A 144,179-nucleotide genomic window follows, 5' to 3' on the forward strand; every position below is an offset into this window, starting at 1 on the left:
ATGTGAGATATAGATTGATCTCTCTATCTCTTCCTCTAAAATATGTATGCACCTATTTATCTCTCTCTAATATACTATTTCTCTCTTTTATACATACTCTCTCTCTCTTCCCTTTCTCACTCTTCTCTATTTCAAAATATATGCTATGTTTAGATAATGATATAACATGATAAGTTAGGAGATAACTCTATCTTTTTCCTCTAAAATTTTTGAGTATTCTCTCTTCCCTTTCTTCCCCTAAAGTTAAGTTCTCTCTCTCTTCCCTTTATCACTCTTCCTATTTTAAAAAGTAAGCTCTTTTTTTCTCTCTCTTCCCTTAGAGTTAAGAATGTATCCTACAACCTCTATACAATAAGGGACCATCACTCTTTCTTATTTTAGAAGATTGAGCATGAGAGATATTTTAGAGGAATAAATAGTAAGTATACATTTTAAAATATCTGTGAGATATAAATTGCTCTCTATCTAAAATATGCATGCACCTATCTATCTCTCTCTAATATCCTCTTTTTCTCTCTCTTATACATACTCTCTTCCCTCTCTCACTCTCCCCTTTATGTTTAGATAATAATATAATATGGTAAGTTAGGAGACTACACTCTATCTTTTTCCCTTAAAATTTATATATACTCTCTCTCTTCCCTTGCTTCCCTTAAACCATATGTATTCTCTCTCTCTTTCTTCTCTCACTCTTTTCTATTTTAGAAGATTGAGCATGAGAGGGGATATTTTAAGTGAGGAATCATAAACATAGTTTTTAAAATATATGTGAGATATAGATTACTCTCTTTCTTTCTCTAAAATATGCACATATCTATCTCTCTCTTATACATACTCTCTCTCTCTCTTCCCTCTCTCACTTTTCCCTATTTTAGAAGATATGCTATATTTAAATAAGGATATAATAGGATAAGTTAGGTAATTTTTCTCTCTCTTTTCCTTCTAAAATTTTTGTGCGCTCTCTCTTCCCTTTCTTCCTCTAAAGTGTACATACTCTCTCTCTTCCCTATCTCACTCTTTCTGATTTTAAAAAATTAAGCTCTTTCCCTATCTCTCTTCTCTTAGAGCTAGGAATGTGTCCTACAACCTCTATTCAATAAGGGACCCTTATTCATTCTTGTTTTAGAAGATTGAGCATGAAAGAGATATTTTAAATGAGGAAATAGTAAGTATAGATTTTAAGTTATATGTGAGATATAGATTGATCTCTATCTTTTTCTAAAATATGCACACTCCTATTTATCTCTTTCTAATATACTCTTTCTCTCTTTTATACATACTCTCTCTCTCTCTTCTCTATTTCATAATATATGCTATGTTTAGATAAAGATATAATATGGTAAGTTGGGAGATGACTCTCGCTTTTTCCTCTAAAATTTTTGAGTACTCTTTCTCTTCCCTTTCTTTCCCTCATTACTTTCTCTTTCTTCCCTCTCTCACTCTTTCCTATTTTAGAAAATTACGCTCTTTTTCTCTCTCTCTTCCCTTAAGACGTGTTTGATAACAAGAAGTTAGAAGATGAAGAAGGAACTTTACCTATTACTATTCCTTATTATGTATTTGATAAAAAGTGAAAGATAATTTGAAAACTCCCCTTTACTATTGAAGTTCCCACCTTTAGTAAAATTCCAAAGTAAACCATAGAACTTGAAAAGGGAACTTTTTATTTTGTCCATGATATATATATATATTATATTATATTTATATAATATATATTTATAATAAAAATATATACAATGTATAATATATTATTATATAATAATATATATAATATATATAATATTGGTATATATATATTATATTATAATATATCTTATATATAATATATTATATATAATAAAAATGTATTATATTATTTTATGTAATATAAGATAATTTCATATATATTAAAAAGAAATATAAAACATAATATATAATATATTATAGTATGTTATAAATATTATATATTTCTATTTAAATTATTATCTATGTAAATATAAATATAAGATATTTACTATATATCCCAGGAGTTATCAAAGAGAACTTAATTTCCCAGAGAGGCTATCAAACCTAGAAACTATTAACTTCTTAAATAATTTCTAATTTACGGTTCTCCGGTAACTTCCAATTTCCTGTTCGGGCTTCTTTGACATCAAACATATCCTTAGCATTAGTAATGTGTCCCTACAACCTCTATGGAACAAGGACCATTCTTATTTTGTACGAAATACAAAGGCAAAGCAGTACACAAACCACACGATCATAAAAAAATCCACACCTACAATTGTCATCACCGTCCACTCCATAGATAAATGCAGAAAGAAAAAAATGTGGGACCCACAACTGAAATCACAACGACCTTTCTAGTGGGAATTCATCCACTGCAATCCACTAAAATACGGTAATATACACTCGTGACTACTATTAATGTGGTCATGTGGGCTATAGCGTAAAATTTCCCCTATAAAGAAGCCCTTGAAAGCGACCTTCCCTCTCAAAGTCGAGCTATAGCTTCCGACACCTCTCGCTCAACATGCAAAGCCCCCTGTTAGCAAGAAAAGGTCGAGTCAAGCTTCAATGGCTGCCTTAGAGCAGCAGCCTCCGAAGAAGAGGAAGCTATATGAGCAACTCCCTATTGAACCAGTTTCTCAGAGCTCAGCTCCGCTTACACAGGAAGAGATCCTTCGAAAGAGGCGTAACAAACAAGAGATCATAAGCATTTATGAATCTTATAGCAGGATCAGATATTGTCTATCACAGAAGGATTTTCATCTTTTGCCTGAATTTGAGCAGGCTTTTCTGTCTCTCATCAAAGCTTCCAGAGGTGATTCTTCTGCCTTCTGGTTTTCACATGCACTGTGAATTTCTGGGTTTGTGTGACCAGAAAAGAATTTAGGTTTTTATGTTGTGTTGATTAAATCTGGTATTTTGAATTATGGTTTATGGATTGGGCACATGAGTTTGATTGTTTTCAGTTAATTAAGTGGTAGGTTTGCTTAATTGTGTTTGGTATTTGTTCATTACTCTGCTCACAATTTTATTGTTTGCAAAATTCAAAGAGAGATATGCTTTGCTTAAACCTAAAATATGGCAGTTTTTTTAGCTATTTTGTTTATTTTTTCTGTTGAATATGTTGGTTTGTCAAATTCTGTTTGATAATTATTCTAGGTTTGGTGGCAATATTACTTCTTGTCACGTAAAATATGTGTAGTTTGCCAAATTTCTTGATATTCCATCATGGTTTTTGTCGTCTTCTTGGTGTTTATTTTCACAAGGAATATCATACTTACGGTTTCGAGTTGCTGAATCAAATTGGTCATCTCTATTGTGTAGCTTTTCTCTTAGGATTCAAGAAAAATCTTCCTGTGAACTGACAAAAAATTTATCATTTCATGTTTTCTATAAGTAACTGAATTGTATTAATGCTGCAAAGTTGTAGAATTTGTGTGTTGTGACAAAATACACCACCCAGAATTAATAGCTGCAAAATGGGTACAAAAATGGTTACCAAGTGATAACAGGGGCTAGATTAAGGCTATATAAAATTGTAGGGGAGTTATGTAACCAGATGAAGGATTTGCCCAGTTGCAATGGTAGAGGAGAAAACGCCCTACATGAGCCAGGGAGTCCGCCTCGGTGTTCACTTCACACCAAGTGTGTCAAAATGACACCTCTAGTCCTTCACAAAGCTAAAGATGTTGTCAAATCCAAGGGCATGTGACAACTTTAGAGGCGCATTGGATGACATTGAGGGAGTCTCCTTCAATGAGAATTGTGAAGCCCTAGTTTCTGTTATATAGGGATAGACCACAAGGAAGTGCCAAAGATTCAGCAAGTTAGGTATCTATACTGCCAATGGGACCTTGAGTCGAGTCTCATTCAGGATCTGGATTGCGGCGGCACTGCGATTGAAGTTTAATCTAATGACTCCAACAGCAGGGATTACCCATGCTAAGGACGTAGAGATTATAGAAGGGGTCAAGAGGATGAGATCACGCCAATTGGAGATGAAGTTCTTGCTAGAATAATAGATGGAGAGTTTGTTTAAGCAAGCCCAAAATAAAACAATGGAGATGGTCCTTTGGATGATGGTGGATAGGGATGTTGGTTAGTTCTCAAAGATCTTTTGGTTCCTTTTGAGCCAGATGGACCAAATGATTGCTTGGATGATGAGGCTCCAAAGGTGTCTACCAGATGGCCCAATGATTGCTTGGATGGTTCCTTCTGAGCCAGATGGACCAAATGATTGCTTGGATGAAGCTTCAAAGGACCAAATGATATTGGTTAACGATTTGGGAAAATATATATTTTATAATTTTTATATCACCTAAATTGGACTGCTGAAGTGGATGGACCTTGCAATAACTACCTCAAGGTCATGGTTTTGAATCCTCTCTTTTACTTTTGAGGCTTAAAAGAAAAAGAACAAAAAAAAAAAAAAAAAAAAAAAAAAAAAAAAAAAAATATATATATATATATATATATATATATATATATATATATATATAGAGTAATGATCCTATGAGACCCTCCCACACCCATGTGTGTAGGACCCCAAAGAATCACCATTAAATTTGGCACAAATCTCTAGAAAAGTTATCACATGGGTGTTGGATTTGACTTTTCTAGAGATTTGTGGCAAATTTAATGGTGATCCTTTGGGGTCCTACTCACATGGGTGTGAGAGGGTCTCATTGGATCATTACTCATATATATATATATATATATATATATATATATATATATAGTATGCAATGTGATATTTTTATATTAAAAAAAAGCACTCTTGTGGGATTCAAACTTGGAACCTCACGCGAAAGGCTGATAGGAGCCAACTAGATTTTTGACGTACCTATATTGTGACAATTATCAATAATATAAGATATGTCCGCTTAAGACACTGATTCAGCCAAAGAATCGGATCATTCTTTGGTCCCTTTCTAGATCGGCAATTTTTTATCCAGCTCGGCATTGTTCAAACACTAGGTTTAGGACATGTGCCCAAATCATGGCTGACTGGAGGCACAACATATAGAGGTAGGGGTTGGATTCCTATACATTACCATGTGCAAGGCACATCTATTGGCTAGATGGAAGCCTCATTCTTTGAAACATTAGTGCAAAATGGCAAGCCAATAGAAAGTTTGCACCTTGTGTGGGGCCAAGGGGAGCCGAGCTCTCTGTGCAGTCACTGGATTGGGGGTGAAGGTTTTGAGGTTTTTGAAGAAAAAAGAGACTGAGAGAGAGCGATTAGGAAAGGGGTAAAGAGAAATCCTTGAGCTGAGGAAGAAGGAAGACAAGCTGGGAGGCTTCCACATCAGTGATGTCTTGGAGTAGAACTGTATTCCCAGCCACTCGAGAAGTATGATCAGCGACGAAAGCCTCACTGTGTACAGCAGTGTCATGAGGGCGGGGAAAGCTATATCAAGTGTTTGATCTCCAATCCAGAGGTCAATCCAGAATCTAGTACGGTTCCCAGATTTGAGGAGGAAGCACACACAATCAGAAAGTTGAGATTAAGTTGTCCAATAGCTCCCATGCACTTGAAGCCCTTGGTGAAGATGGACCTTTCGAGAGCCACCTAGAATAGGAGGTACCACATATTTATTGGACATCACTAAGCTCGACAGAGATCTTGGTTAGTAGTGAAGCACACCTCCATTTTCCCATGTTGGGTGGGGCTGGCAATTTGGAGATTTCGGAAGCCTAGGCCCCCTTATGACTTGACTTTGCATACCAAGTCCTACCATACTAGGTGAAACCTGTTAGAGTTTGAGCTTCCATTACTTAAGAAATCTCCCATGAGATATTTGAGTTTCTGTGGCACTGTAATCAGCATGTGAGACATGGACATTTGAGACATGGACATTTGGGATACCAGGATGCTCGCCAAAGAGGATTTCCTAAGGGTAATGTGACATCCGAAACAGTGGAAGTGACAATTCCCAAGCAGCTAGCGCCCTCCCAAATTTCTTAATTATGGAGTTCCAATTCGACATCTTTGGTTCAACCAACAAAAGGGTAAAGTTTGCGAGGTTATGATTATACAATCCATCTTTGTGCTTACACTTTGAGGGAAACTTGGACTAATATAATGCCCGTGAATTTGGATTTAAATGTGTTGACTTGAGGAGCCTAGCTATTCTAAAGTAGCAAATAAACAGCTGCAGATTGTCAACTTCTTGGGAGGAGGCATCAAGGAACACCAAAGTGTCATCTGCATAGATAAGCTGAGAGGTAGTTGGGCGATGATGGGATGGGGAGAAACCCATGAGCATATCACACTGGTAAAGCCTGTCGATGGACCTAGTAAAGTCGTCGACTACAATCGTGGATAGGAAAGGGGACAAGGGGATGTCCCCTTGTCTCAGACTACAGGGGGAGGGATGAAGCCATGTGGTGATCCATTAATTAGGATGGAGAAGTGGGCTGAGGACGAACAACAACAGATCCATTGCCTCCATTTGGATCCAAAACTCGTCAGGTGCAGGATAGAATTAAGGACCCACCAATCAGCTAATCGTAAGCTTTTTCAAGGTCTAGCTTACATATCAACCCTGGTTTTCTTGAAAGGTACCTTCTTTCAACACACTAGTTAGTTATCAGTGCGTCATCCAAAATTTGTGTACCAACGACAAAGGCTCTCTGTAGATTTGAACATTGTCCATAGTTTGGAGGATAGAATTGGATAAAATTGGCCCGGCTTTGGCAATTTGTAATTTGTGAAAGGGGGTGTTTCTGTCCCCCTATGGAGCCATCTAACCCTATGTTGGTGCCAAAAGGTCTCCTCTTGTTTCAGAATACTTTGGAAGTTTGCCTTCACCGAAATTATAGCCTTGACTTTAGAAGGGAGAAGGTTCCTAGCTTCCTCTAGCAGGTCTTAACTCCTCAATTTCAGCTAAAGAATTCTTTCTATGTGTGGAGTGAGCTGAACATGTCCCTATTCCAAGCTCTCAATATTTGCTTGAGGAGTTGTAGCTTCTTAGATAGCTTGAAACCAGCCCAACCATGGATTTCAAAAGAGGACTACCTTTTGGAGGATAAGGGAGTAGCGATTTTTGCCCTCCAGCCATTTGCATTCAGATTTGATGGCCTATGGTGTAAAAGGGGGAGCTTGGTATCTAGGAAACCAGGAATGTGATCCAAAGTGGTCCTTGGGAGGAATCTGGAAGTCACCTCTTGGTGTTGCTTCCATTTTGGATTGATAAAAAATTTGCCCAATTTGGACAGAGTAGAGGAGGACTAGTGATTCAACCAGGTGAAGTGGGAGCCATCAAGGGGGAAGTCGACGAGGAGAGTTCCTACATACAAACTTTGAGAACTAGTGAAGGTGTCCATGATCGAACCCTCTCGATTTTTTTGGAGATCTGATGAGTGACATTGAAGTTCCCGCCAGGACACCGCAAAAGGGACACCATAGGATTTCCCACCAGGACACCACAAAAAGGACACCATACGAGGGACACCAATGAGTGACATTGAAGTTCCCGTTGGGACACCACAGATGTTCCCGCTAGGGCATTGAACCTAGAAGAAGTTTAGTGTAACTCATCCCAAAAGGGACTTCTAAGGGCTGCCCGATTGGGGCCATAGACAAGTGAGAGGAGCCATCAAAAGCTGTCTGAGCTCTGATCCTGTAGGACCTAGATGCCACTAGAAGCGCCATAGGGTGGCAAGGAGGACCATGTCATAGTGACTCAAACCAAATGAGTTTGTTCAAGTTGGTGGTGTCCAGTGTTTCGGAAAACGCTAGGCGGAGCCTAGGCGACCGAGGGTGAGGGTCCAGGCCATCCAGTGCCTACCCGGGCGCCCAAAACCTGGGCGTCTGAGTAGAAAGAAAAATATCTCTATAGTCTAACAATATAAGCATAACTATATAACACATGAAAGTTAGGGACTTAGGGCACATCAAATGTATAGTTCACAAGTTTGATTGCTCGATCTCCAAACTTCCACCTCTAAGATGTTTTTAAGGACACAAAATCTTCTGAAAAACCCTATAATAGATTTATATAATGTCCAAAAACGAAATCTAATCTCAATGGGTGATGCTTAGATCAATTTCTCGTAACTTTGAGAAACTCTTCGATCCTATGTAAATCACCAAAAGTTAGTTTTTTTGGGTTTTTCTCTCTCTGAAATAGGCTCTAATGGGATTTAGGTTTCAAATGAATCTAAAACCCACGATTTTGCCCCTTTTATATTAAAAAAAAAACCAAAAAATGCGCTCAATGAGGGGCATTTTCGCTCCTGGGCGGGGTGCAGGCCCTGGGTGCTGGGCGCCTGCCTAGGCGGGTTCCTTGGCGCCTAGGCGGGCACCCAAGGACAACCCGCCTAATTTGGCCACCTAACCCTGGGAGATGCGCCCAGGCCTTTTGGACCTCCTAGGCGTTAAGCGGTCCACTTTTTAAAACAATGGTGGTGTCCTTCTCGATCTCAGTGAGAATGATTATATCGGGCTGGTACTTGTGGTTGTGGGAGTTCACGGAGCTCCTTTCGACAGTCACCAAACAATATATTCAAAGCTAAGACCTTCATCTGGGATCCACTCTGATCCCTTTGCCAAGGTGTCGAGCAAACCACCTCAGAGCATTGGTTGCATTAGCTTTGAGGGCTTCAACAATGCTCTCAATTGCTCCATCATTGACGAGGTGCATGGCCATGATCATCTCTTTGATATTTCCAAGATCCTCTCGAAAAATATTGTATTTCTATGTCCCATGTCTAGCAGCATCTTCTTGCAAAAATATTGTATTTCTACTTTCTACTTTTTACAAATTTCTTTATTTATAGGAGGCTATGAATGATTTTATGTCTAAAAAAAGGTTGCTTATGGCCTTTCTTGATTGCTTTACAATCAGCTACTAATCAATTTCTGGTTTGTTTCTCAAATTTTTTTTGGAAACTTATTTTGAGGACATTTGACTAATATGTGGAAAGATACGTACTTTTGGAAGTAGATGAGATAAAAATGTAAGTATTGTATGCCATTTTAGTGCGGCCGAAGCGGTTGACTCAGTGAAATTGAAATTGTGGACTAAATCGGTTGGATTGGAATAAGTTTTGGCCCAAGATCATGTTTGTCTCATTCTTTATAGATTTTCTATGTTTTGCAAATAGACCCCAACAAAACAATTTTGATTTCTCTTACTATTTGTTGCGATATATATCCTTTATGCCTATATGTCTAGTATTTTCTTCTTGCAAGTCTTGTCAATAATCAGTTTTAGTAATATGTTCATGTTTTAACGTTGAGAAGATCCTAGGATTTGTTGCATCTATGTAGCAAACGTATCTTGGAACCTTCTTGTGATGGTACCATGTGGTATACATTTCTTTGTAATAGTGTCTAATAATTGGTCCGCCCATGAGTCTAGGTGGGTAGGGCCCTAGCCGCATCGCCCAGGGCAAGGCGGGTGCCTAGGGCCATGGTTTGCACTAGGTGCACGCCTAGATGGCCAAGGCACCACTTAGGCAGGTGCCTAGCATCTTTGCCAACATGGGTGCCTTGGACCACTCTATCGTATTCTTCTCTTCTTGTCTTCTTCCCTTTGGACCTAAGTGGACAGGGCCTATAGGAAAACATCAATACCATTTTACATGAACATGCTACGATATTACAACGACAATTCTTTTTTTTGGCTTTTTTTGTCTGTTTGAGAGAGAGAGAGAGAGAGAGAGAGAGAGACTGCATTTTGGGCTTTAGTGGATAGGACTTTTTGCCCGAAGAATAACATCAGACTGTGTTTTGGGCCTTAGTGGATAGGACTTTTTGCCCAAAGAATAACATCATGCCAAAACCACATGCCACAAGTCTAACTCCATTTCCTTTTTGTTGGTGTGTGTATGAGAGAGAGAGAGAGAGAGAGAGAGAGAGAGAGAGAGAGTTTTGGTCCCAAGTGGATACATCTGTGCCCATAGGATAACATCAATGCCAGCATGGTATTTATATGCCTACAAGCCTGCAACTCTATTTCCTTTTTGTTTGTTTTTTGGTGAGAGAGATTTATAATGAAGTAGCTGAAGTCATATGCAACTTATAGAATATTCCCTTCTTGTGCTTCATACTTTGCTAACCTAAACTGCATAGGTAGGACTCTGTCCATGAAACTTACAGGTATTTTTGTAAGATCATAGCTATTAGAGGCAGGAGCGGATTCGGGAGTGGGATCCATATTGGGAATGCTGAACCGCTGTAGGGTGGAAGCTTAATGGGGCTAAGATCGATGTTTGTATATTCATCAAGTTAAGGAGCTAGATCCTAAGATATTGGGAAGCGAGATTTCATGTCACTGGGAGTGAGGTTTTGCTTGTGGGGATTTATAATCCGCTGTACATAAAACGAGATCAATTATTACTATATGATAATATTAGGATCATGCGAATACCTGCCCGACCATTATCATACATCTTATCTTATTGCCAATGCCATAGTTATAGTATTCAAATTTACTACAATAATGCAGTTCAATAATATCATAGATTGGCTTGCTATGATATTAAATTGTAATTTTTAATACTATAATTCAAGTATACCACAATATGATATGCACCACAGATTAACATATTCTAAATAAATAAATCTATAATACTAAGGAGTGTAGTAGTTCAATTAATAGTATAGATTCTCTTCTTGGAGGGATCCTCCGAGCATGTAGACTGAGATTAGGGCTGCCAAAAGGCTAGGCTCGGACTGGCCCTGCCCGGACTTTGTTTCGGGCCAGCCCGGAAATAGGCTCGGTTATTCATAGAGAAAACGGGCCAGCCTGGTTTGGCCCGAAAAATGTATACAAAGGCCCAAGCCCAGACTGGGTAGGCCCATTAGGCTTTCTGGGCCTAGCGCGACCCAATTTGTTTTTTGTGTAACTCTCTCTCTTGGGACTTTCCTTCAAGGACAAAAAAGGTTGAAAGGCCCTGTTAGGCCTATTGGGCCTATCTTGGCCCAGCCTTTTTTTTATATTTACTTTCTCTTGGGAATTTTATTATTTGAAGTAATAAAAAAAAAAGTTGAAATGAAAAAAAAAACATAAGAAGGCCTATTTGGCCTGGCCCTGTCCAATCTTATTTGCCCTCTCTCTAAGCTCGATTTTTCTTTTGGGTTTGAAGTCCTAAGAGGGTATGAGTGAGAATGCAAGAGAAAAATCACAAAAAATTCATCTCTGCAACTCAGAGACTCTTATCCAATCTACTCCCCCACCTCTCTCTCTTTCTCTTTCTCTTTCTCTTTCTCTAAGTCTCATAACTCTTCTATTTTGAAGCGATCACCTAACCCATCTCCTTCTTTCCCACACAAACCCCCTAAATTCATCTTCATCTCTGCAACTCAGAGCTACCTAACCTATCTCCCTCTTTCCCTCATCTAAAACCCCCAAATTCATCTTCATCTCTGCAACTCAGAGCTACCCAACCCATTTCTTTTCTCTCTCCAACTCAAACCCACCCAAGCCATCTTCTTCTCTACTACTCAAAATTCAATCCCAAAACCAGTCACTTGCCTTCTTTTTGTGACACAAAACCATTGATTCAATCCCAAAACCACCCAAAACAAAATCCCAATAAACCACAAACCCACTAACCAAACAACGAAATCCTCTCTTGGACACTAGAAACACAAAACCACCCAACTCACTCTTCTCCAACCCAAACAACCCAAAACCACTAATTCATCCTAAAAAACCACCAAACACCCACACCTGTAATGGCTTTGGATCCCAATTCAACAACCCCTCCAAACTTTTTGGGGCTACACACCAGAAGATGAGAATACTACACATCACAAGAAGTAACCCACTCTTCCTCTTCCATCACAAAGAGTGTGCGCGTGAGATGCAAGAGAAAAATCACAAAAAAGATAAAAACCAATGGATATGCCATGGCGTTTCACAGGTGTCGTAGATGATGTAATCTGGTTCTGGTGGGGTTTTCTTGCAGGCCATGCACATGCCATCTCCATCACATGGAAGCTTTTCTGCCATTGCAACCAGGATATCTCTCTCTCTAAGTGGGCGGTAAAGATAGGGTTTACTGAGAGAGATGGCTTTCAGCTTTGTGAACAGAGGAGAGCGAGAGAGAGGAGAGAGGAGAGAAAGGGTTTATCGAGAGAGAGAGAGAGAGAGAGGGGGGGGCTTTGTTACAGCCTCATAGAGTAGAGGCGAGAGAGAGGTTTAGATAAAGAGGGGATTAGGTTTTTTTTTGCGGGCAAAACATAAATTGAGAGAGAAAGGGGGAGAAGGTAAAGTTATTGTTATCTTTTTTTTCTTACTATTATTAAAAAATAATTTTTATTAAGAGTGAAATTTTTTTAAAAAATTGAAGAGTGAAATAAACAATTAAAAAAAAAAACTGCTAAATGGGCCGGGCCGGGCTGGTTTATAGGCCAATTTCACCTTCTGGGCAAAATGGGCCTTTTTCGGGCCGGTCCGTCAACAGCTTGGCCTGCCCAAAATGGTGTTTAAATCCATGATGGCTGCCAGGAGCCTGATAGTGGCCCGAAACCAGGCCCGATCTTATCCATTGCCAGCCCTAACTGAGATTCTATTTCATAAGGAGCAAGATCCTTATTTCCCTAAATCCAGCTCCCTCTAAGATCCCTTAGAGAACCATGGGATCGAGTTGCTAAGGTGGGACCATGGCCTTACCCCGTTCCCACAACTATGGTCAAGATTGCACTATATATTCAAATATTTAAAGTTTAAGGAAGAATATCAATTAAAAGAACAAAAAAAAATTCTATAAAAGGAAGAAAATTGAAATAAAAGGAAATAAAATGTTCCCCATCTTGCTCCTTTGGGCTGGTGTCTTCCTTTTTGAACTGAGCGCTACTTTATACCTTTGCTTTTTGAGGCGGAATGTTGGGCGGTCAAAAAATAACATATCCATAAAATGAGTGTAGCTGAGATGAAGATGTTGAGATGGATGAGTGAAAAATAAGAATGGATAAAATTTGAAATTAATACATTCGAGAGAATTTAAATGTGGCACCAATATACGATAAGATGAGAGAAAGTAGACTGAAGTGGGTTGGTCATGTGCAACGTAGACCCAGTGCAACACCTATTAGGAGGTGTGAGTTAGTTCAAATGGAAGACTAAAAAAAGACGAGGGATAAGACCAAAAGAATATGGTTGGAAGTAGTGAGAAAAGATATGGGGACTTATGGCATCATTGAGGGTATGGCCTTTGATAGAGTAGAATGACAGACCATAATTCGTGTAGCCAACCCCAAGTAGTTAGGAACAGGCTCCGATGATGATGATGATGATGACCTTTGAGCACCACAATTGGGTGGTGTTTTGTAAGTATTTAATTTCCAAACAAAAATAATAAAAGAACTTGTGCATGTTTGTGATTTAGTTGTTCTTTTGCTTCTGTGAAAGTGGTTTAGAAGTTGATATAATTATTTATATGAAATTATAAAGGTGTCCATGTTCAATTTACGCAATTGTGCCTCAAATTGAACTGAAAAGTAAAATATGTGCGTGTGAACAAATTTTGACACTGAATTCAAAACCTGATTGATACAGAGTTCCATTGGATCTTTTCGTTAAGTAAAATCAAACTAGTCATTATCAAACTCTCAGAGGTATAATGTTTAGTAAAGTTTTTTTTTTTTTGGGTTTATTCCATAAATTACTTTTTCATTTCAAAAATTGAATTTGTTCATTTCTTTTCATCTGAAAGATTCTGCAAGATTTGGTTACAATGTACGCAAACAGAAGCGACCGACATTAAATCTTTTAAGTACTAATGTAAATAGAAATTAAAAGGTTATCCCCCTTTTGAGCCTTGTTAGTGATTTAGAGTTGAAATTCTCAGAATGACTATTTTGATTTTAGCATTCACTTTAAATGACATCACTAATACTTATTGATGAGGAGGTTTTTTGTGTTTTCTCTTACATATTTTTTGTATGGCATCTTTGACTTAGTTTGCATCCTTGACATCTGAAGTGTTGAACCTTTGAGCTTAGCTCAATATTGGAACTTTTCATTTGCATTATGAACGTTTGATGAAAGATTGAATTTTGAATTACCGTCTCAAATATGTAACAGCTTCTTAACATTGTTTAAGCCTTTTTTTTTTCTTGTAATTTTTTTACAAGTAAAAGTTTAAACTACTGTAAAGAAAATGTCTTAGACTTGGTAATAAGAAGCGCCCCATATTCCTGTGATATCCCTAGTTACTAGTCTATTGGCCAATCTATCAACCGCTGTACCTTGTGTAATTCAGTGCTGCATATGCTATCTCTACTATAACCATCTGCTTCTGCTCCCGGCGAATCTCTTGGTAATCTTCATCAGAATCCTGTCCCAGTTCCATAGCTCGTGCCTAAACGATTTATTAGAAAATATTATCACTGGGATTTGAATAATTTGCAGCTGATTTCATGTTGCACTGTCCATATTTGTAGGTTGTACGAGTGCACAACGAATTGTAGCTCAACTTATTCCTCGTTATGCTTTATACTTCCCTACTGCTCTTGAAGCTGCAGCTACAGTTGCAATCAATATGTACAATTGGAGCCTATGCATAATAAGAGGGGGAGAGGACTCCGATGGTGTTGCATTCCAAACTGCTGATGTTTGCATTTTTGGTTTGGTTGATATCTGTTTAGCTGCTTCAACTGTGGCTCCTACATCATCTGTTATTAAAGGCATTTGTTCGGCTGTATTTCTTAATGTACTTGGTTACTTTGTTGCCACCTTTGAAGGTCAGGATATTTATCATGTTACCGATCTTGAAATTGAGAACCTGCAAAAATCTAAAGAATGTTTCTTTGAGTTAAAGCAGGAATTGGCAGATGATAGTAATCCAGTGTTGGAAAGATTGTTTACATATCAAAAGTTGGGCCTATTAAGAATTTTCTTTTGTTGCCCTAAAGAGCTACTTGGGGCTTGCTTTGAGCTCTTAGAATCGACCGACGCCAAAGCTCAGACAGGAGGCTGTTACTTCTTAAAGCAGGTGACAAATCTGCTTAATGCGGAGGAGGTTACTGCTCAATCAGACAAATTGAGTGATGGGAATGCAGGTATGGAATGCAGTGTGACTGGTGAGGAGAGGCTGATCTTAGATGCTCCTGGGATGCGAAATAATCATACTCTCAAGGAAGGTTATCTTGTTTCAATGAACTGCTTGCTTGGAAAGGTAATGAATGGTATGCTACTTTTGCTTTGATATTCTGAACACATTGGTTTGGCTTCTTTATCGGGGTAGAGAGGTACTATTTGCATACTTATTGGAAATAAAGATTTCTGTATATCATTTAACGGTTCATTTCTAGACTGAAACATGTTTGTTCTGCTCTGTTACCCAGTGCCTAAAATAGGTGCATTGCCTAAAATAGGTGCATTGTCTTATGTTATATGAATGTACAATGATAAACTGAAGCATCGCCATGTCCATACTCTGGCAACCGCCAAGATAACTGAGGAACTAATTATTGTTAGTTATCATGTTTTGTGTTTAATTTAACTGGTTCACATTGTTCACTTAGACTTTTTGCCTCTAGAGTTGTATGAGTAATGATGCAAAATTTCTCCTGCCCTAGCCACGTTACTTATTTGGTTAACAGCTTTAAAACAAATTGTTTAACAGTGACCAAATATTTTTTTGAGTGATTTTTTAATGTTTTATGCATAAACATCTGGTAAATGCGGGTTTATATTTTTGCTCTCCAGCTAAATAAGTACTAAAGAACTGATGATGTGGACATGAAATCCTTCAGCACTTGGGCTATGTCCCTTTTTCATCTTTGGGGCTAAAGACAGACTGCTTTCTGTCTCAAAGTCCTATTCTCCTTTCGAGAAGCATTTATTCCTAAGAAGGTGGTTTTTTCTTCTTTTCAAGATGTTGTATGCATAAACATCTTGTAAATGCAGGTTCATTATTTGTACTCTCCAGCTAAATAATTGCTAAGGAGCTGATGATGTGGACATTAACTCCTTCAGCCCTTGGGCTATGTCCCTTTTTCGTCTTTTTGGCTAAAGACATACTGCCTTCTGTCTCAAATTCCTATTCTCCTTTCGAGGAGCCTTTTTTCCTAAGAAGGTGGTTTTTTCTTCTTTTTGAGCAGTTAGTCATGGACCACTTCTTCAATAATCATCAGTCAAGGATGAATTCATGCTACCTCTTACAAAGGTACATGGGCATAGCTCAAGAGATAGCTGTAATGGTTTTGGGAAATGAATTGATCTATGCTGCTTTCTTGGGTAACTGGAGCTGATGATGCGTATCAAGATGACCATATTGATCTCATAGATCCTAGACTGTCAAAAAGGGCTTTGAAAATGGTGTGATTCTCTTCTTTCTATGTATATTACTATGCTGGATCTTGTTGGCTGATGCAAGGGGATCTTAGATTTATAACTCATCTGCCATTTGTTATGTCCACAAAGAGTTTTCTAACTGCGTCATTAGGATTGGAATTCCTACAGTTTCTATATTTTGAAGAAACAGGATTGAGGCCTCTACATAATGACATTAGGGCTTGTTCCGCTCGCAGGCATGCCATACCATTCACTAGGGGCATGGGGCACCATTATTTCACTAGCAACATTGAGAGACCATTATTAGTATGTAGCCTATTAGCCAACCGCCTGTAAATTGCTGTAGCTGTGCTACTATTCTTAGACTGTGCAATGCTTAGAAAAGTATTGTTCCTTTACATGCTATGAATGTTCCCCTCGTTCCTCCCTCTATTGTCATGTTTTACCTGTCTTTTGGGAAAAAGGAGGTTTACCTGTTTAGACCATGCTGCTGGTGTTTTGCATAGGTAATGGGAAATCATGGGTATGAAATCCATGGACAAATCTGGAGCAAGGTTCAAGAGTGTTTGCTGAATGTCATCCATCACTCCTTTTTCCCCTTGCTTGGCAGGCTGTTCCAAAACCTTGAAGCCTGATAGCAGCTTGAGGGGAATCTCACTGCATACTGCTAGCAGTGTTGTACCTTTATTTCTTATGTGGGTTGTACCTTCGTTTCTTATGTGGAGTAGGTTAGAGTGTAAGCCAAGTATGTGTCTATTTCTTTTGACCATCCTTCTCATTATATGGAGCTTATTTTTGTTTATTAGCTTAATAAATGAACATTGCGACCATCTTAATGCTTCTGAAATTTGTGATTGGAACTCACTACAACTAGAAGGTGTGACAAACATGGTCAAATGAGGTTGGTGGCGCTTTGTGGATAAAGAGATTGCTGGTAGAAAAAGAATTGAGTACTGAATGTGTTATGAAATGTTAACATAAAAGATAAATAGCAAGTGATGCCTTTGTCAGCAGAAGTCTACCCCACCCCACTCTGGCAATGAGGGAAGAAGGAAAAATGGTAGTTATCCCTCATTGATGGGGGGACAGATGACTCTGGCCCTACACAAGTACAACTAAGCTTTGGTGGGCAGGGTAGAAGGTGTTTGGACTAGGGTGGGGTAGACTTCTGTGGACAGCGAAGTTAGCTTGTGGTTGGCCTGAGTTGGGATATGCTGGCTAGATATAAGAAAAGGTTATGTGCTGAATTCAGCAGGTCATGGGAGAAAGGGGAAGTTGGTCGGTCGGTAACTTTGGAATATTTAGAGTTAGCATTGGGTAGGAAAGGCTGATTGGTTCTTGATGGAGTGATATGCGACTGGGATTAGGGTTTCAACAGCAATTTAGCTACTGGTTTTCTCAGGTCAGCAATGAAATTATGATGTGGGATAGAGGCGGATGACTATGGATGAGGGTTGGGTGGGTTTTTGTTCGACAGGGAAAAGAAATAGAATCGGGTTGTCGGCAGTGTTATATGAACACCGGCATGGGTGTCGGTATTTATGTACATGTTTGGGTTTCTAGTATGTGGGGCCAAACACCTAGTACTTCCCCAATACATCTGTTCAAGTACCACTGGGTAAGATAATATAGTACATTATTAATTTCTTACATGACGTTTAAATAATATTCCATTATGTTCAGACAAAGCTACTCACTTGGAGTGGTAGTTGTGGCTATTTACATTCAAGTGGTCCCAGGTTTAGAGCCAAAGATAAGCTAAGGTACTTTTTAAATTTTAAAACTACTTAGTACTTCTGTAGGGCTTTAAAAAATTAAATTCTCTCACCTCATATGGCTTGCTTTAACATTGCAAAAAATGCACCCCAAGTGGCTTGCTTGAATGGGCCAAAAAGATGCAACCAGTAGAAATCTAACAATTGACGAAGAATTTAAATGCTAGGGTGTTCTACAGGGTAAACTTTAAAGCTCTTATGATTCGAAGTTGCAAGTTATTATATAAGACACTTCTGAAAGAGGTGTCGACACGGTTCTAAACACTAGGGATGTCACTCGACACATATGGACAAGTGTTGGGCGAGCGTTATGGAGTGTCGACATGCAACATCAAAGAAAATATGAAGTGTCGGGGTAACACTAGTTATAGGTTGGATAAAGGTGAAGGTGATAGGCTACTGGTTTTCGGCAGAACAGAAATGAAGAAGAGGCTGGGTGGTGGATGGCATGCGGACTAAAGATGAAGTTTGATTGCAGGCATGCCAAGGGTTTTAAGAAGGGGTGAAAGATCATGTTAGCCACAGGTGGGCCCCTCATGAACGAACTCTATGTAGGCATGAACCTTAAGGCAACCTTCTGGAAGGTTGTGGCCTAACAAGGACCATCTTAAAATGGAATGTTTAGATATCAAAATTAAACTCATTAATTTAATTAAAACTGGAAGTTTATAGATGAAAATAAAAAGTTTAGAAAGGAACTGGAAGAGTCTTCTTGCATCTTGGGAAGGTACTGTCGACATTCTTTGGTTGGGTGGGAATTTGTGAAGCCAATGAATCAGTGGTATGATGCTTTGGGCGAGCCTTACTAACATGCCTAAGATGTGTTAGCCCAAGCTGGTCACTGGTTCTAATAGAAGAAGAGTCCTTAACGATTAAAAAAAAAGGTGATGGGAGGGAGGGATAGCTTGGGCTTCAAGCTAGGTCATAGAAAAGGAACCTAACTGCTATAAATAGAGGTCTATGGCCATGGGCCATCAATCCAAGAATCGAGTAATAAAGTAATAAATTCAGCTTCAAATTGATAGCGAGATTCCCATTTGGGGAGAGTGTCCTCGAGGAGGGAGGAAGGGATAGCTTGGGCTTCAAGCTAGACCATAGTAAGGGAACCTAACTACTATAAAGTATAAGGCCGTAGGTTGTCAATCCAAGAATTGAGAAATAAATTCAGTTTCAAGTTGGGTGGTGAGCTTCACATTTGAGGAGAGTGTAGTATGCCTCAAACCCTAAACTAGGTTGGTGAGTCGAGGCACCTTCCAAGTGGTAGGCCTGGAGCCTTCTTCAAACCCACTCCCCCATGCATAAACCTCTCTCTCTAGCATCTACGTGGTACCCACTCTCCACCTCATCTCATCCTCTTTTCATAATATCAATAAATCCCACATGGCTTCTTTCATCCGTCATATCTAACGCCATCTTCCTCCCATACCCACTCAAGACCTTATCTCAGTCCTAACCCCACCTTTGACCAACCGAAGTGGTCCTTACCTCTTCTTCTAGACTTACACACCACCCCCATCTACCACATAAATCGAGCTGAATTATCCTAACATTTTCATCTTCTGTTCACCACCAAACAACCAAAATCCCACTACTCTCTTAAATATCCATAAAAACCACCTTCTTAACAGCAACACTAGGCTCTACAACTTACCCATCAATACCTCTCCAACCTCTTCCTATTGATGGTCTAGAAAAGACTAGCGAGTTCCCAAAGGCTTAATACTCATATATCTATTATTTCTCTAGCTCAAGTCATACCTTTTGATATCCAACCAGCCCTTTCTTTTTCCACTCATTGTCCATCCATTATTCTCCATTTCAACTAAGACATGCTAGAATTCCAATAAATACCCTTCTATAGACCATCAACAAAATTTAAGTATTAAATCTCTTACCTCTTCCTCTACGTCTAAAGTGCATCCAATGACAAAACCCTAGATTCATATAACTCCTTCCCTAACCTAGCCAACTCGTAACACTGCCATCCGTAGAATATGACCAGAACACTAAGTCCAACCTGTTAACCAACTCATATATGGCTATAGATACTTGTTTAGGAACCAAGAGAGTTGGTCTTAAATCAATGATGAGCTTGTGTCATGGTAAGGTTTAGAGGGTGTGGTCTGGAGACAAAGATGAGGATAGGGTCAGCTAGGATTTGGCAGGCTAGATGGGGATTTGAGAGGAGAGATGAGGGTAATGAAATTTAGAGAAGGTTGGTGGAGGATGTGAGGTCTAGAGAAGGGGTGGGGATGAACTATGGGTAGAAGAGGGGGAAGAAGGTAATAGAGAGAGATGTCAAGTTGAAGGAGGCCTACTTTCTGGAAGGTGACTCACCAACATAGGTTCAGATTTGAGGCATCTCACCTCAAAGATGGGTTCAGGACTCCTTTCATTGGGGTCTCTCGCCATTGAATTGGAAATCGAATTTATTTCTCAGTTCTTGGCTGGATGGCCTTTTAGCCTTATACCTTTATTTATAGTGGTTAGGATCTGTTTTTATGGCTTCAGTTGAAGCCCAAGGTATCCCTAAACATTCCCAAAACTCTTATTATTCCATAATTAGGCAACTAGATCCCCCAAACTCTTATTATTCCATAATTAGGCAACTAGATCCCCCAAACTCTTATTATTCCATAATTAGGCAACTAGATTCTTTACAGATTAGGAAAGTAGTTCCTCTACGCAGTACGAAAGGCAGAATTCTCTCAGAAATCTTGCAACACAATATGAAATTAATTCTTAATCATAATTTGGAAAGCAGGCAACTTGTAAACTCAGTGGTTCTTACTGGTCCATAACCTTCTAGTAAGTTGCCTTAGGGTTTTCTACCCACCTAGGGTTCATCTGGGGATCACCTAGGTTATATGTGGGTCATTAATGACTGAATTTGGCCGCCACCACTTCTTAGGGGCATTGGCTGAACTTGATTTGTGAAAACCTATTGCACATTAGACTAATGACAAATTACAATTTCCCCTCCACATGAGTGGTTCATACTGGCTGTACATAGTAAGAGATCCTGGCACAAAGTATGTGATTGAAACACAAGCTACAATGTGAAAGTGGCATTGCAATCTTGACACTCCTTACATCTATTGTGTCCCATCAATTACAGCACTGATTAAGGCCTTCAATTCATTCTTTTCTAATTTGATAGATGGGCCTTCAAATCATTCATGCACCAAATCACATACTGGGATAAAGTGGTTTGCAAGGCCATTTAATCAAATTTAATCATCCTGACTCTGATGATGTGATTTCTTTTCCTTTAGTAATGCCTAGGGCTTGGTTTTTCTCCCTTCTACCAGAGAGCAAGAACTCTAGATCATTTCATTCTGTTTCGTATTTACAACTCGATGATAATCATGGGTATGCACAGTTTTCGTTGAATATGTGCAACTTATGATTTTGTGCTACTATTTTACCATTTCTCCATGACATGTGTTGCAATATGCTTTTTGATATCTTGAACTGATCTTTAAATTATTATTTGCCAAGCGAGCCAATGATTATAATCACTTTATCTGGCATCTTAGAACAGGGAAAAAATCTGTACTTTTTGATGTATAAATTGTTGACCTTAAAACAATGTTAACCTAGTTGGCTGTTTCTGCTTGTTACATGTAGGTGATTCATAAAAAGCCTTCTGTAAGAACTTGGATCCTATCAAGATACAAGACATTTCATAACTCCGCTTCTCCAGAAGCCTTGCTAGAGGTTACTGCAGCACTGGAAACAATTTTTGAATCATTTTCACAAGCAGTTTCTGACACCAATAGTGAAGAAGACAATGATTCAGATGTGGACACACAATATATTACTCACAACTATGTGAAGCTCCAAATTGCTAGCGGGCATAGTGATTCTGCTGACTTGCCTCGAAGGGACTACATTCTGAAAAGAGATGGTGCCCGTGTTGTCGATGCTCCTAATGATGATATGGATACATCTGATAAGAATTTTGATCAAAACTCAAAAATCAGCAGTGTAATTACTTCAGCCATAGGGAACTTAAATTTAGTCAAAGAAAGTTTTAGTCATGAGAGTGGTCGCATATCTTCCGCAAAGCACTGTGAAGGCTCCAAACAACCAGATTTAGGCAGAGATAGACCTTTACTGCAGGAAAATATGGTTGGTAAGAAGTTACTGACCCCAAAGGTTGCTTCATGTGATGGAGAAGTCCACACAGTTCAGGATGAGAAGAACCATAATTTGTATGTCGAACATTTGAACTCCCCTGCCATGAGATCTATTCGTGCTTCTAGTATTGGATCTTCTCCTATGCAGCCTTTGAACCTTCCATCTCATTCATCTCCAGTAACTGGTCATATTGCTTGGTATTCAGATGGGGATCCTGCTGCCATGGATGTCTTTTCTGCTTCCAGGCAACTTTGGTTGGGTTCTCCAGGGCGTGATGCCACAGAAGCTTTAGTGAGATCGCATTTTGAGAGGTTTGGTCCTATTGATCAATTTTTGTTCTTTGCTGTTCAGGGCTTTGGCCTGATTGGATATATAAACATAATGGATGCTGTAAAGGCTCGTGAATGCATGCTAGGAACTTCCCCTTGGGGTTCTGTTCTTCGAGTAAAGTTTTTGGATGTGGGATTGGGTAGCCGAGGTGCTATTGGTGGTGCTGCTGTTGGAGCAAGCTGCCATGTCTATATTGGCAGGGTTCTAAGCCAAAGAGACAAAGAAACAATTTTACATGAAATAGTTGCATCAGGCCTGAGGAGCCCTTGCATGGTCACTGACCTTCCCAGTGAAAGTGCTTTGTTGATGGAATTTGGTACTGCTGAGGAAGCGGCTGCTGTGATGGCTCTTATCAGGCAACAAAGGAAAGAGAGGGGATGTCATGGACATTTGAGCAAAGGATTTCCTGCAAGTGCTGAAATGAGGTCTGGTTACACAAATGTAGTTTATATGTTTTTCTTTGCTTCTATGATATGTATGTTTTGCCAGTACTTGATAAGGGCACTTACCTATTTCATGAGATATCCACTTGCTTTCCATATGGGGGCACTAGACAAGAGAAGAGGAGATTGAAGCTAGAATGTGTATGCTAGCTAGAATGAGTTTGTAATCCTTTAGATATGCTAACTGGAAGGAGTTTGTTCTCCTTTGGGTGCAATGTAGGTAAAGTCTAATCCATGTCTCTAAATTGGGATGAAGTAGCTGGTTTGACTTGGCAGCTGCTTCACATCTGGTCTAGCTACTCCCTCTGTAGCTGGGTTGGACTCTGGATGACACCACATTGGCTGGTGTGCCGCTATACCTCTATGTCAGCTGAACTTGCATCGAGATGACTGCTGTCAGATAGGCCTTCTTTCAATTTACAAAGGACTTTTTAAACTACTGCTAGGGAAATTTTAAAGGTAGCTTCATGTCCCGAAGAAGTCAAGCTGAAGCAGTTATCAATATAACTGGTTTGACCCCTATGAGCTTCTTCGCTCTTCGCTCTAATAAATTGCTTCATCCCAACAAATGCACGAGTGGCATTTTGCTGCATGTTTTGTGGACAGAACCTCCCCATCGCCAACCATGTTTGTCCACCTTTAAAATATGTTTCGTAGCTAGTATCTTATGAATGGACTTTCTTTCTTTCAGCAAGCAGGCGGATTGGGCTGGAATACCTTTAAATTGCTCTTGGACAAAGTTGGTTCTCCTTGGATGATTTTTGGGTGCTTAACAACATATTCTCTTCCAGACCTACCCTTTAAACCAGTCCTCCCCAATCTTACTTAGGAAAGAAATGTAAGGTTTAAACTGATGTCTTCGTATCATACTTTCAAATCCTTATGAACCACTATCCGGTTTTTGCTGAATCTTCTCCCTCCATTCCTCGTGGCTTACCTTGATACAGCTACCGGCAGATTGCAAATCCAGGGAACTCCTTGAAATCCCTGGCCCCTACTCCTTTATGTCTTTTGTTGGCACTGGCACCCAAGACTACGCGTAATCCCTTGCAATGTCCAATCCAGCATATACATCTCTCTCTCTCTCTCTCTCTCTCTCTCTCTCGATATATATATATATATATATGTATATATATATATATATATATATGTGTGTGTGTGTGTGTGTGTGTGTGTGTGTGTGTGTGTGTACACACACATATATATAGGGAAATGTTGGTGTAGCTCACTAGTATATAGCTACATATAGAATCTGGGCCGATCTGGCGGACACGATCTCATTTCATATTTTAATTTTAATTTTTTTTTTCCACAAATCCAAATCATGTGAAATTTAAGGCGTCTATTCTTCTCATCAACGCGCACCTAATGAAAATATTAAAAAAATAATTCGCAAAATATAAAATGACCAAAATATCTGTTAAATGTTTCGCAAGTATTTTGGTCAATTTATTTATCACAAAATAGTTTTTTGATATTTTTATTGGATTCTAATATTTTTAAAAAACACATGCCCAAAATTTCCAAGTGATTTGGATTTACATAAAAAAAAAATTTAAAATTAAAATACGAAATGCAATCGTGATCATTGGATCACCCAGATACAATCTGGGCCGTTGTGAGTATATGTTGCTGTAGGCGGGCTAGTGGGCCTACGCTAGCATTTCCCATATACACACACGCACACATGCACACACACACACACACACACACACACACACACACACACACACATATATATATATATATATATATATATATATATATACACACATCATCATTGTCCGAGCCTTATTACAACTTTTTGGGGTTGGCTACACAAACCTGTTCCGCCAGTCTCTAGGGTCTAGATCCATGAAAACATGTGGCACAGTTTTGTGCTGGCTGCCTACCTAACAGGACCCTCCTCTGGATGGGCATGATCGGCTTGGGGCTGGGCATCGTGGCGGAGTTTATATATATTCCAAATTCCAAGCCTTCCTTCCACAAACCGAACTCACCCCATCTTGGGCATCCCAATTTCATAATAGAGATAAAATGTTCTTAATTATTGCTAATCAACTGGTGATCTTGGAAATTCCTCGCAATGGTTTGTTGCATTCCATTGGAGTTGTTTACTTGGTTGAAATTATTGAGTCCTACTTAGGGGCTACTAACTCAAAGGAAAGGAAAGAATCCTAGTAGCTAGGCAACTGTTGTGCTATTTGATTGGATATTAAATGGATGCGGTTGAGCAAATGCTATGTTTTTTGAACATGTTAACCTTTAATTTAAGAAGCGATAGTACAAAACCTTGGCTTACCACCAAAAAAGGTGATGAAGGTGGGAAGGAAAAAAGGAACACGACATCTAAAGCCTCTTTCGAGAAGTTACTATTTTGGAACAGCAACTTGAGAAAAGAAGCCAGATCCTTGGAACAGAAGAACCCAAAAAACAAAGAAAGGAAAGCCAAAAAAGAGAGATTTGTTAAGAGTCCCTCCATCTCCACTGCTGCTTTTGCTAGGGAGTCAGCGTCGTGATTTCCTTCCCTTCAAGAATGCATCCACACGATGAATGTATTCTTGCAAAGGTGATGAATGTATTCTTGCAACCGTAATGAATCCGATCGACTAATTGTGCCAAATACCAAGGGGGGTAGGAGGTAGGATTTTGGGCCCAAGTGATGGTGTTCCTGAAGTCACCCTCTATAATGATAGAGGGCAGGTTGAGGTTTTGGATGAGAAGTAAGCCTTCTAGGAGAGCTTCAACTTCACCCTCAGTCGAGTCTTTACGACCAATATGTTTGGAAACAAAAGCCACGATAGAACCGAGGTAGTCTCTGAGGATAACTCCAATTCCTGACAGTCCCGGGTTGCCATGGGAGCAGCCATCAAAATTGAGCTTAAGCATCCCCTGTGGTGGAGGTTTCCATCTAGAGGACCTAGTGGGGCAGGAACAATGATGTTTAAGAATAACGCTCCAACTTTGGTGGAGCGCCGAAGGCTGAATACCTTTGAACCAAGGGTGATGAGTTGCTCAGAAGATGATGGAGGCTTTGAGCTTGCAGAAGATTTTGAACCAAGGAGAGTAAACACCCTTAAAAATCCTGTGGTTTCGCTCGATCCATAAGGACCAAAAGGCTGCAGACACCACTGATTTCTAGAGCAAGGTACCTGCTTTGGGCCATGGGAATGGCTTGATTGAAGAAAGAATCGCGGTCGCCTCAGCTGGGAGTACCCATTCCACCTTGAAGAGCTTGAGGATAGCGCCCCACAGGTTGTATGCGTATGAGCAATGCAAGAAGAGGTGGTTATTAGTTTCCTCTTCTGCAAAGCACAGTACGCAGCGATTTGGGATCTGAACACCTCTTCTTTGTAGCTGGTCAACGGTGAGGACTCTCTCAAAGAGGGCCAACCACATGAAAACCTGGACTTTTGGTGGGGCTATGGAGTCCCAGGCCTGAGCCACGATCGAGATCGGGGCGAGGGGGAAGGTGGGAGGTAGAGACAGAGAGTGGTAGAAAGAGGAGACTGAAAGAGAGCCACCCGAGGAGGGGCTTCAAATGATTCGATCAGGGCCCGAGTGGGCGAGGAAACATGCTTGCAAGTCTCCCGAGAGAGAGGCAAAACTGAACATTTCTTGGTCGTTGAGAGATCTCCTAAAAACAGGGTTCCAGGATTGAGAGGTTCCGGCTAGTAGCATTTCTTGGGCAACTGTTGTCCCTTGATCTCTAGCGAGACGAAAGAAGTCAGGGTATTTTTCTTTAAAAGGAGTATGGTCCAGCCAGAGATCGTGCCAAAAGAGGATGCAGACTCTTGATCTAGGATGGAATCTGATGCGAGGTTTGAAGAGTGGAAAAATAGAACAAATAGCCCTCTAGACGCCTGAGGATCTGTAATTGGCTCTGAGTTCGGGTACCCAAGGGGAATCGTGGAGATGATATTTGGTTTTGAGGATGTCGATCCAAAGTTGACTCGACAGAGTCGCCAACACCATTTCCCAAGTAAGGCTGAATTTTGAGTGCCGATATTTTTTGTACCCAAACCCCCCCATTTCTTAGGCAAACAAAGTTTATCCCAAGCAAACAGGTGGAATTTGTGGTCAGAGTCAACACCTGACCAGAAGAACCTTCTTATGAGTTGTTCGATCCTCTTTTTGATGGCCACAGGTTTTCATCCATGTCGCCCTACTGCCCCAATGGTGAGACGTTCACTTAGGAACTCCCCCCTCTCCATTACCCATTCATGCTGATCTTATCCCGGAACATCCGTGGCCTTGGCCATTCTCTCAAGAAGGGAGCAGTCAAAGAGCTGTGTCTTAGACTTCGGCCTTGTCCAAGACTAAGTTGCCTTCTCCTACGCTGCTTCAGGTTCGACAGGTCTGGGGGAGACACCCTTGCCATTGGGCAACGTTGCCAACTGAAGGAGCCTCAGGGCCTCAGGGGGTATCTAGGTCACTTGGGACCCAACGATTCATTCCTTTGTTTCCCAACACGTAGCCAGATTCTCTGTCATCATTCTCCTGTTCAGAATCCCTAACAGGTGTCTTTGGAAATTCACTGCTGTCTGTGAGCCTAACCAAGACTCTCTCCGACCTCTCTTTTGGGCAGACCTCAACCAGGTTGGTCAACTACCCCACCCTATTTGGTGTTTAGGGGGGGATTTTAATGTCACTAGATGGTCCCATGAGCTCTTCCTCAAGGTTCTCCCAGGCTATGTCAGCTTTCTCTGACTTCATTGCTTCGAACAACCTCTTAGACCTGCCCACCCAAGGCGCTCAACACACTTGGTTCAACCACAACCACAATCCCAATCCCAATCCTTCTCTTTCTCGACTAGATTGCTTCCTCACCTCTATTGATTGGGATGCCTCATTTCCTGGGACTCATTCTTCGGCTTTGCCTAAGCCTACTTCAGACCATTGCCCCATCCTCCTCAATACTAACCCTTTACTTAGTGGCCCCAAACCTTTTAGGTTTGAATTAGCATGATTGGAAGAGCCTTCCCTAACTAACATGCTTCCGGGTTGGTGGTCGAAACTTTCTAGTTTGGTGGTTGGATGGGCAAGATTCAAATTTCAACGTAAACCCCATCTTCTCAAGAACCTCCCTGGGTTCCTTGGACCTTAGAAAACCGCTACTTTGCAGTCCATCCACACCCTTGACAACTTGGAAGAAACTAGGTCTCTCTCGGGCCTTGAACTTCAAGAATGGGATGACCTTAAGCTACTTTTCCAATCCCTTCTCAAAAAAGAGGAAATTTTCTAGTACCAGAGATCGAGAATTAAGCGGTTGAATTTAGGGGATCTCAATACTGGTTTCTTTCACAGAACGGCAAATTGTAGGCACAGGGAGAACACTATATCCCAGCTAGTAGTGGAAGGTAACCTTTTAGAGCGTCCCCCAGACATAGAGCAAGCCATCCTTGGCTAGTTTCAAACTCTCTGCTCGGCTCCCTCCAACCCTTGTCCCCAGATGGGGGACATTGTATTCCTAACTCTAGCACCTGAGAAGGCCTCTTGGCTGGAGAGGCCTTTCTCTGAATCGGAAATTTTAGCAGCTATCTCAGACCTCGACTCTGATAGAGCCCCTGGACCAGATGGCTACCCGCGTGCTCCCTTCAAGTGTTTCTGGGAATCATTTCGTGTTGATTTCCTTTCCCTCTTCGAAGAATTTCACGAAAGGGGGATCATTCACTGAGCTATGAACGTGAGTTTCATAACTCTGGTGCCCAAAATTCCCGGTGCAAATTGGCTCAAAGACTTTAGACCTATCAGCCTCGAAAACTCCACTTACAAGGTCTTGGCCAAGGTGCTAGCCTCTCGCCTCAAAGAGGTCCTACACTTAGTCATTTCTCCCAATCAAAGTGCTTTTATCAAAGACCGGTAGATTCTGGACGGTGCCGTGGTGGCTCATGAATGTATACATTCCAGACACCTGAACAAAGACCCCGGCATCATAGTTAAGCTCAGTTGGGAGAAAGCTTATGACCATGTCGATTGGGATTGACTTGAAGAAACCCAATCTAGGATGGGGTTCGGAGTCAAATGGAGAAATTGGATGAGAGCTTGTTACTCCCACCCTTTCTTTTCTATTCTTATCAATGGTACCCCCAAAGGGTACTTCCCTTCTACAAGAGGACTTCGCCAAATGCTGTGTTCAATTTGTTTTCTTTTCTGAAGAAACATTTCAGTGGATACCCATCATTTTCAAAGGATATCTACTCAAAAAAAATTTGTTTTATTTTCTGAGGAAACATTTCAGTGGATACCCATCATTTTCAAAGGATATTGGATAAGCCTATTAGCCTTTTACCACTTGACTGATATAGGCCAGTTAATTTGCATAAGTGTGGATTCATTTCTACGGTGTGTACGCATGTTATATGTTGTTTACTGCTCATTATGGTTAGTTATATATGTGAGAACTCTTGCTCATATCTTGCCGTTTCTTTGGAATTGTCTGCTTATAGCATATGATGAAGTTCTCATAGGACTAATCTAGATTGGCAGAGTACAGCTGTTGGATAGTTCACTAGATTCTTTATGTGCTGAGTTGGTTTCTCTACCATCAGAGAAACAAAAGGATTTCAATTTTTCATCATTGGAATTTATCACTTGTGGTCCCATGCTGCTGGTTTGTTTAGGTTGCTGTTCTTTTCTTCTGCAGAATTTTTTTTCTTTTCTTTTTATTTCGTTTTCAACTTTTCTTTTTTTTTCATTTTTTTCAATTAAGGTTGACACTGGGAGAGCCACCTGTTAAATTGGTAATATAAAGGGTGCAGCACCTAGTTGTACTCTGTACAGTAGGGGAAAAAAGGGGCTTAGCCCCCCTGGATCTTTCCAAATCCATTGCAAAAAGAGGCTTAAAGTCTGTGCTTTCGGATGTCCATCCTATTGCATAAGGCACTACAAAACCCTCTACCCCTTTAGAGCTACCGCACTGTAATGCATTAAAAAGCCCTTTCCAACTTAGTATCGTATTCTTACAACCAGTGTTTTAAGAAATGCTGGGTTGGATTGGAATTGCTCGATCCGACCCAGGAAGTCGGTGGGCCCATGCCCAGTTCCCTGAATATATTGTGAACCAGGCGTTCCCGCTACGAACCATCCAGTTCTTTGACAGAACCGGTGGTTCCGTCAGGGAACAAGGCTGACCACCAGGTTCGCAGACCACCAGGTTCGCACATCTGCATTACTTTTTTTTTCGTATTTTTATTGATTATTTCTTTTTAAATTAAAAAATAAATTAATATAACTATTTCATGCAAAATTTAAATAACCTGGCCTCACCCCCTCTATTTTGAATGGTGCCTAGCCGACGATGCTGGACAAAAAAGTAGGAGTTCCTTTTAATAGAGTTTACCCCATAAGCCTCTTATGTATGTACCTGATGTGGGGCTAAACGCCCTTCCCATTGGATGGTTAATGTCCTTTAAATCTGAATATTTGTCTCTCCTAATCCAAAGCAACTTGTAAGCTCTTTCTCTCTCTCTCTCTCTCTCTCTCTCTCTCTCTCTCTCTTATCAAAACATAATTCCCAAGATATACAATCATGTGATAAAGAAAAACCAATGGAAGATGTAAATACATAACATAATTCCTGAGAAATATATTCTTATGATATCAAGAATTGGACAGCATAAATAGATAAACAACAAAGAAGGAAACACAATGAACAGGGCGAAAGAGACACAATGGGGTTTCAAGAATAAGGAAAAGAATTATAATGAATACAAGAATAAGGAAAAGAAATATGTAATGACTAAAAGAGAAACACAGTGGGGTTTCAAGAAGCATAGCATTGGACACGCTCTCTCCAGTCCATGCTCTTCACTAAAAATCACAAAGTAAGTAAGTATCTTTTTGTAAAAGTATTGTATCAAAATTAGAATAAAAAATTAGTATCAAAATTAATATTAACCAACACTCAAGCAGGAAACGACTTCTCAATGTTCACTTTTTTCTGCAAAATAGTGAAAACCCATAATGCACTAGCCCAATGTTTTTCTAGAAACCCAAAACACAATAGTTACAATAATGTTTTTAACAAAAAATTGAATTTTTTTGGCCAGATTGGCTCGATCTGGCTGATCCACCAATTCGGCCCGGTTTTCCAGATGACCAATCCACCCCACTGGTCTGGGTTTTCAAACATTGCTTGCAACTTTCAGCATGGTGTTCCCTTATATTCAGATGGATTGTCCAGTAGTGGCAAGTTCATGATTTTTATAGTAGAACTTATTTTCAGAATTTAGCCGGTTTTCTATTGTAATGTTTAAACCTTGTTCCAACTTCTGAATGAACTCAGTTGTATTCAACTGCTTTCATTTACACAAGTAAAGGATTGGTTAGTATGCAATTTGCCATGAATGTTCAAGTTACTGTTATTTGTTTGAGCTCTTAGAATTTTGGTTACTGCAACAAATAACACTGTGGCATATATGTTTTGATTTACAGTAAACCTAGTGTATCACATGAAGAGCATTTGCTCATTTCACGAAAATCAATTGGCTTTCATCCAAGTCATGATGGTTCATATTCTTCTGGTTGGGGAAATCAACCAGGGAAGCCGCACTCAGCTTCTTTTGGAACTGGTGCAGAGAGCATTCAAGGGCTCAGTTCTAATATAACATCAGAGAGCTTCGGGACACCAACTTCACAAAGTGCTCATCCCTTCAGTTCAACTTGGGCTGTTGCCAGTAGCACAGCTCTTGGGGAAGATGGACTGAGGAAACTTGACAGAGTTGGAAGTTTTGAAAGGAACATGGAGCCAAATTTTGCACCAACGGCAAATCTTCATATTGGAAGAATTCCCCCTATATCTGACTATAAGCATAACTTCACGATGGGAGATTCTACTGGAAGTTTACGAGAGGCTTCTGCCATTCCTCATGCTAATGAGCATGCTTGGCTTTATAAAAAAACTGGACCTGAGCTTCAAGAATCTCCAGTTGGGAGCTTAGCCTGCACTCCATCTATTACACCACTATCTATCAAGGCTCACACTTTTACACAACCTGGGTTTGTTGCCTCAAGCAATGCTTGGGATGTGCATTGTCTTAATCCTTCTTCACCTCTTACTCGGATTTCATCAGGAACTAATCTAAACAATGTTCATACTAGTTTTTGTGCGCCATCTTTTTTACCTTCTGTGACCCCTCTTTCCCAACTAATGGGAGGTTCTGCTCAGCATTTGGCCCGTATATCTCCACCACCTCCACCACCCAGTGATTTTCCCACTCCACCGCCGCCTCCACCCCCATCTCAGCCTCCATTGGTTCCTCCACCACCAACCTCTCCACCTCCTGCATCATTGCCACCTAGTTTTGAATCTTCAAAACTAGAAACTCATAGACATAGTTCACAATATCGCTGGCAAGGAGCCCTGTGTAAAAGTGGTGCTCATTACTGTACAGTTTTTGCAAATAGGGAGGATTCAGATGCCTGCAAATATGTTAACTCTGTACCTGAACCAGCAGAGTAAGGATTGAACATGTCATATGCATATCCTCGTATTAATCTAGTCGGCTTTTGGTTCTGTTCATTGCATTATTTATGGGGATTACGTTTACTGACTATAATGTTTTATGATAATATCTTGTGCAGTTGGCCTACTAGATTGGATGTGACGAAGCGTACTGATTTTCGGCATGTGAATTCTACATTTAATAATACTCCATCACATAAAGTGAGTTTGTAATTCTATGAGAGATTTCTAATGGAGATATGATCTTTTGAAACCATTTACATGGTTTTCTTATTTATCTGAGGCAAAGTTGACGTATTTACATGGTTTTTCTTTGAATATCATAGTTGTAGGTCGTTATAATTTTCTCCACATTAGGTATATGACTGCTTTTGTGTATTTACGTGGGGATATCTATGTTGTCGCTTGTGAGGAGTACCAATTATTTCCTAATTCTTCCCTTGGAAACATACAAACTAGTGGATCTGCTCAAATGTACATTGACATACATTACATGTTTATTGTTCTTGTGTGTGACACATATGTACATGTAGTATATGTATGTACACATATGTAACTTTCTGTCTCAACTCTGAACATGTATACATTACATGTTTATTGTTCTTGTGTATGACACATATGTGCATGTGGTATATATATGTACGTATATGTAACTTTCTGTCTCAACTCTAAACATGTATAGTTGTATACTAGTACTTAACCTGTACGATGCACAGAAGACTTTTTTTTTGTTGGGGAGGGGGGGGACCTGAGAATATTATTTGCATTATTCAAAAAATAGATGATGTTGTATATGCAAAAAGACAATATATTTACAAAAATATATTGATAAAGTAGTCCATTCTGAGAGGCAAAAGTTCATGGAATGAATGGGAAACACAGTGCGTTTTGAATGACGGAAAATATGTTCCGAATAGCGAGATAAAAAGGTAATGGAGATTTGTTTTTCCAACATCATCAGCATACTTAACGATTAAAGAAAAAAAATTGTCAGGGTACTTAAAAAAGGAGAACAATAAAACTTAACAATAATGTTATTACAGGCACCAATATGTGACATCAACCTACCAAAGGGTTATTGTAACCATGTCTTTTAGAGGTTATGTGACAAAGTGGTTGCCCATAAAAGTATTGTTAGGTTTCAATAGTATCCCCATGAAAAATAGAGATCATTTTAAGTAATGAATAATATTTATCTAGTTTAATAAAAAATTATGGTGTAAAATATAAAAGGACATTAAATAAAATGGTCACATGGGTCTTTATTTTTCCTTCCTGTAGTCAATTGCTTTTTTACTTGAAGGTTTGGAGAAATCAATTTAGAGCAAAAAGAGAAAGTTCCCATTTAGCAGAAATATGGAGTTAAGAGATGAGGAGATGAAGAAAGGAAGGAGGAAAACATTGAATCTACGACTAAGAGAGCACTGGGGATTTGGACATTATGATGCTTCTCTTCTCTCTCTCTCTGCACACTTCACAATGACATAATAAAAGTTCAGAGAAAGTAGTAAAAATAGAAGCCTGTTCGAAACAATGAGGGAGGGAGGGAGGGAGTTTGCAAGACTTAAGATTTTCAATTATAGAAGGGGGAGGGAGGGAGGGAGTTTGTTTGACCTAAGATTTCCAATTCTAGAAGGGAGGGAGGGATGGAGTTTGCACGACTGAAGATTTTCAATTATAGAAGGGGGAGGTACTAGCAATTTATTGTAGTGGAGGTGAGGGAGGGAGGGAGGTAGTGAATTTGCATGACTTGAGATTTTGAATTATAGAAGGAGGGACTAGCAATTTATTGTGAATTATTATAGGGGACGTCTGTTGTTAGGAGGAAGAGACTTGCTATTTTTCAGTGGGGTAGGAGCATAAATCACTCTTTTTTTTGGTTTGTGGTAAAAATCCCATGTTGATGTAGTCATTTATTTAGAAGAACGACAAAGATTAGAAAGAAGATATGGGAAGCTTAAATGGGGAGACAGAGCAATAAACCTTATTACATTAAAGAGTCCTTTAGTGATTCTTAAAAGTTTATTAATGGCCTATTACTTAATGGATAACCAATGAATGTTGAACTCTGACACTTCAAAAGAACCTTTTAAATCCTGAGAATTTGTTGAACATGTATTATATATAGTTAACATGTAAATATGAATACAGGTATTTTAGGCAAAAAATGTGACATAAATAACAAGGTAAACATAGTATAAATGATTAATGTTTGCATGTATTATCTTGGTATGTGACTGATTTCATCTTTTTGGTCAATATTTTTGTAACTGATCAGTTGATATTTAGTTTGTTAAACTAGAAACTAGTTCTAGTTTTCCCTTTTGACTTGAAGGGTAGAGATGTTTAGAAACAATGATAGGTGATTAGAAAATCATGTCTAAATATTTAAATATTGAATTTTTTTCTGAAAACACAATAGAAGGGATTAAAGGAAACAATAGCAGGAGTTAAGGGCAAGTTGATCGCTTCTTTGTAATTTTATAGTGTGATTTACTTACTGACCTGCTTCAAAAAGAAATAAGTGCAGGAGTAGAAGGGAACTTCTTTTATCATAGAAGGGAAACTTTATGGGCATTCATACGAGTGGGGTCAATGCTACTATCCAATACTGTCAGATTCACTTTAGGGCTTATTTCGGTTGGTGAAGGAAGAGCAGTGCTTCAGCGCTTCTGCTGATTCTATAGAATATATCAGGTTTTCTTTTTTAAAATAAAAACCAAAAACAAAACAATAAAGGAAAAACAAAAAATGAGAAATGAAGGAAATTAGGAACAAATTATATTTTGGGACAAAGCTGTTAACTTTGCAATATATGTTTTTGCACAGAGTTGGGTGCATATTAAAACTTTGCTGGCCCAATCATCCTGATTTTATAATTTATAAGGTCCAACTATGTTAAAAATCCATTTTTTAATTGGATTGAGAGAAATGATAAAGACGATGTATTTGCGTTTTCATTAAATCTTTTTAGTGGTTAATATAAACCTGCATATGAAGAAAAGAAGACTCACACAAAAACCTTAGTTAGAATTTCCAACACACACAGCTCATGCCGCTCCTGCCCCCAGTCCCCCCCCTCCCCCCACCACCACCAACAACCCCCCCAAAAAAAAAAAAAAAATCTCTGCACTATTAAGCCCTAGAATCTACGTAAGTTAAAACCCTGAGATTCATGGGGCATTTCCAATAAGATTAATACCTTAGAAGTTACAATAGGTGATGTAAATGGGGATTCGTTCAGCACAGCGTTGGCTCAAACCATTCCTTAGCAGTTGGACAAGGCAGATCATACAAATTCTCAGAATTATTAATTTCGTGTTTCAGGATACGCATTAAGTATATTTTGGCTAAACTAAAGAATTCAAACAGAGAAAATCATATAATCACATGTTAAACCATGATCCAGGAATCCTAAATTCAAATTCTTCTATGAAGAATGGACACATATGAATTGTTGACTAAAAGCCTGGACACAAGCTCGGACTTGCCAGGTTCCGAGCCTGAGTCAGTGATCAACTCGAGCTGCATCTTTGTGAAAAAATACACAAGGGCTGGGACTCAAAGAGATGCCTGGGTCTCAGCGCTTGTTGTCTGGGCCTGGATTCATGCTAGGTCCAAGTGACTCAGGCAGGTCCTATCCCGATTCACTTATTTTTTAATCACTGATATGAACCAAAAACGAAGTAGGAAAAAGATGGAGCATATAGAACAAAAAGAATGTAATTCATGTGTGGAATTCATATCCTTCAATAAGAATGGGGGCTAGCCAAGGTAAATGTTTGTTGATATGATGAGATCAGTGGATGATGAGATCAGTGATTGAAAACTCGGCCGAGTGCACTCAGACTCAGCTGAGTTACTCTGACTCAGCCCTTTGCCGAGCCGAGTACTTTGGTAAAACTCGGGGTAATTCAAAAAAAAATCATAAATAATGTATTGAATTGTAAAATCAACGTGTAAATATTTCATATGTAGTTCGTATTTTTCTATGATGATTTGTGGGTTCTTCTTGTTGTATGCCCTGTTTTTATGTTTTCTCTTTTTTTGGAATTTTTTTTAAATGTCTCCAGCTACGTCAATTGTTTCTAAATGCATGTATAGTAATCTTTTTTCCATCTTAGTTGGAATTTTTATGCTGCTTTTAGTGTAGTTTAATTTTTACTATTATTTTATTTTTACTAATTCTTTATTTTTTAAAAACAAATTAGAGGTTTTTTTCGGCCCGTATACCATTCTAGCATCTACTGGGACTTGCCTGAGTTACTCGGCGTGGGTAGGGCCCAAATCCTAAGCCCGAGTTGAGTTTGAACCTTGGATGTGATAGACGTATTAATTTACAATTTTTCTTAGGCTTTCTTTTAACTTTGACAGTGGAGAAAAGGTTTCCATTTTAGTTTTTATCCATTTCATTTTAATGCAAAATGGCTTAGTTTGATTATAGAAATTTCTAAAAGCTAGCTTGGGTATTTAATTATAGAAATTCTTTACAATACTATATAAAGAAATTGGAAATACCAATCTTTTGAAATTTGGCAGTCTAAAAGTGCTAGAAAATAAGATAAACCCAGCCTGGTGAAACTGGATGAGGTTGTCAATCTGGTCAGGTTGACTTGGGTGAGTTGTGGGTCGACCCATCGGGCTTTTGTTCTATGCTGTGTCACTGCGTGAATCTGTCATGGGTTGCAAAAAATTGGTAAAGAGGCTGGAATCCAAAATGTAAATCTTGGGGAAATCTTGTCAAAACCGGAAGGCTTCATTTATAGCGTATTTCGCTTGGCCTGGCCTCTCCAGCTGCTGCTAGGCTAATTTAATTAAATTGCTTCCATTAATTGGAAAATAGATAATAAAAAAGTTGTTCTATCATGTTCATTTGCTTCTTTGGCATAGGGGAAGACTGTAGAGAGTAACATTTCTATTTTTAAGATAGAAATATATGCTGAAGGACCGAACTGTCCGATAAAACGGTCACAAGCATTTTGTGTTTGCTCAGGAGAGTAAACCATGTCCATGACTGGACGCTTTTGCAGGCTAAATGTTGCATACCCACTTTCAGTGTAATATAATAATCATTGTATTTCATGTTGTATAATATGGTTCTTTGTTTTTATTTCTGTGCATGGGCAATTTTATATAGGTTAAATTCGGAATGGGATACACTTACTTGGAATACACAGTCAACATGCTCTGCAGTATAATGTGCATCTCTCTTGACGTTTTGTATATACTATGTTGGTTTTATGTTATTGATATTACTGATTCATCGTTCTGCTTGTTCATATGCATCTGGGTGGCTTGAAGCCATCTTGGATTTCCTTTTTGCTACCTTCCAACATTGTATTTGCTAATTTTCATGCATGTTAACTGCAATATTAATTTTATTTTTGGCTAGTTCTCCTAGTTGATTTATATTTCCATGTTTGTTTGGCTCATTTCACTATGGTATATGATGTAGAGAGAAATCTGTCGACTGCTTCCATGTACCCCAGGTGACCACAAAGGCGTAAGTTGCTTCTCTTTAGACTTGGAAAAGAATGTCCAAGATTTTGTATCAATATTGTTTATCATTGCTACATTTGTTATACATTTATTTGTTGCGACCTTTATCTAATGATGGCGATGCTTTCCCTTTAATTGTTGAATACTTGGATGCTTATGTCTCAGCCTGCTGCTTGTGCACACGAACACAATCACTTGATAATCAATGTAAAAAGTACAACAGTCACATATAAATGAAGTGCATCCTAGAACCTGGCAACTAGGATACCTTTTAAATGACCAACCAATATACAGAGGCCAGCAAGTCCATTGTCCAATTCTCTTTGGAGCTAGATTTGGCTTATCTATCTGATGGATTCACTTGGATCCAAGTGTAGGTTTCATAGGAGCGAGCTTTTATTGGATTTCACTTTATTGGGAATCTGACGTATTTATTTGTATTTGTTTAATTCAGAATAGTTGCATTTGTGCTTTGCAGCTGAAATCATTACTCTGTAAAAAAGAAAAAGAAACACCAGTCTCACTGTGTGACGAGTGGGATCTCATAATGCATGTCCGTTTCTCGTATGGTAGTAAGTAAATGAATTTGACCCGCAACATATATGTCTTTCTATATCATGTGTAAGTACTGAAAATGTTATGGGATGGCTCTCATTTAGACATAGGACATGAAATCTTTCCCCAGTGGGTCTAAACCAAAACAATCTTGTTTACAATTGATTCATTACTTGCTCAAGCAGGTATCATATACCTGATTATTGTTTGTTGTAGTTGATCCAGGTTGGTTACTATATATCTTTGTGCTCTTAAATAGATGCATGCATTTCTGGGTTCAATAGTTTTTTTCTTCATTTTTTTCTGCTTTGAAACATCATTTTTTTGGGTAAAGAAAAAGCTAGGACCATGCGGTTTGCACTATGCATTGAAACTTTAAGTAACTTTGTGACAGCTGATTTATAGTTTTCTATAACCTTTCAAAACTGCAGAGAATAAGAAAAGTGATGAAATTTGTTCTCAGTAGGCCTGACAAGTTTATTGATAAGTTTAGGTGACTGGTTTGTTGGCTCCAGTTTCAGGACTTTATTGCATATCTGAAACAGAAAGAATGCGCTGGCGTTATAAAGATTCCAGCTGGGAAATCCATGTGGGCGAGGCTTCTGTTTATTCTCCCCCACTCTGTGGATACTTGCTCTATGATTGGCATTGCTCCCTATCCCACTGATTGCCTTATTGCTTTGATACTTCCTAAGGAGACGAGCTTCGACTGGGTCTGAAATTTGAGGCAAGTTTATTTCTTTGGTATCTATACCCATTTCTCCTCAGTGGTTTTTTGTAAGATTAGGTAAATATGGGGGCCCAATAATTCAGAATTTTGATGTAAACTTAGGTCAATGTAGTTTTTCAGTTCAGTCAATGTGATTACCAAACATGCCGATGTATAAGTTCTTGAAATACAAGTCTATCTTTTTTTTTAAATTACTTTGGTAGCTCATGAATCTCCTGTTTGGTAGTGTCATAGAGGTGTCCCTAGAATATATTATTATGTGCTATATATATTATACAGAGCATATATACTATACTCCCGTGGGAGCCTCCTGTACACTTACTCCCTCGGGCAAAAGGCTTGAGAAATTTTTTTGATTTGAAATTTTGGGACCACCTAAAAATCACTAGAGATTATGTTCAGAAGAAATCTGAAAAAAATTGAGTTTTTAGGTTTCCAACATATAGATCTCAACTGTCTCAAATTGGGCAGTTTCTGTTCAATCTTGAGGCATTATTTTTGTCAAGCCTCTAGATAGTGCAATTTGGAAATTTTTGTATTGAGTATAGCATATGGGTTGAAGAGGTTACATCCTCAGGTACTGAAAATACTCCTAGATTGAGTTTTACCTGAGGGAGTAAAGGGATGGTATGCTCGCTTGGGAGCATGAAATTGTTTGGCTATTATATATGCACCTAATGCATGTCAATATATATATATATATATATATATATATATATAGAGAGAGAGAGAGAGAGAGAGAGAGAGAGTAATGACCCTATGAGACCCTCCCATACCCATGTGTGTAGGACCCCAAAGGATCACCATTAAATTTGGCACAGATCTCTAGAAAAGTTGTCACATAGGTGTGGGACTTGACTTTTCTAGAGATCTGTGCCAAATTTAATGGTGATCCTTTAGGGTCCTGCACACATAGGTGTGGGAGGGTCTCACAAGGTCATTTCCCATATATATATACACACACACACACACACACATATGACTTGATGAAATTTTTTTGACTAGGTGAAATTGTAAGCAATAATAAAAATTATAGGAAATAATTTATTTTTAAAATTATATACACATGCACTATGGAATTTCATTACGAGAGAGTCACATAATAAATACAAAAGAAAACTAATTGAGGTTGTAGGGCCATGACAAGAAAGCGAAGTGAACTTTGTCCTTAAATCACTGTAGTCTTCCGATGGTATTCATGAAACCTTGAATTGTATTTCCGATTTCATATCAATATAGGGCATATAATGAACATGTATTGATACAGGAAAATACAAGTAGCTCACTGTTGTGAGTTAGTGACCATAGTCCATTGAAGATTTATCTGATCATTATCAATTACAAAAAAGAAAAAAAAAATCATCTAATCATATATCTAATAACTATGATCGTGATCCCATGTAATCAAGAGAGAAGTCCTAAGGAGGATCCCTCCTAGGGGAACTTGGAACTGTTTTCCTAGAGTGGAACATCCCCTAGGGAAGCTGCTCCATGTAACTCAGTCAACCCCTTAGCATTTACTGATTTTCTTCACTTAATGCCACCAACCAGTGTAGGGATATTTGTTTACTCATTTGGAGCAGGAAGTGTATAGGCATTCGTCATTGAACACAAAATGAGTGTGTTTTCAATTGAAATTTGAAAGTGATTCGAACGCGGCAGTATTGAGTAGTCAAGATTAAAGCGCATGGTATGAGAACCTGATCAGCGGAAAGCCAAGTTTTTACGGGTGCAAGACCTTGGACATTGTCAGTGGTCAATCCCATTCTTGGGAATTTCAAAGGTGTTTAGGCCTCATTAGTATTAACTTGGCCATAGTTTGATAACTGAAGAATTCAGTAATGGCTACCCAGAGGCCTCTCAAGTAGATGAATCAGTGAATAGTTGAAGTTTCCCATGGGCCTATTTCCTACCAGTTTTTAGCTCTAACTATAGTTGTTGGGATCAGGAAGGGGATCAGAAATGGGGGATTGCGAAAGGCTATAAGATCCCTATAGTTGGCAGCACCGTCCATGCAATGCATATGTTAGGGATCGAGATCCCTAAATGTTTTTTTTGAAATTGTTAACTGTTGTATTACTGAAAAAGGGGTTATTACAGTAGACTTCAGAAATAGCCCACAGGTCGGGCTTCTCGGCAAAAAATGGGCTAATCCAAAAAGGGCCCTATACTAAAAATGAGTGGGGCTTGTAGAATGTGGCCATTACAAGAGATATACAGTGAGAGACAGTGGATCCAAAATGTCAAGGCCACACAAAACGAGAGGGGTTGAGACACCAAAATGAGCAGACCAGTGGTCGAGCTCTTAAGGATCCCTCATCGCTGGCAGCCCTCTCTTTCCATAGCCATTTGGTCTGCTAGAGCATTTGATTCCCACCAAATATGCCTCCATAAGACGGCCATATCTCTACAAATGGGCATAATCTCATCATAAATCGAAGCAAGGTACCAAGGGGGAGCTGACTTTCCGGAAGCCCAAGTGATAATATTTAGGGCGTCTCCTTCCACAATCAAGGTTGTCCCCATCCAGGATCAAATAATTTGAGACCCGAAAGAAGGGCCAATGACTCTGCTAGCTGGGAATCGGCGTGGCCAATCGACTTGGAGAAAGAGGCCAGTATATTGCCACAGTGGTCTCTGAAGACCCTGCCTACACCAGCTGACCCTGGGTTTCCCAACTATCACCCGTCAAAATTCAGTTTTGTGAGGCCTACCGGGGGGGGAGACCAGTTGTTGGCTCGAACAACCCGAGGTGGTTGGAGGTGGAGAACGTTTTCCCAGTTTTGTAGAAAGGTTGCAGCCGAAATGCCTTTGAAAGCCTTGCGATTAGAAACCCAGAAGATGACCTGAGCTGTAATCTTGTGGAAGAGGGCCAAGACCTCATGCCTGGATCCTCAGAAGATCCTTTAGTTTCTTTCGATCCAAGTTACCCAGATGGTAGCTGCTACGGAGATCCCTAAATGTTAGGGATCTCAATCAATCCGTACTTTTTGGGGATCTTGCTCCCAAATTTTAGAGAATATATATAGACTGACTATTTAAAGTGGGGATCTTTTTATTTAAACAATGCAATGGTAGCATACTATAAATACCAAAAACCATTCATTTGATCATTATATTGGTCTTCAAGGTACGATCGAGATACCCAACTGTGGGGCCGAGTTTCTGAATTTAAAAACAAGAGCCCTTGACGATCCTTTTCCTGTGGCTGAGAGTGCTAGAGCAAGATCCCAGCGCGGGATCGCCACTGAGATTGGGATGGCCTCAACCATGACTCAACGGTTTGGTCTCAGGTTTGACTTTAAGGCCTGTCAAATGAATGGTCTGAGGAAGGTGGCCTTGAGAGGTGGGGGCCCACTGGGCCCACATACCCACAATTTTCTCGGGAAAGTGCTAGGCATGTAATTAATACTGTCACCGTCCAAAGAAGAATTAATACCCTTTATGATTGTGAAGTTTTGATTCCAAAATAAGTGAGCTCTGTTCAACTTCCCAACTTTTTTTTTTTTGAATGGTAGGTTAATTTCATTCATTTATTGAAATTGAATTTCGATAATATCGGACCCATGTCATATACAAAATGGAGTCCCTGTACGAAATTGTTTAAAGTCCTCTTAACTTTTTCCACCCATAATTCGGCCCTAGGGTACCCTCTCTAGCCAATATGTCTGGTATTTCATTGGATTCCCAACCAGAATGGGAACACACAATGGGCAAGCGAGAAGTATGGTGCCATATTTATTCAGCAATATTCCAGTGTCTCCAAGGAGTTAATCTTTATGGCTGGCCCTAAGGATTGTGTTATTCAAATCTCCCCTATCATGGGCCTAAAGTCCCTGTAGTGCCCTAAACTCTGATCTTTTGAGTCATATGCAGGTAAGGTCCCGAATAAGAGAGTGGTTCGACCCAGTGATCTCTAAACAGACCACCTACCCACATCGTCCTTGATTGCCCCTCAAGCTTCCAGCAAAATTGAGTTTGATGGTGTTGTCTCAGGGAGGAATCCGACCGAGGACTACTGCAGCCGGACTTAGTAGTTTCCAACTGCATATTGTGTTGACCTCCCAAAAACGGTCCTGAAAGTTGCCATAGTGTAATTTCAAAATTCCATCCTCACCTTTTCCCAGGATATAATGGTGGCTAGCAGTCACCCTTTTGACTATTCTATCGAGCTCTTCTATTATTGAACATTCGATTATTTCTTTCTGGCCACAGTACCCAGATGATATCTCTCGTAGTGAGCCTACAGAGCATCAAGCCCAGTTTGGGTAGGGTGGTGAAAACCAACACTGAAGCAAGTGTTGGACTGAATACGCAAGCACCTATTGAAAACCTAAAAGATCCCAGGCAAAATACCAAAATGAAAGCTCTAGTTGACAATGTAAAAGCAGATGACTTATATTCCTTTTGCTGTTTACCATAAGGCACTTATCGTACCCAAGAGCTAAAAAATATGGCTCAAAAATTCACTGCAGAAGTGATGTGCGTCTTATCTTTCCGTACCCCAGAGTCCGTAGCGTTGTCATGCTGTGATTTGATTAGCCTGCCAAATATGCTCCATTCTTATGGAGCAACTTCGTTCCGTATATAATGTTCTTCAGCTGCACTTTACTACCATTTGATGAGCAGAATGTTTTCAACCTTCCCAACTTTTGATTTTCTGTACTTCACAAACAACTTAGTAAACTTCAACAGCTAAAAAACCCAAATAAACTTGAATAATTTGCCCTTATATTATTGGAGGTTACAATTCCACCCCCCCCCCCACCTTTTTTTTTTGAATAAAAGAATTTCCTCCATAGTGGGCTATTTTTTGTGTAGTGCAATGTTCAAAATCTCTCTCTCTCTCTCTCTCTCTCTCTCTCTCTCTCTCTCCACTCGTTATTCATTCCTAATCTAAATGGGCATCTCACTCATTATTTATGCCTAATCTGGATAAGCAAAAAGGTTGCATTTTTTGTTCCATTTCATAGTGAAGCTTTTATAGAAATAGGCAATTTTGAGAAACTTAATGGGCAACAAATTTTATACTCCTTTTGTTCGCACTAAAATCATGTGCTATGCCATGCTGTCACTTTTGTTTGCAACAAATTTGGGTTTCAAACAATTTCCTAGCACCTCATGGCCATTGGGGACAAGTGGAGGATCATCACACCCCAAACTTCTTGTTGACATTGGGCGACGCTATTTGAAACCCAAATGCTTGCAAAGAAGATTCTCCTTTCAACAATAACCAGTGGTTCAAAAAATGCCAATCTAGGTTGAGAATCGCCGATTCAGGTTGGAATCAGCAGGTGACGGCCGATATCCTCCCGATATTGGGAATTGGCTCGAGTTGGGCTTTTGTTGGGTTCTCTGATCAAACTAGGCGATTGTTGGGGGTAATCGGGAATCTGTCCAACCTCACCGATTCCCCCAAAATTTTAATGTAGCATCAAATAATTGATGCTACAATATTTTCAAGAGAGAATAAAGAGCACTCAATTTGCTATTTTTTTTATGTTCTCACCTTTCTTCAGCTTAAATCCTAAAATTCATCTCTAATTGCTCATATTTTAGCCTTCCACTCTTTTTAAATCAAAACATTATTATATGAGATCGATGGATAAAACAATGGTGGTTGTTTAAGACCCGAGCTCGGATCTGAAGAGTTTTGGAGTTTGAGCTGCAGTTTCTTAGAGGAATTTGTGTTTATAGTGTCTCTGCAGTGATCTATAACAGGTATTCATCCTTTTCTATAACTTTTGTGTAGATTTGAGATTTTAATTGCACGTTTTTAATCTTTCGTAAAGGTATCTCCAATTTCTTTGAATCAGTGTATAAATTTAGATTTTTATGCTCTAGTTTCTTTAGGGTTTTAGTTCTGGTGCAAGATTAGCATGATTTAGAGCATTTTTTGGTTAATCATGCATCTGTTTTGTGTAGGCTTTGAATTTCCATTGTCTTTTTTTTATTTTTCAACAATTTCAAATCTGGAGTTTCTTGAAAATATACCTAATTTTGGCATATTTGGAGCATTGTGACTCTAGATCTTGCCGTTATTTGATTAACAATAATAGGATTGGGCATTATTTTTCATTAATTTATGGGGTTTTTTTTTTTGACAAATTATGTGTTAGTAAGAGAACATGATGAAAATTTTGATTTTTTTTTTATATTGCATGGATGTCATGAAAAATATTATTTTTAGGGTTTTCATACTTGTGTAACTTATCATTGAATCTGTTGAATTTTCATAGTTCATTAGCAATTAACTAATTTTCTCATGATTTATTTACTCTGCTCAGTCATTTCTCAATTTCTTCTCTGCCTAATATTTTTTTGTACTTTTATTAGTTTTGTTAATTTTTATTCAATAATTTTCATACTTTTTTGTTAATTTTAAGGAATATTTTGTTGAAATTAATAATTTGTATTTGTGATTTTGTAAATTTCTGGGTGACTAGGTCATTCTCACCATCAACAAATAGCCATATGCCTTCTTGTTTTTTGTATCTCCGTTTGTGTTGGTTATTGCCTTCTTCGTACTACCAATAAATTGTTATATGCTGAAATGTGTCTGCTTGTAGTTCATTTGGTATTTGGTTGTATGTTTTAGTCTATGCACGTGCATTCTTGATATTTGTATATTCTTATTGTAATTTGTTGCATTTTAGATTGTTAAACGAAACACTTCGAGAGGAATCCGAATCTCGATATTACCTGTTTTCAATATTATCATCAAAATTACAATGCAATGTGTTTTTTTTTTTTCCCTTTAAACAAAACAACCTAACAATATTTTGGGAAAATTTTCATTATTATTTATATTTTTAATCAGCCCCATATGGCCTTAACCAGTTGGATAGCAATCTACTTCACCAGTTGGATAGCAATCTACTTCACTGATTCACGGATCCAGGTCGGACCCATAATTTCTAAGTTCCCTAGGTCTATCCAAGTTTAGAACACTAACAATAACAATTAGGGAAATTATTGCTAATATACCCATATTTAAAGGAAATTGAAAAAACCCAATTTTTCGAACCTCGTCTACACTTTTTTTCACGAATTTTGGTTTTTTTTGGATGAAACTACTTTTTACGGTAGTTTTTGTACCGTAAAAAACATTACGGTATTAAGAGTATCGTAATGAGCATTACGGTATTGTTAGTATCGTAATGCTCTTTAAATGCTTTATGGTCATAAAAAGACTGTAATGGAGTTGAATATTATTACGGTACTAAGAGTACCGCAATGCTCTTTTTGGTGTGGAGATGTTCCATGATATTGCTACTTGAAAGAAGTGCCCATGCGAGAGGTGTCTTCATAGAGACATCGTAGAGAGAGAGTATGGATGGGTTCTTTTGCACCAACAATTCTACCGTTTCTCTATTAAACAACTACCACTTCGTAGCCCCAAGGTGTTGATTTCATCACTGGTCTACAGCTAAATGTGATGGGGAGAGCAGGGAATCTCGAGAGATCGATGCTTGCAGAGCTCGTATTGACAACAATGGATGAGTTGGTGAAAATGGCCCAAGCTTCTCAACCTTTGTGGATTCCAAGCTTTGAAGGAGGGAGCGAGACCCTCAATTATGAGGAGTATATGCAGGTCTTCCCCAGGTGCATGGGTCGAGAGCTCTTGGTTATGTGTCTGAGGTGACAAGGGAGATGGGCAATGTCATCATCAATAGCCTCGCACTCGTTGAAACTCTCATGGATGCAGTGAGCCGGTTGAATTTGATTTTTACCCTCTTGAACTGTCCTATAATGCTTCATCTAAAATCGTATTTTGTTGGTTGATGTTTCTACATTGGTTTTCAACTGATTCTCCATATCAGTGCCTGAGTGGGCAATGATTCCGAGAATCTGAAGAGAAAAGGTAGAATTGTGCAGTGTTTGGTAGAGAAAAGGTATAATTGTTGATTTAAAAGGACTCATCCCTACTCTCTCTTTACGATACTTCCATGACGACACCCTTCGCATGAGCACTTCTTTCAAGCAGATATGTCATGGAAGATCTTCACACCAAAATAAGCATTACGGTACTCAGTATCGTAATGATATTCAACTCCATTACGGTCTTTTTATGACCGTAAAGCATTTAAAGAGCATTATGGTACTAGCAATACCGTAATGCTCATTACGGTACTCTTAATACTGTAATGCTTTTTACGGTACAAAGACTACCGTAAAGGGTAGTTTCGTTCAAAAAAAAACAAAATTCGTAAAAAAAAGGTGTGGGCGAAGTTTTGAAAAGTTGGGGATTTTTTTCCAATTTTCTTAAAATATAAGTATATTAGCAATAATTTCCCTGACAATTGCTTAGAATTGAAAAACAATAGTATTGAGAAAACAAAAAAATAGCAAAGCATTTGAAATAATTTTGATTGCATTTTTCCCGCATCAAGGAATGGGCAAATGACCCAAAAACCAAATTTGTTGTATTACTTTCGAGGATTTGTTGTATTATCTTATAATATAATTTAAATTATCTAGTTTAAGTGACTGCTCCGTGTCCCGTGAAAACGATATCCATGTGGTTTAGAGACAGGGTTTAAAAAATCGTCGAGTCAAATCGGATTCGTCCGGTTCGACTCGAGAATCGCCACAGAACAAGGCAGTTCCATAAATGAAGCGGGAATCGCCTGTGTCTAGAGAGAACCGGGCAATTCCGAACAGTGACTCGCGCATCAGACCGGGTCACCCGGAGGAACACGGGTTGCACAGTGTTCTTCATGGGATTTCGATTTTTTTTTTCATTTTGTTATCGATTTTCAACTTTTTCTACAGGCTTTAATTCAAATTTCGCATCAATTTCAGTCAATAAAACGAATTAAAAAGCACCGTTTTTATCAACAAATTTGGATCGAAGAGTCAGAGTTTTAGGGTTTCTGCAATTTCACTGATTTCGGGCGATAGAACGCATCATTTTTTGCAAAATTTCAGGCTGAGTGATCGTAAGAGTGTTGATCAGAATTTTGTGTTCATAATTTGTGATTATCTTGGAGGAATACATATCAATTTTGAGTTTGAAGGCACGGCTGCACGAAGAAGAGGTAAGAACTGTGTTTTTTTTTTTTTTCCGCCATGTGATCAAATTCAGTCAATATTTTGTAAATCATGTATTAAATTTATAGGGTTTTGATTCGTTGTAGTGTTGTTTATCATCACATGTATTCAATTTGATTGTATTTATTCAATTTGAGTTGGATTTTATAGAAAGAAATATTGATGTCTGTTAAAAAAAAATGGACTGTTTTTTTTTTTTCCGCCATTTTCTCAATTTCAGTAAATATTTTGCAAAGAATGTGTTGAATTTATAGGGTTTTGGTTCGTTATAGTATTGTTTATCATCACATGTATTCAATTTTATCTAATTTATTCAATTTGAGCTTCATTTTTTAGATTGAATGACTGATGCCCGTGAAGAACTGCTTTTTTTTTTTTTTTCCTCAATTCAATCAATTTTATTTAATACTTTGATAATAATGTGTTAATATTATAGGGCTTTGATTCCTTATAGTGTTGTTTATCTAAACATGTATTCAATTTGATGTAATTTATTCGATTTGAGGCGGATTTTTGAGTTGGAATGACTGATGTTAGGTTGGTCTGTGAAGAATTGGTTTTTTTTTTTTTTTTTTATTCATGATCAATTTTTTTGAGAAATCGTGATTTTTCGAAAAATTGTTTTTGATTATCATTAGGAATTAAACAATATTTTTAATTTTTATTGTTAAATTTCTAGTTCAAAAAATTGCATGTTCGTAGATTATTTATGCAAAAAAATACATTTTATTATATTTTTAATGCAAAACTATATTTTTTAATTTGTTGTTAATGCAAAAAAATACATTAACAAATACATGTTGTTAAACTGTATTATATTTTTAATGCAGTTTTCCATTAAAAATTTATTCTTAATTTTTTAAATTTTTAATGCAAAAAATACATGTTATTAAACTGTATTAACATGAGGAATTAAAGTGAATATCATTGTAAAAAATCGTGGCATGTTATTATATTTTTAATGCAAAACTGCATTTTTTCATTTGTTGTTAATGCAAAAAAATACATGCTCTTAAACTGTATTATATTTTTAACACAGTTTTGCATTAAAGAAGTATCTTTCATTTTTACAATTTTGAATGCAAAAAATACATGTGAAACTGCATTATCATGAGGAATTAAAGTGAATATCATTGTAAAAAAATCGTGGCATGTTATGATATTTTTAATGCATAACTGTATTTTTTAATTTGTTGTTAATGCAAAAAAATACATTAACAAATACATGTTGTTAAACTGTATTATATTTTTAATGCAGTTTTGCATTAAAATTTTATTTTAAATTTTTAAAACTTTTAATGCAAAAAATACATATTGTTAAACTGTATTATCATGAGGAATTAAAGTGAATATCATTATAAAAAAATCGTGGCATGTTATTATATTTTTGATGCAAAACTGTATTTTCTAATTTGTTGTTAATGCAAAAAAATACATTAGCAAATGCATCTTGTTAAACTGTATTATATTTTTAATGCAGTTTTGCATTAAAAATTTATTTTTAAATTTTTAATGCAAAAAATACATGTTGTTAAACTGTATTATCATGAAGAATTAAAGTGAATATCATTGTAAAAAAATTGTGGCATGTATGATAATTATATTATTTTGCAGTTTTCAATTTTATTATTAAATTTTTAATGCAAAAAATGTATGTTCTTGATAATTGAGTTGTAGTCATGTTTGGAGCTTGTTTTTTTAATTATATTATCTTGTATATTTGTAATTGAGATGTATGAATATTTGTGATCATTTCAATCGAGTTGAGATTGTGCCGACTATATCATTGTAAATTTTATTTGTGGCATTGTGAATGACTATATCATTGTAAATGTTTTTTGTGTCAAATATACGTGTAGTGGCATTATGGATGACTATATTAATTTAATATTTTTCTTGATTCTAAGTGTGACTTATACAGATTTTTTTTTATATATAATGTTGCATAAATATTTTTTTTTCTCAGTAGGAACTAATTCATGTTTGTTGAAATGAAGATTTATGACAAGTCCATATGAATTGCCAATGTGAATTACTATACCATTGTAAATATATTTTTTATTGATAATATATCAATGTAAATTTATTGTTCTATATGTAGTAGCTGATATAGGCTATTTTTATCTATAATGTTGCATAAATAAATTGTTTTCCTCATTAGGAATTAAAATATTTTTGTCAATTGAAGTATTTTGCATTAACAACAAATATAACTTCATGAACTCCCCCTACATATTATCACTACACATGGTGATTATTTTTCATGTTCAACTGTCAGGTTAATTTTTAACATTTTACATTTTAAAGTTGAACCATGGCAAGATCTGCGGAAGACCCTGCATGGGAACATGGGTCAGACTTGATCCCAACAGAAACGACAAAATTATTTGTAATTATTGTCAAAAAGTGATAAGTAGTGGGGTTCATAAGTTCAAGCAACACTTGGCAGGGGTTAAGGGAGATGTTTCTGCGTACAGTAGTATCCCTAATAATGTAAGAAAGTAGATGGTCGCATTTCTCAAGGCTACCAAAGGTAAAAAAATTGCAAAGCAGATGATGGATGAGGAGATAGCTAGTTTATATACGCCCTCAAGCGGGAATGATCCAGAAGAGCAATATAATAATGACTTGGAGATAGCCACAAGAATGAGTTTACATGAAATATACCAGAGGGAATGCGGGTTTAGAATGCCTGGTGGTTATGACATGGGCACGCATGGTGGGTCTAGCTCAGACATGCATGGCGGGCCCAGGTCGAGCATTTATGGCTGGCCCAGCTCAAATATGTATGGAGGGGTTGGTGGCAATATGTATCAAGAGGAATCAGACATTGAAGAAATTGTTTCTAGCTTACTTAAGAGTGCCAGTATTGCAGATCATGGTCGTATAGACCCATTTCTCTCAAAGCCTATGTTAGAACAAATGACCCTCAAAGGCATGATGAAAGGTACGAGAAACATGTTGGGTAGATATATAAGAAAATGGTTCTACGATGAAGAGATCCCCTTTGATATAACCAATAGCCCATATTTTCCACCTATGGTCAATGCAATCCAGAGAGCCGGGCCCGAGGTAAAACCCTCGACGGCATATGAGCTCAGTGGGCCAATATTGGATGAAGATGTGGAGGAAGTTAGAAAGTGAATTGAAGAATATAAACAGAGTTGGCCAAGAACATGCATTACTTTCATGAGTGATGGTTGGTTGAATAAAGTTAGCAAAAAAGAGTTTGTAAACTTCTTGGCCTATTCCCCAAAAGGTACAGTTTTTTTGTCTAGCAAAGGCGTATCAGGGATGAAAAAGGATGCAAACTTCTACGTACGGCTATATGATCAGATAGTTGAGGAGGTGGGAGATAAGCATGTAGTCCAGTTTATTACGGACAATGCGCGTGCATATGTTTCTGCGGGCAGCATGTTGATGGATAAGAGGAAGCATCTAGTATGGCCCCGTGTGCTGCACACAACATCGATCTGATGTTAGAGGAGATCGGTGAGATCAAAATTGTGAAGGAGATTCTACAGGAAGCGAGGTTAGTGTCAAGATTTATATATAACCATTCTAAGAAAAAAGGGATAATCAAGCCTGCCATAACCCGCTTTGCGACAGATTACTTGGCTGTGGACTCCATTCGCGAATCTGAAGGTGCAATACAGAGATTGTTTACCAGTGAAGAGTGGTTAAATGACCGCCTCTCAAAGTCCAGTACTGGGCTAAAAGTGGATGACATAGTCTCAAAATAGGAGGTTCAGGTCTTGATGTTCCAGTATCGTAGAGGCCACTGCTCCTTTGGTCACGGTGTTAAGAATGGTGGATGCTGACAAGAAAGCTACCATGGGCATCCTTTATGTAGGTATCGAGAGATCAGCTATTAGGGAGAAGTGTAATTTTGCTAGTAAAGTGATCGAGATTATAGAAAGAAGGTGGAACACCAATTTGGACGTCCAATTCATTATGCAGGTAAATATATATTTATATCATTAGAATGTTTCATTGTAAATTATTTTTTTATGAAATTTTAAATGACATTTCTCTATCGATATATTTTTCAGGTTACTACTTCAACCCATAATTTTCCTATTTGACACCTGAACATCCCCACAAGATTATGGAAGGGGTCAAATACATTATTGCCAGGTTGGAGAGAAGCCATCGAAACCAGGTAGTAGCAATACAAGAGGTATTATTTAATATTTCGGTAAGAACTTGATTCAGTTGTTATATTTGTGAGGAATAATGCACTGAAACGAAATATTTTGTTTTAGCTTGCTATGTATAAGGATGCTATAGGATCCTTCGGAACTAGACTTGTCAGGAATTCTCAAACTAAGATGGATCCAGATTGTCCCCTAACTAATATTTTGTTCATTCATATAGTTAATCTTATGAATTGTTCTTGCCCTTACAATGCTTTTTGCATTTTAATCCAGCTGAATGGTGGGAGATATATGGTAGTGATGCGCCTCACCTAAAGAGGATAGCAATCAAGATGCTCTCCCAAACATATTCTGCTACTGGCTGTGAGCGAAACTGGAGTACGTTCCAATGGTTGCACACTACTAGAAGGAATCGATTCGCTTCGGAGAAGTTTCATAAACTAGTCTACGTCCATTATAACTTAAACCTCCGAGAGCGACAAATAAGAAGGAAGCTTGAGGACTATGGACCGATAGACTTGGACACAATATTTTTCACAAACACAGCAGAACAATGGGTAGTAGAAGAAGAGAAGCCAGTGTTGCACAAGAGAGCGTTCCTTGAGGCTATCAGTGAGGAAGATCTTGAAGAAGGTGATGAGCAGCATGAAAGAGGGAGCAGCCTGCCAAAATATCGACAATTTGTCGGAGATGACGGTGATATTGCACCAAATAAGGGAGAGTGGGAAGGGGGTCTAAGGGAAAATAAGAGAGATAATGATTCTAAGGCTATCCAATCCCAACCTAATTATTCACATATCGAGTCCCAACAACAAGAGGGTAGGGATGAACATGATAGTGTAGGTGAGCATGAAGGATGGACAAGCGTCGGGGATTTTGGATTAGGACCACAACAAAACACTAACACTCAGGGATTTGGGTATAGTCAGGTGCCCACTAATTTGGATGATTCGTTTTTAGATCGAGTCAATGAATTGTCACGCGAATTCAATCAATGGCACCAGTGTGACCAAGATGAAGAACGATGTCGTTTGTCATTTTATTTTTAAATCGTATGTTACGAATTGTATGCTTTATTATATTTCATGTATGATGATATATTTAATCCATGATAATTCTATGTTTATCCTTTTGTGTGATGTAAAATAAATGGTAAATAGTAGTTCATACAGGGAACGAACATATCAATATTCGCATATTCATGCAAAGAAATGAAAATTCCTAATGGAGTACCCTCGTTTCTTATTGAATTCCTAAAAAACAACATTTATAATGAATTTTAATAATTTTTTCGGATTTTTTTTAAGGTTTAATCCGACCGATTCAGTCGATTCCATATCCGGATCGTCGATTCGTCGATTCGGATGGATTTTTGAGATGCCCAATCCGGATCACCAATCCGCTTTTTAAACCACTGGTTTAGAGTGTTGTGGTCAGTCTGAGAAACAAAATTAAGTTTGAGGTGAGGGTGCACATGTTTAGCATAGCCGCGGTTGCACTAGAATTGCACAGACACCTTAGATGAAGTATATCTTTGTTTTCACGATGAGGTTTACATAAGGTTGCTTCTTTATAATGTAGAAGTAAGGTGCACTTCTAGATTTTGTGTCGTTTCAATGTCAGAAACCTTATGATAGCTTGAGAATTTGTATGCCACCATAGTATATATTTGAAAATTGTAAATATGGTACAAATCGAGCACATATGAAAATAGACATCTTAAAACTTATTATGTAATGTACTATTTTTTTGGACTTGAAATTCTTTTTTTTTTTTATATCCATCCATACATCTTGAAGTCGAGATAATCGATTAAAAAGTTTTCCAACATCTAGACACTCTTTTTTATTGATTTTTAAGGTGCATTTTATATCTAAAATATAAGGTTGTACCTGATATAAACTTTTTCCTTGTTTTTATTTATTTAATTCCTACAGATACAGTGGTAATCACACTCTAGGCTTCAAGCGACTTTCATGGTAGGGCTTTTGACTCAAAACAGTTGATAAAACACTCAAAATAAACGATAAAATGAAAAAACAATTGTAGGATTCATGCATCAGCTCAAGTTTTTATGGGTTGTAGAACCTGTAACACGCCGTAAATTACTGCAAGTCTAGTTACCTCTCGAATCCAATAATTTGGAGCTCCAAGCAAAAGGCAGATGTAATGATCTTTGAAGAATCGACGTGAACAGTCCAGAGTACAAAGCAAATTACTTTTTTAAGGCTTGAATTTCTTTTTTTTTCTTTTTTTTTTTTTTATTTTTTATTTATTCAAGATCATGTTAGACCTGTGAAATTTTAGATCCACAATCCATCTTCAATACAGATTTTGGAAGGACAGTGTGGCCCCGGATAATAGGACCTAGATTGAGGGCATAGAACGGGCTCCCATACAACTGAGGTGCATGCAGCCACATCAATTGAAACAATGTGAGCAAAGGTAATATAAGCTGGCAGACAAATGGGGACAAAAGCAAGCAATAGAAACATCCATGTAGAAAGTGGAACAAAATTGATATGGACATATATGACTACCATGCTAATCAGATAGAATCCATAAAGAAATATTAGAGGGTTCCAAGTAAATCATGTATTCGGTTATTTGAAAATATACCAATACAAAATAGAAGTATTGAGGAAGTTTGATCCTTTGACTATCTGCGTATGTATTAGATCATTCCAAAACATATCAATGCACAATAACAGTATCAAGGAAATTATTCAAAATATACATACCAGATCAACCATGTAACATTTTACCCATGTTCTTTGTTATATTCTTTGTTCTAAAGTAAAAAATCCATTAAATTGGCATGACCACAAGTTGAAACAGTTGAAAATGGTGGATTGTATTATCAAAAAATCGGGTGCATTTTGATAGATTTCCTACTTTTATTCATCAGGATACCCTAGCAAGCCTTGTATATCCGCACTTTCAAAAATTGACACTATCCTCTCAGATAAGTAGTTTATGCATCTGGGGGATGCATTTTTATATTTGCGTCCTCTGAGGCATAAATCATCCATCTAAAAACGGATACATGTGATGATCCGCTAAGAAAAAAGTAAAATCAATAGCTCAAATGTTTCCTTCTAAAAAATATCATTTTTACTTTAAATTCTTTATTTTTTACACATTATTAATCTCAATATTAAGGATTGTATATTCCTTAAAAATTAAGGTTAAATTTTATTTCAAAAATAGAATATTAGAGGGGTCGTATTTCTACATATGAATCCTTTGACTCGTAGAAATGCTTCCTTGAAATAAATTTTGGGAATGTGTATGAGAGAGATGCATTGATAAGATTATAGAGAACTCTGATCTTCTAAATGCAGGGAAAAAAATAAATTTTGGGAATGTGTATGAGAGAGATGCATTGATAAGATTATAGAGAACTCTGCGCTTCTAAATGCAGGGAAAAAATTTGGTGAGAACCAAGGGCCTAATCATATTTTGACCCGGCTTTGATTGCCAGTGCCAATCTGAGAAACTAAAAGGGGGATAAAAAAAAAGAGTAGAGATTCCATACATAAGTCATTATTACAAGACTCTCAACTGTTTTCAAGCCCTATGGCAAGTTGGTTCAGTCACAAAAAAGCTAGAACAACATACTATCAATGGGCGAGTAGAACTAGATCTTTTATCCTTAAGACTAATATCAAATGCTAGACAAGTGCTCTTTGGTAATCTCCTCGTACATTTATTCCCTAAGTCAGGGTGAATTGGCAATGAAGAAAGCCTGCAATAAGATCAAACACAATAAGATGAAAGGAACATTTCTACAAATAAGGAAAAACAGTTTTTTATTGAGTTTCTTTTTCTCTTCTTTTCTTTTCTTTTTTTTTTTTTTTTTTTTTTTTTTTTTGAGGAAGAGGTTTCTATTGAGTTTTTTCATAAGAAAATTCAAAAGAATGTAAAATAATTGCCAAAACTTTATTTTAAAAAGATGATGGGAAAAAGAAAATATAGTTTTACTTTTATATTGTTCTATGTTACTATGCTCGATACTAGGAGACCTGAAATTTGGTTCTTTTCTTGGATAGAAAAAAGTGGGAATATGGGCCCAATAAGGAATGGGGTTTTGGCTTTTTCAAGAAACCAAATAAAGCAGTGTCCTAAAATATGATATTGTGGGTCAGGAAGTATTGGTTTTGGGTTTTGAAAAACACAAAAACACGGCAATGGTGGGCCAAAAGTAAGAGGGCTTTTACTATTTGCAGTAACTTGTGATTTAAGGCCATAAAAAGCTCAAGGACCGAATATAAGTTTTATGACATGCATGTGATTATGTGGCAAATCAAGCTTGCTTTATAGGGTATCCAATGAGAAATCAAAGTTTTGCCAAATTGCATTTGATTTCCTATGACAAACATCCTAGTGATGGATAAGCAAGCCTTTATTTTGCCATTGATATCATAATTTCTCAAATATTATGGTATATTTTTATTTATTGGATTTCACATTCAATAGCTAAAAATGATTGTGAAATGAGTCTCGTGGTGTATAATCCCTCAATTGAATGGTGTTTTATTTTAGCCAAAGCTTGAAATTGTGCATTCAGTTTTAAGCATTCAACCCCGGTTAACCGATAAATAAATAGAAATAAAGGAGAAAAGAACCCAATCATCTTCCACTTCCAATACTTACATAGATTTCTAAATAAAATTCAGCAAAACAATTAGAATTTTGGATTGTCGCATTACAATAGATTAAATGACCAAATTTTTATGACCAAATTTTTCATGAGATTTCAGTATGGTTGGATCAAGTTTCAGACAAAAATTGAATGCCAGCTTTTAATGATTATAGGAAATGCGGCCTTCTCCACAAAATAGCTGATTTGCCCTTTGAAAACCAGATTTTATCCAGAAATTGGCTGAAAATAGGCAAAACTAAGAGCTTTATCTTTATTTCAATAAACTAGGTAAAATTCAAAATCATGAGAGAGAGTAACTAAAAGATTTTACTGAAATAATACAATTTTAAAAAGCACAGAGAGAGAGAGAGAGAGGTTATTATACTTGGGTCTGAATTGATGAGCATAGCCGTTCCACCAAAGCTGCAAGTCCCCCCACTATGCTTGTTCTTCTGCCAATAACTATTGAAGGCATAAGAGGCATGAGCCACCACTGTGTCAGGCATATAACAACTCCCATTAGGCCTAATGGCCTCACAGTCAGCTCCTCCTTCTCCACAAGCATAATCAATGGGTTCCTGTAAATCATTTGCAGGCACACTAGGCTTGGCCACACACCATAGCGCCTGTACAATACCTCCTCCATGTCCAGTACTGGGACCCTCTGCAACTTTCTTACAGTAATGGCTTAAATGGTCATGGCCCGATTCAGATGAAGGGCTTGGAGGACTAGATAGGCCTAATCCAGGGGCCATTGAAGGACCCATTGAAGGTATTACAATGCGTGGACCCTCTGGTGAAAATGAGAATGATCCATCTTGAGATGGAGGGGATGCAGAGGAAAACAATGGAGGAGATGGGTTTTTCGTGACAGTCGCAGGGGTCGAGAAGCCAATAGAAGAGTGAAATGGAGATGGTGATGCTTCTGGCAATGGAGTTGGTCTTGGTGGGTATGGGTCGACTGTGAGTTTTCGATGAGATGGTGTTTCTGTGAGGATGGTAAACCTTGTTTCTGAAAAACCCAAGTCCTTAATGGCGGCTGAGTGAGCAGAAATCATGTCTAAAAGGGTTAGGTTTTGAAGGTGGGTCTGAGAGGTTATGAAATAAGGTGCCTGCGACTTGGACATAAAGATGAGCAGGGGTTTGATGAATTTCTTTGCTAAATTTCCTCTAAACTTAGTAGAAGATGGAGAAAATTTTGGTTTTGTCAGAAGGCAATCCATGGATATAGCAGTCGAAACCTTGATTTGTTTGCTCAATCCCCATCTTATCAAGCAACTATGAAGGTTTCTGATGGCTGGTAAAATCATACCCCGTTCCTGGATTTCAGTATCCTTGCAGAGTAAGTTTTCTGCGACGACAATGGCATTGACTTTAATAGCAGGGAAGTGAGCAAGAACACAGGTTCTAAGCCATTTTTCAGCTAGTAAAACACTTGAAGAAACAGAAGAGAGATACTCATTTCTCACTGAAACAGCTATAGTTTGGCCTGAGTAAGCCAAAGACTTTAACATCACAGGGTCTGGTTCAAAGAGTTTCAGGTGCTTGATTCTCTGAGTATTAATATCTTTAACTGATTCATGGCCAGGATAAAAAATGTTTCTGGTCAAGCTCTCAGAAACCCCAGTGGAGTAGTAACCTTCTACACCTCCACCTGCTCAACAAAACCCAGAAAAAAAAAAAAGAATAAAAACCAGCAACATTCAAGACAAACCCCAAGCTAATATCCATGGCAATATGAACAGAGATATAACAAGAAAAAAAAAATGCAATAAATGACGTGGGTTCTCTTCCTTTTATCAAAGAAAAATAAAAAAGTAAAACAGATAGAAAGAAGTAAATGCAATAAATGGAGTGGGTTTCCATTGTTTTACCTGAAAAAACCGGAGAAAGGAGATACAGAAGAAAGAGAGAAGATTTCATCACCTCCATCTTCTGGTCTTCGAGAGCCAAGAGCCCTGAGGCAGGAGCATTGTCGAGTGTTTTGTATGAGATAAAAAGTGAGAGAAAAAGTAAGAGAGTGAGAGAGAGAGAGAGAGAATTTTTTAGTCTTGGAATTCGTGTTGGGGTCAATTTTCAAAGAAAGAATTGAGAGGAGAAGGAGGGTAGGGTGGGAAGTGTGTAACCCAAGAACCAATGGGACAGGAAATTGTCCTTGTTCTTATTCTGAGCTCATTGCAGCAACACAGGTGGACTCCAACATGTGAATGGAAAGAAAGAAAGCTGAATGCCCAAATTGTCCCCAGGCCTTTATCCAATTATTATTCTAATCATACTTTTTTTTTGGTAAATCAATTCTCATAATACTATCTTTATTGAATTTGGTTGTGGCGAAATCCCAGAGTCGGGTCAGTTATACGACCAACCCTAGGGAATGTGTACAGGAGCGTTTATGGACTCGGTCGAGTTACTCGGCCTCTATGCACGAGGCCAGTGCCATGTATTGATACCTTATTCACGCAATGTCTCAACGGCTTTTTGGCTATCATACACATATGATAATTACCAATATCATACATGCAAACTAGTGTTATGTATGTTGTTATATATAAACCTTATTTACTTTCATTATTCCTTTTTTTAGCATGACATGAACTCGGCCGAGTTATTCAGACTCGGTAGAGTAACTTGGCTCGGCAAGGGTCTGAACATCTTGGTTGAGTTGATTTTTTGAACACTGGTATAGAGTGTGTCAAGGAAAGATATGCTTTTTATGAGTATCCGGATTCATATTATAGACACCCCAATTTGTAAACGGACAAATTCATTGGTTTTTTAAACCATAGACAGCCTTAGGACCACATTATCCTAGTAAAACCCCAGACTATAAACCACCATAGTCCATACTGCTTACCCTGTGATCTAGAATCCTGCAGAACACCCTATTTTAGTAAAAAAAATCATTAAAAATAACAAAACACTTCATTTTGACATAAATTTTGACAGATAGCATCACAAGAGCCTGTAGATCCCCACAAAACTGGAATCTACCAATTTTGGGAAGATTTGGTTGGGGTAACACTAACCTAAACTAACTCAAATCGGTTCATTTTTTGCAGGCGGCATCCCAACATCCACAAAATCTCCCCAGACAATAATCTGTCAGTTCCGGGCATATTTGGTCTGGGCAACACTACTCAGAGTAAACTGACCCAAATTAGCAGTTTCTACATGCCAACCCCTCCTAAATCATTTTTGGCCAGGTTCATTGAACCTAGACAATACATGTGCCGCCCAAGCCTTGGACCACCAAAACAACAATCTAGGTTGGAAAGTCTTCTGGTTATGATTTGTTACCCATTTTAAACGATTTTCAACTTATAGAAATATAATTTCATGTTCATTTAGGGGGTTAGACCTTGTTAGCTTGGGTATCTAAAGAAAGCTTTGAGATTGTGAGAAAAACCTTAGCTTTAGGCCAAGGCCTGGTCAAAATGTGAAGAGAAACAAAGAGGACGCACGATATATACTTAGCCGGTCCTAATACAGGCGAGGCCTCGAAGCCTCGGGAGCCTTGGACCAACTGGCCCGGTCTGGTACATTTTTACTTTTTCTTGTATTTATTTTTATTTTTGTTTATGTTATTAGAATTAAATTAGTTTTATTACATTTTACATAGTATTTCGCATTTCAGATCGATGATGGCTCTTTCATTGATCTGAGAGCATATCTGCTCATTTCTAAATAGAGCTGGCCTCATATTAGAATTTGAATGTCCCCACTCTCTATCACACTCTTCAAAAAAAATAGTTTGTGATACGGATCTGAGGGATCTTCCTCTGATGATCTCCCCGATTAGCTTCGTGAACAGTTTTGTGCCCACCATGGGGTAGTTTGAGCTTGATCCGAGCTCCAAAATATGTGTTTTTATTTACAGTTGTCCGCTGATTTTCGGCTCAAAATATTCCCAAGGTCGACTGTAACTAGGACCCATGGTTTATGCCACTGCGAAACCCTGTCTGTCTGGGGCGACACTACCTATGTCGCCCAAAAGACACTCCCTGGTCGCCCATGAGACACTCCACGTGTCGCTCAGAGCCAGAGGTCCCAGAAAAATCCTGGGACCCCACAACCCTATTCCAAGACTTTCTCTTGCTGCTCACCAATTTTGAGGTCAAAAATTTGTTTCTAAAAAATAAATAAATTCTTGAGGCAGGTATTTCTTATCTGTTTTTCATTTTATTTTAATTAATTTTGTTATAAACCATGATTTCCCTACTTTATCATGTGTTTTATCATGCTTACTTTAACATTGCTTCATCAATATATATATATATATATATATATAGCCAAAAAATTTTTATTTTGAGGGTTGCTTGCACACGCTTTAAACTGTGTCCTAATCGAGTCACCCTCGACTCGGGCTGCACCCAACCAGGCACAGGCTGTACCTGGTTCCACTTTGCATGACTGTACATTTTCTTAGGGGTTGCTTACCCCCACACCTGAACTGTGCTTTCAGTTGGTCAAACCTCTGACTCAAAGCGCACCTCACTCGATATGATTTTACCATGTGCTTATATCTCTTTATTGTGTGTTTGCTTGCCACTTTATTTTCATTTGCTTGCTTTTTTACATACCCCTTCACACAACAGACCAGGGACCGGGAAACCAGCAAACAATTTTGAAAACCACAAAATCTGGCATTAACTATCATGAGGGAAACCTAGCCTTGAGAGCCGAGGCGGTTGGGATTCGTATAACTTTAACAGTGAGCGCGCCTTCATAATCTTTAGCCTCAAAGCAACTTTACACACAGTAGGACCTGGCTGATTCTTTTAACAGGGGGCCAAGACCTACGTGGGGACCCACTCAGCCTAGCCTCATTTATGTAGTTAAGAACCCACTCTGACTTAGCCTACCCATAGTTTTGGGCAAAGTTTTTTAGTGCTTTGTTTGCTTATCAGAGTTTATTAGTCTTAGATCTCAATCCGGATCCTCTTTTGGTCTGAGCAGAACCCTGCTGGTTCCTAGTCCAAGCTCAGCCCAGCCCAGCCCAGGCCCGAACCAGGTTCACAACCGGGTCCGAACCTAAGCTCCCTCTTAGTGCGAGGCAAAGCTCACACTAAATCTCACCTAGATCTCAGTTCGAGTCCACACCTGGTTAGAATTTGAAACCTTCTGTGTCCGAATCTAAGCTCATACTTAGCCCAGCCCAGGTCCGAACCAGGTTCACAACTGGGTCCAAACTTAAGCTCCCTCTTGGTGCGAGCCAAAACTCATACCAAATCTCACCTAGGTCTCATTCCGGGTCTACGCCTGATCTAAATTCGAAACCCTCTAGGTCCAAGTTTAGGTTGCAACCCAGCTTAGTCCAAGTCCGACTCAGGCTCACACCCAGGTCCAATCCTAGACCCCCTCTTGGTACGAGCCAAGATTTGTGCCCACCCAGTCTAGATTTTAGCATAGGTCCTAACCTAGGTCTAGATTCAGAATTGCCTCTAAAAGTAGACTAGGCTCATCCTAGTTTAGGGTTCAAACCAAAACCCACTAAGTCTAGCAAAACCTTGAGTCTAGGACTTAACTTTGGTCCAAACTTAAAGTTATCCCTGAGACTCGGTTTGGCTTATCTCCATTCAGGTCCTTTTCAATCGAGTCTAGATCATGTTTTAAGACTAAGTTGATCACCCAAGGCAACCATGATGATTGCTCCACAGCCAACTCCAAACCTAACCTTCCCAAACCTATGAACCAGTATGCTGCAATCCCATGGGATTATCGCCAGAACCCAGGTCCATCCATTTTTCAGTGCCCAAGTCTTCAACTCGAGGCAAAATCTCAAGGATCAGCTCCAGATCCTAAAATCTGTGTTGCTTGAAAAACTAGCTCCTCCTGAAAGACTTTGAATCGTCAAGGGCAGTGTTTTAAAAAACGCCGAGTCGAACCGGACTAGCCCCGTTCGACTTGAAAATCGCAAAAAGTGGATCGTATCGGCTAAAAAATCGGAAATCGTCTGGTTCTAGAGAGAACCGGACGATTCTGAGTCACTGTGCGGAATCGGCGAGTCCGTGAAGAACACGGGTTGCACAGTGTTCTTCACGGGATTCTTTGAAATTTGTCATTTTTTGATCATTTTTCTTGTTTTTTTTGGCATGTGATCTACTTTGTAGGCTGTAAACAGCTTTATTCAGCTTTTTCAAGGATTAAATGGTTGAAAAATTTGGTGTTTTTGGATCACGAAACTTGCTTTTTTAGGGTTTCCTCCTTTTCTGAAAGTTTCATGCCAAATAGAGCATGAATCTTTCAAAATTTGTAGGCATTTTGATCGTAAAGCTATAAATCAAAACCTTTTGTTACTAATTTGTGATAATCGTTGAGAAAAATAGAGTTTTTTGGAGATTAAAGGCTTCGGTTCACAAAATCAGGTAAGAAGTTTGGGTTTTTTATTTTTTCCGCCATTTGATTTATTTCACGGCATATTTTGAACATAATGAGTTCAATAATTAGGGTTTTTAATCTTTATTGTGTCTAGTATGATTTAAAATTTTCAATTTTACATAATTTGGTCAATTACAGCATGAAATTTGAGATGAACACTGAGATGTCTGTGGAACCAAAATTCCGTTTTTTTTTTTTTTTCCGCCTTTTGATTTTGTTTTCATGATATATTAGAAATAATGTGTTAAAAATTTAGGGTTTTGATTCCTTATATTGTTGTTTATCAGAAAATATACTCAATTGGATGTAATTTATTCACTTAGAGGTGGATTTTTTAGTTAAAATCGCTTATGTAAAATAACTCTGTGAATAACAGAATTTTTTTTTTTTTTTTTTTTTTTTTTTTTTTTGTAATCCATGATCGATTGTTTTGTAATACTTGATCGATTTTTTTGTAATCCATGATCGAATTGTTGTTTTTTTTTTTTTGTAATCCATGATCGAATTTTTTGTTCTTTTTTTTTTTTTTGTAACCCATGATAGAATTTTTTGTAATCCATGATCGAATTTTTTGTAATCCATGATCGAAATGTTTGTTTTTTTTTTTTGTAATCCATGATCGAATTTTATTTTTTATTTTTTATTTTTGTAACCCATGATAGAATTTTTTGTAATCCATGATCGAATGTTTTATAATCCATGATCGAAATGTTTGTTTTTTTTTTTTGTAATCCATGATCGAAATGTTTGTTTTTTTTTTTGTAATCCATGATCGAATTTTTTGTTTTTTGTTTTTTATGTAACCCATGATAGAGTTTTTTGTAATCCATGATTGAATTTTTTGTAATCCATGATCTAATTGTTTTTTTCTTTTTTTGTAATCCACGATCGAATTTTTTGTTTTTTTTTGTTTTTTTTTTTTGTAATCCATGATCGAATTTTATGTAATCCATGATCGAATTTTTTGTAATCCATGATAGAATTTTCTGTAATCCATGATCGACTTTTTTGTAATCCATGATCGAAATGTTTGTTTTTTTTTCTTGTAATCCATGATCGAAATTTATTTTTTATTTTTTATTTTTGTAACCCATGATAGAATTTTTTGTAATCCATGATCGAATGTTTTATAATCCATGATCGAAATGTTTGTTTTTTTTTTTTGTAATCCATGATCGAAATGTTTGTTTTTTTTTTTTGTAATCCATGATTGAATTTTTTGTTTTTTGTTTTTTATGTAACCCATGATAGAGTTTTTTGTAATCCATGATTGAATTTTTTGTAATCCATGATCTAATTGTTTTTTTTCTTTTTTTGTAATCCACGATCGAATTTTTTGTTTTTTTTTGTTTTTTTTTTTTTGTAATCCATGATCGAATTTTATGTAATCCATGATCGAATTTTTTGTAATCCATGATAGAATTTTCTGTAATCCATGATCGACTTTTTTGTAATCCATGATCGAAATGTTTGTTTTTTTTTCTTGTAATCCATGATCAAATTTTTTGTTTTTTTTTTTTTTGTAACCCATGATTGAATTTTTTGTAATCCATGATCGAATTGTTTTTTTCTGTTCTTGTAATCCACAATCGACTTTTTTGTTCTTTTATGTTTTTTTTTTTTTGTAATCCATGATCGAATTTTATGTAATCCATGATCGAATTTTATGTAATCCATGATCGAATTTTTTGTAATCCATGATCGAATTTTTGTAATCCATGATCGAATTTTTTGTAATCCATGATTGAATTTTTTGAAAATTTGTGATTTTTTTTTTTAATCCATGATCGATTTTTTTTTGTAATCCATGATCGAATTTTTTGAAAATTTGTGATTTTTTTTTTTTTAATCCATGATCGAACTTTTTGAAAATTTGTTTTTTTTTTTTTTTTAATCCATGATCGAATTTTTTGAAAATTTGCTGTACTTTTTTTTTTTATTTCTTTTTATCCATGTTCGAATTTTTTGAAAAATGATGATTTTCCGAAAAGATGTGAAAATCGTGATAAAGTTTTGATTATCATGATGTATTAAACCCAAGAAGAACAACAACGTCGTCTATCATTTTATTTTTAAATCGTATGTTACTAATTTTATGCTTTATTGTAGTCCATGTATGTTAATATACTTATTCCATGATAATTCTATGTTTATCCTTTTGTGTGATGTAAATTAAATGCTGAATGCCGGTTCATGCAGGAAAGAACATATCAATATTCGCATATTCATTCAAAAACATGAAAATTCTTAATGGAGTACCCTCATTTCTTATTGAATTCCTAAAAAACAATATTTATAATGAATTTTAATAATTTTTTCTAATTTTTTTGAAGCTTTATTCTGACCGATTCACCCGATTCCCGATTCCCGATCCGGATCGCCGATTCGCCGATCCGGATCGGTTTTTGGGAGCCCGATTCGGGTCACCGATCCGTTTTTTAAACCATTGGTCAAGGGGTTCGACCTGGGATCACCTTGCAAGGGCTCCTAGGAACCCAAAGTATGAGTCGAGTAAGGGAAGAGGTTCATGCAATGTAAAATGGTTATTCCCATAACTCAAACCATGATAACTCCGAGGCAGAGCGGTCTCGAAACCAAGACCCACCTAGGTCTAGGGGATCTAACCTGGTTTCAAGCCACCAAAGTACAACTCATGATAACTTGAATATTGTATGAAACAGAGGTATCGACTTGAACCGACCCCTAAGTGATGTAGGTATCCAAGCTGCCCTTCAAATTTTAGTTGACCGAGGCTACAATATCCATGCCTCAGCACGTGGGTCAATTCCAAACCAATTTAGTGCTATAGGGCAACCCTTAGGACAACCGAGTCAACCAATTCTTCAATCAGTCACATTAATCCATCCGGTCCAACAAACCGTGCAATTCTCGCAGCCTATGGCGGCACCTATGGGACAATATTTTCCTCATGCCCAAGTATATCAGACTTCCCCAATGACTGCGGCTCACGAACCTGAAGTTCATGTGACCCAACCTCGACCCCAAGCTTTGACTCATTAGTCTACACTTGGGAACCCACCAACTAGTGAGCCTACCGTCATGCCGAATGCCCAATACCAAGGCACCATGAAAGCAATGCAAGACATGCTTCACGAAGTTTTACCCATAAAGGCCTACGTTCATGAGACCCTAGGAGGCATAGAGGACATTCCCTTCGGATTTGTCATCCCATAATTATGAAACAAGTTCCACGAGAAGAGTGCTCAAGATACTCATGTTCATGCATACCTCCTCTCCGTTCCAGATTTACGAGATAGGCCAAATCAACTGAAGGCCATATTTTCGCAAACGTTGTCCAGCGAGGCTCTGAACTGGCATCGAATAATGATGTGTACTCAACCGCACATCACTCCATATGATATTTTCAACTAATTAGTCTCCCACTACCATGGATCGACACCAAGACCTCTCTCCTTGGGTGAACTCAACGCAACAAAGCAAAACCCGAGAGAATCCTTCGAGAACTTCATTAATCGATTCCACGAGGCGGAAATGCGGGTCATCGAATGTCCACTCACGGACCCGATTAAGATCTTCATGGCCCTAAAAAATGCTGCTCTCGAATACATGACCTTCTTTAGCCAAGGTCTTATCCCCTACTCTTTCAACTCCAAGATTGAGCGGGTGACACATCACGAAAGGGCCAGAGGTGCACCCCTCAGTACCAGGCCCTAAAACAAACCTATAATCATTCCCTAAAACAAGATAAATAAGAACAACAATAACAACAAGGGGAATACTTCCTGTCAGGTTAATAAAATTGTCATTAACCGGTCGGCTCGAGGTTCAGCCATTCAATGAAGCAATCATAACCAAAACCAAAGGTTGACCTAGAGCCAACGCTCAAAATAACAAACTAAGGTAAGAGGATAATTTCACTCCTCTCAAAGACCCATTATAAAAAGTATTCGAATTACTCTTGTCTAAAGACATGGTTTATCTCCCAGCGCCTTCCGAGCCACCATTCCAAATCACGTATAAGAGCAAATGGTGCAAATGGCACTGAAACCACGTGCATGACACCCAAAATTGCTATCAACTGAAACGGGTTATTCAATGGTTGATCGATAGGGGGATATCACTGTCCCACCAAAAAATTAGCATGTTGAAAAGGCTAATCAAAATATGGGTATCTTCACAAATCCTCTTCTTGAAAATACGGTCACAATGGCTGGAAAGATGGAAGCCTAGGATAACCCAAAAGAGATCATTGTCATTCACATGATCGAGAATGGAAACGAATAAGAAGTTCAGTCTCAATTCATATTCCCTTGTGGTCACCACCTCCAAGAACCTCAAAGGATCTATTGGATCTTCTAAAAGGGAATCATTTGCCTCAAAACCTCGACGACCCACCTAAGTGGATTCAATATGATGAGGATGTTCGGTGAGAAATTGATGTGGTCCGGATCAACGAGAATTGATCATCCTCCAATCAGGGGGACCAACACCCCAAAGTTTCCCATTATGCTTACTAGGGCAACCCTATCGAGCTTCAAGTTGGCGAGGTTAATTCCTTAACTCGAGGAGGACGAATCTTCAAATCCATCCAACTGATGGTTGATACCCTCGAAGAAAGGATGAGAAATAGCTCTAAGTCCAAATAACTAGCAATAATCACAAATCATGAACCCCACAAAGAACCCCAGGGATTCATAACCACCTACGATCTACCGGCTCACGTTGAGAAGATCCAAGCTCAAATATCCATCTTGGAGATGCTTAATAACTCACCTGCACATAGGGCCCAGATTGAAAAAGTCCTCACCAAGACGCACATCCCGAGCAACACACAACCGGAAGAGCCGTGTGGAATGATCAACCAATTGATGGCGCCAACGCCGATCTTGTTCACGGATGAAGACATCCCGGTCAGCTTCAACCGCTTTCATGTCCAACCAATGCACATCACCATCTTCACGCAAGGGTGTGTGATACGGAGGGTACTCATTGACAACGGGGCATCTTTAAAGATATGCTCTATGAAAACGGTGAAGCAGATAGGTAAGAGCCTAAATGACTTCGAGCCGTGTCAATTTAATATCGTTGTATACGATGGGACCAAGAGACAAACTGAAGGCATATTGCTACTTACACTCAATATCGGTCATGTCGTCCAAGTAATAAAATTTTATGTACTAGACATAGAACATCCTTCAACATGCTACTGGGAAGGTCGTGGCTGCATGAGAATCTCATGGTGGCCTCTACACTCCATGAGTGCGTCAAATTTCCAACCAAGAATGGCATCGCCAAGGTTTGTGTTGAACTCTCTTCTCTTTCGAACCCTAGTGTAGATAACGGGAAGCTTGACATAGGTGTCAAGCTCGAAGAAATCCCTCTTGTTTCCTTCAAGCAAGCTAATTGAGTCACCTTCTGCCTACAGGCCAGCGACCATGTTCCTCAAATTTTGCAAACTTCCACATTGATGGAAGCCATCATCCAATGTAAACATCGATATGGTTTTGGGTCCCATGAGGCTTGGCACATACTCTTCTCCCAAGGCTTTCAACTAGGCCAAGGCTTGGGAAGTCAAAGGCAAGGCATAATGGAGGCGATCTCTGAATCACCCCAAGCCAAATCCGAAAATGGGGATCGAAGAGGACTCGAGTGTACTCTCACATTATTTCAAAGCCAGATGAAGCCTTCAAGTCATCCGGGCTTTGTATCAAGAGGCATTCAAAGCCTCAACCCTCTCGATGCCCTTCATTCGAAACGGCCAAAGGTTGTCCTTAAGTTCCCAACGGTGGAGGATTCTCCTTCCACACCTCAGCGCACACAAGAACTGGGAATTGAAGACCTTTTCGTTGACCTGAACTTGAAAGTATACACACTTAGCTTTGACACGGCCACTTGTGCTCATTCACTTGTTCAAATGCAGAGACAGAATTGGCCCATCACTACCTTGTCTCAAGAATTGCTGGAAGCATACTGGCGACACCTTTAAGTCTTGGTGCCAAAAAATGGATAGGCGCGGGGTGGGCGCCTAACCACCTTGCACGTCCGGTCTCCAACATATCTCTTGCGAGTCTCATAAGGGACACCTCTTGTGACATTTCAAAAACCGGTGAAAATTCGAAACATGATAAAAATGACAATACGGAAAAAGAATTTGAAAAAAATGACAAACACTCAGGATAGCCCATTAACGATGCAAAACGCCAAAGATTATGAAGCGGATAACCTGGACGAAGACCAAGAGAACCAAGAGTCCGAAGAAATCCCTCAATCCAAGGAAAGAATTTAAAAAGAGATTTGATGGTGATCCAACGACTATCATCGAAGAGACAATCGACGTCAACCTAGGGACTGAGAAAGACCCAAGGTTAACCAAGATTGGAACCTCCCTATCTTCCGAGGAGCTAAGTCATTCGCCTGGTCATGATTTCCTTTCTTAAAGGAATATCGTGATATCTTCACCTGGTCATTCGATGATATGTCATGGTTAGATTCCACATTGGTGCAACATCACTTAATATTCAACGAAAGGGCAAGGCCAGTAAGGCAGAAACTCCGACGTCAAAAGACCCACATTGAGCTCAAAATCAAATAAGAAATCGACAAACTGCTCAAGGCAAAATTCATTACCCCTATCGATTACTCAGAATGGTTGGCCAACATAGTGGTCGTACCCAAGAAAGACGGGAGGATTTAAGTGTGTGTTGACTATCGAGACCTGAATAAGGCTTGTCTCAAAGACAACTTTCCCCTAGGAAATATAGATGTCTTGGTCGACAACACTGTAGGGCTTGAGATGTCATTCATGGACAGCTTCTCGGGTTACAACCAGATCCTCATGACAGAAGAAGACCAAATCAAGAGATCGTTTATAACACAATGGAGAACCTACTATTACCGCGTCATACCCTTTGGCTTAAAAAAATGCAGGGGCAATTTACCAATGGGCAATGACTAGCATCGTCCACGACTTACTGCTACCATCATGGAAGACTATGTCGACGAAATTCTGGTTAAGTCAAAGGCCAGGCCGATTACCTCGCTAACTTGAGAGCTATTTTCGAAAGACTCCAGAAACATCAACTCAAACTCAATTCATAGAAATGTGCGTTTGGAGTTGAATCCGGTAAATTACTAGGCTTTATAGTAAGCCTTGGACCCGTCCAACATACATGCCATCACTGAAATGCCCCCTCTCCGAAACATTAGAGAAATCTGTGGGCTTCAAGGTTGCATACAAGCTATAAGGCGTTTTATCTCATAATTGACAGATAAGTGCATACCCTTTAATAGGCTCCTTAAGAAAGATACCTCATTCCATGGGACAATGAATGTTAAGAGGCGTTCGACCAAATCAAGCAGTACCTAACCAAACCTCCCGTCCTTAGTGCTCCTAATCCAGACAACCCCCTATTCCTATACATATATGTGAAAGATAAGACCATGGGGGCAATCTTAGAACAATACGATGAATATGGAAATGAACAAACCATGTACTACATCAGCAAAACCATGGTAGACTATGAGACGAGATATACAAACGTGGAGAAGCATTGCTTAACGCTTGTGTGGGCTATGCAAAAATTAAGACACTATGTCTTATCTCTTACAGTCAAGCTCATCTAAAAAATAGACTCACTCAAGTACCTATTGGAAAGACCAGTCCTTAACGAACGTTTGGCTAAATAGATAATGCTATTGAGCGAGTTTGCGATCGAATATGTCACTAAAAAATGTCAAAGGACAAGTCATTGCTAATCATTTAACTAAACACGCATTATCAGATAAACACTCCCGTTAACACGGATCTCCCTGATGATGACATCTTCACAATTGAGGATTCAACTTGGGAGATATACTTCGACGTTGCAAGGAACGAATACGGGTCAGGTGTAGGGGTTATACTATGCTCACCCAAAAATATTTTAATACCAACAGCCATCAGGCTAAATTTCTCATGTACTAATAACATTGTTGAATAAGAAGCCTTGATAGCCTGGCTCGAGAATGTCATGGAACTGAAAATCCAGCAAATATGAGTCATTGATGACTCCTTGCTTGTCATAAATCAAGTACAGAGGATTTGGAATATTAAAGAAGAAAAACTCAAACCCTATCAAGAAAAGGTGAAAAAGATGATAAAATATTTTAAGCAAATCACGTTCCAACATGTAATCGGTCCGTCAACACCCTTGTAACCCCTACTTCGATGGTTGATATCCCTTTAGAAGTCACCACGCTGCCATTTTACATTAGCCACAAACATGACCCTTCCCCACCAAGGATCAAAAAAGAAATAGAACAAAAAAATGAGGACGATGAGGAAGTGTCTTTCGTGGCCTCAGACGCGTTAGTCAAAGCAAAACCATGGTTCCACGACGTGTTGTCCCTGTTGAAAGATGGGTTATACCCTGACGGAGCCACCAAAAAGGATAAGAAAGCATTTTAAAGGTTTGCTTAGGGTTTTCTAATAAGAGATAACGTTATGTTCAAGAAATCTTTCGATGATGTCATCTTGCAGTGCCTCGCTCAGCTAGAAATTGGGGCAGGTGCCTTAGCTCAGAAAATCAGTCGCCAAGGCTATTATTGGACCACCATAGTTGAAGACTACTGGAAATTCGTTAAGAGGTGTCCCAAGTATCAACTTTATGAAGACCTCATCCATGCTCCGTCTGTACCACTTAACTCAACACCACCCGTATGGGCCTTTTCCATGTGGGGTCTTGAATTATCGGAATGATTTCACTAAAAGCCTCGAATGGCCACCGTTACATACTAACAGCTACATAATACTTCACAAAATAGGTAGAGGTCGCACCATTTGTCAAAATTGAACGTCAGCATGTGCCCGTTTAATAAAAAATAACATAGTATTTAGATTTGGCGTTCCATAATCAGTCATTACCGACAATGGAACCAACTTAAAAAATGAAGGGGTCACTAAGGTGTGCAAAAGGTTTGGGATAACGTAGAAATTCTCCACACCTTATTACCTACCCTCGAGAAATGAACAAGCAGATGCCACAAACAAATGACTTCTCATAATTATAGATAAAATAATAGAAGGTGGTAAAGATTGACACAAAAAGTTAAATGACCCGTTGTGGGCCTATCAAACAAATGTGAAGACTCTTGGCATGACCCCATACTCATTAGTATATGGTATGGAGGATGTGTTACCCATTGAAGTTGAGATATTGTCTATCTGAGTGCTCATTCATAATGATTTAGATAAAGAAGAAAAGATCAAAGAATGAGTCGTTGCCCTTGATACCTTGGATGAAAGATGACTACGAGCAACACATAATATCGTAGCTTACCGTCGTAGAATCAAGAGTGCATACTAAAGAAAAATTGTTCCCCGACAATTCAGAGAATGAGACATTGTACTCAAGAAGATCTTTCACGCTCCTACAAATCCACACCCATTAGGAAAATTCAAACCTAATTGAGAGGGGTCATTCGTGGTAACCCGAGTGCATGCAGGCAATCATTACAAAATAAAATATTAAGATGGGTATAAACTCAACAACCCCATTAATGTATCTCAAGAAATACTACCCGTAACGTGCTCCAAAAAAAAAAAAGACGTGGTGAAAACTCAATTGAGAACCATGGGTATATTAAAAAAAAACTCCAAAAAGGAGCCTCTGGTCCAAAACTTCAAGTACAAACATGTATTTGCAAGTTACAACAATACAGCATAAGAAGGCCCTGAGGATGGAGACTCCTCGTAATCCCTACAGGTTCCCAACAGAACCAACCTGGGAAGATATGGGAAGGTGACATGAATTGGAGACCCAAGAAACTTCGACAAACCCCGGGAAGAACATCGATACCTATTCAAGAAGGAAGCCCGGCAAGAACCCAAAGAACTCCGCATAATTTTGCGAAACACAGGATGAGAGCTCCAAAGGCCAAGGAAAATTTCAAGACACTTGGGCCCTCACGATTTCACAATGAAATCCATTTCATCTTCTTTAAATAAGTGAATAAAAATGACATAAAGAAAATGACAACCTAAGGGGCCACAGGTGGCAAAAACTATATGGCACGTCCCTCTTCGAAAATGCTTTCCAAAGTAATCTTTCATTTTCTCATAGATTAAAAAAAAATCATTTTCAGAATTCCTTGTCTAAAATCAAGAAAGGACTCCTCCATCACTACAAGAGGATAAACCAGTGTTCGCAAAACCAGCCAATTAGATTGGTACCAGCAAGGTACCGACTCCGGTTAAGGCCAGTTTTGTGGTACTAATAGATATCTCGGTCTCTCCAAAAACTTTCGGAACCTAAACCGGCCGGTTTATGGTCGAACCAACGATTTTCATTCAAAATCGGCTAGTTTATTCAAACAGGTCCGGTTTAACGATATAAAACCCGAAATAACGCAAAAAACGGTATAATCTAAAATAACAGCCGTTATTTGACACAACGGACGTTATTTGTAGCAGAAACCATGAATCGAATTTTGCAGCTTTTTTTTATTCCAATTTCTGACTTCTTCTTTTTTTTGATCAATTATTGCACTTATACACCTGAAATTTTCTATAAATAAATTTTTATTCAATAAAAATCGAAGAAGAACAATTTTTTGGTGGATTGAAAATGGTGGATTTCTGAAACTGTAAAACTTCCGCCATTTTATCAATATGAGCTTCAATACCCCATGAATATGCATGAAAATGGAGGGCTTTGATGAATAATTGAATTCTTAAACTTTTCCCTATTTCGATTTGTTGAAAAAGATGATTATTTGAGGTTGATTTTGGCCGAAATGTGAGCCGCAATGAAGAACTGTATTCGATGAAAAACAATTGATTTTTGATCCACGTATTGATCTTTTTTTTTTTAATTGATTAGTGAAGTTTGATCATAAAGGCTTCATAAATCAAATACATTAGGTATTTTGATTTATCATTGAGTAGATTTATTTATATGAATTTTGTTTTTGCAGCATTTTTGTTTTGAAAATTTCATGAAGTGAAATATCCGCCATTTTTTTATCAATAGTGAATGGATTTTCATGAAATTTGGGGCATTTGAATCTTAATTGAAGTATCCATCATATCCCCATGCAATTTGTTCAAAAAATGAAAGATTTGGGGTTGATTTTGACTCTAAAGTTTCTGTGTTTTTTGACCCAATTTTAGGGTTCTTAAAAGAAAATTTGTTTTTTTAATAAAATTACGTTTTGTGTTTATAAAAATATGTTATTTGTGACGAATATGAGAAAAAAAAATATTATTTCTTTTTAATTTTATATATTTTTGGTGAGCTTGTTGGATTGCTTTTATTTTATTTTATTTTTTTACAAAAATATGTTTTTTTGTGATGAATATGAGAAAAATATATATAGTCTTTCTTTTTAATTTTATATATTTTTGGTGAGCTTGTTGGATTGATTTTAATGTTGTATTTTTTTTTTTTTTTACAAAATTATGTTTTTTTGTGATGAATATGAGAAAAAAATATTTCTTTCTTTTTAATGTTATATATTTTTGATGACTTTGTTGGATTGTTTTTAATGTTATATATTTTTTTAGTAAAAATATGTTTTTTTTGTGATGAATATGAGAAAAAAAATTATTTCTTTTTAATGTTACATATTTTTGGTGAGCTTGTTGGATTGTTTTTAATGTTATATATTTTTGTTAGAAAAATATGTTTTTCATGTTAAAATTGCAATCTTATATAATTTTTTTCATTAATTCTACACTTTAAGTTGCATGTCTACGAAAGGCACAAATTCTGTGGCAAAACAGATTAATATCTTGAATATCTTTGTTGCCGAGGTGATTATTTTCATGGTCATGACAATTTAGGGGAATAATCTATCAATGGACAACTTTGCTTTTCTTTTTTATGGATGATCAGCAGCGCTTCATTATATTTCTCTAACTATTTATTTATTAATTTTTTTGTTTGTATAATGATTTTGTTTTGCTCCTTAATTCTCATCGATTCAAAGTCTCATTACTCCTCATTCCTATAACTGTGCATCCTTTTTTTGCTCCTTAATCATATTTTTTTGTTCATGTATTACTGGTTTATGGGATTATTGTGGATTTTTTTGTTTTGATGAAATTTTTGATAACTGACTATGATGTTTGTGTTCTCAACTTCTTGTTTAGTTGTGACATTTTATTCTAATTTATTTTTTTATTTGTTACAAGTTATCTACCATTTGTTGCAACTTCATACTCCTAAAATCAGCTTATTAGCCTCTATGAAAAAAAGAGGTAGAAACTAAAAAGTGTTTTACTCATTTCTCATGTTTCCACATGCTGAAATGGATAAAAAGTTAACATGTTTTTTTTTAAAATATGCAACTTAATTCTACATTTTAAAGTTGTCATCTTATATAATTTTTTGTTTTTCATGTTAGAACCCAACTCAAAAAGTTACTGAGTAAATGAGGTGCTCTCTCTTACTACCTTGACTCACAACCCTTCGAAAAACTGGAAACATCATGCTATAAGAAAATATGCTCTCAAACCCAATTCAAAACTGTATTAAGGGTTTGTCAACATTAAAACAACTTTTTTCAACATCAACATTAAAACAACATTAAAACAGTATAGAAGCATGTATTGTTGCATCATCCATAATTTACTTTTTCTTTTACTATTGTCTTCTATGGCCAATAAAGAAGTAGATATAAATCTTTGCTACAAATATTTTAATTTTAAAAATGAAATTTTGTTTTCACTTGATTTGTTTGTTTATTTCTTGTGTGTTTTCTTGTATGCTTAATTACCTTGAGTTGCATTATGTAAAGAGAAATGGATCAATGTGTAACGCTTTATTTCGTTTTGGGGTCATCAAAAATGCAAAGAGCACCTGGCTTAGGTAAAATATTGAGGCAAAAATGTCTCAAATAATTTTTTTTTTTTATGAACTTTTATGTTGATAAAAATTTACAAGAAAATAATAAGATGATGAGGGGAGATATGACGTAGCAGTATGGCACAAAAGTGAATGATAAGGAAGCATTCGATGTAATTTTTGTAGCAAGAAAATGGGTACCGTGATCCCCCATACCACTCTCATTACTACTGGCCATTGTTAGTTGAACTTTGTAACTTCATTAATTGAATTAATGTCAAATTATAAATTTTCTTGCATATCTCTATAGTATTCAAATATTAATTTATATAAAAAGTTATTTTAATTTTTTTTTAAGATAAATGTATGTAATATGATAGTGTACACTTAATCTAAGTTTTCTATATATATATATATATATATATTTGAGGTTTTTGACCAATTTTTTTTTAAAAAAAATCTACTTGATCTGTTAGTCCGGTTAACCGCCCCGGTTAACCACCTCGGTTAATCCGATTCCGGTTCAAACCGCTCTCAACCCCTTGACCAGTTAACTGTTCCGGTTCGATTTTACGAACACTGGGTTAAACTGTTAGTCGATCTGGTCTAGCTATCGAAACCAATTTCCTATGCTTGTTATGAAGACTTGAAATTAGTCAGGCACTCCATGGTTGTATGAGTATAACTACTGCCAACTACTATACATCGGAGATGGGTGAACTTCGCCAATGATGACATTGGCTCATTCAAGAGCATTCTCTCTCTCAACTAGATCCCGTGAGGCAAAAAGAGACGAATCTGCCAGCGTATGTATGTATGACGGTCCGATAATCAAATCTCGATGAATCAATTGCACATGTAAATATTAACTAATAAAACACCTAATAACTAGGGTAATGGAGTAAAAATTCCCCAAAACAGGGGCAAAGGCTACAATACAAATAATAATAATAATAATAATAATAATAATAATAATAATAATAAGTCCCCAAAACTGTATCGCCCAACCCAAGAGGACACGTGATGTGTCCTCTCCTTTAAATTTTTTTTTTTATGGGTGACACCACTCGTGCTGCCCCAGCCAAGGAGAACTCGTGATGTGTCCTCCCCCTTTTTTTTTTTTGGGTGACACTAGGCGACACTACCTATGTCCTCCCCTTTTCTTAAAAACAAAAAAACAATTGGACGACACTGCATGTGTCGCCCAGTCTAGGAAGACACGTGATGTGTCCTCCCCTTAAAAAAAAAACAAAAAAAAAGGGCGACCTGCCCGTGTCGGCAGTGTCACCCAGCCCAGGAGGACGCGCGATGTGTGCCCCCACCTTTATATATATATATATATATATATATATATATATATATATATATATATATATATATATAAGATACTACAAAACGCCTATAGGCGAAAAATGAACAGTGATTCGCCTATCCTCATTACCATCCAAACTTTATCGCACGGTCACAGTTGTCTGGTAGTGTTTCATTTTTATTTTCTTTTTTTTTACTAATTGGAATAATTTGAATTTGGCTCGTGTGTACATCTTACGTGTGTACATCTTAGTGAGGCGCACCTAATAAAAATATAAAAAAAAAATTCATAAAATATAAATTGATCAAAATACTCCCGTAAATTTTTGGGCATATTTTGGTCAATATATATATATATATATATATATATATATATATATATATATATATATATATATATATATATATATATATATATATATATATATATATATATATATATATATATATATATACAATGGTTTAAAAAGCGGATCGGTGACCCGAATCGGACACTTTAAAAACCGATCCAGATCGATGAATCGGCAATCCGAATCGAGAATCGGCTGAACTGGTCGGATTAAAGCTTCAAAAAAATCCAAAACAATTATTAAAATTCATTATAAATGTTGTTTTTTTGGAATTCAATAAGAAATGAGGGTACTACACTCTTAACTTTTATTTTTTTCATCAATTTGTGAATATTGAGATACTCTTTCCCTGTATGAACTTATGTTGACCATTAAATTTACATCACACAAAAGAAATCATAGAATTATAATGGATTAATTATATAATCATATATGGACTACAATAAAGAGTTGATTAAATCGATGAAAATTTGGCCACTAAATTCTCGAATTGGCGAAAAATCCTAATTCGCAAAAAAAACCCTAATTATTACAACCTAACTAACTATAATATTATATACCAACAATATTTTATAATTATTTTATTATATAAATAATAACAAATCCAAAATATTTTATAATATCATCTAATTTAAAATGTATTATTGACAACTGTAAGAAAAATAATACACTACATGATTTATAATATAAAAATTAATAAATAAAATAAAAGATTTGGTTATCAATGTAGAAATTATTAGAATGCGTACCAATTTTCTTTAATTTTTTAGGTTTCTAGAATAAATTAGTAGAAAAGATTGTTAGCAAAAAGAGAGATTTCAAATGGCCTCATTGTATGAATCTTATCTTTAAATTAATATTACTAAATTTATGTTAAAGACCGTCATGTTATAAAAATAAAAAATATAATTAGACCATTTATTACTAGGTTGTATTAAGAAATACCTTTTATTTTTTGGACAATAAATACTTATTGTGTTATCTTTTATTTTTTTTTTCAAGAAAAATATGATACTTGTTGATTATCTTTTCTTTTTTTTTGACAAAAGAATAATATTTTTTTTTGCTTGTTGTATTACTTTTTATTTTTTTTTACAAGAAAAATAAAAGAATGATGCTGTCAAAGTACATTCTATTTTTTTATGCCTTTTGTTTTTTTTTTTTGCGAGAAATACTTGTTATATTACCTTGTATTTTTTTTACAAGAAAAATAAAAAATTGTTGTATTATATTTTTTATCTTTATCTTGAAAATCCTTTTATTTTTTATTTTTTCTAATTTTTTACAACAGTATTTTCTGCCTTTGTTTTTTTTTGTTGTCAAAAAAAAATTTTATACCTTTTGTTTTATTTTTTTGCAAGAAATACTTTTTATATTACCTTGTATTCTTTTTACAAGAAAAAAAAAAATATTGTATTATATTTTTTATCTTTATCTTGAAAAGCTTTTTATTTTTTACTTTTTAAGGTTTTTTTACAACAAGAAAAGCTTTTTATTTTTCTATTTTATTTCAAGCTTTTTATTCATTATCTTGAAAGGCTTTTTATTTTTTATCTTTATCTCTATTAATACTTTTTATATTACCTTGTATTTTTTTACAAGAAAAATAAAAAAAAATGTTGTATTATATTTTTTATCTTTATGTTGAAAAGCTTTTTATTTTTTACTTTTTAAGCTTTTTTTACAACAAGAAAAGCTTTTTATTTTTTTATTTTATTTCAAGCTTTTTATTCATTATCTTGAAAAGCTTTTTATTTTTTATCTTTATCTCTATTTTTTATCTTTATCTTAAAAAGATGTTGTATTATTATAAACGACGACGAGCAGGGGGTTTGAACTCCAGACGCCCGCCTGAAATTCAAGGTTGTCAACCAACACCACCACATCACCTGATGTGATTCATTAGCTTCTATAATATAACACATATTCAATCATCTTGCTTGAATGGTTTTTTGTGGGAATTATCCCACATCAAAGGATGAGTGACCCTTTGTTCTCTATAAAATGTTGTGTACTAGTCCATTAGCTATGCGTGTAGAAATGAGAGGGGGGCATACAAGTGAGGTGAATTAGTACATGTGGATGATTTTTAGGTGCCACATGTCACTCTCGTGAGGCTGCCACGTGTCACTCTCAGTGAGACTCGTGATTCGCTATTGGGAATCACCCGGTTCTCTCTGGACACAAGCGATTCCCAATTTTTTCGTGGGATTGGCTCGATATCAGACCATTCCCGAGTCGAACCGAGCGAGTCCGGCTCGACTGGGCAAGTTTTTAAACATTATATATATATATATATATATATATATATATATATATATATATATATATATATATATATATATATATATATATATATATATATATATATATATATATATATATATATATATATATATATATATATATATATATATATATATATATATATATATATATATATAGTGAACCGCCCTCATGACATCATAAACCGACAGTTCTCGCCGGTATGACGTCACAAGATTTGTTGTAGCTGATGTCAGCATGCTCCACAGATGTAAATACATCTTGCGTGCGTCTTGCGTGTGCAAAAACCTTATGTGCACCGCACATGGTTCCCATCCCAGCATATCGTTTAGAGTAGCTGATGGTTCAACTGTTTATATACCCAAGGTTTGTCCCACCTCTCTTCAAAGTGGAATAATTCTCAATGCCCAACGTTGAGATGTTAAATCAATATATTGATTTATTATAGCATAATATGCTAAATGCGGTGCAGCAGGGAGTTGGTTATCACGCTAGATTTCTATACCGGAGGTTTCAGGTTTTAATCTCCATGGTGTTAACTTTTTTCTTTTTGTCAAATGTCATAAAAAATAGTTTTTCTTTTGTCAAATAATGTCACAAAAAATGTGTTTTACTTTTGTATTTTATTTTGTCTTAAATAATAACATAAAAAATAATATCAAGGAAGAAAATAATGTCATAAAAAAAAATAAAGTAGAAGAAAATCACGTCATAAAAAAAAAATTATCTTCTCAAAAAATATAAGGCAAAAAATAATATCATCAAAAAAATAAAAGGAAAAAAAATAATATCAATGAAGAAATAAAGAGCAAGAAAATAATGCCATAAAAAAAGAAAAAAAAAACATTTTATTTTTATCTCCTCAAAAAAATAAAAAGAAAAAATTGAAATCAAAGATAATACAACAAGCATTTCTTGTCAAAAACAATTTATTTTCTAAAAAAAATAAAAAGAAGAAAATAATGTCATCAAAAAAATAAAAGGAAAAAATAAAATAAAAGATAATACAATAATTCGAGATTTTAGTGGCCATTCGAAATAATACATGAATTTTAATAATTTTTTTGGATTTTTTTTACGATTTAATCCTGCCGATTCGGTCGATTCCCAATCCGGATCGCCGATTCACCGATCCAGGTGGGTTTTTGAGGTGCCCGATCCCGGTCACCGATCCATTTTTTAAAACCACTATATATATATATATATATATATATATATATATATATATATATATATATATATATATATATATATATATATATATATATATATATATATATATATATATATATATATATATATATATATATATATATATATATAAAGATAAAACATATTGGGCGACACTACTAGTCACCCAAATATTTTTGGACAAAAATGCCCCTGCTCAAGTTCCAGCGCATTCTGGGATCCAAAATCATCATTTTTCATATATTTTCTTTCTAAAATTAACTGTTTTCAAATTATTTTAAAATAAATCAGTCTTAGACAACCTGTCAGATGCTCCTTGGTGGCACGAGCTTAAACTGCCAACCAATTTCGATAGAAAACCCAAAACATTCTAAAAAATAAGCATAAGGCAACCCCCAAAACCTCCGGAATCAAAATCATTTGATTTTGGAGGTCGGTGGCCTGGGCAACACAGGGTATCTCGCCCAGATCATTGGGCAACACAAGACGTGTCGCGCAGGTGACAAGACTAGTGTCGCCCAAAAATGTTTGGACAAAAATGTCCCTACTCCAATTCCGAAGCCTTTTGAGAACAAAAGTTGGTTTTGTTATGCATTTTTCTTATGAAAAAGATTGTTTTAGACATTCAATTAATTTTTGAAATTTTTATGATACTCCCTAATGGCACGAGTCTAAACTACCAACCAAAATCACAATTCAAAAAACGTTAAACTTGTCCGATGTAAAAGAGCCAATACAGGAAAACGTCTAGCCCCATATGACGTAAAATGTCGGTTATATCCATTTAACCTCATATGACGTTAAAGGTTGGGTGTATTCAGAAAGTGTCTAGTCCCGTATGACATAAAAAGTTGGGTGTATTCGTCTAACCCCATACGACGTAAATTGTTAGTGTATCTGTCTAGCCCCGTATGACATAAAGGATCGGGGTTATTTGTCCATCGCTACATAATGTTAAACTGCTTAGAGGGCTCTATGGTTGTAAGAGCTAAAACTGATAACTAAAAATTTGTTTTCCAAAGTATCTTTCCTTTTTAAAAAAAAATCACTATATGTTTATGTTTTCAAAAAAATTATTTTCTTTGTTAAAATTGTGACCTGTTCAAGCTCCAGGTTCTATTTCAAACCTCTCCCTATTTTCAAAATTTCTAAAACATCTTTTAAAACAAAGGAGCTTGGACACCCATATATGATGATTACCAAGATGCTGCCTTATCTCTCTCTTCAAAATTGACCAGGCAAACAGTTTCCTAAACAAGTAAAATCTATACAAGACCTTAGGAAACCCTAAGGAAATCAAATAAAATGTCAGGTTCAAGAATTTTAAAGTGAAATCCTCTGAAGTTAATTAGCATGGCCAGAAAATCCAACTTGAGTTCCAAGTTTCTGTAATTCATCGAAACATCTCAAGCCGAAAACCCTAGGATGAAATACCCAAGGTGTGCAATGTCTTGGAGGGAAAGCTGGTGTGCCCTCTGACCACATGACATCAAATAAATTTAAAATATTAGCAGTCTCTACTTTTTAAATACTCACTTGTCCCTTGAAAGACAGGGAGCGCCAAAGAGGGGCAACTGTAGACACCCCATTTTGTGAACTGGCAAATTCGATGGTTTTCAAAACCATAGACAGCCTTAGGACCACATTATCCCAATAAACCCCCAGATCATAGACCACCATATTCCATACTGCCTGCCCTATGATCTAGAATCATGCAGAACATCATGTTTTAGTAAAAAAATCAATAAAAATTGTAAAACACCTCATTTTGACCTAAGTTTTAGCAAGCAGCATCACAAGAGCCCGTAGATCCCCACAAAATTGGAATCTGTTAATTCTGGGCAAATTTGGTCTGGGCGATACCACTCCCTAAACTGACCTAAATCAGTTGATTTTTGGCAAGCAGAATTCCAACAATCCTAAAATCTGTCCATATAAGAATCTGCCAATTTCGGGTAGATTTGCCCTGGGCGACACCAAGGCAACACCAGTGGCAACACCATTGGTGTCGCCCAGCCTAAACTGATCCAAATCTGCTAATTTTTTGCATGTAGCATCCCAACTACCCCAAAACCAACCCAGATAAGAATCTGCCAATTCCGGGTATATTTGGTCTAGGCGACTCTAGTCTAGACTGACCCAAATCGGCTGACTTTTGGCAAGCAGCTTCCCAACTGTCCAAAATCGCCCCAAACTGGAATCTATCAATTTTGAGCAGATTTGGTCTGGGTGATACTACTGGTCATCGTGCCACCTAGCTCCAACTGCCTCGAATTGTTAGTTTCTGCATATCAACCCCTTCTAAATCATTTTTGGCCAGGTTCATTGAAACTGGACTATTTTGGTTTGAGAGACACTACCTGTATGCCCCAAGCTTTGGACCACTAAGACAACAGTCCAGATTGGGAAATCTTCTGGTTATGGTTTGTAACCCATTCCAAACGATTTTCAGCTTATAAAAAGATCATTTTGGTTCATTTAGGCGGTTAGACCTTATTAGCTTGGGTACCTAGAGAAAGTTTGAGATTGTGAGACCAAAGAAAACCTAGATATAGGAAAACCTAAGCTTTAAGCCATCTGCAGCCCTTAGATTAAGAAATCCATCCAACTAAGCCAAGGCCAAAACGTGAAGAGAAACAAAGATGACACATGTTATAAACTTAGCCGGTCTTGATGCAGGCAAAGCCTCAAAGCCTCAATAGCCCCGAGCTAATTGGCCCGGTCTGGTACATTTTTACTCTTTCATGTATTTTCTTTTCATTTTTGTTTATTTTATTAGAATTAAATTACTTTTATTGCATTTTTACGTAGTATTTTGCATTTCAGTTGGATGTTGGCTCTGCCACTGATCTGAGAGCAGATTTGCTCGTTTATGAGTAGATTTGGCAACATATCAGAATTTGATTGTCCCCACTCTCTATCACGCTCTTAAAAAAAATCAGTTTGTAGTACGGATTTGAGGGATCGTCCTCTGAAGATCTCCCCGATTTGCATCATGAACACATTTGCAGAATTGTGTCTTCTCTTTACGATCTATTTGTAGATGGATTTTATGATGTAATTTTTTAGAAATATATGATCCTAACACATGGATCATTATACATAATGAAATAATAAATTTCAAAAAATAAAAATAATTGTATTTTGAATAAAGTTTTTTTGATACTTAGCTTCTTTTTTCTTTTTCTTTTTTTCTTTTTTCGAAGGATCACCTTCATGCATCTTTAAGATGTGTGTTTGATGTGTCAAACGACTCAAATATAGGATTGCATCCCTGGATGCATAGAATCCGCAAGGTTTAGAAAAATGGCAAGTCGAACCAAAGCGACTGGTTCGGAGTGGGAATCGTCGAAGCCAGCCCAATTCAGCCAAAATATGGGCAGTTCTATTAGAGAACCGTTCCATGTAATTTGTTAGTATTTTTTAAAAAATTTGTTCTCAAATTTTGTTTAATTTTTTCTTGGCTGGTTCATAAAGAATTTTGGAGAGAGAATGAACTTTTGAAAAATAATTGTGCCCTACACCTTTCAGGTGGTTCTTTTCATTGTATATATAATGGTGATACAATGATAAAGGAATATAACTTGTATACAATTTACATTATCAATAATTTTATATATGTTACGCATGCAGTATACACTTTCCTATCTTGTTATATTATCTCAGAGTTTTCTTAATCGATATTTTTTTCTTAATTGATATTTTTCATGTATATGGATGCTTGAGAGGACACCCATGGGGAAGTGTGTCCCCTAACATGAAATAATTTTTGAAAATATGTACAAAATGGGAAATTTTATTAATATTGCGTAACAATCCAGTTTTTTCCAAAATTTTACATAGATTTCCTACTTTTTGCTTTTTCTTTTCTATTTTTGCCTTTCGTTTGATGTTACAAACATCATATCAGTTTTCTATTTTGACTTTTTTTTATTGAACTCTAGGGTTAGTTATGGGTCATTTCGACGTTTCAAACATCAGATTGCCCTAAATTGGGTTGTTCAATGTCCTAAACATCATTCCACCCCCTATATTGTCCTCCTCCCTTGTTTTAGGGCTATCTAATACTTCAAATAGCATACTGATCCCTAACGCTTCTTTTCGTTTAATACAAGGTTTGATATTCGAAACGTCTGACCACTCTAAGTTGTCTTTATCATCAGACCGCCTTAAAACAGGGGAAGAGGGATATCAAACTGCCTCAAAACAAGGGAAGATGACCATTACAGGATGGTCTAATGTTTAGGACTTCAAATCATCCAACTCTAGGGCAATGAAATATTTCAAACATTGAACTGATCCAAATTGACCTATGAACTCTCGAGCAGCCTAGATTTCAAAATTTTAAAAAGATTATAATAAGGACATGGTTTATATGAGTTCATGTAGAAATGAGTCCCCTTTTAAAAATCTAGTTTTGAGATAGATTTTTTACCCAATTTTTTAATGGCATATAGTCTTTAACAAGGAGATCGTGAATATGAAAAAATAAAGGAAAATGGTTTGATAGGGCTGCAGCTCTGTCAAAACCAGTGTGCAAAATCGAACTAGAATGGTTAACCAAACATGGGCCTAGAAGCGGTGGTAAAGCGACTGATTAAACTGCTCTATAACTAGACAAGTCCCAGGCGGTAAAAAAAGTGTTAAAAAAAATATACTAAAATATGAAAAGCATGTAAAGAATGATCAAAACAAAACACATTCAAATTAAGTTGAAAATTAATGAAAAAATGGATTTTAACCCATTTTATATTTTCCAATGGTTATTTTTATAATTTTCTAAAAAAGATTGGAAAATATAAAAGTGAGTATTAATGGCCAAAACAAATTTTAATCTTTACCATAATGTAAAGAATATTTAAAAATGCATTACAAATCAAATTTCTTATTTTTTAGAATATATATATATTATTTTTTTTATTTTTTTTATTTTTTTAAATACCAGTTGATCACCCTAACCGTCCAAAATCAGAACCGGCCACTGGCCTATTCCAATCTAACCGGATGGTTAACGGTTAGATCAGGCGATTTTGCAAACAATGGTCAAAACAAATAAAGCCTCACCTCATAAATAAAAAATTACAATTCAAGAATTATAAAATCTTTATATCGATCATCTTGGCTTAAACATTATGGCTGTAAAAACATAAAAAAAAAGGAATTTCAAGCTCAAAAAATAATGTACATTACAATAGATTATCTAGATCGTCCATTTTGCTTTGAAAATAAGTGTTCATAAATTCGCAATATTTTCAATTTTCTTAGCTTCGAATTTCACTGTCCATTTTGCTTTGAAAATAAGTGTTCATAGGCTTTGAAAAAGAGTGTTCATAGATTCGCAAAATCTGCACAATTTTTTTATTTTGAAAAAGAATTTTTTTATTTGAAAAAGAATTTCATTTATTTGAAAAAGAATTTCATTGTCATTTCCTTAATTAAAATGATGGAATTTGAATTTCATTGTCGGTTTCCTTAATTAAAATGATGGAATTTGAATTTCATTGTCGGTTTCCTTAATTAAAATGATGGAATGGCGACACATGGAACAATTTTCCTTAATTAAAATAAAAACCACAGCCTAAGGATAAAAGTGACAAAATACAAAAAACAAAAAATAAAAAATGAGAAAAAAATAAGAGAAAAATTGAATCATCACATGAACTAAAAAACACGAGTTTTCAAAGTAATTTTCCTCTCCTAAACTTCATTTACGATCAAAAGTAAGATTACAATACTCGTGTAAGAACACTAAAACAAATCCAAATCTCAAAGGCTTTTATTTAACCAGCAAAATTGAAAACCAAAAACATTTGATTTAGCCAATGGCGGGGGCCGCGCGAACGCGTAACCCCCTCGCCCAAATTGTGACGCACATCCTCCCGGTTGGGGAGATGCTAGGGCGGCCCACTCCCGAAGTGCAATGAGGGCATCAACCCTAGGCCATAGACCTTCTTGATTGCCAATTGGCCCCGTCCAGGCAAGTATGCTTTACCACGCACCCCACACTTAGTTTTATAACAAACCTCCTCACATTATCTGTCTCTCGCTTTCGATGTGGGATTAAACGCTCCCAGTATACAAAGCATCAATGTCCCCACTCTCTTTTTAAACCCCACCCAAAAGCACATAAAAACTCTCTCCTCCATTTCTCTCTCTGACATAGTAGGGTTTACAATAGCGACATGATTCCCATTGATGTGAAGCTTATTATACAGTTCACATAACCAGGTCTTGGTGAGTCGAAACATGTGTCTCCTCCTGTATTAGGCGTCTAGAGATGGTCCTAAAAAAATTTATGTTTCCACTATATTCAAAATTGGTGGAAAAATATATTCAATAACCTATTATTCTAATTTTTGAAAATTAAAAATTTCAAATTTATAATTATAGTTGAGATTAAAAAATCCAAAAATTTTGGATCCAAAATCTATCTCAAAGATGATTTTTAGGGGTAGTACATCTGTGCAGACTCACCAATTGCTGAATTTTCTTTTGAGAAATTGCCGGATTGAATGAGAATCGTCTTATTCAATAACTGACTCGCCCGATTCCACAACAAAATCTCGTGTCGACCCAAATGTGATAGAATCACCCAGTTTACTGTTGAGAACTAACCGATTCTTGTCCAGATATCAAGAACAACCTTATTCTAAAAAATTTGGACGAGTGTCCAAAATTTATTGTCCAAAGTTCACACCCCTTTCTAATTAGAAAAAGTGCAATCCACTATTCTATGTTGGACACGGTTTCTATGAGTCCACATACTCACATGAAGAAATATGGGCCGCCTTAATAACTTATTTTTTAAATAGTATTGTCACACCCCAAGAATTTACAATACTGATATTCCTGAGATGTGACAGTCAAAAAATATATACATTTCTTGATAGGACAAATTTACAGTGGCAAATTCTTACAAGGTAACAAAAGAAAGTTAAAGCACAACTACAGTATCTTCCAAAGTTGATCCTGACGAGCACTCAAAATGAAACCGCAGTTATCCTGAAAAAATGTTTACCATCATTTGATGAGTTTGGCTACTCAATAAGTGATCATCATAATCCTAAAAATAATCATGATTGAAAGATATCAATATTTTCAAAAAGGAGATCTATTAACATGAATACATTAACAGTGTCACTTTCAAAAATACATAATTAAGTATAATCCAAATAATTGAAATGCATATCACATTTTAACATCAATGCATAATTCAAAAGATTTCAGAAAATACCCTACTGACGTCCCAAGTAGGTCACCTATATACCCCATCAGCGTCTTGATGGATCCACTTAATCCCTATCGACGTCCCAGATAGGTCCACTTAATCCCTGCAGGTCCACTTATACCTCACCAGCGTACAGGATGAGTCTACTTAATCCCTACCGATATCCCGGATAGGTCCACTTATACCTCACCGGCGAACCGGATGAGTCCACTTGCATACTTAAAGTATTTCTAAATCTCTTTAAACATTCGAAAGCAGCAATATCATGTACTCAACATATTACTGAAATCATTAATATGAATTTCACTGAAACCATTAATAACAGTCACTTTCAATAACATTTCAAAAATAACCAATCAAATATTTTGGGCTCAAATTTAGAAAGGTAGCAGTTCGTAAAGACATTCTAGCATAATTGCCAATTTAGTATGTCTAGAAAAACTCTTATAGAAATTCAAGAATACGGAATTATCACAATTTATAGGATATCAATTCACAAATAAACATTTCACAACAATGTTATAATCAATTGCAAAAATATCAATTTCTAAATAATAAGGCAGTCATTTGCACATGAATTTTACAATGTCTAAATATTCAAAAACAGTAGAAAGAAATATCACAATTTTACTAAAAGCAAAAATATCATATTTATTTCTAATAATTTTACAGTATCTAAAATTTTCTAACAATAGACAAGAAAAATAAATAAATTTATTTTTAATAATTTACAGCATTCAAAATTTCTAACATAGATAAAATATCACAAATTTTATTAAAAAAGTTATGTTTCAAAATAATGAGGTCGCGTGCGCATAAAATTTATCGCGCCTAAAATTCATGATAATAAGCATAAATAATTGTTTCATTTCATATTTTTTAAAAAATGGATTATTTTTCAAGATAATAATGTCACTGCCTTAAAATATTTTGAGAGGGAGCTTCCGATAAAAATTCGGTTAGAGAGAGAGACCTCAAAATTTTCTAGGGTGGGAGTCCTCGCCTCTCATATTTAAACTCTTATGACACTTTATAATAATATTTTATTAAGTTACACCTCACACACGAGGTGTAACGTTTATATTAAACGTAAAAGCTTTAACTCCAACGCAACCAAGGGACGCGTTAAAGGGAAGGTAAAAGGTTAACAAAAGTGGTGATGGTCCCTAAGGACCGTCATACTTATATGGACCATCACTTATAAAAGTTTCTTTTCTCTCTTTTTTTTTTTTTTTTTGAAATTTTAGGATTATCACATTCTTCCTCCCTTAAAGAAATTTAGTCATCTAAATTTGTGTACCTGATTACTAAAAAAGATAGGGATATTTTTCTCTGATATCGTCTTCTCGTTCTTAAGTCGACTCCTCTCTTGAATGGTACTGCCATAATATACAGACCATAGGAATCTCCTTCTTGCGCAATACTTGCACCCTTCTATCCAGTATCAAAATTGGCTGCTCTATGAAGGATAGGTCCTTCCTGATCGGTAAAGGTTCATACTTCAAGGTATGGGATGGGTCGGGCTGATATTTTCGTAGTGATAATACATGGAAGACATGATGGACGTTTACCAATTCGGGTGGTAAGGTAAGTCTATAAGCGATACCTCCGATTCTTTCCAGGATCTCAAATGGTCCGATGTAACGTGGGCTCAGCTTTCCTTTCTTGCAGAATCTCATAATGCATTTTATTGGTGAGATCTTTAAAAAAACTCGATCACCTTCCTCAAATTCAATATCTCTCATTCGGTTATCGGTATAACTCTTTTGCCGACTCTGAGCTGTCTTGAGCCTTTCACGAATTAATCCTATCTTATCTGTGGTTATCTAGACAATTTCTTGTCCCAAAAGCTTTCTTTCACCCACCTCGTCCCAACAGATGGATGACCTGCATTTCCTTCCATACAGGGCTTCATATGGTGCCATCTGAATACTGGCTTGGAAGTTATTATTATAAGCAAACTCAATCAGGGGTAAATGGTCATCCCAGCTTCCTGTAAAGTCAATGACACAGGCCCTCAACATATCTTCCAAGGTTTGAATGGTCCTCTGTAACAATCCTAAAATTTCAAAAAAAAAAAAAAAAAAAAGGGAGAAAATATGCTTTTAAATAGGTGATGTTCTGTTTGAATATGATGGTCCTTGAGAACCATCACTATTTTCAAAAGATTTGCCTTTGCCTTTACTTTTTCCTTTTGCCTGTTTTTGCCTCCTGCTGCTTGCAGCTGGCAACGTCCTTTAGCGGACGTGGTTTTCGTACGATAAAAGTCTGCTTTTAACGCGACACCTCAGGTATGAGGTAGAGCGTAATAAAACAATATAATAATACGTTATAAGAATTTAAATAGGGGATGTGAGCACTCTCACCCTAAAACAAAATTTTGAGATCTCTCTCTCTAGTCGAAACACAGTGAACTCCCCTCTCGAACCGAATTTTTTATCGGAAGCATCCTCTCAAATAATTGTGGGTAAGTGACATCGTCTTTCTGAAAAATAGTCTATTTTTAATAAATAGTGATATTTCCGTCTAGGATCTTTATTTTATCAGTTTTGTATGTAAGTGACATCGTCTTTCTGAAAAATAGTCTATTTTTAATAAATAGTGATATTTCCGTCTAGGATCTTTATTTTATCAGTTTTGTGTGTAAGTGACATCGTCTTTCTGAAAAATAGTCTATTTTTAATAAATAGTGATATTTCCGTCTAGGATCTTTATTTTATCAGTTTTTTGTGTAAGTGACATCGTCTTTCTGAAAAATAGTCTATTTTTAATAAATATTGATATTTCCGTCTAGGATCTTTATTTTATCAGTTTTATGTGTAAGTGACCTCATTGTCTCGAAAAATAATCCATTCTTTTTAAAAATAAAATGAAATAATTATTTCTGCTTATTATCATGAATTTTAGGCGCGATAAATTTTATGCGCACGTGACCTCATTATCTTGAAAAATAATCTTTTTAATAAAAATTGTGATATTTTATCTATGTTAGAAATTTTGAATGCTGTAAATTAGAAAAATAAATTTATTTATTTTTCTTGTCTATTGTTAGAAATAAATGTGATATTTCTGCTTTTAGTAAAATTGTGATATTTCTTTCTACTGTTTTGAATAATTAGACATTGTAAAATTCATGTGCAAATGACTGCCTTATTATTTGAAAATTGACATTTTTGCAATTGATTATAGTATTGTTGTGAAATGTTTATTTGTGAATTGATATTCCATAAATTGTGATAATTCCGTATTCTTGAATTTTTATAAGAGTTTTTCTATACATATTAAATTGGCAATTATGCTAGAATGCCTTTACAAACTGCTACCTTTTTAAATTTGAGCCCAAAATATTTGATTGGTTATTTTTGAAATGTTATAGAGAGTGACTGTTATTAATGGTTTAAGTGAAATACATATTAATGGTTTCAGTGATATGTTGAGTACATGATATTGCTGCTTTCGAATGTTTAAAGAGATTTAGAAATAATTTAAGTATGCAAGTGGACTCATCCGGTTCGTCGGTGAGGTATAAGTGGACCTATCTGGGACGCCGGTAGGGTTTAAGTGGACTCATCCGGTACGCCGGTGAGGTATAAGTGGACCTGCAGGGATTAAGTGGACCTATCTGGGACGCCGATAGGGATTAAGTGGACCCATCAGGACGCTGATGGGGTATATAGGTGACCTACTTGGGACGCCAGTAGGGTATTTTGTGAAATCCTTTGAATTATGTACTACCGTTAAAAGTGTTATAAGCATTTCAATTATTCGAATTGTACTTAATTATGCGTTTATTGAAAAGTGAACCTGTTAATGTATTTCTGTTAATAGATCTCATTTTGAAAAATATTGATATCTTTCAATCATGATTATTTTTAGGATTATGATGATCACTTACTGAGTAGCCAAACTCATCAAACTATGGTAAACATTTTTTCAGGATAACTGCGGTTTCATTTGAGTGCTTGTCAGGATCAACTTTGGGAAGATATTGAAGTTGTGCTTAAACTTTCTTTTGTTACTTTTTAAAAATTCGCCATTGTAAATTTGTCCTAAAAAGAGATGTATATATATGTTTTGACTGCCACATCTCAGGAATATCAGTATTGTAAATTCTTGGGGTGTGACAAATATTGTAAATTCTTGGGGTGTGACATCCTCTCTGATTGTCCATCAGTTTGGGGGTGAAAGGCAGTGCTAAAGGTAAGTCTCATCCCCATGGCTGACTGTAGCCTAGCCCAAAATTTAGAAGTAAACCGAGTATCCTTGTCCGATACAATACTGACCGGAAATCCATGCAACCGCACTATTTCCTTAATGTACAACTGGACCAGTCGATCCAAAGTGTACGTCGTGCGAATCGGCAGAAAATGAGCAGCTTTGGTCAGCCGGTCCACAATGACCCAAATGCTATCATGTCCCGAATTTGTTCTAGGCAAGCCAAAGACAAAATCCATAGAGATATGCTCCCACTTTTATTCTGGCAAGGGTAAAGGTTGCAACAACTCATCGGGCCTTTGATGTTCAGCTTTTACTCGCTGACATGTTAAGCACTTAGAAACAAATAGTGCTACATCTTTTTTCATATTATTCCACCAAAAGGTTTTCTTCAGGTCCTGATACATTTTAATACTTCCGGGATGTATCGTATAACGAGAGTGATGCGCTTCTTCCAAAATAGCTTTCTTCACACTCTCATCATTCGGGACACAAACCCAAACTTTGAATCTTAGCAAATCCTCACTATATATAGAAAATTAATATCTTTTTCCTTGCTTCACTTTTTTTATAATTGTTATAAGCTGAGGGTCTTTCTTTTGTGCCGAACGGATCTGTTGGATTAATTGAGGTTCTGCCTTAATGTTGGCAATCATACTTACCACACCATTAATGGACGGAATCGGATGTCAATCCACTATTTTATCTAACAATCTCATTTCTTGAATCATTAGATGAGCTAAGACTCCTGTAGATTTTTTACTTAGGGCGTCGGCCACAACATTCGCTTTTCCTGAATGATAATGAGTTGTACAATCATAATCTTTTAAGAAATCCATCCATCTTATCTACCTCATATTTAAATCCTTCTGAGAGAAGAGGTATTTCAAGCTCTTATGATCCGTGTATATTTCGAATTGCTCACCATATAGATAATGCCTCTATATTTTTAAAGCGAATACTATTACGGCCAGTTCCAAGTCATGAATTGGATATTTTTTCTCATATTCTTTCAACTGTCTGGATGCATATGCCACTACTTTCTCATATTGCATTAATACACAGCCCAAGCCTTTATGTGAAGCATCACTATAAATCTCAAATCCCCCACTCCCCTCAGGAATAGTTAAAATAGGTGATGAAGTTAATCGAACTTTTAGTACTTGAAAACTCTCCTCACATTCACTTGTCCACTCAAATTTGACATTTTTCTGTGTTAATCGAGTCAATAGGGTTGCAATTCGAGAAAATCCTTCTACAAAATTTTCTGTAATGTCTTGCCAATCCCAAAAAGCTTCGAACTTCAGTCACATTACTTGGTTGTTTCCAATTAACAACGGTTTCAACCTTTGAAGGATCAACTGATAGACCTTCCTTTGATATGACATGTCCTAAAAATGTCACTTGTTCAAGCCAAAATTCACATTTACTAAGTTTGACATGCAATTTCTTTTCTCTTAATATTTGCAATATCATTCTCTTAATATTTGCAATACCATTCTTACATGCTGCTCATGTTCTTTCTGATTCTTGGAATAAATTAAAATATCATCGATGAATACCATAGTAAATTTATCCAAAAAGGGCTTAAAGGTCCGATTGATCAAAACCATAAATGCAGCCGGTGCCTTGGTTAATCCAAAAGGCATGGCTAAAAATTCATAATGGCCATACCTTGTTCTGAAAGCTGTCTTGGGAACATCTTCACTTTTAATCTTAAGCTGATGGTATCCAAATCTAAGATCAATTTTTGAAAATACTTGTGATCCTTGTAATTGATCAAATAAATCATCAATTCTAGGTAATGGATACTTATTTCTCACTGTCACTTGGTTCAACTGCCTATAATCGATACATAATCTCATGGTCCCATCTTTCTTTTTAACAAACAATACCAGAGCACCCCAAGGTGACACACTGAGCCTGATAAAACCTTTATCTAATAATTCTTCCAATTGTTATTTAAGTTCATTAAGTTCTGTAAGTGCCGTTCTGTAAGGCACCTTAGAAATTGGGGCCACCCTTGGCAATAATTCAATAGCGAATTCAATTTCCCTGTTAGGCTGTAATCTTGGCAATTCTTCAGGGAAAACGTCGGGAAATTCTCGAATAACCGGAGTGACATCCAAATTTATCTCTTCCTTCCTCTCTTCTTTGATATAGGCAAGAAAGCCTTGACACCCTTTTTGAAAGAGACGATTAGCTCGAATAGAGGAGATTAAATATGATGGGGAGTCTTTTTTGATACTATTGAAGTAAAATATTGGATGTCGGAATACTAAAGGTAACCATTTTTTTTATAACAATTAATACTTGCATGGTATGTAGAAATCCAATCCATGCTTAAGATTACATCAAAATCTTGAATTTTTAGGAGTATTAAATCAACCATCAATTCCTTTTCTTCTATCTTTATTACACATGATTTGTACACTATATTGATCTTAATTGAATTTCCCATCGGTGTGGCTACCTCTATAATGTATTCTAATTGTTCTGGTTCTACCTTTAAGTGACATGTAAAATGTGGTGACACAAATGAATGAGTAGATCCAGGATCAATCAAAACATGAGCTACTTTTTGAAAGATAATAAGAGTACCTTAGATCACTAATTTTGAGGCCTGAGCGTCTTGCTCGGTGATCGTAAATACTCTTCCCTTCATCTGAGGCTTTTGAGTTATCTCTCCTTACTTTGGAAGCTGTTGTATCTGTAAGCTAAGACATTGTCTAATCTGGTGTCCCAATTTTTCATATTTAAAACAGGCTCCGGTATTCCAATAACAAGGGCTGGATCCATGGTTTTTTCCAAATTTTTTACATGGTTCTATTGGGCTCTGAAGTGGTAAGGGCCTTGGCTTCTTGTTTGCCCTTTCGAATTGTAGTGGATTAGATGGTGTGGGTCTAACATGGCTTTTCTGATTTTTCGTCTTTTGGTAATCTTCAAAATCTTTTTCGACAATTTGGGCTCAATGCACTATTTCAGCATAAGTTCTCAATTTTAAGACTAATATTCTGCTTCTAATAGCTGGTCTGAGACTCCTTTCAAATTTCTTCACCTTTCTTGCCTCATTGTTAATCATATGTGGTGCAAACCTGGACAATTCAGTAAACTTGGCCTCGTACTGTGCTACTGTCCGGTTTCCTCGGATTAATTCCAGAAATTCCATTTCTTTTTGGTCTCGAATAAAATCTGGGAAATACTTTTCATTAAACGCCTCTAGAAATACTTCCCAAGTCAAGGGTTTATTTTCTTTAACCAATACTCCTTTTGCCATTCGCCGCCAATGTTGTGCTTCTCCTTCAAACATAAAAACTGTCAAGGCCACCTTCCTATCATCAAGACATTCCATTACCTCGAATATTTTCTCCAATTGCATAATCCATCCCTCGGCTTCCAGTGGGTTTACAACACCCTTAAAAGAAGGTGAGTTCAATTTCTTAAATTGTTCAATATCACTCCCACCATTTCCCGTAACTAGCTGCCTGGGTGGATTGTTGTTTTCCATCTGATGTTGCATTAGAGCAACCATACTTTCCAAAGCTTTGTGAATTCCTTCCATAATAGCTTCAGCTATTCTGGATATTGACTTCGTCCCAGTTTGTACGCGCAATAAGTGCGATTTTAGGTATATTCTCTTCTTTTTTAAAATTTTTTTTTCCTAAGAATCTTAAACCTATTGCTCTGATACCATAATTGTCACACCCCAAGAATTTACAATACTGATATTCTTGAGATGTGACAGTCAAAACATATATACATTTCTTGATAGGACAAATTTATAGGGGCGAATTCTTACAAGGTAACAAAAGAAAGTTAAAGCACAACTACAATATCTTCCAAAGTTGATCCTGACAAGCACTCAAAATGAAACCGCAGTTATCCTGGAAAAATGTTTACCATAATTTGATGAGTTTGGCTACTCAGTAAGTGATATCACAATCTTAAAAATAATCATGATTGAAAGATATCAATATTTTCAAAAAAGAGATCTATTAACAGGAATGCATTAATAGTTTCACTTTAAAAAATGCATAATTAAGTATAATCCGAATAATTGAAATACATATCACATTTTAATATCAATGCATAATTCAAAAGATTTCACAAAATACCCTACTGGCGTCCCAAATAGGTCACCTATATACCCTATCAGCGTCTTGATGGGTCCACTTAATCGCTATCGGCGTCCTAGATAGGTCCACTTAATCCCTGCAGGTCCACTTAATCTCTGCAGGTCCACTTATACCTCATCGGCGTACCGGATGAGTCCACTTAATCCCTACCGGCATCCCGGATAGATCCACTTATACCTCACCGGCGAACCAGATGAGTCCACTTGCATACTTAAAGTATTTCTAAATCTCTTTAAACATTCGAAAGCAGCAATATCATGTACTCAACATATCACTGAAATCATTAATATGAATTTCACTGAAACCATTAATAACAGTCACTTTCAATAACATTTCAAAAATAACCAATCAAATATTTTGGGCTCAAATTTAGAAAGGTAGCAGTTCGTAAAGACATTCTAGCATAATTGCCAATTTAATATGTATAGAAAAACTCTTATAGAAATTCAAGAATACGGAATTATCACAATTTATAAGATATCAATTCACAAATAAGCATTTCACTACAATGTTATAATTAATTGCAAAAATGTCAATTTTTAATTAATAAGGCAGTCACTTGCACATGAATTTTACAATGTCTAAATATTCAAAGACAGTAGAAAGAAATATCACAATTTCATTAAAAGCATAAATATCACATTTATTTCTAATAATTTTATAGTATCTAAAATTTTCTAACAATAAACAAGAAAAATAAATAAATTTATTTCTAATAATTTACAACATTCAAAATTTCTAACATAGATAAAATATCACAATTTTTATTAAAAAGGTTATGTTTCAAAATAATGAGGTCGCGTGCGCATAAAATTTATCGCGCCTAAAATTTATGATAATAAGCAGAAATAATTATTTCATTTCATTTTTTTTTAAAAAATGGATTATTTTTCAAGGTAATAATGTCACTTACCTAAAATATTTTGAGAAGGAGCTTCTGATAAAAATTCCGCTAAAGATAGAGACCTCAAAATTTTCTAAGATAGGAGTCTTCACCTTTCGTATTTAAACTCTTACGACACCTTATAACAATATTTTATTAAGTTACACCTTATACTCCTTATAACAATATTTTATTAAGTTACACCTTACACACAAGGTGTAACGTTTATATTAAACGTAAAAGCTTTAAGTCCCACGCAACCAAGGGACGTGTTAAGGGGAAGGTAAAAGGTTAACAAAAGTGGTGATGGTCCCTAAGGACTATCATACTTATATGGACCATCATTTATAAAAGTTTATTTTCTCTCTTTTTTTTTTTTTTTTTTGAAATTTTAGGATTATTACAAGTATTTAATCCTAATTTTTAAGAAATATATAATCTTTAACTTGTAGATTATTAATCTATAAAAATAAATAAATTTTTAAAATAGAAATGATAGTTTTTCAAAAAAGTATTTAAATAGTTGATTTTACTTTTTCTTTAGAGGACTATTATTTACTATGTAGATATACACTTTATTTGGAGGGCGGTGTAGATCTCCAAGCCCACATGGTAATTGGTGCGGGCTTGGACACACCAAACAATTCCCCTTCGATGTTTGTGGTGAGGCTACAAACAAGGGTGGGAAACTGTGTAAACACTACTCTTTTTTATATTTTTGCAAGTGACAACAAACATGGATGGAAAACTATTCTTTGCGTCTCCCCTGCAAGGAAATTCCCCCCCTTTCATTGGATCAAGAATTTTAATTTTATAATTTTTTAATGGGATCGTATAGAATGAGACTATTTACCTATTATACAAGGAAAGCATAGTTGCTTATAACCATCAGATGTGAATTTGATAGTTTGAGTGTGTCACAAAGTTCGAGAATTTTTTTTTTAACTTTGTGCTTGGTCAATGGAATAAATGCAATTACCTAATTTCACATCCAAACGTCAAGATTAGTTGTAACCACATTATTCAAAAGATAAATGTTCTCATTGTATACTTTTTTTTTTTTTGTTTTCTTTTTTCTTTTTAATTTATGAATAGAAAAAGTTACATATCTATCCGTTATACTTTGCATTATTAGTAGATATACCAAATAATTTATGTTATTATATTTCTGTCCGTTTTTTATTTTTTATAACGTAATTTTTTTAAAAAGATGACTTTATCCTTTTTTGGGTGTTGAACAACCAAATTGAAGGGTTTTTTGGATGTTTAATATCCGAATTCAATGTATTTTTTGTTACAATATCAGTCACATTTCATAAAGCTTGCATTGTCAACATTCGAAAATGTAAAAAACGTGACACTTTCAGATGTCCAACATCCGAAAATGGTTTTGGATGTTTAACATTCGAAACCATTTGCGGATATTCAATATTCGAAAATATGACTGCGAAATTCTAGAGACCTTTCGGATGTTGAACATCCAAAAAACCTTTCAATTCGGCTGTTTAATACCCAAAAAAGGATAAAGTAGTCTTTTTTTAAATTTACATTATAAAAGGTACAAAACGGATGGGAGTCGTCTTTTTTTAAAATTTGCATTATGAAATGTAAAAAATGGACATACATTTAATAACGGAAACTACTCAGTACATCCGTAATAACGTAAAATATAACGGATATATATGTAATTTTTCCAAAAGTTTATATAAAGTTGTAACCTTTAAATGTAGAACCACACATGCACTTTAAAAATATATCAAAAAATGTCGTTTTAATGTTGAAAAAACCTCTAATTGATAATCTTGACATCGAGATGCATGAATAAGAAAAAAAAAAAAAAACAAATTTTGAATCACATAAATGCATATTGCAATATATTATCTAGATGTATTTTTTCAAGATTTTGATATGTTTATAGATGTATTGATTTGAAGAAATTTAAAATTTTATAATTAGATACAAAAACATATTTTAAGATAAATCTAATAAATTTTTTCACCCATTTCAGAGGTGCGCCTTAATTAGATCGATTGGGCTGGCAATGTAATGGGTAACCCCCATCGCGGTTTTTCTCTCTCTAGAATTCTCTCTCTCTAGAATTCTAGACGATCAAATATATACGGCAAGCACCCCAATTCTGCAAACGCAGGCCCGATCATTGAGTAGAGAGAGAAAGAGAGTCTTCTCGAGTTGAGAGAGAGCCACATAGAGATAGAGTGGGAGCTTTAGAGTTACTTGCAGAGAGATAGGGGTTACAAGCATCTCCAAGCTTCATCTCTGAATTGGGTATATTTGGTAACCATGCATTCCCAATCTGACAGTAACAGGGTTGAATCCACCACCAAAAATTCCAACAAAACACAGAATAGATACATCCCAAAAACCCAACACCAAACATCAGAACAAGCATCCAACAATGGCAGGAACAAGAACATCCCAAAAACCCAACAACAAACATCAGAACAAGCACCCAACAATGGCAGGAACGAGAACTTCCCTGCAAATTCTTCATTTACCAGTCAGTTGAGACAGTCTTCTGAAAAACCCAATAAGAGTTTTAATGAGTTTGATCATGGAAGAAAGGTTTCTCATGCTGATAGTGGTGGTTCAAGCTCTGCAACTTCATCTCAATCAATGGCAGGAGGGGATCATGATGCAAAGAAGCAGGGGGGATTTGTTAGGTACTTGCCTCAGGATGAGGCGGTTGCATCTGGTCTTGGTGTTGAGCATGGAGGCCTTGATGCCATAGAAGCTCAGAAAGTGGTGGATATTCTGAATAGGGAGTTGGGTCACTTGCTCAAATTGAATTCTAGGGAATTCTGGAAACAAGGTATGATTCTTGGGGATTTTATTGATTTTAAATAGTTGTTTCTTATTCTTGTTATTGTTTGAAATTTATCTATTACAGTCAGTTCTGGAAGAGTGCTACTTGTACTTTTGGCTTCTAATGCGAAATTCATAATGTTTGCTTGAAATTATAAAATTCATTTTGGAGAATTATATCTTGGATTGATGTGGATTTAGGCTTTGGGTATTTTGGCTCTCGGGCTTCCACTGAAGAATTATTTATTTGGTTTCAAATATTACTCTTTTGTTCTATAATGATCATCATAGTTGCTATTAATGTTATATAACAGTTGGGTATTTGCTACTTTGTTTAGACTTCGGAATCATGGATGACTAGCTGGGAATCATATGATTCTCAAGGATGAAATGCACACAATTTTTGTCATGTATTTTTAGTTTTTCATTTGAAATTGTACTATTCAGTGACTTGGTAAAGAGGAATGATAATTGGAAAAAATCGGTGAGATTAGTCACTTAAAAATCGGGATATTCAGTGAGTTGTTTTAAACAGGAGAAAACAAGCACTACCCTTATATGCATTAATTGCCATTTATTCTGCACCTATATGGTCTCTTGATAGTGATTGGAGATTACTCCAACATGTCATTGTAATTCATTCTCTATATTACTCAACTAGTTAGTGTTTATTTGGGAAATCTATCTTTTGATCCATGTTTAAATGATTCAATTATCATAAAATGGGTATATGGAAGCATACACAGATGCTGATTACACATACATGCATGTGCACACATTCATACATGCCCATCTATTTGCATGGTTTTTTCTATTTGGATGTCTTACAGTGGGTTTGCCTAAAAAAAAATGTTCTCTGCGTATCCATTCTTATTTGATGTACACATTCATGATTCCTCTTTAACTTTAGGAATTTCATTTCAGTGGCCATAGACAATTCTCTACATGAGTTCCTGGATAGTTTTTTACAATTCAGAAATCGTTGGTATGACTTTCCCCATCATGGAATGAAAGGAATGGTGGCTGGAGTTATCGTTGGAGAGTCAGAGCTCAGTCGTCGCGTCTTCATGATCTTCTACCGCATGTTAGTTTAGCTTGCAATTTCAATTTGGAAGTAACTACTGGTAAAAAATAAAAGTAATGCTTGTGAGTACTTTATCTCGCAAGTGTTGCCTTTCTTAAAGGAAATGAAAATTTCTCATTTTGCAGATCTTCTAATCAAGACCTCGGTGCTCCTGCAAGTGAGATGCTCAATCCAAACGAGTATGCAGGTAAATTTCTTTCTCTTTTGTTCTCTTTTTGGTGTGGTTTGCTTTATGCCCTTCCAACAATTGGTGCTGATATTTTAAGGCATCTTACTTGAGCTTATATGTTTTCTTTTTCCCCCATTCATAGTTCTTTTACAAGAAAAGAAGCTTCTAGATATGCCAAAGTTGTTGGATATATGTGCTATTTTTGGACGAGATAATCAAGAGTTGACTAAATCATTAGTAAGTTTTTTACTTTTGATTTTTCTGCTGGTTCCAAAGAAAAAAATCTTCTGGGTCATTTTCACATTTGATTCTGTGGTTTGCAGGCTTGGCGTCTCAAACTTTGAACTGTTTCATTAGTAGCTGGAAGAAACAATTTTCTTCTTTTACTAAGATTTGTTGGGGCATTTTGTAGTTAAAGTGACTTTCATAGAAATTTATTTATTTTGATAATAGATTGATAGAATTTTAGCACCATTGTTTTTGATGATTCTAAGTTACTGATGAAGAACCGTGCTACGTTTTTTTTTACCTCTCCTATATTTGGATGGTGTTAAGCAGAGATGACAATTTGAATTTATGAATTTTAGCTGAACAATTTAAAGATTTTAGAATATCAGAATATTAGGTGAAATCATGAAACTCTGTAGAATCTAAGAGAATCATTTGGAGTGTGGTAAAAGACATAACTAGAGTTCTAGAAGTTAATTAGAGATTTTTGAAATTCAGTGGCGGTGTATTAGAGAATGGGAGATGGTGCCTAGGCTGCTGCCTTGCATAGTTAAATGTCTTGAAATTCAAATTCAATTGCGAAAAGAGTGTGTAGCAATTTTAGAAGGAGATGGTAAACTACCAAATCATGCTACTGAATCATATGCTCCAAAATTTAGCCGAACTTATCAATGCACCTACTAAATTTGAATTAAGGGCTAGATCCTTTGAAGTCATTGGCAATTCAGACTTAGAAAGTCGTGTATAAGGAAATAGAAAAGCGGCACTTAGTCTCTCTCCCTCTCCCTCTCCCTCTCCCTCTCCCTCTCCCTCTCTCTCTCTCTCTCTGTGCAACCATGTTGCTTGGAGCATCTTAGGTCACCTAGGACCTCGCACATGGCAGGCCCGTCTAAGTTGGGCCGCATTGACCTAGGCAAAACACTTAGACCTTGGACTGCCTCAAGGTGCTGTCTAGGTGCCAAGGCCGCCCACCTTTTAATATATTGGTCAGTGGCAGTCAAGAAATAAGCTGTTTTTTTCTTGTTGGGTCTGATTTTGAGGGGCCTGATTTGGTATTCCTAAATATGAAGAAACAAACAGAAAGATTAGAGATCTTTTATGAAGGAATAGAGTAAATTCCAGCCAGATGAAGATATTTGGGGGTTTCTGTGTGAGAACCTTGATTTAGTCCGGGAATCAGGCTTGGCCTTGATTGGATAATGGCTGATGATTGCAAATTATGTCTCAATTTTGAATCCTAGCACTGAACTAACACATAAAAAATGCCTTGATTTAAGTTTAGGACCTTGGTCTTCTTGTTTTCTAATTTGGAATTTGAGTTTCAGTATATGTAGTGTACAGACAAATGATATTGAAATTCTTGCTGGTTATATGAAATTGTGGTTTAGCACTATTTAATATTGTTACCGGAATCTCGCACCCTAGGTGGCAATTCCACTTCAAAATCCCGATTCTGTGCTTCCGTGAAACAATCTTCACGGAACCCATTTCCTTGAATTCAACAACCTAGATTCCACATTTTAGGAATCTCGATTCCAATTTTTTTGAATCGTGATCCAACATTCATTGAATCTCGGTTCCACATTTGTTGAGTCTTGATTCCACACTTTTTCATTTTTGTGGAATCTAGATTTCACTCAGTATTTATTTATTTATTTTATTAAATGTAGTTTCACACTCTCTTTTGATGTTATCATCCTCTCTCTCCATGAGTGTTCTTGTGATGTTTAGACTTTTACCACTCGTTCCACTGATGCAACAATGCAATGTGAATGTAAACAAAAAAGTATTATTTAACGTCCTCTCGTTAAATGTACTCACTTTTATTTCATCATGTCAAGTAAATGGTCCATTGTGAGAACCAGGTTACGGATTCTTATACAATTGCTTTTTTGATAATGCTAGAACTTGGTGGCTATTTTTCAAGATAATTGGGAAATAGATTTGGGTTTGATTTGGATTACATTTCAAATAGTGCTAGAACCGGTGGCTATTTTTGGAAGATAATTGGGAAAGAGATTTGGTACAAAGCAACATAATGGCATGAAAAATTTTCCATTTTCAACTATAAATATGAAATCAAAGTCTCAATTTCAACTTTCAAGTATACATGATATAATATTTGTATGTTTTGTAAGCAACATTTCAAATTCCCTAGTGGACTATGGGTGTCTGTTAATTGTACTTAACCTGAATCTATTATTACAACCACTCGACCTTAATTCTGATGTTATGATTAAAGCTCAATACATCAATTTCAATACCAGGGGAATCCTTGTTCAGGTCTTTGTAATCTTTGAGGATCTTGATTCAATACTAGGAGAACCATGGCTAAGTATACTCAATACGTCAATTCTAATACCAAGGGATTGTTGCATAAGATTAGACTAGAACCTTGAACCATTTGCCTAATGAAACAAATTTCCTGATGATATCTGATGCGGTTCTAAGTTGTTAGGTGTGCGATCCCATAGATGTGGGAATCTCGGTTCTAATCGGGTTGAAACTCGATCCCATAAAACTAGGAATCTCGATTTCACGTGGGTTGAAACTCGATTCCAACTGGCTTGAAACTCAATTCCAAAAAGGTAGGATTTTCAATTCTGTTTGGGTTGAAACTCGACTCCATAGAGGTAGGAGTCTCGATTCCATTTTGATTGAAATTCTATTTCAATAAAGTAGGAATCTCATTTCTTGCAAGGACAACGATTCTGACAACAAGAACCTTCCAACCACCTGCGATTCTGATTCCTAGATCGATTCAAAATCTCAGGCGTTTGCAACAACTATGGTATCGATAGTATTATTTCTGGTGGATTAGCATAGAAATGATTCGATTTCAAAGTTGGTAAAATACATAAAGCCCTTCATGGAAAATTTTCAGCCTTTATTTTCATGTTTGTTTTTTTGCCATTGTTTGCTGGGTTGTTACATTGAAATGCATTTTGTGTGATGTCTAACAAGCTTTAACTCTTTTTCCAGGTTATGAATGCATTAAAGTTCCAGCCATGGCTCATCGGAAGTTTAGCTGAAGTAGGGCCCCGTTTTATTAATCTTGTCCACACTATGCATCAGAGATGCAACTCATCACTGGAGGTATTTTTCACTGGCTCTTTTATGTTCATGTAATTTGATTTTAGTTACAACTTGTGTCCTTTAAGATATTTAGAAGTTGATTAGAGTTTAATCAATTCTTGGTATCTTAGAATAATTTGTTTATGAAACTTCCGTTGGAAATGTCATTTTCAAATCCTTACAGAACTATGTGGGTCAATAAAGTCTCTTTCTTCTTGTTTTAAGCTGTTACTAGATGTGGTGTATCTTAAACCTGGATAGCACCAATAGAAGGTTGCTCAGTGCAGATTTTGAATAAGAGTGTTTATGATATCTCTCAGCTTGACTTATATGGATAAAATTTTGAAAATTTATCAAAATGTACCTAGAGATAAACTATTTAACATGTTATCTGTTTCTTTAGATTTAATTTCAAAACGTCCATCAAAATACGCATGATCGTGAGTTGGAATAGTTGAAAATGAGTAAAATGCTAAATAGTTTTTTGGTAGACATGAAATTTGAACCGTGGCCTCTCATCTTGTATCTTTGGTTTGCTCCTTAAGTACTCTATTTAACTATACTAGAGTGAGTAAAAAGTGTGCTTGGGATGTATTTAAAATTTTCAATTTGAGTGCCCAAGCGATCAACTGTTCCTTGTCTTTTCCATTTTTACAGGTTTTGGTTTCCAGTGGAGGAAGTGAACATCTTGGGTGTGCTCGACTTCATCAAGATTTTCTCGAGGCAAGTCTTGCCTGTTCTTTTAGCAAATTTTGGCCAGTTCTTAGCATCCCATGTGCGTGTGCCATTTGGTACTATTACAAATTGTGCAGTCTTTTGGTTTACCCACAAATTATCACTCAATCTGTTTGCTCCTCAGGTGATGGACTTTCTAAATGATGGAATTGCAACTCTTGCTTCCTTTGTTGATGCATATAAACCTGCGGCATTGTACTTCTCATGTTCTGTTGAAATGGGGTATGCCCTTTAGCCACTCTTGATTATATATGAGCATTGTCATTAATGATTGACATTTCTACAGCATTTCTGTTTATCTTCTCTATGCCATATCTAATGGCTTTCGGTTTTGGACTCATGGGGTTTTGAAGCCATGGAAATGAAGAATTGCTTATAACCCTGGCAAGACTTCACGATTCCTTGCTGCAAACATTACAACAAGGATTTGCACTCACCCCAAACGGGGATGACCTAAATCCATTTGGAAAGAATGGTGCAACCACTCCTGATGCCTTAAATCCATTTGGAAAGAATGGTGCAACCACTCCTGATCTCCCTCTATGTTTCAAGATCTTGAGGACAAGGATACTTGAATTTGGATGGAAATTACTTGACTCTTGTTATTTCAGTCAAGAATTGTGCCAAGATGAGCATTCCCTTCTTAATGCCACAAAGATGTTTCCAGCCAACATTGAAGACCCTGTTATTAGAGGAGATATATTGGTGCAGACATTCCAGGAAATCAGTGAAAGTTCTCACAATCAACATGGTAGATATACCTTTATCCAAAATATTGAAAGAAGTCATGGGATAATGGATAGGATTGACATTCTTCGTAAAAATGGTATGTCTGTACCTTTCTGATTGGTTTTAGCTTTTGATTAATGGAAATTATCTTTTTTCTTTTTCGTTTTTTCGGCTTGCTCTTGTGGGTTGCATTGGAGATTGCTTATGAAAGGAAATGTATAGAAACTTTCTAAATGAAATCTTTCATCTTGTTAAAGGTTGAATTTTAGGATAGTTCAACTCGCTTTAATGAAGAAAACACAATTACACAAATGAATATCTCTATTTTTGTAAAGCAAATTTACAACAGAAATATCTTTGGATTGTATCTTAATGTACAAGAAAGCAGAATGTTAAAAGATCAGCACATTTATAATTAGGCGAAATTGTTGAGGCATGGATTCTTGGTGGAGTACTATGTTGCAGGATGTGGTGTTATCTTGACGGGTCATCTGGTATTTTATATGATTTAGCTCTATATTCTAGTTTAACTCCGCCATGACCTGTCCCAACCTGGTCATGCTGGTCCCAATCCTGGATAAAGGAGGAGCGCTGTTAGGTAGGGCAGCTAGCCTAAAATTTTGCCACAACTTCTCCTGGATTCTGAATCTATGTTATATGCTCATGCTAGGGCGTTCATGGTGAAACATGATTCGTGTAGCCGACCCCAAATAGTTGGGATAAGGCTCATATGATGATGATGATGATTTCTGTATTCTAATTTCTGGTAGGCAATGGAAATTATAGCTTTTGGTGAGAATTTATTTGTTTGTTTTCGGTTGAATTACAGCAGTAGGTTACTTCTCAAGGGGAAGAAGAAGAAAAAATAAGTGCTAGAGTTTTCTTTGTCATTCGAAGTATTTAACATTGTGGCTAAAGAGTTGGGTGGAATAGACAAATCTTGAAACTTAGAATATCTCGATTTACTTGAGTAACCTTTTGGAAGAGACCCAAGTTTATAGACTTGTAATGTGCACCTATCTTTGAAGATTTGGAGCTGCATTTTGATCGGCGACACAAATAATCCTGAATTGGTATTCAAAAGCTTGGATTTGGCAGCTGATGTGGTGGCTTCCAAAACCAAGTGAGAGTTTGCTGAGTCAAATAGTTTGCTCTGAAATGCTTGGCGAGTTTTTCGTAGTAAAGAATTTCTAAAAACATAAGGCATCTGTAATAGGAATCAAAAGTATCTCATTGCCTGGGTCATACCACAAACCATCACATAGGAAGAAACCATATAATAGTCATTTCAGCACAAGCAATTATATAAGAGCACATATTCTATGCTTCTGCAGGAGGATATTGTTTACCTACTCCCTCGGGCACAAGGCCTACTTGGATGGATTTTTTTTATCTAAAATTATGGGATTTATCTAGGTAGCTTTTGACGATTATTTTCATGGAAAAAAATTTGGATTTTGAGTTCTAGACACCTAGATCTTTCCCTCAAAAAATTGGACGATTCTTGTTGGGATCTTAAATTTTTCTTGAGGCACATAACAGAGTTCTATTTATTTAATTTTTCCTTCAAAGTTGGTTATAAGGTTTGAGAGGTTACATCCCCAAATTTTGGGTCCAAAAAAATTGTTCCTGAGTTTTTCCCTGAAGGAGCAAATGCACAGTATGCTCCTGCAGGAGCAGCAAATCCTTTCACATTATGTTAAAGGAAAAATGAGGGCATCTCGGGTATTTCATATATTAAATTACCCACAGGATGAGCAGAATTGGCTTCAGCAAATTTTTTTAAATTAAAATGAGTTTTTATTAACTGCCCTCAATAATATCTCTATAAAAAAAATATCTCACCGTATTATAAATGGAAATTATCCTTTTCTTCAGGTGTGGATACTCATTACTCTATACATATGTAGGAGAAAGTTCCATATAGAATGTAGAAACCCATTCTGGGGAGACCATGGAGTTGAGCAAATAACATGGACCTGATGAATCATGTGGAAACCGCAAAGTTCAGCAAATTCTTATCTGTCTTGGATAGGTTTGTTTTCCTACAGTGGGGTAATGGGAGATTTGTCACTCAAATAGGTCTGTGTTTTTCAGTCTTAAGTTTCTTTTATTCATCTTGAAGGGTGAGTGCAGTGGATCCTCGTGATCCTTAAAAGTTCTTACATTTTGTGAATTGGTAACACTGGACGTGAATGTGTATGGAGAACATATGTGACCAAGGGTGTTCCTGCCTTTTTTTTTTGGGGTGTGTGTGTGTGTGTTGGAAAGTTTAGGAGAATATTGGCCATCTTTTGAGTCATTGTGCATTTTCTTGGAAGATTTGGTGTTACTCTGAATCTCTTTGGTATACTTTGATTAGTGTTGTCATCAAGCCTCTCATAATGGATGATCATCTGGTCTTTTCCCTGCAAGCAGGTGTCTTGTTTGGAAAAATTGTCCTTAAGCCAGCTAAGGGGTGCTTAAATAGAGAGCTAATCCTTCTGTCTTCTCATTGGCGCTAATGAGAGGAGTGATAACTTGGTTCATGCAGACTGCACAATGGCTCTTAGTAAACCTTTGTGCTCAATACTTAAAATACATCTCCACATGTTCAAGCTAAACTTTGATGGCAGTTCTCTCGGGAACTTGAGTCCTTGGGGAGTAGACCTTGATGGTAGTTCCCTGGCACCCAATCCTCTGTCCTTGCTAAGCTTACCTCCAACCATAAACCCATCCTCCGTGGTAGGAACCCCATCTTTCCTGTCAATAGGCCTTTTTAGGTTTGAACTCTTTCGGTTGGATAGACCCTCCTTCCCCGAGCTTAACAGTAATTGGTGGGCTTTTTACTTGGTTAGTGGTTGGGTTGGGTTTCAACTTTCCAATAAACTTCATCTTTTGAAGGTCTCCATTAAACAGTGTAGCCACACTATCCCAGGCAACTTTAGGCCCGCTTGGCCCTTATCCATTCCCTGGATACCGAGGAAGAAGTTAAACCTCTTTCAACCTAAGAATTGTCGGATAGGGCATCTGCCAAAGAAAATCTGTTTCAACTCCTCAAGTAGGAGTAGACCTTCTGGTATCAATGGTCCAAAATCAAATGGCTTAAGGTAGCATACAGTAACATGGCTTTCTTTCATTAAATGGCCATTGTTAGGAGAAGGGGCAACACTATTACTGAACTCTTTGTTGGTAACCGCACCTTCTCACAGCCTGAGTAGGTTAATTGGCTCATGGTTAGACACTTCAAAAATCTTTTCTCATTTCCTTCTAGGCCTAAGCCTTCTCTAGGCAACATCTCCTTGCCTTCCTTTATCTTTTAAAGATGCTGACTGGCTTGAAATTCCTATCTTTGACGAAGAAATTCATGAAGCTGTCCTTGACCTTGTATGGGACACAGCCCTTGGTCCTGATGGCTTCCTTGTTGCCATTTTCCAAGACTTTTGGGATACGCTAGCTCCTGATCTCTTAGGCTATTTTGAGGAATTCTTCCACATAAGTCACCTTAACTCGGCTATCAACTGTACCTTCATTGCTCTCACCCCCAAGATTAAAAGGGCCAAAAAGTTGAGAGACTTCCGTCCTATTAGCCTTCTCAACTCCTCCTACAAGATTCTTGCTATGGTCTTAGCTTGTTGCCTTCAAGCTGTTTTACATTTTGTCATCTCCCCAACCTAATCTGCTTTCGTTGCTAATAGGCAAATTCTCGATGGGGCTTTTTCTGCCCATGAAGCTAATCACTCTAGGTTCAACTCCAGGGTTAAGGGCCGTTAAGCTTGATTGGGAAAAAGGCCTATGACATAGTCGACTAGGGTATTATTGAAAAGATCTAGTTGCGAATGGGGTTTGGTAGCAGGTGGAGATCCGAGATCAAAACATGCATCTCCAATCCCCACTTCTCTGTTCTCATTAATGGTTCCCCTATTGGTTTCTTTTCTGCCTCTAGAGGCTTGAGGCAAGGAGACCCTCCCTCCCCATTTCTTTTCACTATCATGGGTGAGCTCTTTTCTAAATCTCTTACTAGGCTCTATGACAATTGTTTCCCACCTCCTTTATGTTGACGACACCCTGATTTTTTGTGAAATTGATCTTGCTCAGTTGGACAATCTGTGGCTTTTCCATAGATGCTTCAAAGTCACCATTGGGATGAAGGTCAACATGTCTAAAACCAAAACGTTGGGGATCAGGGTGTGCGAGACTGAGACCGTAAGACTTGCCCAACATCTTGGTTGTGCTACTGATTCTCTTCCCTTCACCTATTTGGGCCTCTCTCTTTATCTAGGGAAACCCAAGAAACACCTTTGGGACAACATTATACAAACATTCAATTCGCCAATTGGAAGGGCCATTGGGGGTATCATCACCCTCATCACAACTGCCTTGGCTAATATTCCTATTTACCAGATGTCCCTCTTCCGAATTCCCTCCTCTGTTGCACATTGCCTCGTGAAACTCATGAGGAATTTTCTTTGGTGTGGTGCCTCAAGGGACCATAAGTTTCATCTTGCCTCCTGGGACAAGGTTTGCACCCCTACAAAGTATGGTAGTCTTGGTTTCAAAAGGATCAGTGATGCAGGAAAATTTGAGAGAACAATAGAATCAGCAAACAACAAAGCCAAGCACAAACATAATTCAAAGAACAACAAAGCCAAACACAAGCATAATTCAAAGAAATCTAGGTTAGGGTTCCAAAAGCCTAACTTTTTCTCTCAGTTAATTTCTTAAAATCATATGGAATTGACCCTCTCAAGGCCCTACACACCTCTTATAGATTATAATTCAATGTTCAAAAGCATTACGTGTCCATATAATAATTAAAATGACTTATATATCCTAACTTAAACTTAAATTTCATAATGACAGTTTTACCCACTGTGAACAGTACTCATGAATAGTACTTGTGAGTAGTATTTGTGAAGTAAACAAAAAAAATAAGAACCCTAGTATCATTAAAAAACTAAAAACCCTAGAAATAAACCTTAAAACTAAAATTATATTATACATCCTTGACAATTGAATAAAAATAAAAATTAAGAACAATTTTTCCCTCCATCAATCATGAAATTGGCCCTTTTAGGTAAATAGTGGTGGAGATTCACTTCCCCCCACCCCCTCCTTTGGAAGCAAATCATCCAAGCTAAATACGGCCTTGAGGATAGCAGGTGGTTGCCTTGCTCCCTTATGTCCTGTGCTTCTGGGGCTTGGAAGTCCATTTCTTCGACTAATATGCCTTTAAAGCTTCTACAGATTCAAGATAGGTAATGGCCTTAGAATCAAATTCTGGAAAGATCTTGGGATTGGGGATCAGACCTTGGACCTTCTTTCCTCTTCCCTCTTTCTCTTAGCTGTCGATCAAGAAGCCCTCATAGCTCATTATGTGGAATGTAGGGGTTCTTCTTTGTCTTGGACCCCAATCTTTAGAAGGAACCTTTATGACTCTGAACTACCTACCTTTAGTTCCCTTCTCAAGTTGTTAACCCCTATATTCTCTCTTCTTTCAAGAGAAGACACTATTATTTGGTCCGACAACCTGTTAGGCATCTTCTCTGATTCCTCTTTCTACTCTTCTCTCCTTCCTAATTTGAATCCATCCCCGTCTATAAAATTTGGTCCTTCCTCGTCCCTCATAAGGTCAAGGCCTTTCTTTGGATCCTTCCTCATGGCATAGCTTTAACTTTGGACCAACTCTAGTGGTATCTCCCTTCCTAACCGGTTTATTCTGTGTTTTCAGGAAGAAGAATCAACCCTTCACCTTTTTTATTCACTGTCTCTTCTCCTTCACCCTTTTGTCCACCCCTCTATAACTTTTTTGGCCTTCTACGGGTCACATCTTTATCTTTACCTGATCTCATCTTGGCCCTTGCCTCCCCTCCTTTGCCCTCTATTGGTAGAAAATTGTGGCACATAGTCGTCGCGGCCCTTTTGTGGTTCATCTGGTTAGAAAGAAACGCGAAAATATTTCGCGGCATTGCCAGACCCCTTCCCTCTACCTCGGGTTCACTCATCTCTCTGATCTCCTTTTGGCTGGCAGCATTCCCTCTTTATCTCACCTCTCTCTTTCACAACTTAGAGGTAGCTGGCAAAGTTTGCTAGCATTGGCCTCCCCTTCCCCCATTGCTAGAGCCCTCTGGCATCCTCTCTCTCAGGGGGTCCTCAAACTTAACACAGATGGTGCGTCATATGGTAACCTTGGACCTTCAAGGTATGGGGTACCCCACCCAGTTACAATGGAATTTTCCTCTCTCTCTCGGGACCTCTTGGAATTTCAGATTCCACCACTGCTGAGGCTCAAGCTTTGCTCGAAGCACTTAAGAAGACTGGCCAATTTTGCACACAATTCTCCAGTATACAGGTGGAGTGTGATTCAAGTAACGTCATCATATGGGCTTCAACTTACACAGCCCCCTTTGCGGCTGATGTCCACCTTTGAACTTATTGCTCTTATTTGCAGAGAAATACTGCCAATGAGCTTCACACATCCTTAGGGGGCCAACTTAGTAGCTAATGGCCTTGCTAAGGAAAGAGCCTGCAACACCTTGCCCACTCTTTTGTTCTCACAACAGGTACGCTAAAAATCCCAAGTCTGTCTCTTGGCAGCTTTCTTCCCCAGTTTTTTCCTTTTCTCCATGTCTACTCTCTCTCTTCTCCCTCCCCTGTCATAGGTAGTCACAAAAAAAAAAAAGAAAGAAAAAAGAAAAAAATTAGGAAAAGGAAAAATAAATATAAACAAAATTACAATATGTCGGAATAGACTTCTCTTTCCCTTCCCCTTCTCTACTATCTTAGGTCTTTCTGCTCTACCCCTCCTTTCCTTCAACTGGTCTATCTGCTCTACCCTTGCTTCCCTTCTTCACTCTCTCTGCTCTACCCCTTCTCCCCTCTTTCATTCTCTCTCTTCTCTCTGCTCTACCCCTTCTCCGCTTCTTTATTCCCTTTGGTTTCTCTACTCTACCCCTTATCATGTCCTCTACTCTCTCAGCTCTCTCCTCACCTTCTATTCTCTCTTCCCAAGATGGAGCCCTTCCATCTAGCTTGTCTTTCCTTCTTTCTTCTTCTCTTCTACTCTCTGTACGGCCTTCTCCTCTCACTCTCTATTATTTTCTTCTGCAGCTCGCCTCTAAGCGATGTCTTTGCGCATGCGAAGGTCAGAAGAGGTTTTCAGCCAAATACTCTCGTCCTTTTTGGGCACGGAAGCTCGCTCTACCATAGATCTCACACCTAGGTATCTTCAAGCCCTCGAAGTTCAGCAACGAACCCATAGTTTGTCTACTCTTGTCTTCTCTAGGCTCACCCTTTCTATGTGCCTTTTATCCTCTGCCGTTTCTCTTTTTGCCGATCTTCGCTTTTCTGTATCTGTAGTCTTTTTTATCTTTCTTTTTGTTTTTCTTTTGTATTTCTTTCTTACACTTCTTCTCCCCCCATACTCTGAGCATCCGTCTTGTGGGTCGCTGTATTTACCACTCCTTGTGGTTCTGTAATCTTTTCTTTTTTTTTATTTAACAAGTTAACCAGTTTCAAAAAAAACAAAAAGGTGTCCAGTGAGGAAATTCCTAGGTTAATGTTAAGTTCGAAAAGAAGGAAGAAATCATTTGGAAAGATTTTCCAGAAATCAACATTGAATTTTCCCCTAGATAAGCAAGAACAAAATCTTTAGCCTTGAAAACTTTTAAAGAAACTTTTCAATATAATGTACTGCAGTAAAAAGTTATTTCCTATGAATAGGATGGGGAGCATCATTTCCCTGTATTCACTCAAGAACCCTGCGCAAGATCACTTCAGACGAAACCCCCATTTTCCTGGATACAGAGCCTGTCTTAGAAGGCAAAACATGTGTGCTTTGAACTCTTGTGGCTTGAGGAAACCGAGCTACAAACTTTGATTCTGCATTGATGGTCCTCCTCTCTTGTCACGGGATGGGCGGAATTTAAGATAACTAAAGAACGACAGATGTGGAAGTCCTAGCTAGAGGAATGGAGCTACCGCTGGGTTGGTAGTCTCCGGGCAAAGAAGGAGGCTCTTCTTCAGGAAATATCTGATCTACACTCCCGTGAAGAGTCTAAGGTTCCTTTTCTCCTTGGAGGGGGCCAAAAAACTGGAAGCAAAACTTGAACTCAGTAAGGTGGCAAAACAAGTGGAGGTCTGTTGGTACCAACAGTCGAGAATCAATGCTAACTCCAGATGAGGATCAAACTTAACCCTCTAGATAACTGAAAGACACCACACCATCTTGACCTGCAAATTGAATAATGCCATCATTTGAGCGATGACTCACCGCTCAAAACAAGCTGAGAGCTGACCACACCAACTTTTACTTCTAAACCCACTTTTAACCTTGACCTGGTTACCTGGAAAGATCCTTCTGAAAACAGGAGATTGGAATATCCATAAAAAGAATTGGGGCAGTACAAGGCCCTGGGCCCTGATGGTTTCCCAGCAGCAATGTTCAATCAATTTTGGGATAACTTTGACCGAGATTTATTACCCTTCTTTTCAGATTTTTGTCACTGAAGCACCATCCACTAGGTGATGAAGTCCCCATTCATTGTTCTTGCCCCTAAAAGAGAAGGGGCAGCTGAAATCAAAGATTTCAGGCCAATCAGCTTGTTGAATTGTAGGTATAAAATTCTCACCAAAGTCTTGGCCACCTGCCTTTGGGAAGTTCTCGGGAATATCATCTCACCGAACCATAGTGCTTTTGCCAATGATTGACAAACCCTTGATAGAACCCTGATCACCTATGAATGCCTCCAAATATGCACTAGTCTGGGTCCCCTGGCTTAATCATCGAAGTTGATTGTGAAATGCCTACGACCATGTTAATTGGCTAGTAGCCTAATACTTGACAAGGTACAACAGTTTATTGGTTTTGGTGATAGGTGCCTATCATGGATCCCGGGGTACCTATCCTCAGCCATGTTCTCAGTCTTAATTACTGGCAGTGCCAAAGGCTGCTTTCAAGCCTCTAGAGGGTTGTGCCAAGGTGATCCCTTGTCCCCTTTTCTGTTTGTCATAGTGGCTGAAATTTTCAGCAGATGAATCTCAACGGCCTCAGAATTAGCACTCAAAAAAAAGAAAGAAAGATTCCGTAGGTTTTGAGGTGGAAAAATTAAAATTTAAGGAATCTGGCTGCTGGGTTGATGTGGTGTAGATTGTTGCCAGGTAACACCTTGGGTTACCATTGTGTATAGGCAAACCTAGAATACAACAGTGGCATGGCGTAATTGAGAGGTTTGAGAGGTGACTAGCCTCCTTGAAAGGACACTTCCTTGCGGGAAGAGTTATGCTCATCAAAGCCACCCTTGCAAACATCCCAATTTTAATCTTATACCTTTTTGGAATGCCGATGTCAATGGTCAAGACTAGAGAAAATGATGAGGGAATTCCTATCGTTGGGGGCACATGGTGGTAGCAAAAAATGTGCTTAATGGTCCACTATATGCAAGTCCAAGAAAGTCAAGGAGCTTGGGTGTTAGATCTCTTTTAAAGATATTAACACTGCTTTGCTGGGCAAGTGGCTTTGGTGCTTTGCAACCCAAGAAACCAACAGTGGAGGAAGGTTTCCCAGCAAAAATGTGGTTCACATGAGTCTGATTGGCTACTAAAGCCTAATGCCAACCCATGTGTGTGACCACCAGTTGGGAGACTTGAGCATACTAATTAGATTCCATCTACCCCTGATGAAGCATGCTTCATTCTGGAGGTTATGGTACGGTTGTGGGGGCAGCAACTGTGGACCCCAAGATTCAGATGCAACCTCAATGACGTGGAACTGCTAGAACTAGAAAGGTTACTCGCTACCCTTCAAAGTTTTACTCTGTCTGGATTTGATAAGGGAATATTCATTTGGAGCCCTAACAGATCAGGTCTCTTCAGCATCTCATCTTTCTACCATGTCCTTAGGAATGAGGCCTTGCCAACATTGTGGTCAAAAGGGCTTGTTTCCCTCCTAGCCTACCAAAATTTAGTTGTTTGGATGGATCACCATACATAAAAGGATCCTTTGAGTGGACCAGCTACAAAGAGGCAGCATCTCCGTGCCCAATCGATTTATCCTTTTGCAAAGGCAGTGAAGAGACAGTGGACCACCTTTTCCTCCATTGCCCTGGTGTTGGGCACATTTGGAGCCAGTGCTTACAGATATTTGGGTCAGTATGGGTACTCCTAGGAGCCGCCCTTGATCATCTCTTCCGGGCCCATTTCTCACCCCCACCACCAAAGGCAGGGCTAATACTTTGGAAGGCATTAATCCTTTCTTTGTTATGGAATCTATGGCTAGAATGTAGCAGGAGGACTTCGAAGTTAAGGAGAGATCCATCCTAAACATTATGGAGAACAGCAAAACAGTGTTGATTGAACGGGCGAGACAGCTTAAAGGTTTTAAACCTTACACAACCTCAGACCATAATGAACTGGGAGACCACAGACAGATTTTGTAGAACACTCAACACTAGGTATTCTTGCTGGTTACTAGGGCACCATCAAATTAAACCTTGATGTTTGCTCATACGGTTGCTCAGGTAGGGCAGTTGTGGAAGGAAAAGTTAGAGAGAGTCAGGGATGCTCGATCTTAACCTTCTTGGGGCTGATGGGCGCTGCCACCTCACAATGGCTGAGGCTTATGCCCTTCTACAAGTTCTTAAACTATTCAATAGAAGTTTGTGCACTTCTTTGATCATCGAAGGGGATTTGAAAAACACTATCAACTAGGGTAATAGAGTCTATATGTGCCCATTGATACTAAATCAGATTTTGGAAGAGATTTTTTCAATTAGTGCCGCACTAAATGTCTCTTTTCATCATATTTGGCGAGAGGCTAATAGCACTGCTGATAGCTTAGCTAAACAGGGGGATTTAAACACATCTCAAGTGCTCAATCCACCCTGAAGTACATCTGTAATATTTTTTTTTTCTTTCAACTTGCGTAGTCATTTTGCAGGACCGAGTTTTCTTTTTCTAGAAAGGTTCTTTCCAAATTTGTATTCAGAATTTTGTGTACTGCATTTTGTATATTATCATTTCAGCATCATCATCATCATCATTATCTAAGCCTTATCCTAACTATTTAGGGTGCGTCACACAAATCCTGTTCCACCAATCCAGGACTCATGGATCAGGACTCATGAAATAGATATGGCAAAAGTCTTACGTTGACCACCTATGTGACACAATCCTCCTTTCTCTGGGCTTGGGACCAGCCATGGTAGAGTTGTGTATATATCTATATTAAGTTTTGATGCAGGGAGAAATAGTAACACGAATAATACATAATAAAAATAAAAAGGGTTTGAGAGAATATACCATCTCTCAAGGTTTGCAAGGGAATCCACCCAAAAAACGATCCTTTCACAAGACCAAATTTACTCAAGTTTCATTATCTGATTCAATGAAAGGACATCTTCCTTTAAATAGACTTTGAAGAAAATATATAATTAAATAAATAAAAGAACCACAAAAATTAACTCTCTCTTTTCCACGTTTTTCCTCTTCCCTATTTTCTCTCTCTTCATCTCCCTATTTTATCTCTTTCCTCAAGTGTCCCTCTAATCTCCTAACAACTTGTAACTCCCCTTTATTTCTCTCTTTCAAAATTGGCTTTATCCTGCCTAAAACATTAGTTATAATCTATTCCCCAAAATCTCCCACTTAACAATACGAACCAAAAATCCTCCCTCCTCCTACTTAACTTTATCCTTATCCTAGCTCTCTTCCTATTCCTAATTAAAAATTAAATAATAAATAAACTCCAATTTTTATTTGCATCAATTTTTTAGAAAAGTTTGTATTAAATACGTATGTAAATGATAAATGATGATGAAGATGTTGTATATTACCATTCACTCTTCTAAAAAATTTATTTTAAAAGAGAAGACAGCACAATCATCTAAGCGACACTACAGTGCGTTTTAATTGAGCACAACAGTTAAAACTGTTGTCCTATTGCAAATTGTCTGTTCAAGATTAGAAGAACAAGTCTAGAAATGGTTTTGTGATTTAAAGAGTTACCGATCCATTGGAGTTGGGGATGTTGAATGAATTTGGTTTGAGTTGAATGAAGTCAGTTGGTTCTGGAGCAAGGTAAACCATACTCTCTTTTTGATGGTCATTTTCTGTAGGGTTATTAAATGCTTCTTTTGGACTGTATCCTTTCTCCTTTTCATTCTTAATATCTGATCTTATGCAACTCGTGTTTTTCTCCATTATTTTGTATTGTTCATATTCTTAAATCAATATTTCTACTTTTGCTAAACAAGCATAACCTACCCAAAAAGAGAAAGTGAATACATGTCCTTATCTTTCTGTAGCTTAGCTGTTGCCAACAACGGAGCAAAAGTAAAAGAATAAAAAAAACAGCATCACTGCATGGATCTATTCTAATTTTTATTTTTTGGCAGGATGGATATTTGTCGATGAAGAACAGTATCAATACTTGGCATTACTGGCAATGCCTCTTAATTCCGGGCCTCAGGATAAAGCTCCCAGCCTTTCGATTCTCTCTCTCAATGACAAGACACAGACAGATGAAGACACTGCCATTCTCGAGTCCAAGATCAGCCAAATTAAAGATCTCTTCCCCGAATGTGGCAAAGGGTTCCTTTCAGCCTGTCTGGAGGTCTATAACCACAATCCGGAAGAAGTAATCCAAAGAATACTGGAGGACTCCTTGCACAAAGACTTAGCCTGTCTAGATCTATCTTTAGAGGTGATCCCACCTCCAAAAGCTCCTTCTTTGAACAAGAAAGATAAAGGGAAAGCCACGCTTGAGGAGCCCATAGTAGAACCCCCTCTAAGAGAGAGTAAAGGGAAGGAGCCCATGAGAGAGAGTCTAGTGAGGGAGGCAAGTGCTAACCATGGCTCATCTTCTTCATCTTTGCCATCTTTTGGGCGGTATGTGAGAAAAGATAGAGAAGAAAATGTGAACCCTCATTTTCTCGATGAGAGAGAAGTTAATGATGCAGTCTGCTCTGCAATTCTCGCCGCCCAATATGATGATGAGTATGATGACTCATTTGATGATTTGGGTTTGAGTCTTGTAGAGTCTGGTCTTGAGGAATCTGAGAGCCTGGGTGAGAGGATCACTAGATATTCGGGTTCAAAATGGGGTAGAGAGAGAAAGCCACAGTTTTTTGTTAAGGATGGAAAGAATTACAGTTACAAAGTATTGGGATCAGTGGCTGTTGCAAATGCCCAGGAGGCTCGAATTGTGAGCCAAGCTCAAAAGGACACCATTCATGGATTGGGAAGAGGAGGAAACATACCCGTTGGAGCAGTTAAGATGTTGATGGACTCTAATGAGAATTCAAATCTGGTTTCTGATGTTGCAGAAGAAGTATCAGGAAGAGGAAGGGGGGGCTCAAACTTTAGGGGAAGGGGACAAGGCAGAGGGGGTCGGAACCATTTTAGGAAGGACCGGGCTATGAAGAAACACTTCACAGGTCTCAGTGGATACTAGTTTCTCTCTCTTTATGCTTAGAGAGAAAAAGCTAAGGAAGTACGTGATTTTGTTATTACGGTGCCGATGGGATCGATAACATTGCTGCCCTATAGAAATATTTTATTGAATAAGAAAGGTTCACTTTGGTGAGAGAGATCTAAAGGGATTCTTGGGATAAAATGTATCCTCTTATAGTTTTAAAGTGCATTCATTTAATTTGTTTATATTAAGGAAAATATACAGTTAGACTATTTATCGTTGGTGTAAGACTATGACAATTACTTTTGTCCGTCAGATTTCAATTAGGATGGCTAGGAGTGTATCATTCACTAAGCTCAAATTTTGAAAGAAATTTTTTCGATCTTTGTGACATACCTCAAGCCTTTCAGTTTGATATCCAATGGCTATGACTATTTGTGACCTCGTTATAATAAAACGATAAGAGATTGTATACAAAGAGACAATTTATTTTTGATATAAAGATGTCACAATTACTTACTTATAACTATATGATGTGAAATCTAATGGTTTGGATGTGTCATGATTTGATATCCAATGGCTATGACTATTTATGACTTCTTTGTAATAAAGACGAGATTGTATACAAGGAGAAGATTTAGCTTTGATATAAGGATGTCGCAATCACTTATAATTATCTGATGTGAAATTTGATAATTTAGGTGTTTTATAAAGCTCGAAAAAATTTATTTTGAAGTATGAGCTTGGTCAATAGAATAAATGTGGATATCCAATTTGACATCCAATGGTCGAGATTAATAGTGACAACTTTGTATCAAAGGTAAATGGTTTTTTTGTGTAATTTTTTTGATATATAAATAATCTCATATTATACAATATTTTATATTAAAGAGATACCATGTTCTGCTTTAATATGAATACATGACATAGAGAGAATACATGAGATAGAGATATAATGTGTCATAATTGGGTCACCAAAAGGAAAAAATGGGCTTCCTCTACAAAGGGCCATAGGTCACCAAATAGGAGAAGAAATAAAAGACATGAACCCCTTCTCTAAAATTATAATTCCAAATAACTTTTTAATCCTATAAATATCCCATAAAGCCTCCTAAGTTAAACAAAAGGACACGGTTTCCATGCGGCACGCATGCATATTGTATAAATGCAGGTTTGGCAATAAATATGTTTTTTAAATATAATTTGGTCATAATTTTTAAAAAATGTATAATATTTAAGATGGAGATCATGAATATGTAATTTTTTTTTTTTTTGAAAACTAGAAATCATAATTATATTAAGAAAACATTTGGATCGTTAATTACACTTATTTTGAGATGAACCACCTATTAACATCCATTTTTAAGACGAATGCTTTATACCTCTAGACCGCATATTGTAGAAATGTGGTCAGGCCTGTGTGACACAATTTTCCAAAACAAAAAAAGATGTTTAACCCCATCTTTCTCTTTTTTTATTGTCTAAATCATTTTTTCTTTGAAGGTGTGGTTTGTCTAGAGCCTAGGCTCTAAACAATCAAATTAGAGCGTACCTTCAAATAGTATCGAGAAATATGGTTTCAATACTGGAAATTTTTGTGATAACCTTAAAATGTATTTTCATCTTTACATATAAAGTTTAAAGCTTAAAAAATAGTGTAGATCAACATATCTATGAAAGCTTGAAAATTTTGAAAATTGACGGTCCAAAAATGCTTTGCAAAATACACTATTTTCAAAATTTGAAATCCATTTTTTTCTCTCGTCCATACATCTTGATGTCGAGATGATCAATTTGAGCATCAAAACAACCTTTTCTAATGAAATTTTTGAGGTAAGCTTCTATTTGATTGTTTAGAGCCTCGACTCTACGTAAACTTTTCCCTTTTTTAAATTACCATGTTATCTAAATCCTAGGATGCTCTTTTTCTTCCTCAACCATGGACTACTTCCTCTCGCTCTAGCAACCTTCTTTGAAGTGCTTATCTCTTTCATCTTATAAATCAAATCTTACAAGTTAAAAGATGCATCACAAACTCAAATTTTATTATAAAATTATTAAAAAGAAAAAGCAAATTATATAATTTGAACAATAATAAAAAAAAAGCAACGAGAGAATTAAACATATTTTTTTTATTTAACTCAAGAGATTTCATGAGATATTTTTTGGACCAAAAGTTATTTAAAATTATAATTTCAAAGAGCGGGTGTTTATCTCGTTTTCTCAAGAAAGGTGGGTCTTCTATAGGGGTGGCAATGGACACGGGACTGTCGGGTATACTTGACCTAGGTCCGAGTATTGGTCAAACATTTGGACCTAGCAGGTCGGGTTTGAATCTGAGTCCAGTTGGACCCAACCCGTACCCGTAAACTGTTGGTGATCAATACTTCAAGCCCTATTTGTTTGGGTGTATCAAAGATCCTATATAATAAGAACTCGCAATCATTTTTAGCTATCAAACGATAAATCAGACGGCTTGAAATCTAATTGTGAGTGATTGTGAACTTATTGCCCAATATATGAACATATAATGTTAAAAAAAAAAAAAAAACTCATAATAGGAGTGTCAATGGACCCAACCAAATACAAGATCCGATGAGATAGACTCGAGACTTGATGAATATGGGTATAGATCCAACTTTTAGACCCGACCAATCAGGTTTGGGTCCAAAACCTAGACCTGAAAACTATTCGGATCTAGGTGTAGGTCCAACCGGACCCGTTGCCCGCGCAAGTCGCCCAGCAGAGCAACCGTTTCACTCTCTTCCCTGCAAAACACTCCCCCCTCGGTCTCACTAGTCTAAAGCCCTCTCTCTCTTCTTGAGCCCCAACCAGGCCTGACTGGTCAGTATATATTATACCCTATCTCTATCTCGCTCTTTTTGAGCCTTAACTGGTTCGCAATACGTTGTTTGTCAATGTCCAGCCCTAACTGGTTCGCAATATGTTGTTTATCAATGTCTGAATAGAGAGAAGAAACAAATATTTCCTCCATCGAAGCAGAGGGGGACATTCTCTTCGATCTTTGCATACGGTGCCAGTGAGTTTTTCCATTCATCAATGGCTGAGATTGCTTAGGTTTGAACTTCATTTTCATGTGAAGTTGGTGTGATTTCATTTTCGTATGAGTGAGCGTGTACGTATTTAGCTCTGGTCTAGCAGGATCCGTGAATTACTAAAGAGTTTTGGTTTCTGCTATATGAACAGAGATTAATTAAATTTTCTGTTATTTTCAGTTTTACTGGTCATAATTCGTGTTTGGACAATATGAGATACTATCAAAGCGAAAAACCCTTTTGTGTGTGCTGATCTTTGTGTAGTATAATGTGTGTTAGGTTGTTTTCTATCTGTTCTACTGGCTTAAATCACAATTTTCCTCAGAGACAGCTGCTGCATGGTTGCATTTATAAATTCTTTACAGATTGTTGATTTACTCATGACATTGAATAATACATTTGCTCATCTCCAGCAATGGAATCTTCCGATTTGGGGAAAAGAATATACAACTGTGTAATCCTCTCTAATACAAAATTTTCTTTGCAGTTTCCCAGTCCTTTGTATCTCTCTCTAATGCAACAACTTGTATATGTAATCCTCTCTCACTCCGCTCGTCGATCTCTCTCTAAAACGAAAACTTCCCCTTATATGAATTTGTGAATGCTTAACCCTCCCTGTGCCTGCATTATTATATGCTAGAAACCAATTTAAAAGAAGGTTTGGTTTATGGTGTAGCCTTGGTTTCACTGTAAAACTGTGTAATTGATAGCCTTGGTTTCACTGTAAAACTGTGTAATTGAACCCCATTGTCCAATTCTTTTGTATTTAGGAGTACTTAGAGATGCCCCATAGTGTCTGCAAATTAAGCTTAAAAAAACCCAATAGATCTATTGTCCATGGAAATGGACTGTTTGGATCATGACAATGGAGATAGACCATTTTCAGTGCTCCAAGTCCACTTTTTTTTTTTTGCTGGAGGTTGGTTGATTGGAGAAGTAGAATGGTTTTCAGGTCCTTAAACATTTCAGAAAATTAGTGAGGTGCAGCTTCACAGTTTTGGGTGTAGCTGTGGCCTCGTAAGAATATTTTCCTTAAATCTATATATAGCTTGTGATTTGTGAATCAATTTCATGTGAAGCATGTTTTGTGTATTGCTTCGCTCCATGCTTCAATCCATTTTTTAGCATGGAGAAGGTCTAATACTACTTGAAACCATGATTTCGCCAACAGGTTTGGAGCCACCATGATGAGGTTTTTTTTCTTTGAGAACTGAGCCACTGAGATTATGGGAGTAGATTTCACTTTGTTATATTGAAATGAAATCTGTTTTCCAATTTGACAATAAAGTGCAGATCGGATGAGAAGAATTCTGTGGGAACTTTAGGGGGCGCTTGGTAACAAGAAGTTTTTGACACTAGAAGCAAAAACTTCTTTTTCATGGTTGTACTTCAGAATTTGTGAGTTGTTACGTGACATGTCGGGCGAGACCCCGCATTAGAAATTTCATGTAGGGAGCGGGCACACGTGGGTGTTTCAGCCCCAACCAATTCTCTGGGCCTTTTCTTACCCAAGCCTCCTCTCTTCTATTATGCCCTTCTTGCTCGCACCTCCTCTCTCCAAAGCTATTTCTCTTACTCTTCTGTTGAGCTTCTCTCTCACCTTGCTCTCTCCCCTCTCTGCTGCAACCTGCTCTCTCTCAATTTGCTTTTACAAATAGCAGATTCTCTCTCTAGCGGAGGACCACCTACAAAGATTCAATCTTCAATCTACAACTACAAGTGTGTTTTTTTATCCAGAGGATTAGATTCTAGTGCTTGTGATTCATCAGAGACCCCAAATTTTTTTCTTTTCAGAGAATTAGAGTTTGGTGCTTGTGATTCTTTAGAAACCCTATCTCTTGATCGTTAGATTTTCTTCTTTTTTTCATTCATTAGAAACCCTAACTTCTCTTTAGTTGGGTGCTTTTGAGTTTGGGATTTTTGATAAATTGTGCAAAAATGGTCGACAAAGCCATACAAGTGCTTGATCTCATCGCCCAGTCTGGTATCAACCCATCTCTCAATGTATGACTCCATACTACTTGTCTTAGTGAGTGAAAGGTACGTTTCGCTATGGATGTCCTTAAAAGACACCCCTTAACAAGGGATGAACATGTGCATAATAAAATCATGCTTGCTCTATTGTCCCTCATTCCTGAATGACACACACGGAATTCCTAAAATTATCTCCTTCCAATTTACATGCCTAGTGTCTTAGCTTCCTAACTTGTATTTTAAAATATGTCTTCCATCAAATCTCTCTCGTATATTGCTCTATGGATAATTTGCATATTCATATCCTCTCTCTTTAAAATGGAAAACATTTGCTCCATGGAAAACTCCCCAACGAGACGCCCTCTTCTGGCTCCAGCTTCCCTTCTTTGTCCCTGCTCCTCGGACCAGACCCTAACCAGTTACATCTCTTCTCCTCACTCTTGTGTGCTTTCTCACTCCCTCTTTGCCTCTACTCTCTCTTTCCGTCTCTCCTCTAAACCCTCCAATCTCTTCTCTCTTCTCTCATCTGCCCTCTCTGTTATCTCCTCACGCCCCAAGTCTCCTTTCTCTCTCATCTGCTCTCTCACGCCCTCTCTCCCTCTGCTTTCTCTCTCACGTTCTCTCCCTCTGCTTTCTCTCTCACGTTCTCTCCCTCTCTCTCTCTGTTAGGATCTCTCTCTTACACCCCAATTCTCTCTCTCTCTCTCTGTCTTCCCCTCAATAAACTAGTCTAGGTCTTCCCTCCTTTTCATTGAAGAACCATGATTCCTCGAAATATTGGGAGGAACTGAACAAGCTCTTTCTGCTTACCCTAATTCGCTGCCCTTAATGGTCTGTAGTCCTAATTTGGTGAGATTTTGGTCATTTTTAATATTACGTGGGTCCATATATGTTTATGTGCAACAAATTTCAGACATCTTGGCTGTTTCTATGAAACAAATTCATTTTTCTGTGTATATTTTGTTTATTATTTTGTGAGTAGAAAGCTTGGTTGGAGGTTTGTTGTAGGATGTAATATATTATTATTTTTTGTGTCTGATGAATATTTTAAAAAAATTGTTTATTTATTAATTTCTCAAGCTGTAACAAGGCAACTACTGGAGCTTGGACAATTCTTGTTCAGTTATTTTTGTATGTCACTCCTTTGTTACATTATTTAAATAAAAATTTGGATAAAATCTGTACTTGTATCTGGGTGTTATAGGAAGATAGACTTTAGCATTTTCTGGTGAATTTATTGTCTGTGGTTATCATTTTGCAAAGTCTAGTTGTAACTTTCAGATTTAACCAAAATTTAACTAGTTGGAATTGCTTCCAATTATTTAAATTTATTGTCTCAAATCTTCTTAAACCTTTAAGATAAAGAAATCATTTCATTTACCTAATGAAAGGTGCGTGTTGATTCACATTTCAAACTAAATTGTTGACTGTTATTGATGATGATCGGACCTCAATGAGTAGCCACGAGTATAGTGAAAAATTCCTCCTAATTCTTGCGTATATTTTGACGACGAAAACTCTAGGAAGGCTTCCAAGAAGAATAAGAAGAGAAAGAAATAGTTTGAATAGTTTTTTCTAGTTGTCTCGGGGCCATTTTCAGATATTTTTTATTTATTTCATTGCTAGACCAGTTAGGGACTTTTTAGACACTTTAATTAAAGTCAGGGAGTTTAATGTAAAGTTATACTTAAGTTATGATCTCTTAGTCTAAGTTTCAGTATATGGACAAATATTGTCAGAAACATTAAATAGATAATATCTAAGTGGGGTGTGGATGGCTGGAGGCAGATCACACACGTTTTTTTAAGAGAAAAAAAACTTCTACTGAAGAAAAAAGAAAAGAAACCTAAACTTTGTGGCCTAAACTTTCTGATTTTATTTGTTTTCTCGAGTTCTCTACATCAGTTATGTTCCTAACTTGGGGAAAGATAATTGTATTAAGGCTTCGTTTGATATGGGTGGTTTTTGTCTCTTGGTTTATTGTGGTTTTCTATTTCATTTTAGGGTTTAATAAAGATGTAAGCCACATTTTGTAATCTTTAACTTTTTTTATTAGGATTGTTTTTGGTCTAATAGTAGGGATTAGTATTAGCTAGGCTTTAATGGTTTAGTTAAATTTTTTTTCTTAAGGTCATTTGTGTTTTATGAGATTAGTATTTGCATATCTATGTCTATTTTCATTGATTTCCTTATCCTGTTTGACAAATACTCCTTTATTCCATGGAAAATATTCTTCAAAATACATCGTTGTTGAAGACTACAAGAACTACAAAGGGGAAACCTTACCAGTTAAATCCTCTAAATTATTTATTCAAACTTTGTATTGATAATTTTGCAGTAACATCCACAATAAATCATCCATCTACTCACTGCTTTCCCCGGTGAATTTTAACTATAAATATACTTACTAGTGATTTCGCTGAGATTTTTTGGGTTCTATGCAATGCTCAATCTATCATTTGATGTGTTTAGCTCTGTAATAGATTTAGTTGATCTATGATGTAATTTTGCAAAAATATCTTCATGAAACCATCCTATCTACTCACTGCTTTTCCAGTCAATTTTAATTATAAATATTACTGAGATTTTTTGGATTCTATGTGATGCTTAACCTATCCTTTGATGTTTTCAGGCTCTGGTTTATTCATTGAGTCATCTTTGTAGGATCCGTGGAAATCCTAGAAGATTGCTTCTCCATTACATTCATCAATATTTGTGAAAGAGTTTTGCCAAAAACTTGGTCATGTTAGGGTTTTGTGAAAAACATTGTCTATATTTCTTATCTGTGGGCGTGGAATTGATTGGTTTGCCAAAAGCTTGGTAATGTTATGGTTGTCCTTCCCTTAATGCATCTCTATTTCTTTCTCATGCTCTCTCTCTCTCTCTGTAGGTCTTAGTTGAAGCCTACAACCCTAGAGAGATAGTACACAACCTGTCGTAGAGCACAACCAGGAAGCTTAGAAGACTCTGCTCAGATACTATGATCTTCATTAATATGTATCTCGTTGTGTTTAGAAATGTCGTCTTTTGTTGGGGTTTAATATTCTGAGTTCTTACACATGTAGCCAGCTTTTGTTTAATTGAATGATACAATGCTGCTTCACGAAATATTTTGCAATGTATTTGAAAAGTGAGATGAACATTTCATAATCTATAAAAGTGGAACACATAGAAGCCAAATAGACCTCTTTCTAGTTAAGAAGGTAAATCAGCCATCATGTAAAGATTGCAAGGTTATCCTAGGAGAGAGTTTGACTATCCAACGTAGGCTTTTAGTCATGGACGTCTGCATAAAGACATGGAAGATAAGGGGTGAAAGTAATGGGCGTCCAAGAACTAGGTGGTGAAATTTTAAAAATGAGAAAATAGATTTATTTGAGGATAAATTAGTTAAAGAAAGAAAATGAAACTCTGAACATGATGTTAATGTAATATGGAATGAGATGGTTGAATGTATCAAGAAAGTGACAAAAGTAATTTTAGGAGAATCTAGAGGGAAAAGAAACTTTGATAAGGAAACTTGGTGGTGGAATGATGAGGTTTAGAAGATCATTAGCAAAAAACGATCATGTTATAAAACTTGGCAGTATAATAGAAAGATCAAAACTTAGAAGAATATAAAAATGCTAAGAAAAATGCCAATCAAATAGTAAGTAAAGCTAAACTTAAGGCCTATAATAATCTATACAATAAATTGGGAACATGAGAAGTTAAAAAATATATCTTCAAATTAGCAAAAATAAGAAAGAAAAAGTGTAGGGGTCTAAACCATATTAAATGCATTAAGAGTGAGGATCAAAGGGTCTTGGTGAAGCATGATGAGGTCAACGAAAGGCGGAGGGCCTATTTTAAAAAATTATTAAATGACGAACACAATGGGAACATAGTAGTAGAAGGGACTGTTGGTACAAGTGACATTAGTGGTCTTAGATACATTCGTAGGATTAGGATGTTGGAAGTGAAAGAAGCTTTGAAAAGGATGAAGATAGGAAAGGCTTTAGGACCAGATGGAATCCCGATAAAGGTTTGGAAGTGTGTGGGCGAAATTGTCATTAACTGGTTCACGAGACTGTTTAACAAGGTGTTGAGAACAAAGAAAATACCAGATAAATGGAGGAAAGGTATTGTGGTACCTATTACAAGAACAAAGGAGACATACATAATTGTAAAAACTATCGAGGGATCAAGCTTATGAGCCATACTATGCAGCTTTGGGAGAGAGTTATTGAGCAACGTCTAAGGCATGATACGAGTGTATCTGAAATCCAATTTGGTTTTATGCCAGGAAGGTTAACAACTGAGGCTATTTCTTTACTTAGGCAAACTGTTTGAGAAGTTTAGGGCAAAGGGAAAAGACCTCCATATGGTCTTTATTGATCTAGAAAAAGCTGATGATAGAGTAACTCTTGATTTGATTGGGTGGTTGTTGGAAAAGCAAGGCGTCTCTAAACACTACATCTACTTTATGAGAGATATGTACGATGGAGCGCTAACTACTGTATGAGGAAGATGTCGCACACAAAATTAGAGCTAGGTGGGCGAGGTAGAGATGTGCAACTGGAATTTTATGTGATCGTTGCATACCAATAAGGCTAAAAGGCAAGTTCTATAAGACAACGGTGAGATCATCTTTGCTTTATGGGGCGGAATATTGGGCGGACAAAAAACAATATACGCATAGAATGAGTGTAGCGGAGATGAGGATGTTGAGATGGATGAGTGGCAAGACAAGAAGGGATAGAATTCAAAATGAATCTATTCGAGAGAATTTAGGCGTGGCACCAATAGGCGATAAATGAGATAGAGTAGACTCAGGTGGGTTGGCCATGTGTGGTGCCAACTAAGTACATCTATTAGGAGGTGCGAGTTAGCTCAAGTGAAAGGACTGAAAAGGACAAGGGATAAGCCCAAAAGGACGTGGTTGGAAGTAGTCTGAAAAGATATGGGGACTTGAGACTTTACTAAGGATATGGCCTTTAATAGAGCAGAATGGAGAACCATAATTTATGTAGCCGATCCAAATTAATTGGGAAAGGGCTAAAATGATGATGATGATGATTTGAACTTGGAGAGCAAAGAAGGGGGGTTCTAGAAAAGGGTGGATGAGTTTCTATCATAAACAGGCCGGGCTGGGCATTGTATTTATTTGAATGATGGATCAATAGTTATCAAATGAATTCTTCACAGATTATTAATAATAGAAAAACTAGTAATGACATCGTATTCGATATTCATCTGTATAAAAACCACGCTTTCTATTATTAATAATCTGTTATAACCACTCAAAAGCTGTCTAGACATAGATTTCGTTTTGAACTTTCCCCAAAATTGAGTTCTAAAATGGCCAGGAGCACACATCCTTTTGATGGATCTTAAGTCTAATGAGTTAATAAGATAAAAAAATCTTTTCTCAAAAAAAAGGAGCACACATCCTTTTGATGGATCTTAAGTCTAATGAGTTAAGAAGATTAGCATCTCTTCCATTGCCTCATTCTCATGTTTCTTAAACAAGATATTTTGGGGATACACTCTCTTTATGCCAAATCACTGCACTTTCTTGTCAAACTAGAAAACTGCCTTCATTTCAGTTCCCATGACAAAGTGAAATCTACTCCCATAATTTCGTCTTCGTGGATTAGTTTTCCAAAAAAAAAATCTCGTTTTGGTGGCTCTGAACCTGTCAGGGAAATCATGGTTTCAAGTGGTGTTGGACCTTCTCCTGCTCAACATTGCTTCCTCCATTTCCCTACCTGCCCTAACCTGCAGAATTGGATTCTGTTTTAAATAAAAATAAAATAGCAATCCATCTCTCTCTCTCTCATGTTGTGGCAGTCCATACATACTGCTTTTCGTTTGTAAGGACTGTTAACATGGAAATCTAGATGTCATGTTGTGGCACCCACCACCCGCACCACTTCTGGGTAGAGCCCATTCTCTTACCCCATCTATTTATTTTCACCCAAAAACTGTCAAATTTAATGTGTAAATTAAAACACTCCTGCTTCACATGGTGCTCTCCCCCAATTAATTTTGTGAATTATTATAGACGTTCTAAATCTGTTCCTTGAGCTCAATACAATCCAGTATATTACTGCTTTCAGTTTTCCTTAATTTCTTGTCAAAACTGGAGAACTTTTCATCATATTTTCTTAGGGGTTTTCTCTGTTAAACTTGTACATTGATTTTGAATGTATCTAGCTCAGATTATGGCAAGTGCTGTTGATGCTGTTGGAGAGCCCATTCCAACTTCAGCTGTTCTAATGGCTGCTTCGAAGCACATTGCTAGGAAATGCAGGGCGGAAAACAGGGATTTTCTAAATTGTAAAAGAAAAGATCCTAACCCGGAGAAATGCCTGGACAAGGGGCAGGAGGTTACACGCTGTGTTTTGAGCTTGTAAGTGTACTCTTTAATTTATATTTTTTAGCCTAAATGGTTTGCACATGCATGATTGGATACTTGTGTTGGTTTATGTGAGCATTGTTATATGTATTTATAACAGTTTCTTTACCTATGCTAAATATTTGATGTTTAAAAGTGTTGTTTTCTTTTTACATGGATGACTGTTAAACTTTGTCTAATCATTCCCAAGAGATGCGTAATTTAATGCTTTGCCATTTTCCTTCGCCCTAATTTATAGAAATCCCCTCAAGGTTCATGTCAGAAATGGCCAAAAGTTGCTTGAGGGGCAATTTCCAATTTAGCCACTCCGTCAAAACAACAGCACTTTCTAGAAACCCCAACATTCACAAGATATTAGTATTATAAATCACCATTATCTCACCTTTAACAATGAGATTTTGAGGTCTATGAGATTTTGGACTTCTTGGTGGTAATAAGTTTAAAAAAGCCAGTCAAATATTGGTATTCTTAAATACAAATTTCTCATTTGTACTACATTTTGGCAAAATATAAGCATCACAAATACCAATATCCAGAAAATTGTGGTCTTTTACGAAATGCTTTTGCCTTGATGGAGGGGCCAAACTGGAAATTGTCCCTCCAATGACTTCTGACCACAAGCGACATGTACTTTGAAGTGCTTCCTAAAATTAGTGAAAAGTGAAAAGGTGAAGTGTTAAGTTCTGCATCTCATACGTGGGGAGAGATAAAATTCACATCAAATGTTTTTTTTCCCTACGACGGGTATGTTGTATCAGAAGTTGTCTAACTTTTGTTGCAGCATGTGTATGCCGACTTGTGGAAGTCAACATTGCTTTAGTTTCTACTCTAGCAATGAGGTTTTCTTTAATCATTTTTACCTGAAATCTTCCATAGGCTAGTCTCTAATCTAGAAAATCTCTGTTCTCATACTATGTGACATGATATGCAATCCCTAGTCGAAGGCATCAAGCATTATTATTGTAGAGGCTGGATTCATGAAAGTAGCTGCAGTCAAATTGCCTGTTGGGTGATCATTCATGATTGTGCTATTGAATGCAAGTGCATTACTGATCCTCGTCCTCCTTTCTTTAATATATCGGGTTTTGCAATTCTGCTGTTTCTACTGATAAGAAGTCTGCTAACTTCAAATTCAAATTGATTTATAAAGGTTGCCTTTGAAGAATAATTGACAAAGTCTTTCTTTCATTTAGTGCTATATGATTCCTTTTGGCATTAATTTGTGGGAAAGCCTGAATGGTGAATGTAGAAATATTGAACTGAGTTCTACATCCTTTTTCCATCGTTTTACTTATATCGTTATCTTTACATCCTTCTCACATTGTTATGATGGTGAACAAGTGCCTTAAAACTTGTTTGGTTTGCAACAGGCTTTACTGGTATGGTGTAACAGTAACTAGACAAATATTTTAGTAGATTGCTATAGAGAATGCCAAGCTCCCAAAGAAAGATACAGCTGGCAGAGTTTGGTTTTCTCTAGCACTTGTTTTGCTACTGATTTGTATTAACTGGTTAAATGATTTTGCTCCTGTGCTCTGCATATGACTTGTAGCACAAAAATTTAGCATGGTAAAGGGCACGTTTGACAAACTGGAAAGTGGGGGAAAAATCTGTAGTTTTCCAGCTTACTGCAGTTTTCCCTAGTTTGTCAACATGGATAACTGCAGGAAATTGCAGAAAAGTCGGGGAAAAGGGAAATTTTTTCCCCACTTTTCTGCAAGGAGTTGGCTACCCATCTCCACGAGAATGGGGATAACATCCCTCCTCCAATCTCTCTCATATAGCCCTCCCCTTTCTTTCTCTTTTCTTCTCTTCTCGTTCTTCTCCATTAAAACTTCTAGAGGAAAAAGGCTCGCTCTCATACCTTCAGGTTAGCATATTTTTCATCAATTTTCACTCTATTTCTCTGATTAAAATTGAATATATGATCTCTTTTCCACCAGTTTTTGGTGAATTTCTCACTGTTATCATTTGACGCTCTAGTTTCTTAGGGTTTTTTTTTTTTTGATTGTTAAGGAATTAAGGTCTATAATCAGTTTCTTTTGGAGCCATTTTAATATTGTTGGATGTATATTTGTTGTCAGTTGTTTATTGTTTTTTAGAGTTCGTGAGAATAACATGATGATATGAAAATTTTCCCTATGTCAAATGGATTTCTCCCGAAAGTACACCAAAAAAATTGGAAATTTTGTTCTCATATGAGTATTTTTAGTTTTTGTCTAGTCCATATTTGTATTATTTGGATTAAAGGAAAGAGCTTGTTTTTCTGTCACCGACTTGGATAGTGGATATTTCCCCTATCATTATTTGTCTTTTGTTTTCCCCTTATCAACTCCGTTTTGCTTCGGTTAACTATCAGTCTGAATCCATCCTTTTTATACTTTGTTTTGTGTATCCATACACTTCTTGTTTTCCCACAGTATGTTTAATGTATTATCAATTTTGTCTATTTTTGTCCCCTCCCACATTTTCCTGTCTTTTTCTTTATTTACTTTTATTATTTCTTCCTTTTGTCGCACAAGAAAGAAAAATAAGAAGTAGCATTGCCACCACTTGTTCACACCTTTTTCACTCCTTGCTTTCCATTTCCTGTACCTTGTTTTCCTTTGCTTTTAGCATTTTCATTTTCAATGGGCTAATTAACTATATTATTCTGTCCTTGTTTTTTCTAGATTATATTATATAGTTATGCGTTATTAGAGCTTGTGTTCTCTCTCAACTGTTTATAGAAGGTGTCTGTTGTAAGTTCATATGAGTCTCTATCTCAGCACTAAACCCATACGTGGCATTGGTTATTTTTTGTGATTTCAGGTTTTTATTTTACTATTTAGATACTTATTTCAGTTGCTATATTAACTTTTCCAGAATAGCAGAGTCGTCTAAAACCATCATGAGACACTATGAATGAAAGAGTGGGAAACCAATTTATATGGCAATAGTTTATGATCTAAATCATTGTTTCGTGAGCAATGATATGGATTGTTTGTAATTAAAAAACAAGAAAGAAAACTTATGCAAGAAATAATTTGCAGCCTCTAATCAATGACTTAGATAATGAATGGTTAAAAACAACACTTCTAGCTTTCCAAGTTCCCAAACTGGGTAAATAGTCAACGTCAAATTTCCAGGACAGATTACCAAACAAGGTTTCCAGCTTCCAGGCACCAATTTTGCTTTTCTATCATATTCCAGGACTCCCAACTTTTGACAAAGCATTTCCAAGTTGTCAAATGTGTTCTGGTGTCCAGTTTTATTGGTCATTTGGATTTCTTTGTTTCCAAGATATGTTAGCTAGGTTTTAGCTGACACACTTTATGTGCATTGAAGATGTGAAAAATGCAAAGGTGCCTGAGCTGGGGGATAGTACTGATAGGTCTGAGGAGCGACCTGAATTGGAGGAGCAGGGGGCTGATAATCCAGCGCGGCGACTGGGAGTGAACGATCGGGGCCTGGTGTACAGGATATTCCTGGTAAGGATGACTGGAGGCCAGTGTGCGGTCAGAGGATATGGAGCCGACTGGTACGACTGACTAGGACGACATTGGATTGGTGCAGGGGCTGAACAAGCTACCTGCGAGTGATGGAATGGGACCGGGGCGGCCTGAAGAGGTTGCACCTGTGGGTGATTGTACACGACTTGAGAAGGGTCAGGTCTGGACTCGTTATGGGAACCATAAAAATGTTATTGTGAGCACGAAGAAGGAAACAGACCCTCCATGGAAGTGAAATAGTATTTTAGATGAGATTTTTGCAGATTTTGGTAACCGCTCAGTTACACTCCACTGGTGTTGGTAAACAAAGAAGATGGCTGATCAATTAGCGAGGGACGAGGTTAGAAAGTTGGCTTATGTATTTTTTTTAATTCATTTAGGAATGTCGTAATTATGAGAAATTTTGGGAATACATATTTGTAAAGCTTGCCATATTAGTGAAAACATTCGATAACTATTAAAAACAGGATGGGTAGTTTTTTCAATAACAATGTCAGCCAGCTAGTAGTTTTTTCAATAACAATGTCAGCCAGCTATTCTTTCTCCTCCATGGTTGGAGAATCCAATGTATTATAATATGTGCCTTAAGTAACTCTCAGGAAATTGAATAATAATTTAGTTGTTATTTTTGCTCCTGCAACTTCCATTTGCAGTGCGTAGCTAACTGTTTTATTCTCGTCCAAGTCATGAACGCCTACGTGGCCAGGTCCTAGCTCATTTCAAGCTGATCCTGGTTTTGTGTGTATGTGGTTGTATGTGTGTGTGTGTGTGTGTGAGAGAGAGAGAGAGAGAGAGAGAGAGAGAGAGAGATGCTCTATACAGAGGGATCTTATGCTTCAAAAGTGAAGTCATCTTTTTGCCTAGAAATTGACAGTTTTTGAGAATCCAAGTTGTCTTTCCATGTTTGCAGGCTGAAAGGACTTCATCGGACGTGTGGGAAAGAGATGGATGCTTATGTAGGCTGCATGTACTACCACACCAATGAGTTTGAACTTTGTCGCAAGGAGCAAGAGCTATTTGAAAAAGCCTGCCCATTGTCTGAGTAAGTGACTGAGAGCTCTAGTTTGAGTTCGAATAATGTTGCTATTTGTTGATTGAGACGACTTTACTTTCAAACATGCATAGTTCTGATCTTGCAACTTGACCACATTTCACAGCGGTTGTGATTTGCGTGAGCATCTGTTTAAGTCATTGCCTGTAAATCTCTTACTAGCATTTTTAACTTTTTGTAATGGCAGAAATTTTTCTTGGAGTACATTGTACTAGCCGTCATAAAATCGGCAAAATATTTGATTATAAACCTCTGATAACAGTCTCCAGATCTTCAGCCAAGAGGCTCCTGGGACACTTCAAAAAATTGAAGTGATTGTTTGTCAGTTTCTTAATAAAGCTGAGATTTGACAACCATAAGATGTAATACCTATTTTCTTTGGAAAATGGTTTGATAGAGCTGCAGCTCTATCCAAACAAGTAAAGCCGCACCTTATAACTCATCGAAAATTGCAATTCAAGCATTATAAAACCTTTACATCAATCATCTTGGCTTGAACGTTATGATTGTGAAAAAGAAAAGAAAAAAGGGATTTTCAGTTTTGAAAATAGTGTATATTGTAACAAATTATCTAGATCGTCTATTTTGTCTTAAATATAAGTGTTCATATATCCACAAGATCTGTACTATTTTTTTAGTTTTGAATTTCATTATGCATTGGAAATTGATTTTAGAGCCATCATGGAGTTTTCTGTTTCCGTAAGTGCTTTCCGGACGAAGATTTGAGGTGGAGGTTTATTTTGTTTTACCTAGGTCCTATAGAAATCTCATTCATTTTCTTTAAAGAGTTATATATTTGTTTTTTATTGGTAGCTAAAAATTGGATTAGCTGAAATCTAGATCATATTTAGGAGTTCCAATTCATGTGGGTTGATTAATTAGAGAAATTTGGGAATTTGTGCGACTTGCAGTCCGTATGTTGTTGCAATTCAGGTGGGATGTCTAGGAAAATTTAACAATTTGTGGGATTTGCTTTCCATGTAAAGATTGAGAGAATTGTAACTAAATAGAAGGTGATATATCGCTATGGGATATATAATAAGATATCTTTGGTACAAGGTGATCACAATTAATCTGGACTATTGAATGTGAAATTAAGTGGCTGCATTTATTCTATTGATCAAGTTCAAAGTTCCAAAGAAGTTTTATCGAACTTTGTGACACTAAGTTATCAGATTTCACATTGGATGGTTATAAGCAATCGTGACATCTTTATACCAAAGGTAGATAGTCTCATTGTATACAATCACAATCCCTATATATGTATATAAAATGCAACTGTTATCTTTCCTGCATGTTATAATTTTTTTAACATTATTTTAAAGAATAAAAAAGCTGGGGCCTACAAAGAGAAGTTGCAAGGAGAAAACACTACGAGGAAGTAGCCTTAATGTCCTTTCCGAGTAAGTATTCAATTTATGAAGAACGTTGAAGCACAAAACAATCAACGTCGAAGTTCTCCCTAGTTCTCTTGTTCTTTTTTCTATTGGCGATTTGGCAAATTATTACTTCATTTTGGTAATCATCAAAGGAAATACAATAGCTTGAAACTAAAAAGAAAGGAAAGGTATAGAATGAGACTATTTATCTAATACAAGGTGGTCACAATTAATCTTGACTATTGGATTTAAAATTGGGTGGCTGCATTTATTTCATTGATCAAGCTCAAACTTCAAAATAAAGTTTTTCGAATTTTGTGACACCCAAACCATCAAATTTCATATAGGATGGTTGTAAATAATTGTGACTATTTTATATCAAAGGAAAGTGATCTTATTGTATACAATCGCAAAAAAAAAACAGGAAACATTCAATGCATACCAAGCACGCCTTGTGCCCGACCCTTTGGCCATTTCACCAAGTTTTTCCACTGGCTTCTCTATAAACATGCTTAAATAAAACAACCTCAGACATGTATCGTTTATTTGGAATCACCAGATCCCGAATTCCATGGAACTCTTTCCAATATTTGAAAAGTGTCGCAAATTAAGATGATTTACCACATTATTGGCCGATCTAGGGCAATTAAGGTGAAGCCCCAACTTATAGATAGGCAACATCCAACTACAATATCTACAAGGTAAAAATAAATGATCGATCTTTTGATGCTGCTCATATAACATACATATATTAACAATGATGTACCTTTTTTTTCTAACACGTTTGGCTCACATGAAATTGTTTTTTAAAAAACATTTTCACATGAAAAAAATTATCTCATATGGTTAAGTGTGGGAATATTTTTGTACTAATTGGTCTTAATCTATCTTTTCATATCAATTGACAACCAATTGATGTAAAAATATTTCTACACTTAGCCACATGATAGATAAAACATTTTCATATTTTTGTACTAATTGGTCTTAATCTATCTTTTCATATCAATTGACAACCAATTGATGTAAAAATATTTCTACACTTAGCCACATGATAGATAAAATATTTTCATATGAAAATGTTTTTTGGAAAACAATTTTATGCGAACCAAACGTGCTTTAAGTGAATCCACAAGAAGAGTGTGTTTGGCAATGCCGAAATTCATAGAGCGTCTTCAACTTTCCATGATACGCGCAACTACACTTAATTTAGAGTGCTCGTCCCTCAAAAAAAAAAAACTAAAACTCCACGGTTTAAAGATTTTTCTCAAATAAATTATCATTTTAAGTTTTTAAAATTTATTTCTTCTACATATTAATGATCTCCATGTTAGAGATTATATGTAATTAAAAAATTAAATTTAAAATCCATATAAAAGATGGATTGTGAAGAATGGCCACATATCCACGTGTGAACTCGGACCCACATAAACCGTATCCTCATATGGTATATATGTTAATCACTATTTTTACATCAAGATTCTTTCTATGTAGGAAAGGGGCTGGTGTCGTGATGATAGCATCCTCACACTCAGTTACTACATCATGGCATCCATTTCTATCGCTAGCACCTCAAATTAACATTTTCAAAATGTAACTCTTATTGTGAAAAATGAGTACTTATTGAGAAAAATGAGTAGGGGCATGTCTTCCCCAACAGAATTACCTACCCAAAAAAAAAAAAAACATTGTTTTTATGTCATGTGTAGGCTTGAAGAGATTTTAGCTCCTTACCATTTGATTGGAAGTTATTATAAAAGGTCAGATCTATTTGTACCGGTTGACCATTTCACCAGGTAAAAACTTCTATTTTCAGCATTGGCCTTTTTAATTCCTTGGCCATCAATGCTGCCAAGGTTCCATTTTTCTATCCATGCAATGCCTTCTTTCCCCCCCCCCCCCCCCCCTTCCCCCCTCTCTCTCTCTCTCTCTCTCTCTCTCTCTATATATATATATATATATATATATATATATATATATATATATATATATATATATATATATATATATATATATATATATATATATATTATATATATATATATAGTAGTAATAATAGGAAGGGAAATAATCTTGTGAGACCCTTCCACAGCCATATGTGTAGGATCTCAAATGATCATCATTAAATTTGGTACAATTCTCTAGAAAAGTCAAGTCCCACACCCATGTGATAACTTTTATAGAGATCTATGCCAAATTTAATGGTGATTCTTTGGGGTCCTACACACATGGCTGTGGGCGGGTCTCATAGGATCATTGCTCTAATAGGAATAGAGACGAGGAAGTACTTAAGATTGATGACTAAGAAATACAAAAAATACCACACTTTCGATGTCATGGGTCGATAATCCAAAAAAATCGAGAGATTGAGGAAGATGTCGTATACAAAATTAGAGCTAGGTGGGAGAAGTGGAGATGTGCAATCATAATTTTATGTGATTTTTGCATATCAATGAAACAAAATGACAAGTTCTATAGAACAACTGTGAGACCAACTTTGCTCGATTGGGAGTAATATTGGGCATACAGAAAGCAATATACCCATACAATGAGAATAGCGAAGATGATGATGTTGAAATGGATTCATGTCAAGCCAAGAAAGGATAGAATTCGAAATGAGTCCATTCAGAAAATTTTAGGTGTGGGACCATAAGCGATACATGAGGGAGAGTAGACTTAAGCGGGTTGGCGATGTGTGGCGCAAACCCAATACAACAACTGTCAGGATGTACAAATTAGTTCAAGTGGAATACTTAAAAATAGCAAAGGGTAGGCCTAAAAGGAAATGACCGGAAGTAGTGACAAAATATATGGGGACTTATGACCTTACTGAGGGTATGACCTTAAATAGATCACAATGGCCGATCAGAATTCATGAAACCAACCCCAATTAATTGGAAAAATTCTATGAGGATGGTGATGATGTATATGGGAGAGTCTGAGGTTAGCCTACAAGTTGATAATAAATACCCAATGGCCCAAATTGAATATGAGATGATCTAATAGTCACGATTGCATTTCAAATTTAAATTTGATTTTGTTTTTTTATGAATTTAATTCACTTAAAATTTTTAATGTCTACTCTTGAAAAATAGGCGAACCTAATAAAAATATTAACTTTTTTTATAAAAATAAATTGACTAAAATTTCTCTGAAAGTTACAAGGGTATTTTTATTGATTAATTTTTTGCAAATAAAATTTTTAATATTTTTATTACGGGGGCATTAATGAGAAGAATGAATACTTCAAATTTCAAGTGATTTGAATTTATAAAAATAAAATATTACAATTTAAATATAAATTATAATCATGACCATCAGATTTACTTAGATTCAATATGGCTTCTGAGCTTACACTATTCCATCATCTAGTGGGCTGATATAATATGGTTAGCAGCCTCATGTAAATAAGCTAAATGCGCCAACGGCCCAGATTGAATCTAGGATGATATGACGATCACATATGTCAGTAGTATTTGAATTTTAATTTTTTTTTCTATAAATCCAAATCACTTGAAATTTTAGGCTTGTGTTTTTAAAAAATAGGTGCATCTATGAAAGATATTGAAAAAATATTTTATAAGAAAAACTTGACGAAAATACCCCTGAAACTTTATGGGGGTATTTTGGTCAATTTTTTATATAAAATATTTTTTTAATTTTTTTTGTAAATTTACCTATTTTTAAAGAACACACGCCTAAAATTTCAAGTGATTTAGATTAGTAAAAAAAAGAAATTAAAAATAAAATGCTACTAGACACTATCGGACATGCATGATCGTCGGATCGACCCAGATTCAATCTAGCCCGTTGATGCATTTAGTTTATCTACATGAAGCTATTGACCATATCTTTTTTCATATATATATATATATATATATATATATATATAGAGTAATTTATCATTTTACTCAATATGTTTAGACACTTATATACCCTTCTATTGTACATGGAGTTTTTATTTGATAAGATTATTTTTAACAATGTTATTAAATTCGGTTCGCTTGCGCCGTTTTGCCTTCGATCTTACCCACTCTACCGAAGAGAAGTGAAGAATTCACCCAAAATATAGCTTTTTACACCGAAATTTTATGTGCTTTGCCCAATGATATATATGATATATATATATATTTTTTAAAGGCATGATATATATGATATTGTCATGTGTTTTTTGAAAAGGTAATAACTTTGGTCTTAATGAGACATCATAAGAGGGATTGAATGTATATAGAATGATGGCACGCATAGGTCTTTGCACTTTGTGCAAACCACAAACCAAGAAGGGTATGAGTTGGCTTGGAACCGAGACGATATATTGAATAGCGGTTTGAATAATTCGATGAGGTTTTTCAGACAGGCCCACCAATATTAAGTCATTGGATAGTGTCTGTCATTTTATTGTAAGTGGATATTTTATTTTGATAATATTTTATTTTATAACAACTTTATTTATTAGAGGAATGATCCAATGCAACTGTCGCATCACAGTATAATGCAATGACACTTCTAAAAAATCATGTTTGTGGTATTTGTATAATCCCAAATTTTGCACATACACTCTCTTCATCTCAATAATCAATTCTCAAAAAAAAAAAGTTCAATTTGAACCCTAGATAGGGTCAAAATGAGTCACCTTCAAAAATGATTCTAGACCATTCATTTTGTGAATTTCAAGATCTTAGCCTTTATAAACTCAAAATCATTTTTTTTTTCATCAAATGATAATAAAGCTATTCAAAAAAATTGAAAATGAAAGAATCCTTCTAAGGCATAAATCTAAGCATCTCACCAAAATGAACGGCCTATATTAATTAGGCTAAAAAAATACCTTCTAAGTTGTGTTTTCAATATACTTTTTTTTTTATGATTGTTCATTAGAATAAAAAGAGTGTATCTTTCAAGATCAAACAAATGGCTATGAGATGGTTTTTTAAGGTTGATGCATCATATTACTATACAACAGTTACATGAAATAATTGCCCTATTTATTATTAATTTTTATTTTTTAAAATTTATTAAATTATATAAACATTTATTTTAAAATTATATAAAAACAAACTCGAAGTCTTCCCCTGAATTGCTTCATTTTTTTAGACAAAACCGAAGCAAGCTTCGAAACGAACCTGACACCATTGATTTTTGGCTATTAAAAGGGGTGTGATGTCATCCACATTATGTGTGACCTCACCCATATGGAAACACTAGTGGCATTTAATGCTCCATGTGGGTGATGTTACACCCATGTGATGGTAGCATCCCCATATCTAGTCACCACATTATAGTGTCTATTTCTACCAATAACACGACCCCACTAATAACACTTTCAAAATTTTAACTCCTAATCTACTTAAAAAAAAAAAAAAAGGGTAGGGGCATTTCTTCCCTACTAAATTTCCAAAAGAAAAAATGTTCAGCCATAAAATGGGACGGATGTTTTCCTATTTTTCATCAAATGATTTCTCTTTATAAATATTTCTGTTCGTTGAATTCAAGAAAGGGTGTGGTTCCTCTAAGGTTGGAACCTTTAACAATCCAATTAAGGTGCATCACCAAATTTTTGTGTTACATGTAATTTTAGGGCCCGTTTGGGTACATGGATTTTAAGGCATGGATTCTCAATATCTTGGATATTGTCAAAATCCACCGTTTGAATTGTTTAATGACTAAGATACTTAAAATCAGGAAAATCGAAATCATGGAAATAAGTCGTACTTTCCGTGATTTCATTTCCACACAAAAACTTGTTTTTTGGCATTTCCAATGCCACTCGACCCGAAACATAGGGAGCATTTGGTAGGTACTAAAATTTTAGAGAGAGAAAGTACCTCAATTTTTGAAAGAGAAACTATTTCAAAATTTTTGGAGAGAAAGTATTTCAAATTTTAACTTGTAGAGAATGTAGGTTAAAATTTTAGAGAGAGAAAGTATGTTAAAATTTTAGAGAGAGAAAGTACCAATTTTTTTTAGAGACATGAACTATCTCAAAATTTTAGAGAGATAAACTATCTTAAATTTTAACTTTTGGAGAGAGAAAGTATGTTAAAATTTTAGAGAGGTAAAGTATATTAAAAGTTTAGGGAGAGTACCAAATTTTTTTAGAGAGATAATCTATCTCAAATTTAAAGTTTTAGAGAGAAACTATCATATTTTAGAGAGAGAAAGTACATGGAAATTTTTAGAGAGAGAAACTATCTCAATTTTTCAAAGAGAAACTATTTCAAATTTTTTAGAAAGAGACAATCTCATATTTAATTTTTAAAGAGAGAAACTATATTAAATTTTAGAAAGAGTACCTAAAAATTTTTAGAAATAAAAACTATTAAAAAAAATTTAGAGAGAGAAACTATACTTTTTAAAATTGTAGAGAGGAAAAGTATTCTTAAACTTCTAGAGAGACACTATTATAAATTTTAGAAAAAGAAATGGGCAAAAAAAAATTTGGAGAGAGAAATATTTCCACTTTTAGAGAGAGAAACTATATCGAATTTTGAGTTTTAGAGAGAAACTATCTCGAATTTTGAATTTTAGAAAGAGAAAATATATTAAAATTTTAGAAATGGTTATTATATCAAATTTTAATGATAAAAACTACTTAAAAATTTATAGAGAGAGAGACTAACTCAAAATTTTTGGAGAGATCGCAAAATTTATGTTTTAGAGAGAAGAAGTATATTAAAATTTTCAAGAGATAAACTATAACAAATTTTAAATAGAGAAAGTACATGAAATTTTTAGAGAGAAAAACTATCTCAAAAAAATTTAGAGAGAGAAAC

At 36.6% G+C, this 144,179-nt stretch overlaps 4 protein-coding genes and 1 non-coding gene across 26 annotated transcripts; 3 read left to right on the forward strand and 2 right to left on the reverse strand.

The window, feature by feature from the left end:
- The first annotated feature begins 2,465 nt into the window (after positions 1-2,465).
- Positions 2,466-55,050, forward strand: LOC18439093 (nucleic acid binding protein). 7 transcript variants are annotated; one of them, XM_088852850.1, is made up of 8 exons: positions 2,467-2,803; positions 14,390-15,123; positions 21,650-22,917; positions 31,372-32,394; positions 32,521-32,602; positions 37,857-37,904; positions 38,971-39,182; positions 54,334-55,050. In XM_088852850.1, the coding sequence occupies exons 1-7, from the start codon at positions 2,557-2,559 to the stop codon at positions 39,172-39,174; spliced, it is 3,606 nt and encodes a 1,201-aa protein (XP_088708976.1). In that variant the 5' UTR covers positions 2,467-2,556; the 3' UTR covers positions 39,175-39,182; positions 54,334-55,050. The 7 variants fall into 7 exon arrangements, with proteins under 7 accessions (XP_088708980.1, XP_088708976.1, XP_088708977.1 ...); XM_088852851.1 differs by having other exon boundaries at positions 54,728-55,050; XM_020670286.2 differs by lacking the exon at positions 54,334-55,050 and adding an exon at positions 46,615-47,100.
- Positions 55,051-55,907: 857 nt separating this feature from the next.
- On the reverse strand, positions 55,908-59,000 carry LOC18439095 (O-Glycosyl hydrolases family 17 protein). 2 transcript variants are annotated; one of them, XM_088852856.1, is made up of 4 exons: positions 58,916-59,000; positions 58,500-58,695; positions 57,427-58,392; positions 55,908-56,144 (listed from the first exon to the last, which is right to left on the reverse strand). In XM_088852856.1, exons 2-4 carry the CDS (start codon positions 58,501-58,503, stop codon positions 56,113-56,115), a joined length of 1,002 nt encoding a protein of 333 aa, XP_088708982.1. In that variant the 5' UTR covers positions 58,504-58,695; positions 58,916-59,000; the 3' UTR covers positions 55,908-56,112. The 2 variants fall into 2 exon arrangements, with proteins under 2 accessions (XP_088708982.1, XP_006849333.1); XM_006849270.4 differs by having other exon boundaries at positions 57,427-58,695.
- Positions 59,001-87,188: 28,188 nt separating this feature from the next.
- LOC148779549 (U1 spliceosomal RNA) lies at positions 87,189-87,348 on the reverse strand. Its single transcript, XR_016046618.1, has one exon. It is a non-coding gene; the product is annotated as a U1 spliceosomal RNA (small nuclear RNA).
- Positions 87,349-99,822: 12,474 nt separating this feature from the next.
- On the forward strand, positions 99,823-120,451 carry LOC18439096 (Ubiquitin system component Cue protein). 3 transcript variants are annotated; one of them, XR_016045300.1, is made up of 9 exons: positions 99,823-100,655; positions 101,573-101,732; positions 101,858-101,919; positions 102,044-102,138; positions 105,112-105,225; positions 105,862-105,927; positions 106,064-106,161; positions 106,226-106,765; positions 119,040-120,451. XR_016045300.1 is itself a non-coding variant. In XM_006849271.4 (9 exons), the coding sequence occupies exons 1-9, from the start codon at positions 100,127-100,129 to the stop codon at positions 120,095-120,097; spliced, it is 2,655 nt and encodes an 884-aa protein (XP_006849334.1). In that variant the 5' UTR covers positions 99,823-100,126; the 3' UTR covers positions 120,098-120,451. The 3 variants fall into 3 exon arrangements, 2 of the variants coding, with proteins under 2 accessions (XP_006849334.1, XP_088708981.1); XM_006849271.4 differs by having other exon boundaries at positions 106,293-106,765; XM_088852855.1 differs by lacking the exon at positions 102,044-102,138 and having other exon boundaries at positions 100,431-100,655; positions 106,293-106,765.
- A 2,228-nt stretch (positions 120,452-122,679) lies between these two features.
- LOC18439097 (NADH dehydrogenase [ubiquinone] 1 alpha subcomplex subunit 8-B) lies at positions 122,680-136,383 on the forward strand. Of its 13 annotated transcripts, XR_016045302.1 has the most exons (6): positions 122,708-122,902; positions 123,028-123,098; positions 131,292-131,482; positions 134,816-134,958; positions 135,044-135,319; positions 135,890-136,383. XR_016045302.1 is itself a non-coding variant. In XM_020670280.2 (5 exons), exons 4-5 carry the CDS (start codon positions 131,295-131,297, stop codon positions 136,023-136,025), a joined length of 324 nt encoding a protein of 107 aa, XP_020525939.1. In that variant the 5' UTR covers positions 122,766-122,902; positions 123,028-123,098; positions 127,979-128,085; positions 131,287-131,294; the 3' UTR covers positions 136,026-136,383. The 13 variants fall into 13 exon arrangements, 11 of the variants coding, with proteins under 11 accessions (XP_020525936.1, XP_020525937.1, XP_020525941.1 ...); XR_016045301.1 differs by having other exon boundaries at positions 134,816-135,319; XM_020670280.2 differs by lacking the exons at positions 134,816-134,958; positions 135,044-135,319 and adding an exon at positions 127,979-128,085 and having other exon boundaries at positions 122,766-122,902; positions 131,287-131,482.
- The last annotated feature ends 7,796 nt before the right edge of the window (positions 136,384-144,179 follow it).

The sequence above is a fragment of the Amborella trichopoda genome, chromosome 12 (assembly GCF_054954075.1).
Source record: "Amborella trichopoda isolate Santa Cruz 75 chromosome 12, AtrichopodaSantaCruz75HAP2 v2.0, whole genome shotgun sequence".
Lineage (NCBI taxonomy): Eukaryota > Viridiplantae > Streptophyta > Magnoliopsida > Amborellales > Amborellaceae > Amborella > Amborella trichopoda.

Coding starts and splice junctions, on each gene's coding strand:
- LOC18439093 (XM_088852850.1), top strand. CDS start 2,557: ATGGCTGCCTTAGAGCAGCAGCCTCCGAAGAAGAGGAAGCTATATGAG. Junction 32,395..32,520: donor TCTGTACCTGAACCAGCAGA/GTAAGGATTGAA, acceptor TATCTTGTGCAG/TTGGCCTACTAGATTGGATG. Junction 32,603..37,856: donor ATAATACTCCATCACATAAA/GTGAGTTTGTAA, acceptor TATATGATGTAG/AGAGAAATCTGTCGACTGCT.
- LOC18439095 (XM_006849270.4), bottom strand. CDS start 58,973: ATGGAGGTGATGAAATCTTCTCTCTTTCTTCTGTATCTCCTTTCTCCG. Junction 58,696..58,915: donor CCTTTCTCCGGTTTTTTCAG/GTAAAACAATGG, acceptor TTTGTTGAGCAG/GTGGAGGTGTAGAAGGTTAC. Junction 56,145..57,426: donor GCTCATCAATTCAGACCCAA/GTATAATAACCT, acceptor ATCTTATTGCAG/GCTTTCTTCATTGCCAATTC.
- LOC18439096 (XM_006849271.4), top strand. CDS start 100,127: ATGCATTCCCAATCTGACAGTAACAGGGTTGAATCCACCACCAAAAAT. Junction 100,656..101,572: donor TAGGGAATTCTGGAAACAAG/GTATGATTCTTG, acceptor ATTTCATTTCAG/TGGCCATAGACAATTCTCTA. Junction 101,920..102,043: donor CAATCCAAACGAGTATGCAG/GTAAATTTCTTT, acceptor CCCCATTCATAG/TTCTTTTACAAGAAAAGAAG.
- LOC18439097 (XM_020670277.2), top strand. CDS start 131,295: ATGGCAAGTGCTGTTGATGCTGTTGGAGAGCCCATTCCAACTTCAGCT. Junction 131,483..135,889: donor ACACGCTGTGTTTTGAGCTT/GTAAGTGTACTC, acceptor CCATGTTTGCAG/GCTGAAAGGACTTCATCGGA.